At 43.6% G+C, this 144,179-nt stretch overlaps 1 protein-coding gene across 2 annotated transcripts; it reads left to right on the top strand.

Moving 5' to 3' along the window:
* Positions 1 to 40,274: 40,274 nt before the first annotated feature.
* On the top strand, positions 40,275 to 118,552 carry ELOVL5 (ELOVL fatty acid elongase 5). 2 transcript variants are annotated; one of them, XM_081094133.1, is made up of 8 exons: positions 40,275 to 40,388; positions 92,676 to 92,741; positions 95,924 to 96,111; positions 110,185 to 110,262; positions 111,339 to 111,510; positions 113,255 to 113,379; positions 115,687 to 115,821; positions 116,679 to 118,552. In XM_081094133.1, the coding sequence occupies exons 2-8, from the start codon at positions 92,684 to 92,686 to the stop codon at positions 116,820 to 116,822; spliced, it is 900 nt and encodes a 299-aa protein (XP_080950259.1). In that variant the 5' UTR covers positions 40,275 to 40,388; positions 92,676 to 92,683; the 3' UTR covers positions 116,823 to 118,552. The 2 variants fall into 2 exon arrangements, with proteins under 2 accessions (XP_080950259.1, XP_080950260.1); XM_081094134.1 differs by lacking the exons at positions 40,275 to 40,388; positions 113,255 to 113,379 and having other exon boundaries at positions 92,682 to 92,741; positions 116,679 to 118,544.
* Positions 118,553 to 144,179: the final 25,627 nt, after the last annotated feature.

Here is a 144,179-nt window from a genome sequence, read left to right as displayed (position 1 = left end):
ATGTTGTTTGTTGTTCCTGTGCTTTTGCCAGGAAGACTCCTCAGCCTGAAGTGTCTCTTTTCTCTAATCTCTTGTCCTGTCATCAATCATCACAACCTCATCTACACCTTCCTTCTTTAAGTCCCAGCCAAGTCATCTCCTTACAAGAACCTTCACTAATCAGCACACACACACCCCCCCCCCACACACACACACACACACACCACCCAAACTGGGTCTGTGCCTTCTCCATGCTGGTATAATACCCTGAATATATTTCTATCACTACAATTACCAAATGATTCTCTAATCATTCGTCTGTATATCTACCCGTGCAGTAGACTGTGAGCCCTTTGAGGCCCAGGGCTATGTCTTAGTGCTGTTAATATCTCCAGTGCCTGGCCCACTTCTTGACACCCAATAAGGACCAAATATTTTTGTTTCAAATGAATGAATAAAGATGGATTATGGCAAAGCAGGCATGCCAATGAGGAAAGTATTGTAACCAGATGATAAAAACTTGAATTAAGGTAAGATAAACAGGTAAGGGGACAAAGGAGAAAAGACAGATTTTAGGGAGGAACTCAGAGTTTTAATAGCAGAACAGGAAAAGGGATTAAAGGGAGCTCAGCAGTATCTTCTTTTGGTGACTAAGGAGATGAAAACACAGGACAGATATTTTTGCAGGTAAAGGGGCAAAACAGTGAGCTCTGTTTTAGACAATGCTGAATCTGATGCATCAGAAAGAGAACTTGTCTATCGATGGGAGGGGTATTAAACACGGAGAAGTACTGAAACCATGGCATAAATTAGTTCACCCAGGAAAATATAAAGACTGAGGCTAGAAAACTTAGATCTTCGGTTCAAAGCTTCTCTCCCCCTCCATTTAATGCTCTCCTTGTCATCTGTTTTAACCTGACTTCTTTGTGCCAAAATTGATGTGCCCTAGAGAGAAGGAGCCCACAGTGTGATCTACCTGCTCAGATTCCCCAGGGATAGTTTGACACAGGAACATCTCCTGAGACAAAAGGCTTCAGGAATGAGATCAGATGTAATAAACATGTTTGCAAAGGGAGCTGGGCCTTTGCATATACTATCTTGGATAGCAATTATTAAATAATTCTGGATGTAAGAAATAATCATACATCTTTCTGCTTTGCCTTGCCTTTAAATGCATTTACTCAAACTAGTTATATGCATAAAATTGAATTATTTATCATTCCTAAATCAGTATTATAATTTCTGGTCTCAATCTAACCTATATAAAATAAAAAACTAGGGGGACTAATTTAAAATTTTAAGTTCAACTGTATATTTTACATTTTTTTCTCTCATTTCTTTATTCAGCAAAGATTTATTAAGAAGCTATCACTTGGCAGACACTCACTAGAGCCTGGGAATATGGTCATAAATAAAGCACACATGGTCATTTCCCTCACGGAGCTTGCAGTCTAGTGGGGAATAAATCAATACTGTTTGTAGGATAAAAATTAGGTGATAAAAATGGGGTACTAAGCAAAAAGAGTAGATAGTTGAAAAAACAATATCAGTGACAATAAAAGTCAGGCACTGGCCCAGAAGGCTGCCACAGAAGCACTGTGGTGCATGGGCCCTGATCCCCTCTGCTGGGCCTCAGGGATAAGTTTGGCTACAGACATCAAGGAAAAAAAAAAGTCAGGAAGGAGGATGAAAAGTCAGGAAGGAGGATGATGAGTCGTTTTCAGATATGAATGGAAACAAGAAAGGCATGGCTGTATTTAACAACACAAAGCACAGGTTTAAAGTGTCAAACATGGCCTCTGGACTCTGATAGGTTCACTATGGTGATCTTATAGGATATCTGTGTTGTTGACGACTGGTACAATATTATGTATATACTATCTAAAAATCTTTTTCCTCTTTTTTTTTCTTCCTTTTGTTATTTTTTATTAATCTATGCTTCAAAGACATTCTTGTTCTGAAGTTCATAGTTTACATTTTTTAAATCTATTCTTGCTCAGAACACAACTGCCTGCATTTGATATGAGCTACATATGAGTACATGAGAAAGAGCCATACTACATACCACAATGCATTATACATGATCAGGATTATTGCCAGTTAAAAGCTTAAACATATTCTAAATTGCTCTTTAAAATTTCTGTTGAACCTTCAAGGAGCTTAGAGTCTAATAATAGTTTGTTCACCTCCATTCTCCTCTTCTTCCACCGTAATACGTTGTAATCGGGCACACAGCTGCCCCCAGCTAGACTACATTTCCCAGGCTCACTTGCAACTAACATGGCCTAGAAGTGATGTGTCCCACTTCTGGAACTGGCCCAGGATAATCAGGACCCCCTCCCCCGGACCTCTTCTTAAGCTGAAGCACGGAGCTGTCCATGACACAACTTCAACCATGCAAATGAGGAGGACAGTGCCCTACAGAAAGGCAGGACAAGATAGAAAGACCCAAATCCCTGAGTGACTATGTGAAACAGAGCCACCATGTTGGCCAGGACCACTCAACTTGAATCTAGTCTCTCAGCCATTTTTTAAATACAAGGATTGATCAAATTAAGACACGTTCTTAATCGCACAGGTATATGAAATGATAAGCCAGCATGGTATGAGAACAAAGATATGCTGTTGGCAACAGAAGGCAAATGATAATTATTTGATTGGATGTTAATTGTCTTAGCATGAAATATTTTGCTATGCTAAGAGGAAGTGAAGTGATTGCTTTACACAATAGAAGATATAAATGTCTAAACTGTGCTTTAATTTTAGGAAATAAAAATGTGATTATCTACAAATATCAAAGACCATTGTTAAAGAGAACGATTGTGGTTGGGGAAATACTTATCCCAATTGGTCTGCAAGACTTTTGTTTCCCTTTGAAAATCAATATTGGTACTGGTGTGAAACATAAACATTCTGGAGGTACTGCATGTTTAAAGAGAGAGCAAGTGATTGGCTGGTAATAAGTGTTTCTGTATTTTACTCAACAGTGATCCCTTTTCCATGGTTTTTAAGTCAACTTCTGTCTACACTAAATTTTGGACCTGGTCAGAGAGGGGTGTTGAAACATTAAAATGTCTTCATTAACTTCATATTTTCTGTGTAATATTGATGTGCTGATGTAATGAGACCAATGGCTACTCATTAAAATTACCAACAGGCCATTTAACATATTCCATTGAGAAAGCAAGGAACTTGAAGGGAGAACCCCCAAAACATTCCCATATCCCCCAAAAGTTCAGCCCCCATCAGCTGCTTCATTCTGCACTTCTACCATCTTTTTCCCATATGTTTCCCCACCTCTCCACTATCTTCCTTCTACTTTTTCCCTGAAGTCACTGACAGGATTAAATTTCACATTTGAGCAAAAACTAGAGTTTAGTCATATAGCCACAGTTCTTTAGTCTTAGGAATTAAAATCAAGAACAACTTAACATAGCAGTCTTTAAATATCTCTAAGGAGGGTGAATTTTAATTTTTAAAACTCTCAAAACCTCATGCTTTTTTTAGATATTGATACTCTGAGTCTAAAAGTTATACAGAAATGCAAAGGACCTAGAATAGCTGACACAACCTTGGAAGAAGAGACACATTTAAAGGAATCATACCACCTGACTTTAAGACTTGTCATAAAGATACAGTAATCAAGATAGTGCCGTATTAGCCAAAGGGATGGTAATTAGTTTAATAGAACAGGATCAAATCCAGATATAGAGCTACACATATACTATAGTCAAATGGCTTTGACTAAGGACACTAAAGCAATTCAGTGGAGAAAGGAAAATGTTTTCAATGTGTGGTGCTGGAATAAATAGGTATCCAAAGTAGAGGGGAAACCCTTAATCTCTGCCTCACATGATATATAAAAGTTATTTCAGGATATATTATAACCACAAATGTAAGAGCTAAACCTATAAAGCTTCTAGAATAAAATATAGAAGAATATCTCCACAATCTTTGATAGGCAATTTTTTTTTTTTTTTTTTTTACAGAGAGGACACAAAGCATTAACCATAAAAAGAACTGATAAAATTGGGACTTTATAAAAATTAAAGCATCTGCTCATCAAAAGATATCATTTAAAAATGAATAGACAACTCAAAGACAGGGAGAAAGTATTCATAACATATAAATCTGGCAAAGGACTTTTAGTCAGAATAAAGAACTCCTATTATACAATAATAAAATAACAAACAACCCAATTTTTTAAAAAATGGGCAAAAGATGTGAACAAACATTTTCCAAAGAACACAGGTGAGTATCTAATAAACATGTAAGAAGGTCCTCAAGTTCATAAAGTTGTTAGAGAAATACAAGTCAAAACTACCATGAGATGTCATTGCAAACTAACTAGATGGTTAAAATTTAAAAGATTGAAAACCAAATGTTAGCAAGCGTGTTGTGCAAGCAGAACTTTTGGCATTGCTGGTGGAAATATAAAATGGTATAACCATATGACCACTTTGAGAAATTGCTTTGAAGTTTCTTAAAGAATTAAACACACATCTAATCTTATGACCCAGTAGTGCCAATCCTAGTGTTTATCCAAAAGAAATGAAAATATATGTCCACAAAAAGCCTTGTACAAGAATGTTCATAGCAGCTTGATTTATAACCCAAAACTGAAAACAGCCCAGCTGTCCATCGGTAGAATAAACAAACTGGCATATTCATACAATGGCATATTATTTACAAATAGAGTGATGAGCTACTGGTACCTGCAACAATATGAATGAATCTCAAAAACTTTCTACCGAGTGAGAGAAGCCGGACACAAAAGAGTACATATCATATAATTCCAGGTATGTGAAGTTCTATAGCAGAAAACCATTTTATGATGCAATCACAGCAGTAATTATTTCTAGAAGTAGTGCAGTTTGGGAAAGGGTGTGAAGGAATTTTCTGGTTAATGGGAATACATCTCCATCTTGATTATCTTATATGGATACATGCATTTCTCAAAACCAATTCAACCGAATACTTAAGATTTGCGCGTTTCACTGTCTGTAAATTATATCTAAATTGAAAAACAACTCATTTTCTGCAAATAACCACATTGTGCATTCTCTAGCCCTTTAATCCTTACACTTTCAATAAAGAATACATTAAGTTTAAAATCTACTCCCACACACATCCACCTCATCTTTCAGCCTTTTGGACCATGCTGGAAGGAGTTATCATGAACATTGTGTGAGAAAATAGGGGCCACTATGTCACTAGTCATACACCATGGTGGACCAGAATATCAAATAAAGTAAGCTGAATCACCAATTTCAAATAGAAAGAGGCATAAAATAAGAAGGGAAGTCCTTCTTTTGGAGAAACCAAGATGGCAGCATAGGTAAAAAAAAAAAAAAAGTACAGATTAGCAGTTACAAAATAGTCATGGGATGTAAAGTACAGCATTCTGGAATATAGGCAATAATATTCTAATAGCTATGTATGAGTCACATGAGTACAAGATTTATTGGGATAATCATTTAATAAGTTATATAATGTCTAATCACTGGGTTGTATACCCAAAACTAATATAATATTGTATGTCAACTGTAATTGAAAACTTTTTAAAAAAATTTTTAAGTGCCAGTTAGCAAACACAGATGGGTTTCACACGGACCAATCCCTTTCCTCACCACTTTTTGTAAGTTTTCACTTCCCTGATTCTATGGGGCCCCCACTCACTCTCCTTTGCAGTCCCTCATTCTCTCTTTAAAACACCCTTTCTCCTCTGTACAAATCGATACTGAGCTCAGTTCACGCTGTACTCTCTCTTCTATTGCAATAGTACTGTACTGATTAAAATGTGCCCTTTGCACTTTAACTAGTGTCCAGTTTTGTCTGCTTTTGACACTAGTTTTGCAACCAAAAAAGAGGTTGAGCAGAGAAGAGCTTACAAGGGGCTTAGAATCAAATGATAGAGACAGGACACACTTACAGTAAACGTAAACACAGCTACTACAGGGCACTGACAAAGAAGGAGGTCAAAGATTTAGTAGTGATGACAGAATTTGATCAAGAACATTTTTTGGAAAGGAGAAATCTTGAGAAAGCAATGAGAGGATATGTATATATAAGGTGTCCCCAAGAAACGTATACACACACTTTGAATAATTATATAGGCAGTGTTTATTAAAATACATTTCATTTTCAAAATTGAACTATCAGCTGTTAACGTGTGTGTACATTTTGAGGGACAACCTGTATGGTTTAGAAAAGAGCAAATATCCCATCCAGCCCAATATAGTCTTGTTGAGGATGGAAACCAATGGTGTGCATGGATGTTTCTGAATGACAGACAGGAGCGTGAGAGCGGAGGGGTGAGGGTCACGGAGCATCCCGTAATGGTGGAGCGACGGCCACTTTTCCAGCCTCCTCAAGGAAAGGCCCTGCCCTTTGCAACAGGCTGATTGTGCACAAATGGGAAAGGCTTTCCTGCCTCAGGCAGAGACTCCTCTGAGCCCCTTCTGAGAAGGAAAAGGGCGGGAGGCGCCCTCTCAGAGAAGCTGACCTGGCCTATCTGCGCATTTCAATGGGCAGCTTTTGTGTTGGGACTCAGAACACAAACGTCTTGAGCTACTCGGGGTTGAGGTGAAGGTAAGGGATTTACTTGTTTACTTTCTATTATTTTTGTTTGTTTGTTTGTTCCTTCCCTAGTTTGCTTGGCTAAGGCCACAATCTGAACACCTAGAGCAAGCCTGTCAAACTCTTGGCCCGCGGACCACATGTGGCCCACAATGAATATTTTTGCGGCCCAGCCAATATAACGGTATGTAAGAAACATTTTAATAAAAATTTCATAACTTAATTTTTACAATATCCTGTTATACATATTATTAACAACGAACTACAACGTTCACAAATGACTGATTACTGTAATTGTGTTGCATTCATTTCCCTTATGCACTTTCCACGCAGGCGCACCATTTCCCTCCACTAATACTAGCAGCGAATATTCTAGCAGCCAATTGCCACGTCATTAGTTTTGTACTGACTTGTTTGGTGTGCGCAACAGGAAATATTTTGCTTTCAAAGAACAAGAAAAATAAGTTTATTTGCGTTATGCTTATTAATTTGTGCAGTTATTCAGTGCCTGGTAAGTTAATGTTCAAGAAAAAAATATTAATTTTTATTAAAATGTCCTATTATTTTATGTTAATGATTACTCATTTATTTCAGCCCTTTGTATTCAGCAAGTCTCTATCGAAATAAACCTACGTTTCTATGAAAATTGAAGCTTTTGTTTTTTTGTGGCCCACATAAACCTTATTTGGCCCATGTTAGCCTTTGAGTTTGACATGCTTGACCTAGAGACTCTCCTAATCTTATAGCACAGTTTGCATTTATCTCACCTATAAATCCTCCCAGGATTCTTGTAAATTTCCAAGTCCTTCCACTGGATTTACCTCTGACATCTCTAAAACCATCTCTACATCATTTCCAAGGAGTCCCTATCTCAGATCTCCATGAACTTATGCTGTAACCATCAACTGCAAAAGTTTCTTGCGTCATTGTTTTTATTTCTCCTCTTCACCTCCTCAATCCTCTAAGACACAGATCCTATCTTATCATATCCCTGCTGACAACCCTCAGTGTCTCCCCTTTACTTCACTAATAATATCCAAACCCTCAGCACAGAGGCACATCTGGCCCAAAACCCTCTCTGCCTCACCCCACATCACTCCTCCCCTCTCTGGCCAGCCCTCATCACCTGTATCCCTCTCCTTGTGTCTTCTAAGCGTGGGAGAGTTACCATTTTAAATCAGCCAAGCACTTCCATTTCTCCATACCTTTACTTGCATAGTTCCCTCCGCCTCTAATGCCTTCATCCCTAGACCCCCACCCCCCAACCCCCACCTCTGACCAGCACGCTTTGCATACCCTCCCGTACCAGCTTAAGCATTCCTTCCTCCAAGAAACCATCTCGACTCTTCCAAACAAAACAAGTCCGTCCTTCCAGTCTGCTCCCAAAGTTCATTGCCCTGTTGCAATCCTCATTGCTTTCGTCTTTATTCAACACTGTAAATACATCACTCGTTTAGTCTTTTATGAGATTATAAAATCCTTAAAGGTAGACATGGAATGACACACACTATTTGCCAAATAATGATATATCGCCTCAAACTGTTTACCATTTCTTTGTGTCTTAATCTTCGCTTTCCATCTAGATTGTAAATTTTTTGAGTTAAGTGCTTTCATTCCTTGGCACCTTCATGTTTCACCCCTTACTATTGTATGAACCTAAATTATTCTTTTATCTGTAAAAGGATGGATTCGATCACAGGGTCCCTATCTAGGTCTAACATTTGGTCATTCTACGAGCAAACAGTGGGAATCATACTGATTCTACAGGGCTGCTTAGGAATATTTATACTTAGGAACTGAATAGGAAAGAGAACCAGGAGCCGTGACGATGCCCCTCTTGCATGCTCCCTTTTACTGCCAACTTGCCTTGTGCCGACGCTGACCTAGGCGCAGTGGACGCAGCAAACAAGACCCCACAAAGGCCCTGCCACCTGTGGGTCTTGCAGTCCAGGTCGGGAGACAGACAATAAACAAAGACCTACGGCCTGGTCAGGGGACAACAATGCTAGGAACCAAAAATACTACACTTCCACTATTTTTTTTTTTAATTTTTTTTTTTAATATTTTTTATTGATTAAGATATTACATATGTGTACCCTCTACCCCCCCCCTCCCCCCCGTTGTCCGTGTCCATTGGTTAGGCCTATATGCTTGCATATAAGTCCTTTGGTTGATCTTTCCCCCTTGCCCCCACCCTCCCCTACCTTCCCTCCAAGGCCCGACAGTCCAATCAATGCCTCTCCGTCTCTGGATCAGTCCTTGTTCATCAGTTTATGTTGTTCATTATATTCCACAAATAAGTGAGATCTTGTGGTATTTATCCGCTCTCCAGTTCCATCCATGCTGTGGCAAATGGTAAGAGTTCCTTTTTCTTCTTCCTCTTCTTAAAGAATACCTTTCAGCATTTCATATAATGCTGGTTTGGTGGTGATGAACTCCTTTAGCTTTTTCTTATCCGTGAAGCTCTTTATCTGACCTTCCATTCTGAATGATAGCTTTGCTGGATAAAGTAATCTTGGTTGCAGGTTCTTGCTATTCATCTCTTTGAATATTTCTTGCCACTCTCTTCTGGCCTGCATGGTTTCTGTTGAGAAATCAGCTGACAGTCGGATGGGTACTCCCTTGTAGGTAACTGACTGTCTTTCTCTTGCTGCTTTTAAGATTCTCTCTTTATCTTTTGCTCTTGGCATTTTAATTATGATGTGTCTTGGTGTGGTCCTCTTTGGATTCCTTTTGTGTGGGGTTCTCTGCGCTTCCTGGACTTGTAAGTCCATTTCTTTCACCAGGTGGGGGAAGTTTTCTGTCATTATTTCTTCAAAAAGGTTTTCAATATCTTGCCCTCTCTCTCCTTCTGGTACCCCTATAATTCTGATGTTGGTACGCTTGAAGTTGTCCCAGAGGTTCCTTACACTATCTTCATATTTTTTGAATCTCTTTTCTTTTTTCTTTTTCGGTTGGGTATTTTTTGTTTCTTTGCATTTCAAATCTTTGACTTGATTCTTGGGATCCTCTTGTCTGCTGTTGGAGCTCTGTAAAGTATTCTTTATTTCAGTCAGTGTATGCATAATTTCTAATTGGTCCTTTTTCATGACCTCCATGGTCTCACCATACTCCTTGAGGGATTCATTAAATTTATCGGCGGTTTCCATAAAATTCTTGACAAACCTTATAAACGTGGCCTTGAACTCTATATCCAGTCGTCTGGCCTCCTCCGTTTCTGCCAATTGTGACCTGTTTCTTTGTCTCCGCATTTTGGCTGCTTCCCTGTGTTGATAGAGTGGCCTGCGCGCCAGGTGTCCTGTAGGGCCCAGTGGCTCAGCCTCCCCAGTTACCTGGGGTGGACACTCTTGGTGCACTCTTGGTGCCTTGGTTGTTGTAGGATCACTGGGAGGAATTGACCTCCAGGCCAATTGGCTGTGGGAAGCAGCTGTGTCTGAAGTGGGAGAATGGACCCCCTCTGACCACTGGGTACAGTGGCTCCTGGATCTAAGGAGGTGCTAATTCAGCCCCTGCCTGAGGCCACACAGCAGGAACTACGAAGAGGCTCAGCTGTGAAGCAATGCAAGCCTCTGCGGGGCCTTGGGCCTTCTCTTGGAAGTTCGGGGTCTGGCTGGCCCGGCTGCAGTTAGGTAATTATCAGGTTGCAAAGTTCTGGGGCATTCACATGCAAAAGCCTCTGCCGCAGCCCGGGTGGGGCGGGGTCTCAGGGAGTCAAAAGGGCGGGGAAAGAAGCTATGGCTGATTCTCCGAGCCCGGAGTCGCGCGTCTCAGTGTCCCGGCAATGGCTGCAAGCACCTCCGAGGGAAATCTGCCCCCAAGTTCGCCCGCTGCCGCCTGAGAGAGCAGCCTCTGCCCGTATGAGTCCTGGGTCCCCAGAGACTTCCCAGAACCGGAGATCAGAGCAGTCGGGAGCTTGTGATTCAAAAAGACAGCCGCGTCCTCAGGTGCCACCCCCTTTCTGCGCGCACGAGCCGCCGCGTACCTCTGCACTCAGCCTCCGCAGCTCCTCTGGCTCTCAGCGTGCTTTTCTTTTCTTCTAGTTGTAGAAATTACACTCAGCCAGCCTTCCTGTTGTTTTGGACGATGTTTGCTCCGTCCTTTGGGCTAATTTTCAATTGTTGTGTGGGGCGACTATTTCCCAGTGTTTATCTATGCTGCCATCTTAGTTTCTCTACACTTCCACTATTGACTGCAATCACAAAGTTAATATAAAGCTCTGTGAGGCACTGGAGAGTGATGAGAGGCAACACTATTTTACAGTGGCAATCAGGGAGGGCTAAGAGGATGCTCGCATGTATACAAAGCACCGTCGGGTGGTCCCCAAGGCCAAGGCCATCCTCCCCATCTTAGGAGGAAAACACGGCAGTGTGGTGAGAGCCACAAAGAGCTCTGAAGGTCCGTGAAGAAATGAACGAGTAAATAAATGATGGAATAGCCACAAAATAGAATATTACATAGTCATCATAAGTGCTGTCTTATAGTTTTTTTTATACCTGGAAAAATGCTGACTCAACAAAATATAATCTCATCTAAATTATAATTATGTATGTATGTGCACAGAAAGTATACTAGAAGGAACCACACAAAATATTAATTGTGCCATCGAATTTGGAGAAGTAGCACCCTCCTTACACTTTCTGTATTTTTAATAGCTTCTACCTCAACCATGTCTCACTTATTCTTTTTTTTTAATTTTACTTAAAAATATTTTTTATTGTGGTAAGAACCCATGAGATCTACCCTATGAAAAGATTAAGTATATAATACAGTATTGTTAACTATAAATACAATGTTTTATTTTACTTTTTCTTTAAAAGTATGCGCATTAAAAACAATTCAAATAGATATGCATACCATAAAAAGTAAAGCTCTCCTCCTGGTTCCTCTCCTCAGAGATTTCATGTTCACAATATTTTTCAACCGGTATTTCTATACCCTTAGAGAAATTTTAATGCAGGTACAAGCATACATAGTATTATCTCCCTTCCAAATGGACTCTCATAACATATGTATCCTTCTTTTAAAATTTCCTTTAAAAGACAAATACATTGCTGTGTCAGAACATCAAGAGATACCTCATTCTCTTTTCAACCCTTGTGTGGAATTCTCTTGTTTGGCGTTCTCTAATTTATCTAAACAGATGGTTCCCAGCTTTTTGCTATTGCAACCAGGGCTGCAAACAGCAACTGCCTGCAGTTCTGGGTGTCAGCAGAGTTACTGATGTTCGGAGCACCTGAGGAGAGACCATGGTGCTCAGTAGGTGCATGCTGACCTGACTTTGCTGAGGCTCAATACTCCTAGAGTTCTCAACCTGTGGCTCGCGACCATTGGAAAACACAGAGTATAGTGTGGACAAAAGGGGCCACACGCTGACCTGACAAGCTCAGGGGAGGCCTGCATGGCAGTCTTGCAAACTCAGAGACCTAAAGTAACCACAAAGGATGGTCTGAAATTAAACTTTAACTAAAGCAGTTATGGTGGGCAGTTACGTCCTAGGCCAGTGTCTTCACTGACAAGGCCAACCTTTACCTTAACTGAGCCTATCTGTCCTTTTGCATCTGTGATAACATGCCCTTGAAATGTCTGGGTAACTTGTGACTTCCCTTTATCTGGAGCCCCTGGGGCACAACTAAATGTGCTGGGCCCCAGGACAGATACCACAAATTCCTTCATCACCATGTTAATTGTTCCTCCACCCACCTAAGTGTGTGTCCATCATTTTACTTTTTATCCAATCCCAGGGGTTTCCCTGCTTTGCTTATCCCTCCTCCTTAATCTGTCACCAATGAATTTCATTTAACCCACCTATGTTCCTCCTTTGATTGCAATGTATAAATACGGATGTAACCCCACCATTCTCCGGTGCATTATCTCAATTCGTTGAGGTTCTGCTTCCTGGCATATGTCGACAGTTTGGCTCAAATAAACTCACCAAAAATTCTTTACAGGTTTCAATGTTTTTTTACGTTAACAATAGCATATCAGATATTTACATTATGATTCATAACAGTAGCAAAATTATAGTTATGAAGTAGCAGCAAAAATAATTTTATGGTTGGGGATCACCACAACATGAGGAACTGTATTAAAGGGTCGCGGCATTAGGAAAGTTGAGCACCACTGTCTCACGGACGGACCGTGTCTTCACAGACCTGGCTTCTCCACTGATTTCTAGGTCAAAATATTTTTTCTCAGGGCCCTTCAGCTATGAAGTCTTTTCTGAGATTGGCCAGAGCACCCACTGAAGTCAGCAGCAACACAAACATGCCTGTGGCTGCGTTTGCACTGGGTGCAGACCCTGCATGTCTTCTCTGAGTCTCTTAATTGCCTCCTTTTATTCTTTCTCTAGGCTGAAACCACCCGCCAGGTTGGCCTCCACTTTCAGACTCAAAGCACCAGACTCTGGGGTATGGGATTTGGCTTTTGGGATAGCCACTGGGGAGCCAACCCAGCAGTGAAGGGAGTCCTTCGTCAATAAGGACTAGTGGAGAAAACCTTAATAAGAATTGAGATGAGTAGCACTGCTAAGACAATTCCCCCCACCATGTCTCCTGTGGACTAGCCAGTACTTCCTGGAAACTCCTCGAGGTAAGTCCAGCGTTGAGCCTGCCCACCCAGCCCCCTGGGGAGTCTCGTCACAGTTTGTTGTGAAATAGCAGCCCAGGAGGAACCAGCCTTGCTTCACAGTTCTCCTTAGCCTGCTTCCCTCTCTCACTCACCCTCAAGTCCTGAAACTTGCACATTCCAAGTAAAGTATCAGCTCTTGATCTCTGCCTCCGGCTCTGCTTTCTAGAGGATCTGAGCTAAGTTATACATGAAAAGGAAAAATAAGCCCTCCTTTTTTAAAAAAATAAAACAGCTACCCTATAAGGTGTTTTTTTGGGAAGAATTCTCAGGTACAGATAAAATCCTGTGTCTGTTCATATGCATGTGAGACATTCATGAAATGTAACCAATGTTGTCTGCCATTGTTTAAGCAATAAAAGAATCAATGATACAAAAAACAATCCTTGTACAAACATACATGCATAAATACATACCCTTCTCATGCATACATATGTATAGTTATATACATATTGAACTTTGTGCACTTTGGGAATCCCCTGGAGGGTCAATTTCTAAAGTGAAATTGGATCAAGGGATATATGCATTTTGTATTGTGATAGGTATTGACAAATTGCTCTTTCAAGTTTTCATATAATTAACCTAGTACATTAGTGGGTACTACATCCCCAAATCCATTGCTGATTTTGAGTACTGTCAAGCTTTTTAATCAACTGGGTGGTTTTGAAAATCCTGTTGGCATTTTTATAGGATTCTATTACTGTGTAGATTAATTTAGAACTGGAGCTATCTAAGACTACTGCTATCTAAGAATAGAATGCATACATTTTTAACATTTTCAGCAGAATTGTAAGTGTTCCTTCACATGGGACAGGTATATTTTAGTTAGTCCTGTTAGACTGCAAGGGGTCATTCCCTCCATTACACTTTCTAAGTGTTTATATTTTTATGTATTCATTCTGAAAGCAACTACCATTCTGAATGTTCCTATTGCTTCTAGTAACCTTTCCGTTGATTCTCTTGGAATAATACTACATTATCTACAAACAGTGATACTTTTGACTCCTTATTCCAAAACAGAGCCACTTACTTCATCTGCCATTAATTCTTTCATTCAACAAATTGAGTCTCTACTGTTTGCCAGACAAGGAGCTAGGCTATGAATGAAAGTTCCAGCACTGTGTTCCCAGTAGAGGGTAATAACACACATCCTTGTCTTTTTTAGTTAATTTTCACAGAAAAATTAATGTTCTTATGTTTCATTATTAAATGTTATATGGTGTTTTCTTTGGAATATACAAATCTTTGTCAAGTGAAGGATATATTAATCTATACCTTATTAATTATCAAAAATGGATGTTGATTTTTTTAAATGCCTTTTTAGCATTTAATAGGACGATTATAATATGTTCCTTAATCTATTGGTATGGCTGATTATATAATACTAATCCCACTTTACAATTATTTCTGCATTTCTTCTCTGTTGAATTGTGTTGCTAGATTTTATTTACCAATATTTTAAATCCCATTGCAATTTGTAATTGATTTTAGAGAAAAAGGAAGGGAGGGGGGAGCGGGTGAGGGAGGGAGGGAGGGAGGGAGGGAGAGAGGGAGAGAGGGAGAGAGGGAGAGAGGGAGAGAGAGAGAGAGGGAGAGAGACATTGATTTCTTGTATGCACCCTGCCCAGGGATTGAACCCCCAACCTTGACATATCAGGACAACTCTCTAACCAACTCAGCTCCCTGTTCAGGGCCCATTGAGATTTTCATGTAGTCTTTTATTCTATGTACTAATATTTCATTCAGGATTTTAGCATACATGAGATTTACCTATATTGTTTTTATATTATTTAAATGATAAGAAAAGTATGCACTCCCTAAAACTAAAGAACATCAATTTTTGTATTTTTGTGCCAGCAGAATCCCAAATTGAGAAGCAAACAGAATAATAGCAGGAGGAGGCTCAAACCCTCTACTTGAAATCTTGACTTAATGTTGCTCTACGAAACTTTCAATGAGCTTAGCTTTTGATTTGCCAAGATGTAAGGGCTAATCACCAAGAAGTAATGCACAAAGCTTACAGCTGAACAGCATGTGTTTATAGTCAAGCTGACCCGATTTTCAGTCTTGACACAGTCATTACTGGCTCCATGGCCTTGAGAAAGCCATTAACCTCTCTGTGGTCTACAGAATGGAGACCATCCCTCTAACCACCTTATAGGGCTCTGATGAAGGTGAAACACGATAACACATTCCAGTGGTTAACACAGAACCCAGTGTGTTGACATGTTCAATTAATTTGGCTAATACTATTGGTTAATAGTTTGTTTTTGCTACTCTTCTTCAGAACCTTCTACAGTTAAAGAGCTCTGGAATCCATATGCTGTAGGTTCTCTTAAACTGAAACGCTTACACCTGCATCGTCTAAGCCCCCTTGGTTAACCATACTGCAGGTCGCAAGTCACAGCTTCAAACTCTAGTGAGGCATTCTAACTCAGAAAATTTACAAATTTAGAAAACATGGATATTTGCTATTCTTGGTTATATCAGCTTTCTTTTTCAGAAATTGAAGCACTTTGAGCCAACACTACACAGAAAAACAAAAGTGATTAAAACAAGAAATTTAAAACACATACATAGGCTTATCTGCCTAAATTAACTGTGAAAGTACATTATATCTACAATTGGCAATTGAGTTGACATGGGATATGGATCTGGCAATGGTGGTAGTTGACAGTTTCAGCCAGTTAGTCTATTCTTAAGGACTAAGACAAAAAAAAAAAAAAAAAAAAGGAGTCTTTTCTGAATTTTCAGATACTTCAGATACAAGGTGGGTCTGTAATGACTGACCCACCTTGCTTAGTGAATTCCACAGAAAGTCAGCAAAGCTCAGAAACGTTTCTCTCCTCCCAGCTGAACCTGGCAAAAACTTATTGTAGTGGCTGCTTACAGATGGTTTCCAGAAACACAGCTGAAGTTTCAAGTCTGGCCTCCATTGAAGTGGCCATGTAGTTTTAAAAAAGAAAAAATGTAGAGGAGATGGTAGGTGATTCCCTCTCTTAATTTATGATTCCTAAATGCACTTGTCTCCACCCACAGCTGCGGCTAATCAGGACCCTGGAGACCACTAGGTTTATATACATATGGCTGCAGCAATTAGAAATGCTGAGCTTATGACCAAAGGAAGATAAATTCTCTGAAAATCATTTTTAAGGCCTGCACAGATGATTGTATGGATATGTTTAAGGAAATGGCCACAGGCAGGTTTAAGTCTGGTGATATTTACACAGCTCCTGGCACAACCTAGGGTTGCTTCTTCCTATCCTGCTTTGCATAAGAGTAACCAAATTATATACACTAGGCCAGTGGTCAGCAAACTCATTAGTCAACAGAGCCAAATATCAACAGTACAACGATGGAAATTTCTTTTGAGAGCCAAATTTTTTAAACTTAAACTATATAGGTAGGTACATTGTTATTAACTTAATTAGGGTACTCCTAAGGCTTAGGAAGAGCCACGGTCAAGGGAACAAAGAGCCGCATGTGGCTCGCGAGCCCCAGTTTGCCGACCATGGCACTAGGCTGTTAAAATAAAAGCATATGCACTGAGATACTCTAATCAGTACTGGGAAAGTGGTATAATTCCCCATCCCGGGCATTTGCTGTTATGAATGAAATGTGGCCAAAGGTCCCATAATGACCAGAAACAAGGGTTTGTTTCTGTCCAGTAAATGTGTAACAGGGAAACAAAGCCAACTCCAAAGGCAGTGACCTGGGTGCAAAGGATTTGTTGTCCAAACACAAAAACCACCAAAGTTGTTAATCAAAATTAAAGTGAGAAGCTATAATATATATATACATATATATAGATGTGTATATGTGTATGTATGTGTGTATATATACATATATATTCCTAACTAATGCATATATGTATAAATTGTGTTCTTATAAACTAAAAGACAGGAAGGCAATAAAATAAAACATTGATAGTGAGTTGCGGTATAATGGGTAGTTTGAATTATTGTCTTCAAACTTTAGCATTCTACAATTCAAGTTTTCTACAATGATTCTATATTATCTTTATAAGCAAAAACACATACAAAAAGTCAGCGGGACTTTTTTTTAACTAAACAGATTCTCTACACAAAAGCTGGAACCATCGCACATTGAAAAGCAGACTTAACCTGGAGAGTAGAATGCTAAGTGACGTAAGCCAGTCCCAGAAAGACAATAGCACATGATATATGGAATCTAATGAACAAAATAAACTGATGAACAAAATAGATCCAGAGACATAGAAGCATGGAATAGACTGAGGAATTTCTGAGGTAAGGGGGGGGGGGGGCACTTAAGAATGTATATGCATAGATGCATAACCTCCTATGGACACAGGTAGTAGTGTGGTGAAGACCTGGGGGGAAGGCACATGCAGGGTGGAAGGGATCAACAGGGGGAAAAAAGGGGGACATATATAATACTTTAACAATAAAGATAAATTTTTTTTTAAAGCTGACATAATCAGCAATCCCTACTATAGAGACCTGAGTGTGATCCTCAGCTGAGGCTGCCTCTAGCACCCTACCTGAGACCAGCAAAGCCTTTGGCTGAGAGATGCTGGCAGTCTGCGGGTGGTTCCAATAACTCTCCCAGGCCTGAGACAAAAGGCAAGCAAGTACAGGTGTTCCTGTTTGGTGGTCAGATTACACTCCAACTGGAAACAATGACTTGTTCTCTCTAGTAAGAGAACACAGAATCACCCCTCTAGCTCTTTCTCAGTCTGCATTTAAGGATCAGTACCAGCTGAAGTCAGCATAGTGATTAAATAAAACAAAGACTCTGAAAATAAAACAGGTTCATTATCTACAACAAAGAAAAAGGGCCAATGGAATCATGCACAATACTCCTCACTCTTCTGATACTAGAAACGTGAAAAAATATTGCCCAGCTGGAAGATCAGAAGCAACTTGTTACTATGCAAAGAAAAGGGGAAAGTCTACAAAGGGACGAGGAGAAGAAAGCACATACTTTGAAACACATTCTTGCTCAGAAAGAGCAGGAGCTGATGTAGTACTTGATACGCACTGAAGGGTTTGCCTCCTCTGAGGCAATGGTTGAATATTTTTTGTTGTTGTTAATCCTCATCGGAGGATATTTTTGCATTGATTTTTAGAGAGAGTGGAAGGGAGTGGGGGAGACAGAGAGCTAGAAACATCGATGTGAGAGAGACACATCGATTGGTTGCCTCCCACACGTACCCTGACCAGGGCCTGGATCAAACCTGCAACCAAGGTACGTGCCTTGATCAGAATCGAACCCAGGACCCTCAGTCCTATGGCTGACGCTCTGAGCCAGACTGGCTAGGGCAATGGTTGAATATTTTAAGGAAAATTTAAAAGAACACTATTTGCAACTGCACTGGACTCAACCAGGCATGAACTTCCAGAGACACCCACGCATGGGGAAGGAGACAGTTATCAACCAGTTTGTGGCACAACCTGGTTTTCACATGCCCCTTACTGAAGGATTTATTATTGGCAGTTTTGGAAGAAAACATATATTTGTTTTTTATCAAATCAACTCAGGAAAATAGTACTGAAAAATCTATGAGCTTCAAAAGTGGTTCACCCAAGTGTTTACAAAGTCCACTACTGTGCCTCAGGAAGTCGCCGGGGAACAGACCGGCCGAAAGAAAGCCTAGCCCGAGACACTCATACTTCAGTCAAACTGTCTGGTAGCAGGAGCAAAAAATCGCCAAAGTGTGCATAGCTCCCGTCTGTAGGTACAGACTACATTAAGTTGAAATATCCCGAACCGTCTTTACCAATCTCTTTTTCTTAGCCGATTACAAGCCTGGATTTTCACTCACGAATTTCGTGCCATCCACTTAGAAGAAATGCACTATGATTTTCATAGTACATTCACCACACTTGAGAGCCCATTGAGTCTATATTAGATGTTTCAGAATTTAATTATTTTAATGGATATTTTTGGCATTCACAAATATTTGTAATTTAAAAAATAGCTTTCCTATCGTATTCTAACCATTCGAATTATCTCCTAAAGGACTATATTCTTTTCATTCTTTGTGTCTTGATGGCTTTTGTACCCCTCTTACAGAATACTGTATTTTGCCTTTTATTATTGTTGGCGTTTATATTTATTTCCTTCATGAGGCTGAAAGCTATTTAAGGCAGGATTTATCTTACCCATCTTTGTTTGATCTCTAACAGCTGGGAAGTGGTAGAAATTCTGGAAATATGTATTGAGTTGAATTGAATATAATTACTTGGCATAAACAATATGCTGTCCTAGATAAGTGATGCAAAATATCAAAATTTGCATTAATTATAACATGCACATCCATCACTCAAAAGCCTGCTCATTGCCCTGCATTTTAACTTCACCAACAGTCTCCCAGATACCTCTCTATTACCTTCACGAATTCTCTCATTGGCCAATGTAGATCTGTTGTTTCTACTCCTGGAGTTTCACTTTTCTTGTTTTTTCTATCCTACTATAGGTTTAGCATTTCGTAACAGGCTCTGTATAAGATCCTCCTAACTTGTCTTTCCCCCATCTGGTGCATCCTCACCACTACCAAGGGAACCTTCCTAATACAGGTAAGATGTTAATTGTTTTCTTCCTCAAAAACCTCAAAGCATTCTGTTACCCCAAAACTAACGGGCTTCTCCCAAGGCCCTCTACCCTAATCTCGAGCCAACTCTCTGCCTAATTTCTAGCTAACCAGGTCCACAAGCCCCACATTCTGACCTCATGGGCCATTCACCAGCTCCCAACATTGTACACACTTTCATCACTATGTCTTTGCCTCGACAGTTCCCTAAAATTTCAAAAATTTTATTATGAAGCTCAGATTCATGCAGAGTCTAGTGCAGTGATGGCAAACCTTTTGAGCTCGGCGTGTAAGCATTTTGAAAAACCCTAACTTAACTGTGGTGCCGTGTCACATATAGAAATTTTTTGATATTTGCAACCATAGTAAAACAAAGACTTATATTTTTGATATTTATTTGATATATTTAAATGCCATTTAACAAAGAAAAACCAACCAAAAAAATGAGTTCGCGTATCACCTCTGACACGCGTGTCATAGGTTCGCCATCACTGGACTCTAGTGTAACAGAAAAAGGTAAAAGAAAGGCACCTGAAAGTTCTTTACCTATCAGCAATCATGCATTTCTTTAGCCGTAAGAGTACAGAACTAAAGCCAGAAGCAGACACGCTCAACATTACCCTAATGTAGACCTATACCTATAGGTATCCAGCTCCTGGAATGTGAAAATGTGATTATACACTTTTAACTCTGGAAGGGCAGGATTTTTTTGTCTATTTTGTTCCCTGGTCTCTCAAGTGCCTAGAACAGTGCCTGCCACATAGTAGAAACGAAATAAATACCGGTTAAGATTCACTGAATGTGTGCCCACTCTGTACCTGAAGTTTCTCTTTCCTCTTCTCACTTCTACCCATGTACACGAAACCTGGGGACATCGAAGGCATAGAAAGCGGTGCCGGGCTCTTGCGGAGCTCACAGTCCAGCACAGGGGGATCATTTGAAATAACTTGAGTGGGGAATCTTCAATCTAGGCCTCAGTTTCCCCAACCATCATGGAAGAAAGTAGACTAAACCCTCTATGTGGGAAACTGATATAGGGTTGAGCCTCAGACTGACCTGCTGGCAAAGTCACAAACAAGTCCCGGCTTAGAGGGCTCAGTCCTCTTAGCATAATTAGGCTTGACCTTATAACACGCCCCAGATCTTACCTGGGAAGCTAGTGGGCTGAGGGAAGTGCAGGGAGTGTAAACATGATCAAAACAGGTGAAACTCACAAGAACTGTAACTATGGTAACCACTGCCTTGTTTACCTCAGACTATAAAAGGTCGGTGCGGACTGAGCACGGGTGGAAGTCCTTCCTCTTGAGTTGGACTTACCCGCCCGGTCCCCCAATATTTCCAAATTATCTCTTGTCTTTTCTGTTTCATTTGTGTGCGGCTCCTCTTCCAGATATTGAACCCTGAACCACGCAGGACGTGGAAGGAAACATTTACGACACCTCTACAACCCCTGGCCTCTTAAACTTGAAAGTTCCTAGAGGCCCTATGCCCTCACATAGCTGTATTCCCCACAGTGCCTGATGCAGTCATACCTTACAGCTAAGTGTTGCTTATTGCTGTTTTTTAAATTGACCTGGTTGGGCTGCAATTGTCCAACTTTAAAAAACAGAAACAAACTTAGACAGAGAAGGAAAACTCTCTGAGCGTTATATTAAGAAAAGTGCTGCAATGAATAGATCCCAGGGTAGGATGCGAGGCAGCGCAAAACAGAAGAGGCAGGAAATCTTCCACACTCAGTGACCAGCTGCTTTGGGCAGATTGCTTAGCCACCTTGAGTCTTGGTTTCTTCATGAATACAGGGAGAATAATCAAACCTACTCACAGGGTTGCGAGGACATAATCAGATAATGAATGCGAAGTTGTCTCTAAGTATGAAGAATGTTCACTAACATTAGTCAAGACTACTCCACTGGTCAGCTCCCCAAGTGTGGCTACAGATCCTCCTCACACCCCTACAGCCTTCTTCCCTGGCCTAGTCAGTCAACCAGGTAGAGTACGGGAGAAGTTTATATTTTATCTGTTAACTTCCTTAGATTTAAACTATTAGCTGTCTCATATCTAGAATTTAAAATGTAGCTAAAATCGGGTTTACCATTGTTGGAACTACTTGTTGATTAATACGGGAAAAGAATATAAGAAAGTCAAGGAAAGTAGATTACAATTAGGCATATTTGGTTCATTTCACTTAGGATTATGACATAACAAATAATAATAATCTATAATAATAAAAGCATAATATGCAAATTGACCGAACAGCTGTCCATATGTCCTTCCAGACGACTGTCTGGATGAAGCCGGGGCTGCAGCTGTGGGATCGAGGCAGCCGCCATGGCTGCGAAGGCCTACTCTTGCACAAATTTCATGCATCAGGCCTCTAGTAATAATAATAAAAGAAACTATTCAAAGAGGATGAAAAAATATATTTGTGTTCATGAAGATATTTATTGCAACACTATTTACCGTGGGAAATCATGACATTCCTATCTAGAAGTGGAGGAGCTCCAAAGTTATGCAATGTCCTGGGACCTCAGGGAGAATGCTTGTGGTGAAGCAGAACTTAGTCAATAGAAATTACTGAGCTTTAGATTCAAGGCCTTGAAATTTGTGTTAAGCGCCAATACCTTAGGCCTGTGGTTGGCAAACTGCGGCTCGTGAGCCACATGTGGCTCTTTGGCCCCTTGAGTGTGGCTCTTCCTAAGCCTTAGGAGTACCCTAATTAAGTTCATAACACTGTACCTACCTATATAGTTTAAATTTTAAAAATTTGGCTCTCAAAAGAAATTTGTACTGTTGATATTTGGCTCTGCTGACTAATGAGTTTGCCAACCACTGCCTTAGACAATGGCTGTGGTGCAGTCATTTAATAGACATTTAAAAAAAAGATTTTGTAGCTGATTGGGGGTTGAAGGAGGGTATAGGGAGGATCAATTGTGATGACTTGACTTAGGGTGGTGAACACGCAATACAGTATACAGATGATGTGTTGTGCAATTGTGCGCCTGAAACCTGTATAATTTTGTTAACCAGTGTCACCCCAATAAATTCAATAAAAAGGAAGAAAAAACATAATGTAGCAACATGGAGAAACATTATAATTAACTATTAAGTTATTAAAAATAGCAGAACCCAAACTGCACAACTGTGTAAAAGATGTATATTCAAGTGGACAAGAAAGCTGCAAAATCAGTGTGAAGGAGTAGTCTGATTTGTTCATCCAGAATATGGAGAGCGAATTATTGTCTCCCTTTTATTTGGAGGGCTGTAATGTTGCTTAGATGATTTTAACCCATTGTACACCATAAGCGTCTGTAGATGCAAGCGGCGGGCCTTCCCCACACGCCAAGTGCGTCTATTAAAAAAAAAAAATGTTTTCCCTAAGTGGCAGCCCTGGTCAACTTTAAAATCATTTTTCGTGAGAATTTTCAGCTGAAATATTCAAGAACACCCGAATTTTAATATGTTTATTTTTATAATATTCATTGCAAATTGATTTTTTAAATTAAATTCAAAATATTGTGGCGTGTGGGGATGGTTTCCATTTTGGACACGTTGTAGTTAACTGGTTAAAATCTGTACTCATTCAGACAAAGCAAGATGTGGACTTGGGAGTCAATGAGCACTTCAGAAAACAGAAAAAGCCCAAGGGAGTGGTTTCTGCCCTTCCCACAAAGACTTCTAATTAATGTTAGTGAGTCAACACCTGTGTGGCTTTTGGACACTAGCTTAGATTTGTCAGAGGACAAGGGGACAAGACATAATACAGAACCATAACCATTAAACTCTCTCATAAAAAAAAAAACCTACAGTAATTGCTACCACAAATTTAGAACCCAGAAATGTTCACACCATGACAATTTAGTGGGCAGACATCATAATCGAATTACGTATAACACCATGTGGTTCTCCCAGAGCCATCCAGAAGAATAAAGAACTTGGATATTTATGTGACACAGGTGTTGCTAGATGACAATATTTAGGTATCTCTTAATCCAGTGGTTCTCAACCTTGGCTGCACAGAGGCCCAGAAATCAGGATTTTAAAAAGATTCCCAGGTGATTCTAATGGGCAGCCAAGGTTGAGAACCACTGTTTTAATCCCTTAGCACCTGTAGCTGAAATGCATTTGCTGGCATTACAGGCAAAAAGTAATGAATCAAGGAGCTTGCTAATTTATAAAATAGTTTTTTAAAGTCTCCTCTTTGGAGCCACGCCTTAATAGTTCATCTTGGGCAATTAAAGCATTTCTTAGATGAGGACTTTTTCCCCATGCCTCTCCCTTTCCTGGGAATCTGCAGTGCTCGAATTTCCCAGTGAAGAGGAACGTTGTGGAGACTGGAATCATTATCAAGTCAAGTTAAATCAATTGTTACTTAAGAGATTCAGGCCTAAGTGGATCTTCTTTACTCTCAGAAAACCATTTCTAATCCTTACTTTGTCGATAGCAAACATAGCCATGGAAGCCTTAGAGACTGTGGAACCCAGAAATCGCTTTCTTCTCAGAACTGACAAAAACGAACAGTTTACTAACTCAATTACTTGTGATTTCTGAAATGTTATGCAGTCCTAGCCAAGAGGTGGCCATCACAGGAGGAGCTAAGGGTAAAGCCCCACTGAAGATACTGTTTACACCAAGTCTAGGATGAAGGAATTTAGATGGTATTTAAATCCCATACTCCTTCATCCCACACCAGCAACAACGCTGTAGACAGCTGGTCCAGAAACTGACTTCTGATAACTATTGGAAGGGTCAGAGCTCAGGCTTTATGGGGATCTTTTTCTTAAAAATAAAATAAAATAAAATAACACCAAGCTACACTAATCTAAAATAGCAATAAACAGAAATAGAATAAAAACATATTTGGTGCAAACTTTTTAGCAGTTCTATTGTGCTTCTGATTTCATTCGGGCAGAGAATGTCCCTGCACTTTTTTGTAGAATATTCAACATATTCTGGGTGTATATACATAGGTTTTTCTCTGGTGAACTTGGGTGAAGTTTTAATTATGGAGAAGCATAATCATTCTGAGCAGGGTGGACCAGGTTTTCTGGTTCCAGCCTTGACCATTCTTAATCTGGGGCAAGGCCAAAGACATGTCTGTTACCTAGACTGTTTGGAGGGCAGTAAGGATGTGCTGGGGCGGGGGTGGGGGCAGGTGCCCAGTGGGGCTCAGATCCCCGAGAACCCACAAGATCAGCCCTGCATCACAAATCCCACACTGGCTTCCCTGAGCGACAGACTAAGTTGAATTTGCCTCTCGCCATTGTCCCCGCACCTTCTCACATACCTTTGTCCTTGGGCCCAGCGCACATCCCTGAGGTTAAGTCAGTACCTGCTTGGCTTCTGGCTGGTGGGAAACCTCACAAATAGCAAGACGATGCTGAACACGTGAAGACAATCGTTCTCCAAGCGCAACATTCTTAAAGCGATAACGGTGCAATTTTGGAGAAGTGGGTTTCTATAGTTGGATCGGGGAGTCATAACAGATGAGCCTTTTCAGAGTTCTGTATAAAAGATAAAATGTGTGGCACTGGTAGAAACGTCCCAAAGCTAGAGCTTCTGATGGAAAGTATCGCCACGAACACAGTGGAAAATCCCGTACTTGTGATCGAGGTTACCTGTGCCTCACCTGCCTCACCTGTGCCTCTCACCACACCTGTGCCGCTCATCTCAGATTAGCAGGCTCTTTCACACATGGTGCTCATTTGATCCCACAACCATTAAGGAACACGGTGCTGGGCTTACTGCCAAGGTATTCCATTACAGTAGAGAACACACTATCTCTAGAACATTCTCACTTCAGCTGAAAATAAAGCCCTTCCCAGATTGAATGTTACTGTGCCTTTGCCCCGCCTACCCAGGCTTTTCCTCACATGCCTTTTTCTCCAAAATTTATTCCACCGAATCCTAAATTCTTGGGTTTCCCACCATCTGCTATCCTCTTGCCCTCCCGGTGCCACAGACATTAGGGAAACCTTCATCACAGACAATTCCTCACCCTCTCTCAGGGTTCCCAATTGCCCAAACCAGTGCTGTCCAATGGGAATAGAATGAAAAAGCCACATGTATAATTTCAAATTTTTCAGTAGACGCAATGAAAAAAATAAAAGATAGTAAGTGGAATTAATTTCTTAAAAAGACATATTCTGGCCTTGGCCAGTGAGCTCAATGGTTGGACCGTCGGCCTGCATACCAAAGGGTCTCGGGTTCAATTCCCAGTCAAGGGCATGATACTCTGGCCTGATCGGGGTGTGTGAAGGGGGCAATCAATTGACATGTCTCTTTCACATCAATATTTCTCTCTCTCTCTCTCTCTCTCTCTCTCTCTCTCTCTCTCTCTTTCTCTCTCTCTCCCCATCCCTCCCTCCCTTCCACTCTCTCTAAAAATCAATGAAAAAAATATTCTCGAGTGAAAAACAAACATATTGTGGTAAAATGTACATAAAATTCACATTTTAACAATTTTTAAGTGTACAATTCAGTGGCATTAAGTACATTCATAATGCTGTGCAAGCATCACCATTATCTATTTCCAGAGCTTTTCATCATCCCACACAGAAACTCTGTGCCCATAAACAGTAACTCCCCATTCCCCTCCACTCTCACCGGCTCCTGGTAACCTCTATCCTATTTTCTATCTCTATGAATTTGCCTATACTAGATATTTGATATAAGTGAAATTATACAATTATTTGTCCTTCTGTGACTGGCTTATATTTCACTTAGCATAATGTTTTCAAGGTTCATCTATGTCATAGCATGTCAGAATTTCATTTCTTTTTAAGGCTAAATAATGTTTCATTTTATACACACACACGGCATTTTGTTGATTGATTTATCTGTTGATGGATATTTGGGTGTTACCACCTTTTGGCTATTGTGAATAATGCTGCTGTGAACATTGGTGTACGAGCACCTATTTTAGTCCCTGCTTTCAATTCTTTGGGTATAAACCTAGAATTAGTCAAATTATTTCTAAAAATATATTTTACTTAACCCAATATATCCAAAATATTATCATTTCAACATGTAATCAATAGAAAAAAAAGAGATATGTTACAGACTTTAAAATCCATTGTACATACAGTACTTCTCAATTCAAATGATATTCACCAAAATTCTTGATCTGTATTTAGATTTCATAAAATTTATAGTTGGAAAAGCAGATTTACATATCATATTCCAACTATACTTTAGAATGTGTAAATTAATTAAAATTAAATCAAATTTAAGATTCAGTTCCTTAGTTACATTTCAAGTGCTCAATGCCCACATGTGGTGAGCAGTGGTTCTCAACCTGTGGGTCGCGACCCCTTTGGCGGTCGAACGACCCTTTCACAGGGGTTGCCTAAGACCATCCTGCATATCAGATATTTACATTACGATTCATAACAGTAGCAACATTACAGTTATGAAGTAGCAACGAAAATAATTTTATGGTTGGGTCACAAGATGAGGAACTGTATTTAAAGGGCCAGAAGGTTGAGAATCACTGGGTTAAAAGCTTCCATATTGACCAGTGCAGGGCTAACCCACTGGGTAGAAATGTCTCCCTCTGGCCCCACAGTCAGGCTCCATCCTCCCGTACTCAGCCTGCCTCCCACTATTCCCCAACATGAACTCTACATCAACTGATCCTGAACATCAATTCAACACATCTGTATGGAGCGCTGGCCATGTGCCAAGCCTTGTGCTACCCCTGGATGTAACGGCGAGCAAAATTATGTTTGCGTGGAGCTCCAAAACGGTGGGGACAGCAGACTAAAAACAAGTAACTGCACAAGTGAAATATACTGTAGACTGTTAGAAGCCCGATGGGGGGAAAGGGTGCAATAACAGGACAGGCGGGTATGAAAAAGATGACCACACAAACAGTGTCTCACAGATATGAAAAGTGTGTGTGGGGGGGGGGGGTGAGAAAAGGGTCCGACGAGAGCTCTGGTAGTGGCCTTTATTTAGAAGGGAAGCTTCTCAGAGGGAGCAACTGAAGCTGAGGTGGAAGGACAGATGAACTGGGGGAAGGGGGACAGAAGGGGCAGGCATGGTGGTGAAATGACAAGGAGGCGGAAGGGACAGCATGTGTAAAAAGTCTCGGGTGAGAAAGCTTTTATCTCTGAGAAGCAAAGAGGTGAGCAGTAAATGCCAGTGTAGACGGCGGTGCCCCAGGGGAGGTAAGCAGGTCAGCAGGACCAGCTCTTGTAGCTCTTCACATCTTATATGGATTTGGGATTTTGTAGCAAGTGCCATGGGAAGGCTATTAAAAGATGTTTAAGGTGTTGGGTTGGCATTTCTTTTTAAAGACCACTCTGGCTGCTTGGCAGAGAAAAGCCCTGACTCCTCAGCTTGGAGTCTTAAGGGACCTCCTTTCCTGCCTCTGCATCTGGACCAGAGGTTCCCAACCACTGTTTTGGCCATGCCCCACCTAAGCATCTCTAAAATGTTGATACCCACCTCCTCCCCGTGACATATAATTCTTATTATTCAAAAACTTAACTATTAGCGTGGAGGAAAGGCCATTAACTTGGTCTAAACAAGCTTCCAAAGAACATGCTATCCATGAAAGAGAAAAATAAAAGAATGAAAGGACAGTGGAAGTACTGAGGAAGAAATCACTAAGAAATTGTTTAAAAAATAATAATATGAAGTGATATGAAAAAATAGCAAATAAAGTTTCAAAACATAATAGAGAACTGAAATGTATAAATATGTCACAATATATATTTATATACTGTATATGAGGCCCCTAGAACCATAAGAAATGCAAAACATTCACTGTTAATAACTCATTCTCGAATTGCCCCCCTTAAAAATCAAATTGCCCCCCTGTGGGGGGTGTGCCCCACGTTGGGAACCACTGATCTAGACCCACACCGCTGCGTCAAAGTTCATCACATCCACCATCACTCTTGCTTTCTATTTATTGTCATTTCAGAGGCTGCCTTCCTTTACTGTTCTTCATACACTTGACTCACTAATGCACTTCACCCCAACTGCAATCTTTTCCAGCATGCAGGAAAGATTTCTCACCTATCCTTGGAGCAGATACACTGGGCCAATCTGTTCAATCGGATTGAGTTAAGTCTGCTTATAGCTTGCTACTTTCTCTCCCCCAAAAGCATTCCGTGACCTAATTAACTCTGTCTTTGATCCAACTTTTCTGTACTCCGCTCGCCACAAAGACTGGAGTCCTTGAATAAGCCTTGGGCAGCCCTCCAGCACGTGGGCTGGTAATACTGAATTACGAAAGGGGTTTTGTTTCAGGTCAGGCTAGGGTTATGAAAGGCATCAGCCCATAAGTGACCCAGCATTTCAGGGCTTCAAGGAACTCTCCTCCTACCCTTCAAAGTCCTGGCATGAAAACTATGCCCTTAACAGAGTTCTCAAGAAATTCAAACCAATCTCCAAGAGGTGCTTGCACTTGGCTACTCACCATCCTTAGCTAAGGACTGCAAAAGCATTGGATTCCTTTCCACCTTCCGTTTACTGTGGATTGAAATTTCATGATGGGGGGGGGGGGGGGGTGAGAGAGGGCCCAAACTTTGTCACTTACAAATTGTGACCTTGGCCGGATTTATCTCTGAGCCTGTTTTGACATTCTGGGTGATAATGCCTCCATCTGCAGATGGGTTGGGAGGATTAAATGAGAAGGGAAAATATCTAGCCTGAGTTATGGTCAAACTGCTTTCTGTGCCTTTAGGACTTTTGGGGGGTGTGGGTGGTGGGAGGAAGTAGCACGTGACCTTTGCCGCCAATAGAAAAGCTACTAGGTTTCCCCTTATTCCTCCTAGTGAAGAAGACATTATGGAAACTATCTCGGAGGGGGCGGGGGGAGTCCATTTATGAAACATACTAAGGTAAATATTTTCAATATCACACGATTTATGATACAAAACGTTAATATGATTTTAACATCAACAGGAGCAGCCTTTTATTTTACCCTCTCTCTCAGCAGCCTGGACGAGCATTAACAAAATACACAGTGCAGGGCTGATTCACGAATTCTGAACGAAGACTGTGAAAGCTGAGTAACGGTTTAAGGCTTCTCTCCAGAGGCCCTTCCCCAGCAGCAGACCTGGGCTGGGCTGCCCGGGGAGACATCATTTCTTGCTGCCTCATCTCCAGCCGCGCGGCCCGGGACTGACAAGGTCCTACGCGCGGATCTGGATGCTCTGAGCTCTGCATCCGAGGGGCGTGGGATCACCGCGAGCCAAGGCCACTTCCAATCTCCCCCCAAGGCCGCGGCCACCCGCCGATCCCGGGACTCCGCCATCAGGATCGCACAGCTCCCCTCCCCCTGGCTGAGCGCCTCCCCCAGCCCCATCGCTAGTCCCCGGCGGGGTCAGCGCGAGGACGAGCTCCGGTCATTGCCCGGGAATAACCCTGCCCCGGGGCGAGCTCGGGGCGGGGAAGGGGCGAGCGCGCCTGCGAGGCCCCGCCCCATCGCCAGATGCCGCGTCGCTCGTGCACGGTGATTGGCGGGTGCGGCCGCGGGATGAATGGGGTGACCGCGGCGGGGGAGGAGGGGGGACGCGGAGGGTGCGGGCCGGGGGAGAACGCCCGAGGGGCGGGGGAGGCGGCCCCTCCCTGCGGCGCTGGCGGCTAATGGTCCCCTGGCCCCGCTAGGGCAGGAGGGGGTCGCCGGACGGCCCCGCGCGGGTGTGGAGGCCGAGAAGTGCTGCGGGCGCTGGAGGGGCGTCTGTCCAGACGGAGGGTGGGAGCGGCCGGGAGGCGAAAGCCAGCCTCGCGCATCTCTGAGATCCCTACTGGGTGCTCGGAGTGCAAAGATGGCCCCGCTCATTGGAAGAGCTAGCATTGCAATCCTTGTCTGCACATTCACGTTTGGACACGCAGCTTTTTTTTCATCCCTACACCAAGGACTCTTTTATGACTTAACATTTTATATTCGGTCATTCAAGAAATATCTATTGCGCGTAGACTTTATGCCTGCACACCCAGTGAGCAAGGGCAGACTTGTTTGTGCAATCCTGAAGTTTAAACGATTGGGGAAGTAGGGATACCAATAGGTAAAACAATTACAGATTGTGAGAAATGCTGTAAAATAAGTACAGACTAGTGGCTGAGGAAGGGTAAGTAAAGAGGAGAAATTGCTTTAAGCGAGCATGATAGGAAAGACCGATGAGAAAAGGTGACTTTTAAGTTGAGGCTCAAAAAGGGAGAGACGAGCAGTTTTCTGTAGAGCTATTGTTGTAATGTACCCCGCGAATCACAGAAGGATGCCTCAAGAAGTCTAATTAAAGAGTCACATTTATTGCAATCTGGGACTATGAGGGGCCATTTTGCTTTCCCAAATCTCATAGTGATAAGATGGTGGCAAAACCAGACTTATATAGGCAAAGATCACGAAGGTATTGATTACATCTCAAGGTTTGGAATGAGGAACTTAGTTTGCAAAAAAGCAGTTTACAGAAGCAGAAGCAGTCTGTTATCTAAATTACAGTTTTGGGTCTCCGGAACAGTGAGTCAACAGGGACATGTTAACTGGAGCCCTCTGACCTTGGGATAACTGTGCTGTCCTTCCCAGGTAAAGGAAAATGTACTTTCTAAGACCAGTATGACCACTACAAATGGGATTTTACATTACAGTCAATAGGGTATTTAATCGAATGGGATGATTTATATAATTCAGAGAATCAAAATAACTTTTCTATTGTTAAACAAAGCAAATAAGTACAGAAGCCAAACAGCAGGGTTAAAGTTAAACTATAGTTTCTACCTGAGATGATCGCTACCATACTTCACTATATCCTTGGCAAAGGCCCTACTACTCCAATCTCCTTTTCTCATCATTTACATCTGAATTCCCATAGCACTTTCCGGCCTTGAGTTGGGGAAAAGTATAAGCAAATAGTTATGATATTAATATTATAAATGATAAAACAGAGTGCTCTGGTTATGGAGAGAATAGGAAAGAAATGTTCTGTTCTAGGTCATATTTAGAGAAGTAAAAAGTGTAGGGGGAGATGGAAAAAAATGAAAAATTAGATATAGATTAAGACTATGTAGAAGCAAGGCACTTTATGACACAGTATGCATATAACTAAAACATCACATGACCTAGAATGACTAAATCACTACAGCTAATATTTGGAGAGCTTGTTTCATAAATAATAGAATTAGCCAAATATACCTGTATTATATCATCTTCTCCAAAATCATATAGAACATACTTCTCAACAACAAAAACCACAATACTACTCTGCCTTGCACATCCTTTTTGGTTAGAAGTTTGGTTTCTACTTCCTAGAAATCTTTAGCCCTTTTTTTTTTTTTTTTTTTTTTTCTTATTCCTCACCCCAGGCCATGCTTAGGGAGAGGTAGGGAGAGAAAGAGAAAGAAACATCTATCAGTTGCCTTTCGTACATGCCCCAACTGAGAATCAAACCTAAAACCCAGGCATGTGCCCTGACCAGGAATTGAACCAACAAGCTTTCGTTGATTCATTGAACCACTCTGGCTGGGCTTTAACTCTTTAATATGTTATAGGATGTAAATCAATTATGAAATTTATCTTTTGATAATCAGCAAGGTTAAGACACATTGAGAATCTGTCCTGGTTTAATATCTTATATTTAACATAGCTAAGCCCTAAAGAAGTTGAGGACTGAGACTTGAATTCAGTCTTAATTCTGCACTAACTGGCTCTGCAACCTTGGGCATGCCACTTAACTCTTGCCATCTCATTATGTTGCTGAAAGCATAAAATGAGAATGTATTGGGAAAGGCCTTAGAAATTTCTGAGTAATAAAAAGAGAAAAAATTAGTACTAAATTTGATTCATCTTGAAATAAATATGACAGTTTCTATTGCAAGAGAAAGTGCTTAATATTCAAGATAACTGCTACATTTATAGAAGAGTAAGATATCCCACATTCATACCAATTTAAGACAACTATTTCTCCTTCATGATGACTGTACTTATAGTCTTGCAGGAAGTATAGCACTTTTAAAATGTTAACTATTAAAAAAAATGTTAACTATTCTTTGGACCACGTTAATTTTTCAGATGTTAACATTTCAGAAAAGTGGCAGAAAAAAACATATTATCTTGACTTTAATGGGGTACAGAAAAATAATACCCATAAATACTAATTTTTAAATTATTGTAATTGGTATTTTCTTCCTCTTAGACTGAATTTGTGGCTAAGTGGTTCCTAGTAAAAGCACATCTTACTGATTTGCATTTCAATTTTTCCATTCATGTGTTCATTTTATTAGCCATTGGATAAATATTTATTGAGCTCTTCCAGGTGCCAGGCAAGTACTGGGGCAGGTGGGGGCGGGGGGGGCGGGGAGCGGGTGCCAGTGTTGCAAAGTCTGTGCCCTCAATGAGCTTAAGTTGGGGAGGTGATAAACAACAGTAAACAAGCCTATAGGATGTCAGGCAGTGATAAATGCTAAGGAGCAACATAAAGCAGAGTAAAAGGTTTCCAGAATGTGGGAGGCAAGAAAGGAGATATTGCAAATTTAGAGAATGATCAAGGAGAACTCCCTACGAGGATGACATTTATGGAGATCAAAGTCAACCACGGGTATAAGCCTTGGAGCTTTCTGGATGGATTAATCTATGCATTGGGGAAGATTAAGTGCAAAGACCCTGAAACAAGTCTAGTGCTTGGTGGACTCAAGGACTAAAAAGGAGGCCATTGTGGGTGGAAGGCAGAACAGCTTTAGAAGGTCAGAGAAATGGTAAGGTGCTAAGTCATGAAGGACCTTGTAGGCCACTGTAAGGGTTTTGATTTGTACTCTTACTGAGATGAGAGGTTGATGGATGGCTTTAAGCCAACAAGTGACATGATCTGGCTTTGCTTTTAAGAGGATCATTCAGGCTGCTGGGTTGGAGGCAAAAGCAGAAGTAAAGGTTGAGGAAAAAGGCTATTACAAAATTCTGGACAACTAATAGTGACTCAAACTCATGATTTGGTAAGAACCATGAAAAGTTAACGGATTCTGGATATGTTTTGAAGATTGAGCAGGCTGGATTTGGCTGATGCATGGATGTAGGACATAAGGGAAAGAAGGGAGCTAAACATAACTCTAAGGTGTTTGGTTTGGGAAACTGGATGAATGGAGTTGTCATTTACAGAGCTGGGAAGACCATGAAAGGAACAGGTGTGGGGGGGAAATCAAGAGTTCGTGTTTTATTATTCTCATCTTGAGATGCCTTTTGGACATCCAAGAAGAGAAGTCATTAATAGGCAGTAAAGTACAAATCTGGAATTCAGGAGAAAGGTCTGAGTTGGAGAAATACATTTGGGAATCAGCAGAATATAGATAGAATCCAAAGCCATGAAAGGGGGTTGATAATATCACCTTGCAAGTAAATTAAAATACAGAGCACTGAGGGTACGGATTCCTCTTATAGCCCAGTTGTTCCTGGATAGAGCACTAAAGGCTGCAAAAGAAAAGATTAGAAAATCCAGAAATAGTTTAAACTGTTCATTCACTCAGCTGGTATTTATGAGCACCCGCTGTTTGGCAGAGGTTCCGCTAGCCACTGGGAAACAACATGGCAGACCAGGCATGCGCAGTGCCTTCAAGTAGTTCCCATCCACCGACAAGAACAGTCAAGGACAGCTGTAGAGATAAACCGCAGTACATACTACTGAAAGGCGATGAAGAGGAGTAGCAGCAAGGTTACCAGGGCCGTGTGGAATGGACTCCAAGGTCTGAGGAGGAAAGGAGACTACCTTTACTCTCCATCTGCCTCCAGCAAAGACAAGCCAGGCCGATGGGAACCCCTGGTAATGATAACAAAAAATACAAACTAGAAAATGAGAAAAAAAAGCAAGAACACAGGAAAGAGAGAAAAAAGAAAATAAAAAGAGAAATTAATGGTGGCTGCATAGTAGCATTCTCAGCATAAATTAGATTATACTTGCTCAGATGGCGGTATACTGAAGAGTTGCAGTTTGGTTCCAGTCAGGGCACATGTCTGGGTTGAGGGTTTGAGCACCAGGAAGGATAAACGTTGCTCTCTTTTCCTTCCTCTCTCTAAGCATGTCCTCAGGTGAGGATTAAATAAACAAAAATACTCACTAGTTTATCCTTGGCCTATATGTTAGTCAACTTTCAAATGCCCAGAGGTAAGCACAGGCCTATATCTTCTTTCTTTCAGTTTTTAATTTTTCCTTTTTAAAATTTATTTTTTATTGATAGTATTACAGATGTTCCCCATAACCCCCCCCCCTCCCCCCCAGTTTGTCCCCCTCCACCTAGCCCCTGCCACCCCCCAGGCCTTCACAACACTATTGTCTGTGTCCATGGGCTATGCATATATGCATATAAATTCTTTAGTTAATCTCTTCTTGTCCACTCTCCCCTCTGAGATCTGTCAGTCAACACAAGCATATATCTTATCACAAGAGATAGGTTTCATCATGTCATGCAAATACTTCCTAAACACATAAAGTATTTCATCCTTAAATGAAGCAAGAGTCACTAATTAGAATTACATTCTAATGAAACTTTCGATTGTATTTCTTAATCCATCTACAAATGCAATAACAATAGAATAAATTTCCCAGGATGTTAAATACTTTCTTTCTTTCTCAAGAGTGACAGTGAAGCAACTTTCTAATATACTTGGAAGTATGTGGTGGGAGGAGATTTGGGACCACTGATGAAATCTAAGGGCAGAAGGAAAAACGCTACCAGAGTTTAATAAAGGACAGCAGGAGGAGGAGCAGAAGTAGGAAGGAAATGAAGATGATTCAACAATCACTTCTGGGGGGGGGGGGGGCTCTACCATATGGATGCTATAAAGAAATGGACAAGAGTTACAGGGTTTTATTACTGCATCCTAACTGGGTTCATTTTCAATAGGGTTGTTATAAGGACTGAGATGACTCCAGCACAGTGTCTAGACCCCAAAAGGCCAAGAATCTGATTCTGATGCCAACTGAAACACTTTCCTTGAACACTGGCATTGAGTCCTAGGCAATGAGTCCTAGGCATTCTTTTGATTTATTTCGAGTGAAGTTGAGGAGTCATTTCAGTTCTACTGCTTCTCTTGCAGCTTTATCATGAATGTAATGGTGCTACAATATGGAGCAATTTGTCCAGTAGTCACGGTAATTAATTTACACTGTTGGGTATAAGATGAGTTGTGGGGGTGGGGGGAAATTCCTCCTAACATATATATATTGGGAACCCTACATCTTTTGTTGGGGGAGAATGAGAACATGATCTTACTAACTTAGGTTTGAGAGGAGTCAATAGTTCTGGGACATGATTATCATGAGAGGGTTGGAATTCTGGAGCAGAAAATGGAAGCACCAGAATGATGATGATAATGGGGAGGGGAAATAAGAGTTCACTTATCCTATATAATAAAGAGATAATACACAAGTGGACCATCACGCCCTCGCACAAGATAGCCGCCCCCATGTGGTCACAAGCTGGCCACACCCATGTCATCACAAGATGGCTGCCATAAGATGGCCGGCAGGGGGTGGCAGTTGGTGGTGACCAGGCTGGCAGGGGAGGGAAGTTGGGAGTGATTGGGCAAGCAGAGGAGTAGTTAGGCATCAATCAGGCCGGCAGGGAAGTGGTTAGGGCAGCCATGGGCAAACTACGGCCCGCAGACCGGATCTGGCCCGTTTGAAATGAATAAAACTAAAAAAAAAAAAAAGACTGTACCCTTTTATGTAATGATGTTTACTTTGAATTTATATTAGTTCACACAAACACTCCATCCATGCTTTTGTTCCGGCCCTCCGGTCCAGTTTAAGAACCCATTGTGGCCCTCGAGTCAAAAAGTTTGCCCACCCCTGGGTTAGGGGGTGATCAGGCAGGCAGGCAGGCAGGCAAGCAGTTGGGAGCCAGCAGTCCCAGATTGTGAGAGCGATAACTGGCAGTTGGACATCCCCCAGGGGGTGCCAGATTGGAGAGGGTGCAGGCTGGGCTGAGGGACACCAACCTCCCCCCCTCAGTGCATGAATTTTGTGCACCGGGCCTCTAGTTCAAAACATATTTATTAAGCTGTTATTATATACCAGGGACTGTAGTAAGATCTACAGATAAATAACCAGCAAAATATAACATATCCCCCTCCAATGCTTTATAATATAAAGCAGTGGTCTTTAAAGTTGGGGTACAAGCACTCCATTGACTGAACAAGAGGTACAGTCAGGAAACAACTACAGTGCTGAGTGGAAAATGCTATAATGGAAACCAAGATACACAGATCAACTAAGAGCTATCTATCAAGGGACATGTGAAAATGCATCCTTTGGGGGACAGGAATAAAATATTAGAACTTTATATTTACTTTTATTTTAAAATAAGAAAAATATTTAAAATTTAATGTATGACTTGACAGTTATATAAGTCAGTGATTTTTCAACCTTCTTCATCTCATGGCACACATAAACTAATTACTAAAATTCTGTGGCACAACAAAAAATATATTTTTTGCAGATCTGACAAAAATAGGTGTAATTTTGATTGACCAAGAAAAATTAATAGTAATTACCTACCCTTTTTGCTGCACAGTAACTTTTTTTTTAGAGTCTTCAACTATTCCACTTTTATTTATTTATCTTAACCCTCAGCCAGGATGTTTTTCCATTGATTTTTATTTTTTTAAATTTTATTTATTTATTTATTTATTTATTTATTTAGGTATTCATATGTTTCCTTATTCCCCCATTGCTCCCCTCCCCCACTCATGCCCTCATCCCCCTGGTGTCTGTGTCCATTGGTTATGCTTATATGCATGCATACAAGTCCTTTGGTGGATCTCTCCCCCTTACCCTCACCCTCTCCTACCTTCCCTCTGAGGTTTGAGCATCTGATCAATGCTTCTCTGTTTCTGGATTTGTTTTTGTTCATCAGTTTATATTGTTCATTATAATACACAAATGAGTAAGATCATGTGATATTTATCTTTCTCTGACTTACTGATTTTGCTTTGCATAATGCTCTCCAGATCCATCCATGCTGTTGCAAATGGTAAGAGTTCCTTCCTTTTTATAGCAATGTAGTATTCCATTGTGTAGATGTACCACTGTTTTCTAATCCACTCATCTGCTGCTGGGCACTTAGGCTAATTCCAAATCTTAGCTATTGTAAAATGTGCTGCTATGAACATAGGGGTGCATATATCCTTTCTTGATGGTGTTTCTAGTTTCTTGGGATATATTTCTAGAAGTGGGATCACTGGATCAAATGGGAGTTCCATTTTTAGTTTTTTGAGGAAACTCCATACTGTTCTCCACAGTGGCTGCACCAGTCTGCATTCCCACCAGCAGTGCAGGAGGGTTCCTTTTTCTCCACATCCTGATCAGCACTTGTCGTTTGTTGATTTGTTGATGATAGCCATTCTGACAGGTGTGAGATGGTACCTCACTGTCATTTTGATTTGCATCTCTTGGATGATTAGTGACTTTAAGCATGTTTTCATATGTTTCTTGGCCTTCTGTATGTCCTCTTTCGAAAAGTATCTATTTAGGTCCATTGCCCATTTTTTGATTGGGTTGTTTATCTTCCTTTTGTTAAGTTGTATGAGTTCCCTGTAAATATTGGAGATTAAACCCTTATCGGAGATAACATTGGCAAATATGTTCTCCCATGCAGTGGGTTTTCTTGTTGATGGCTTCTTTCACTGTGCAGAAGCTTTTTATTTTGATGTAGTCCCATTTGTGTATTTTCTCTTTAGTTTCCATTGCCCTGGGAGCTGTATTGGTGAAGATATTGCTTCAGCATATATCTGCTATTTTGTTGCCTGTGGATTCCTCTAAGATTTTAATGGTTTTTAGTCTCCACAGTAACTTTTAAAAAATATCAGGTGCCTATTTTTGTATATAAAGATTTCTGGTACCAATAATTAACTAGTCAGACACACCCTTATTATGCAATGTGACTAATAAGATGCAACTCTATTATATGACCTATATATTTATGGTTCAAGACATGGCATTCACACCCCGGCTGTTGTTGTGTGGCCAATTGTCATTATTTTATTTGACAGTCTAAGGGAAATGAGGTCAGTGCCCCTAACTAAGTAGTCAGGTATCGTATGTTTAAAAAAATTATTGCAACACATTGGCTGAAAATCACTGACATAAGTCCATAATTTGAAATATAGATATTTTGGTAGTAGGGGCTTAAACTTTTGGATGGTTGAGCACAATAAAAACAATTGAGTGTGACATAAAATTTGAGATTTTTGGAATGTCAACCTAAATTTGAAATTTTTAAAACCTGGACGGATAGAACTTAGAAAGGCAACACAGAGCTGAACCAGCTCTGGCCTTGGGCTGTTGGCAAAAAATTCTTAATCTGTGTATCTTGGCTTCCACTGTAGCATTTACCACTCTGCACAGTAATTGTTTCCTGACAGTGTCATTTTACAGGCAGAGGGGGTCCTTGAGATTTTTTTATTTCTAACACCTAGCATAGTACCTAACAAACTGAAGTCACTCAATGTTTGCGGAGTCAAATGGCAATTGTCTGCTAAAAATCTCATTTGTGTGTGTTTAAATGATCTGATTTGTATATAGTCTGTACAACTGCTTTCCTACTGCAAAGGCCCAGGGCCTGAAACACAGCTGGCACATGATAAATATTACCTTGTAAATGTAAAAAAAAAATTATTTTTTTTCTACATTAAATGCTTAACTAAGTTGGATCCAACTACATGGAGTAGTAGAAATGTAGCAAGAGGGCACAAGGAGAAAGACTCTTATTTCTGGGACTTAATATGGCGAAAGTGTGGGATACAAGGATGATAAAAACCTCAAATTATCCAAATATCAATGAAAAACAGCAAGGATCTTCTATTTGTGCCCTGAGCACAAAGCATTTTGTCTTAAGTGCTTAACTTTCTATAGCTGAAAAGATGTCACTTAGTCCACCACGGTTCTTCCTTTTACAAATCTTTGGAATAATTTCTGGCGTAGAAACGGCATCAGAATCCCTGAGAAAAACCAGGGTAAATCTATCCACAAGGGAGTGAAGCTATAAACACCAGTTCTGAGTGGTTTTTGTTATTGCCTTATCTTGTTCAACTGCAGACCTTACTTGCGGAGGTCTCTGCAGGCATTTAATCCTTTTAGCTAAAACCAAGGAGAACTAGATCCCTTTCAGAACCGTACCAGGGACGGCTACGAGAGGGGGTTTCTGTCGCCCAAACGCAACCACACGACCATGCCACGCCTGGCATGGAGTGAGTCAGAGTTCAGGGCATCGGGAACCTCACAGCCGCTATTGCGCAGGCTCTGCGTCCCACGCAGGCTTATTAGGAAGAAAAGGGATAAAATTGCCTAGAGACACGTGAGCCAAAGGGGACCGACCCGGGCCTGGGCTCCCCACTGGGGGCGAGTCTGGAATTTACAATCACGAAAGTTCTATTGTTTTACGATTGGCTCCGGGGCCGCATGACATCATAGCGCTTGATTCAGCCTCCGGGCTCCGATTGGCTGGCCGCGCCATTGTGACGTCACGGTCAGCCCACGTTCTGATTGTAGATACCCGGCGCCTTCCTCTTCCCATCGCCGCTGTGCTGGGCGAGCGGTGCCTCTGTCCCACGTCGTCCTCGGCTCCGGCTGGCCACGGGCGCTCCCGCCGCCTCCTCGCCGCTTCTCCGAGCTGCTGTGGCGCCTGGAGCGGAGAGGTAAGCCGACAGCGCCAGGAAACTTCGCCTGGGGCCGCCTCTCGGCCATGACACTCGCTCGAGCTTGTGGCCGGGACGAGAAGGCTGCGAACCGCCGTTAGGTCCTGAACCTCGTGCGGAGCGACAGCTGCCGGCGCGGCCCGCGCTCCGCCGGGGAGGCTTAGGCGCCCGGGTGGCCCGCGCCCGCCAGCCCGGCCGGCTCCGGGGGCCCCAGGCCGGCCCCCCAGGACGGACGGCGGGAGCGGGGAGAGCTGTGCGGGCGCCTCGGGGGGTTCCACCGTGCTTCTGGCTCACCGGCTCCGCGTGTGGAAGCAGCAGGCGGCTAGTTTTGTACACTTAGAGGCGCCGCGGGAGCACACACGGTGCCCAGCCCGGAGGCGGGATGGATGGGCTGGTGCGCTCCGATCCGCCCGCCGGGTCGGGATGAACTCGCGGGGGGGAGGTCCAGGGAGGCGCCTTCTGAAAAAGAGAGCTTTCTTTGGGAAGAACAAAACCTGGGTGAGTTCGGAGAGTCTTCAAGGATCTGGGATCGCTAGTCTGATCGGCACCGAGACCCAGGGCGTACCCGCCTTCGCCCCGCGCTGAGCGGGCAGTGCCAGTGCAGGGGACTCTCCTGTCTTGTCTCTGCCCCCACCTCCCCGGGGGGTGGGGGTGGGGGGCCTGTTAGCCCCGGACCACTTTGGTGTTTATTAAAACCAGATAATTCGGGGAGGGATGAGGCCAGTGCGAATGCGAGGGGGCGGGGACTCGAGAGGGACCCGGCAGCCCTTTAAGGAGTTGGGGTGCTGGAGAGGCGGGAGCGGGCGGCGGAGAGGGTGGCGCGCGGCCCGGGAGTGGCTCTGGGCTGGGGGAAGCCCTTGCGTAATGTCTATTGCGAATTGTAAGGAAAAGTGCTCTTTTACAGTTTCCTTGTGAGTAAGACTCACCCTCTTGCTCCCCGGGACTCCCCGAGTCCACCCACCCGCCTTGGGGTGGAGGGAGTCATGCCTGGAGCAAGAGTTGTTCTTTCAGATTGTATCCTGCATCCGTTCTGTGCTATTTATTGCACTTCAAGGGTGGTGGTTCCCCTCCTCACGGTCGTTGTTCAGCTTATCTTCCAGCTTTTTGATTGCAAATTTAAAGAATGCAGTTGTCCAACTTTGGCCTGGGGGTGCGTATGGATGAATACAGTGCACGACGTGTGAGCTGGGCTGGGGAGCCGGCGGGAAAATGGTGCGGAGCAAGCAGCCTTAATTCTTTAATAGCGGGATCCGTGGCAGGAAGTGCTGTATAGGGTTGTACGGAAGAGCTGGTGTTGCTTGTTAGGCGTTGTAACTGTTCCCCTAATCGCTTGGTAGATAACCTGTTGGTTTGCACTTGTTTTTCTTGAACGTCCCAGCCAACAGCATTTGGTGCAGAATCTACAGATGCGCACGCGGCCGGCTCTGCACGCCATGCCTGCGGAGGATCACTTTTACTTTCCATCTGTGGTAGCGGGGGAGGTGGATCACTCTGTCGGTCAGCTTGCCGCTGCCTCGCTGCCTCGGATTCTCCAGGAAAGCTCCACACTTGGAAGAGAAACCTCACTCGTGTCCCTTTGAGATTCCTACCCCCAGGTCATAGCTTGTCGCCAGGAATTTTTCTGTAGTGTTTTCTCTTGCATTTCCTTTTCTTTCCATTTCTAACGGAAGGCAAAAGGGAGAATGTTGTTGATGGTTACAGATGACCAATTTTACAGAATATTAGAGTAGAACTTTGCTGAGAAGTTTGTCAGGTTTTTAAGAAAAATACCTCATAACTTCAGACTGTCCTCATCCCCAATTCAGTTTCCTTGTCTGTCTCTAAATGGGGTGTCATGTTACAGAATTGTTGATTTCAAGAGATGATACAAGTGAAAGAGCCTAACATGGGTCTGCCAAGTGTTTCCTTCTCCATTTTTTTTTCTTCTTCTTGGGGAAGGGGAAGTGAGGTTTAGGGGATGTGGCCAACAATGACATCCGAGAATCTCAAATAACTGGGAGAATATTCAAAACTAGGTTTTCATGAACACAAATTTCAGTATCCCTATGAAGTCACTTTTGAAAATGAGGTAAGTTATCTCATTCCCTGGGATGAGTAGAGTTTTTGTTTTTTATTAGAGACCTTGATTTTTGGATGTTTGACATTTGCAAGGACTTTTCAGGGATCGTTTTTTTTTCATCACCACCTGGTTCGCTCTCGGCATAATTACTGGTTGCCCTCTTGCTGCTGTGGGTGAGCATATCAGTCCTTGGGTGTCTTATTTCCCACCTGAATTATACAAATCAGGGTAAACCTGGTAACCTTCCTGTAGGGTAACTCTGATGCCTAAGTAGACGGTAAAGAGTGCGAGTAATGGTTTTACTTCTTTCTTACTCCACCACATTCTTCCTCTCCCCTGAGAAATTTTGTAATTATTTTGAATTTGGGTTCCTCCTCTGTTGCCTACCAACTCTTCTGTTCCTGATGGGAGCATCTTTCCATTAGTTACCCATAACTAAGTCTTTACATACATTCAGTTTTAGATAATTTTGATGTGAGTACCGTCCTTTAAATAGTTGTTTCCCATACATAATTCTTATGCCATCCTCTTAAAAGCGTTATCCCTACCTTAAAGAATGAGAACTAAGGCCTGGAAGTGCCAAGTGATTTTTCCAAATTCCTCTCTCTCTCTCTCTCTCTCTCTCTCTCTCTCTCTCTCTCTCTCTCTCTCTCATTATACCTACCTGCTCCTTTGTCTAGCCTTGCACTCCTAGAATTTGTTCAGTGAACTATGTGCCATTTATGTAACTCTGTTACTCTGTAACTTACAAATCTAACCCCATATTTAAAGGACCATCTTCAAGCCATCCAAGATTAACAATTTGTCATCATTCAGATCTGCCTAAAATCTATTCCCTTCCTTTTAGCCCATATTTTATTCATTCTTTTTATTCATTAACTTGTCAGTTACTGAATATGGTGTGTGTGTGTGTTGTGTGTGTGTGTGTGTTGGTGTGTGTGTGTGTGTGTGTGTGTGTGAGAGAGAGAGAGAGAGAGAGAGAGAGAGGGATTGATTGATTGCGGGAGAGGTTGTATACAAAGTTGAAAGACTTCAAAGGGCTTTCTGAATTAGCTTACACTTTAATCCTTTTATACCCATACCTAATCTGCACCTTGGGCTGAAAGGAGGTCGGTAGCAGATTGCTGGAGGACTTGTCTAATTATACCTGATAAAGCTTTATGACAGAGCTATCCACATTAGAAACATCAGTGCCTCGTACTCTAGAATTGGTTAGGGTGCTTTTTGTGCAGGAGACAGACAACCCAACTCAGATGGGCTTAAATGAGCACCTGACCCAAAAAGTCCTAAGGCAGAACTTGTTCTTGTTACTCTGAAGTGTTCTCCAGTGTTGTTATATTCATAGTCTGATTTTCCAACAACAGTTTAGACCCTCCTGTTACCATGTTCTCATGTGGGAACTACCTTCTACTTTCAAAGAAGGTCCTTGGCCTATAGGTGATTGACTTATGCCATGTTTACCTGAAGAAGTTAATAACTAGAGCAAGATAAATATGATAACCTGGGCTCCATCCCAGAACTGAGGAAGTGGATTTAAATATCACCTCGCCCTAGGCGTTTTGGCTCAGTGGATAGTGTGGGCCTGCAGACTAAAGAGTCCCAGGTTCGATTCTGGCCAAGGGCACATGCCTGGGTTGTGGGCTTGATCCCCTCCAGTGGGGAGCATGCAGGAGGCAGCCAATCAATGATTCTCTCTCATCATTGATGTTTTCCTCTCCCTTCCTCTTTGAAATCAATAATAAAAAAAACATATCACCTCATCTACCTGGCTGCTATTACATCTTAAGGAAGGGCCTGTGTGGACATGGGAGAAGTGAGCCACAGCGGTGGCAGTAAAGGCCTCAAAGAATGTTAGTAGTAAAGAAACAATTGGATTAAACTAAATAGAATTGAACCAACATTTGAATTTAGGCTTACATTTCATAGAGGAATCTTACGTCTAGAGATAGAGGACAGGCATTCTTTGAGAGAGGGAGTTTGGAGAGTAAACAAGTGTAGAATTATTGAGCAAAAGGCAGGTAGTCCAGTTGGCAGAAACTGATAGAGAGGGCAGAAATGGAAGAAAAAATTAGAAAGGCAAGTTGTTGGTGATAATAATAATGGTTAACTTTTATTGAACTATTATTATGTATCAAACCCAGCACTGAGCACTGTTTACATGCATTTGTCTCAATGACTAATGATTGTTACTATGAGCATTTCCACTTTACAGGTAAGGAAATGGAGGCTCAGAGACACTTGCCCAAGGTCACAAAGCATTCCAGCCAGGTTGTCATGTCTCCTAGCCTGCTGGGAGGCTCTGATGAAGCCCCACTTTGAGCCATGGCCATGAACACAGACTGGAGAGAGCTAATTGAACTAGCTTGTTGCTTGGATAAGGTCTATGTGACTTGGAGACCAGTTGGATTTCAGGGCCAACAAGAGGAAGGGCACTCTTAAGATTGGGTGGTAGAAGACACATGGTATCATAAAGGGAGGATGAGGAAGCTTTGTAATCAGGTGGAAATATCCTAACAGTCCAGATACATGTCCACACAAATCATTTCTTCCTCTTGAGTCTCAATTCCTCCTCTTCGCAGCCTCTGTTGGCTACCTTCTTTGTTGTTGCCCTTCTGCAAGTACATGTTTCCACCACATTTCATTCATTTTCAGACAGTTTTTCATGTTTTAGCATATCTGGGTAGAGATGCAGCTTATAATCAGTGCATCTTCAAATCACTACCAGCATTTTCCACATTTTAATATTACTGTAACTAGGATGCTTCCCACCTTCTAACGAAGTGTCACTAGTGAGAAAAGGCAGGTCCCAGTATTGCTAAAGCTCACGCAGCCAGTTGCTGGTGGATCCACGAGTAAGAACCAAGTCTTCTGGGCTCCTTCCATCAGCTAGGTTACCTCAACTCACATAATAGGTGTTAAAATAAACGTTGTCTCATGCTACAGGATTGTAATAAAGCACATGCACATTTCTTTTTTGACTGCAACTCAAGTAATGTGAGAATTTTGGAAGGCCTGGTTGTTTAAGGTAGGATGCCTCTCCCTTGTATAGAACCTAGCTGCCATGGTTTCTTGTTCCAACTTGCCACCAACCATAAGAAAATCAACTCTGGGCATTGGCCTCTTTTTCTTTAAAAATACAAGATTTAAACCAACGTGACTTCCAAGGCCCTTTCAGAGGTAAATTCTTTCTTTTCCCTTTTGCCAAGAGCAAATCCTTTGTTTCAGTTTGACCAAGGATAGGGACTGAACGTTGAGATCACTCAGGTCTTAGAAAGGTAGATGTCAGAATCACTACAGTTTTCTCTTTAAGTGGTTAAACATAACCTCGGGAGATGTTTTGGCCGAGCAAAGTGACTTGTTTAGGAAGATAACCTGGCCTCATTTTGAGTTACTGTAATAGGAACTCCCATCCATCCATCCATCCATCCATCCATCCATGCCCCCAACCCCAATTTCAAACTATACATTTTATTATTACTAAACTATTTGGTTCCTACTGGCCTCCCGCTGGCATGTTTGTCCATGGGAAAATTTTTATTTGACTTGTAGGCATTCACTTTTAGACTTGTGTGCCTGCGTTTCAAATATTCGTGCATGGTGAGTGTTCAAAAAACACAATTCCCACCCTTCCTCGTCCTCCTCCCCCACCATTATTGTTTGAAGTACAGCTGTGTGTAATGTGTTTAGTCTTGCCAACTGAGATTTAGGAAATAGTTCTTTTCGGATTTTTAGTGCTGGTACTGTCACCTTTTCTCCGTTAGGGGAGTAACCATTTCTTGAAACATAACTGCAATTTCTAACGATAATCCTTTACTGCGTCAGCACCCTACTGTTAGCACATGCCAGTTACAGGTTCCATCTCTATGAAGTTCTACCTTTGCCCTTTCCTTTCCCTGTTGTCAACAACTTCCCCCTGTCAGAAAGAATCTTTCATAAGCCCATACTAAACAGACCTCATAAAGTCATGTTGGAGAACTGGCCTTTATTTTATGAGTTATTCTGACCCCCAGATTACCTAGTCCCCTTTTTTCTTGGCCCAGCAAACAGTACTACGAAGTAATTGTTATGAATTTTTCTTTCCCCAAAGAATAGTTCTCATGATACCAAATTCAATAATTATTAATTTGTTTCCCTGGGGGGTTGGCAGTATGGTGTTTGTCCCTAGGGGTAGTGTTCAGGGTACCTCTGCTTCAGTCTTTGGCAGAAGAAAGAAATTACTTGAATATTTAAATTACTTAAATACTTAAATTTGACATCTCCGTCTGCCCAATTTGTGAGCTGATACATGCCTCTGTAAAAATTTGAGTTTACTTCTTATGAAAATTCTGAATATTTATCTCTTCTGCGGATCTGAGGTTCATTGATAAGAGCATCTACTGTGCTTTTTTAAAATTTATTTATTTAAGCAAAGCTGTAGGAAGCAGGTTGAAGAAAGTACCTTTCAGGTTAGTGGCTACACATCTGGATAGGGTTCCTAATCTGCCACCTCTGGCTCTGTTGGCTCTGGCAAGGAGTTATTCCACCTGTTTGAGACTTCTCTGTAGAACTTGGAAGTGATTTTACCTGTGCCTACTATGGAGGGTATTCAAACCATCAGTATTACACATGAAAGTTATCTAGGGAACTGACTTAATTTGATGATCATGGTAAAGAGGTCCCTCTATTGTATAAGATGTTCACTGAAGCATTGTCCATAACAGCAAAAGATCAAAAGAGTAGAGTACATGTCCTTCAGAAGAGTAAATTACACTACAGCTGGGCAGTGGAATACTTTGCAATTTATGAGAAGAATGAGGCTGATCTGTGGGTACTGAATAATACAGCTGCTCAATACCACATACCGGGCACTTTTCTAAGGCCCTCTATGTATATTTATTTTCGCCTCACAAACCCCCTGAGGTAGGTACCCCAGTTTTGCAGATGAGGAAACTATAAGGCACAGAAAGTTAGGTGACTTGTTTAAGGCTCCACAGCCAGCAGGTAGCAGAGTCAGGATTCAAACTCAGGCAGGCTGCCTGCAGTCTGCTCGTTACCACCTTGGCATGCTGCACGCGGTTGGACCTAAATAGTAATCTTTGCATTTGCAGCTCTTGATACACAACTGGAGGAAACAAAGCTGAGCTTCTTACTTATCATTACATTCTGGATGTTGACAATATATTCAATATAGAACTTTTGACAGTAACTAACCATTAGGGAAAAGAAAGCTAATAGGGGAATAACCTTTATGATCAGTCCTTGAAAAGGTGACCTTTTTGTCTTTTTCCTGACTCCATGTTTAGAGATTTTGCCCTTTTGATACAATCAGAAGTGCAAACGCAGAAGAGCTCTATAATTATTGGTGTAAGAAATCAGTGTTCAAAGCCCAGTTGCCAATTGGCTGGACTAGCATGACTGGCCAAGGACATCTGGTATCGATTTCTTTACCTGGCCTCGCCTGGGTTTGATTTACAGAGTGGTGAGATCTCAAAGGTGTGGCCTGGGAGGGACGGGCACCCAAATCCTCTAGGGAGCCTCTGTCTCCAGACCGTCTGATTTCCCTTGGGTGGAGGTGTAAGTCATGTATATTTTGAAAACATCTACTAGGTCATCTGACACAGGTCCCAATAAGGGCCACTTGTTCAGACTGAAGATAGACATGTTTTCCACCACCTTCAGTTCTCTTGGGTTATTAGACTCTGTTAAGCGCGACTTTATTATATTTCTGGGTGTGGTCACTAGGTCTGACAGCATTATGTTGGCTGTGAATACCATAATTCCTGAAATAAGAGAATCACAAAATGCACAGAATGGCTTATATATTAACATGGAATATGACAGGTGATAAAACAACTTCTATAGACACACTCTAGGGAATAGATGAATAAATGATTATTAGATTGTGCTTGCTTTTAAAAATGCCACAGTGTAGCCTTGCTGGCATGGTGCAGTGGTTGAGAGTTGATCTGTGAACCTCGAGGTTGTGGTTCGATTCCCCGTCAGGCACATGTCCGGGTTGCCAGCTAGATCCCCAGTGTGGGGCGTGCAGGAGGCAGCCGATCAGTGATTCTCTCTCATCATTGATATTTCTATCTCTCTCTCCCTCTCCCTTACTTTCTGAAATAAATAAAAAAATATTTTTAAAAAATGCCACGGTGTAGCAGGCTTTTTTTTTTTTTTTTAAAAAATATATTTAACTCTGCCTCTCCCTCTCCTCACTCACCCCCACACTCAAACAACATTTATAAAATGTAGGTGTTTAGATTCAGTTTTAAAAAATAAATGTGTTTTTATGTCACATGCCTTATTTATATTCCACAGGTTTGAATTTATGTTTCTCCACCCTCTTTTAATATCTACCAAGGCAACAACACTGCCTTTGTATATTTTGTATGAGTGAGCCTGGAGAACATGATAATTTATTTTGAATATTCAGGTAATCACATCAGCTAAGAGATGGCAATCAGATAAGAATTACTAACTGCATATAGCAGAAGATGTTGCTTAAATGCCTCTTAAATGTTTCTCTCCCAGCTATTTGTAATTCCAGTCTAATTTAATGCCAGGAATATGACTGAAGTGGAGCGCAGCCTCTTTCAGGTCTTGAAGGGACCCGGTAGAGGCATGCTTGGGATCTTGAAGCCTATGGCCAGTGCTTTCACATTGACTGTCTTCTCTACAAGTTTGCTTCAACCAAGAAGGTGGCTGCCCTGTGAAACAGGCCAGGGTTTCTCCAAAGAACAGGGCCCCTGCAAGATAGTATCTCAGGACTTCCCTGTCCCCAAGAGGATGCTATAAATACTGTGCTTCGTTTTCAGAGCAGCTCTTTTTTGTTTACTTGGCAAGGAAATGTGGGTTTGGAATAGGCTCAGTGACCCCAAAGGAAGATGAGTGCATTGCACAGTGAGGAACGTGCTTTTCACTGAGCCCTGGCACAGAGCTGCATGCTTGAGTTTCTCATCTTTTTAAGAAATAGGACTGGCATATTTTATTTTTTTCTCTTTTAATTTATTTTCTATCTTTTTAAATTAATTTTAATTTTAATTTTTTTTCTCTTCTTCGGGGGGGGGGGTGGTTGGGGGGAGGTGGATTGGACTGGTATATTTTAAAGGGCTTTCCAGAATTTAAGATTTAGTTGAATAGTATTCAAGGTACTGTTGGAAGACCAATTTCTTTCCTTTTTAAAAAAGTTTAAATTCCTTATTGTTTAAAGTATTACATAGGTCTTCTTTTTCCCCCATTGACCACTCCCCGGCCCCCCCCCCCCCCAGCACATACTCTCACCCTCCAACCCCACCTGTCTGTGTCCATTGGTTATGTTCATATGCATGCATACAAGTCCTTTGGTTGATCTCTTACCCCCTCAACCCCCACCTTCCCTCATAGGTTGGACAGTCTGTTTAATGCTTCTAAGACTCTGGTTCTATTTTTGTTCATCAGTTTATGTTGTTCATTATATTCCACAAATGAGTGAGATCATGTGATATTTATCTTTCTCTGACTGGCTTATTTCACTTAGCATAATGCTCTCCAGTTCCATCCATGCTGTTGCAAATGGTAATAATTCTTTTTTTTTTTTTTTTTTTTTTACAGCAGCATAGTATTCCATTGTGTAGATGTACCACAGTTTTCTAATCCACTCATCAGCTGATGGGCACTTAGGCTGTTTCCAAATCTTAGCTATTGTAATTGTGCTGCTATGAACATAGGAGTGCATATATCCTTTCTGATTGGTGTTTCTGTTTTCTTGGGATATATTCCTAGAAGTGGGATTACTGGGTCAAATGGAAGTTCTATTTTTAATTTTTTAAAATATATTTTTATTGATTTCAGAGAGGAAGGGAGAGGGGGAAAGAGAGAGAGAGAGAGAGAGAGAGAGAGAGAGAGAGAGAGAGAGAGAAACATCGATGATGAGAGAGAATCATTGATTGGCTACCTCCTGCATGCCCCCTACTGGAGATTGAGCCCACAACCCGGTTATGTGCCCTGGACTGGAATCGAACCTGGGACCCTTCAGTCTGCAGGCTGACACACTATCTACTGAGCGAAACCAGCTAGGGCTATTTTTAATTTTTTGAGGAAACACCATATTGTTTTCACAGTGGCTGCACCAGTCTTCATTCCCACCAGCAGAGCAAGAGGGTTCCTTTTTCTCTGCATTTTCTCCACCACTTGTCATCTGTTGATTTGTTGATGATAACCATTCTGACAGGTGTGAGATGGCACGTCGTTGTTTTGATTTGCATCTCTCCGATGATTAGTGACTTTAAGCATGTTTTCATATGTCTCATGGCCTTCTGTATGTCTTCTTTTGAAAAGTGTCTACTTAGGTCCTTTGCCCATTTTTTGATTAGATAGTTTATCTTTTTTTTGTTAAGTTGTATGAGTTCCCTATAAATGTTGGAGATTAAACCCTTATCGGAGATGATATTGGCAAATTTGTTGTCCTATGCAGTGGGTTTTCTTGTTTTGATGATGGTTTCTTTCACTGTGCAGAGCTTTTATATTTTGATGTAGTCCCGTTTGTTTATTTTCTCCTTAGTTTCTATTGCCCTCGGACAGTGGTCGGCAAACTCATTAGTCAACAGAGCCAAATATCAACAGTACAATGATTGAAATTTCTTTTGAGAGCCAAATTTTTTAAACTTAAACTATATAGGTAGGTACATTGTTATTAACTTAATTAGGGTACTCCTAAGGTTTAGGAAGAGCCACATTCAAGGGGCCAAAGAGCCGCAGTTTGCCGACCACAGCCCTAGGAGATGTATCAGTAAAGAAATTGCTACGACATATGTCTGATATTTTGCTGCCTATGGCTTCTTCTAGGATTTTTATGGTTTCCCGTCTTACGTTAAGTCCTTTATCCATTTTGAGTTTATTTTTGTATATAGTGTAAGTTGGTGGTCTAGTTTCATTTTTTTACATGTATCCATCCAATTTTCCCATCGCCATTTATTGAAGAGACTGTATTGACTCCATTGTATGCTCTTGCCTCCTTTGTCAAATATTACTATTAATTGAGCATAATGGCGTGTGTCGATCTCTGGGTTCTCTGTTCTGTTCCATTGGTTTATATGTCTGTTTTTGTGCCAGTACCAGGCAGTTTTGAGAACAGTGGCTTTGTAGTATAGCTTGATGTCTGGTATTGTGATCCCTCCAACTTTGTTCTTTCTCAGGATTGCTGCAGCTATTCGGGATCTTTTTTGATTCCAGATGAATTTTTGGAGAGTTTGTTCTAGGTCTTTGAAGTATGCCATTGGTATTTTAATGGGGATTGCATTGAACCTATAGATTGCTTTGGGTAGTATGGACATTTTAATGATGTTGATTCTTCCAATCCATGAACATGGTATATTCTTCCATTTGTTTATGTGGAAGACCGATTTCAGTGGGTGACCTAGTTGAATTCAAGTATCCACCCACCCATTATCCATCTCAGAGATTTATTTCTAACACTTCTTTCCTTTAAACTCCAGTCTCATAACTTCCATCAGTGAGGTTCACCTGGATGCCCTGCAAATCTCTTTCTCCTGTTGGCCAACATGGTCAGGAGCACCACCATCCACCAGTTTTCCCAAGCCATCAAGCCAGCAGCAGTACTCGGGTCCTCCTCTCTCCCATCAACCACATCCTTCTCCCACTCCCTCCACCGGTACGCACCACTTTTGTCCATTCAGGCTTCTCCGTCCCTCTCTGTCACCCCCTTCCCCTTCCTCTGTCTGCCCCTAGAGGCAAATCAGTCCTTTGAAGATAGCAGTTTCTCCCTAGCACCCTTCTGTTTCCCTGTGTTCTGGTCCCTAATCTGTTGTCACAGTGGTCTTCTGACATGTTAATAGGATCATTTCACTCCACCCTGTAAACTTCATTTACTCTCTCTTTGGGGCCATCCTTGATCCAGCTTCATTTCTTGCCACTTTCCCGCCTGCGCTTTTAACTCTGAGGCACACCACAGACTTTATTTCCCCAAATGTACCTTGTCTGCTCCCATCTCTATTCCACACATATTTGGATGCTTCCTCACCAGTTGCTCCCACCAAAAACAAAAACACAAAAGCAAAGCAAACTTAATGGGAAAAGTCCTGCTCTTCATAGGTCGAACACTCACACCCTAGGACCTTTGATCCTTCTGACCGAATTAGATGTTCTTCCCCTTCCTACTTATGTAGCCTGATTCAATACCTAACCTTGTGCCTCAGTTTCATCCTTCTTAAAGTGAGAATGACTAGTACTTTTCTCTTTGCTCGGTGTCTGCCATGTTAATCTCTGTATTGTCGGTTCTTATATACCATTTGGCATATAGTAGATACCTAGCAATTATTTGCATGTATATCTCTCTAAATATGTACCATTCAAGTGTAATCCATTCAGTAGTCTGTGCTAATGGCTCTGTGAAGGTGAGTGTACCTTGATAGCCTGAGACTATATAATATTTCATGAATGGGGAGTCCACCTGAGCCCGGGACTCTGGAGGGCCAGCTTCCCTGCTCAGTGTTGCCATTCTCCCCTCCAGAGTAGAGCAGCAACAGCCTTCAGGCTATGCACATTGCTAGACATCCCACATGCCCAGGAGCAGAGATGACTCATGCTTTTATTTTAAAGGCTCTTATTTGCATATTTCCTTGTAGAGCATTCAGGTAGAATATGCCAGTAGTTCACCACACTGGTAGCACTGTGCCCAAGCAAGGAAAAGCGTGAACTTTTCCATGATATTTTGGTTAGCCACAACATTAAGCCCAGTTGGAAACAGACCATATAGGTTGGACAGAGTCTACCTACCCGCTTCATTAGACACGTGGTCACTAATTCATTGATCATTCACATTCACTCACTGTTAAGGGTTTCTGTGTGCGCTCTCTGCTAAGGAGCATGGATCTTGCAGGGACATTACAACTCTTGGCAAAGAGATTGTAATCCAGTTGAAGAGGTGAGATATGTACTTGAGCCAACAGGTAATTATTGGTACTGTGGATCTGATCATGTGTGTTGTACTTAGGTTTGGCTGCAAGTGATGGAGATCTCAGAGTAATAGTGGCTCTAATAATGGGATCTTAAAACAAGGTTGAAGTTTCTATCTCCTATAAAAGGCTGGGGTGGGGATGGTGGAAGGTCCAGAGCTGGTATGACCAACCTTAGGCTCCTTCTAGCTCAGTGTATGACAGGTTTAGAGTGCAGTGCCATCCTCCAGGCAGCAGGTGAGAGGAAGAGGCAAAGAAAGTACAAAGGGCAGAGAATTGACTCATGTTTTCTCTTAGGGGAAGTTCCCAGAAACTGCCCCATACAATTCTTTATGTCTCCTTGGCCGGGGCTTAAACATGGAGCTGCAAAAAAAGGCTGGGAAATCTCATCTTGATTCTGGGTGGTTGTGGGCAACTGAAAAGTCCTGTTACAGAATTTGGGCATCAGCCACCAGTTGTTGCTAACAGTTCCACCCACCACCCACCACCCACATGGACGTTGGAGGACAGAGCTGCAGAAGTCCAGTTGCCAAGGAAGCACGCCTAAATCAGATTGGGAGGTCAGGAAAGGTTGCCTGGAGAATAAGCAGGAATCTGGTGGAAAGAGGAGAGTTCAAGGAAAGGCTCTGGGGTGAAGGGGGCAGGTAGCTGGGGGGTGGAAGGAGTATGTGAGGAATCGGAAGAAAGTCAATAAGGAAAACCAAAGGAGGAAACAGACCCTGATCCTGTGGGTTCTAGGGGTCACATTGAGGACTTTGGACATTTTCCTAAGGGCCTTTAACTGGTTTTGAGGAGGAGAGTAACCTAGAAAGATGCTTTTTAGGGGGTGGGGAGCAAGACAAGACTGGAGGCAGGGAAGATCCGTTAGGAAGGGAGAGCATTTATTAGTTGACGTGAAAGTGGCCTTGGCTGCGTAGTTGATTCCGGGATCAAAGGAAGTGATTAAAAGTCATCTCAATTTCAGAGAGTTTAAGACCTGGGGGAAGATTTTAGCAATTGGTCAGCCTTTTCACTCAACAGATGATGAGACCAAGGCTGAGATGAGAAGTGGCTTGCCCAGGCTCTCACAGATGGCTATAGCGCAGCACCAGAAACCGTTTTTCTGCCTAAATTCTTTCCTTGTTGCTGTTAAATGTGCCAGTTTGGGGGAACAGGGCATTGTGGGCCTTCAGAGAAGGCAGAAGATACTGAGGGTGGGTGCCACTGGCTCTGGGACTTAAAAGATAAGTATGTAATCTGGACAGGAGCGTGGAGGGGCCTGCTAGATAGAGCCGGCTGTGTGAGAATGGATGTGGGGGAGAAGCCCAGGTGGGTTGGTGCTCCTGAGTTCTGCAGTTGGAGCACCCTAAGCACTAGGGTGTGTCAAGGAAGATAATGCTACTGAAGGGAGAGCATCTTGGATTATCCAGGTAGGCTCAGTGTGATCTCCAGGGTCCTGAAATATGGAAGAGAGAGGCAGAAGAGACTAGAAAGAAGGCAGCATGAAGAGACGTGGCCCAGTGTTGCTGACTTTGAAGATGGACAGAGGGGCCATAAACCAAGAAAAGCAGGCAGCCTCCAGAAAAGGTAAGGAGGAGGATTTTCCTGTAGAGCCTGCAAATAGGAGCGCAGCCCTGCTGGCATCTCGATTTTAGTCCAGCGACACTCGTTTGGGAATTCTGATCTGAAAGTAAGGTAAAGGTGTTGTTTTCAGCCACTGGTTTGTGGTAATTTGTTAGAGCAGCCTTAGAGAACTCATGCAGTGGTCAGTATTTGTTTGCAGAGTGAATGAGAGCTGTGCTTTGAGACATCAATATGACAGATCATTTATCAGTTGGATTGGACAGGAGGAAGTTCTGGAGACCAAGAAGTCCCTAGAAGACAATTCTGGGAAAGAGGTGATGAGGATGAGACTGGAGAGGGTTGGGTGGAGGTAGAAATGGGGGCCACTGACACTGGAGCACCATCAACAGGACCTGAAACCTCGGTCGCCCCGTGTCCAGTACAGAGCGAGAAATGGAGCATGTGTGCTTTCAGGACTGGATTCCTGGGAAGGCTGTGGGGTTAGTCACAGAAATAAGGGAGTCAGAAGGAAGAGAAGGTTGTGAAGGGAGTGTGCAGAATTCAGTTTTTGACTTGTTGAGTTTGAGTTCAGGAGGACCGCATGTATGTAGGTGGAGAGAGATCAGGTGGAAACGGGCATTTGAGATTGGGATTGGAGATACAGGATCAGGTGTCATTGCTCATGAAGTATCTATACTCTTCAAATTTCTCCAGCAAAAAGCCTCAGCAACCCTTATTAGGAATACAAGATGTCAAGAGTCCTTAATATTAAGAAGTTTTTCCTAGTTTTTTACCTAAATTACCTTTGCTGCCATTTGAATTCTGTATACCCTTTAAAAAAAAAAAAGAAATTCATTTATTGATTGATTTTTGAGAAACATTGATTTTGTTATTCCACTTATTTATGCATTCATTGATTGTTTCTTGTATGTGCCTTGACCATTGAGACAACACTCTAATCAAATGCACTATCTGACCAGGGCAAATTCTGTATACCCTTAAAAATTATTTTAATGAATAATACTAAATAAATAACTAGCATATTTAAATAAACTAAATAACATAATTCTGTAACCCCGTCCCTCCTTTGCATATTTTATCTTGTGTTGCAGGTCCTGTTCCCAGAAGCCTGTCTGCCTCTGATTGTTCTCTGTCACCCAGCCGGCCACTCAGGGTCGTATGCCCCTCCCTCTCAGTCCTGACACTGTCAGATCTCACCCAGTGAGTCAGAGAGGATGGAGCCTTAAACAAAACTTGGCTTGTGCTGGGAAAAGGGAAATGGATGCTGTTTGCTATAACACTTCCACATCTGTTTTTAACATACCAACTTGCCATCAAACTATATATAGACTTGTTTTAGACATGGTTACATCCTGGAAGTTCTTGGTTTCTGAATTCCTTTGTTCTTCATAATAAACTTGGTTTTAATGATGGAAATTCTAGCCTTATTTCTTGAGAAATGGGAGAGAAACCATTTCAGAGCAACTGTGTTGAATGTAATGACTTGAGAGATTTTTTTTTCCTGTGGCACCACATTGCCAGTCTGTGATGTTTATCTTTCTTTAGTCACTGCCCTTTTACTGGATGGCATTGTTGAAACTGACAAGTGAAAAGAGGTTTTTTTTTCTATTTTAATTCTCACCTGAGGACATGCTTAAAAGGAGGGAGAGAAGGAAAGGTAGAGAGAGAGAAAAAGAGAGCTAATGAGCTGTGAGAGAGAAACATTGTGCCTTCTGTTCGTGCCCCAAATGGAGATCGAACCCCTGCCCCTGAACCAGAATCGAACCAGCAACCTTTCGGTGTACAGAACGATGCTCAATCAACTGAGTCACTCGGCTGGGTTTGAAAAGATTTTTTAATGAAGACTATACGGAATATACTTTAAATAATTTTAAAGCCAGTAGAGATATGAGGTATGATTAATACTAATAAAGTCATGATTTTCATAAACTACACGTGAAATTCACTTTCAGTTTCAATGAGTTGCTTGTATTTCCTTCTCCAGGCAAGGAAATAAGACTGAAACAAGAGATCCCATTCATTCTAACTTGACCAGCTAACTTTCTGTTCTCCCTTCCCTTTGATTTGATTAAAATAAGATTCATGTGTGCAGAATTCTGGGTTGTCATTTACATCAATCAGTATCCCTGTAAGATAGCGGTTCTCAACCTGTGGGTTGTTCTCAACCTTTGGCGGTCGAACGACCCTTTCTCAGGGATCGCTTAAGACCATCCTGCATATCAGATATTTGCATTATGATTCATAACAGTAGAACATTACAGTGATGAAGTAGCAACGAAAATAATTTTATGGTTGGGTCACAACATGAGGAACTGTATTCAAAGGGCCAGAAGGTTGAGAGCCACTGCTGTAAGACAAAGCCCCCCCAAACATCCAGAACGCATAAACTGAGTGCCACACGATTAAGCCATGTTAGAAGGAGAGGGAGGAGGTGTTAGCCCTGTACGTCAGTGCCCATTATTATATTTCAACTCTGCTGTTTGTAGAGAGAACCCTGCAGATACCTGCTCTGTCTGTGACCACAAGGTGAGTGCTCTGAGCTCTGGTTTGAAAGCATCGAGAGGCTCCCTGACAGACGGGCCTGTGTAGCGTAGCTTTATAGTGAGTACATGTTAAGCTTCACACAGGATGTGTTCTCACTGACACTGCTCTCTTTCAAAGGAATTAGCTTCAAAACGATGGCAGTCATGCTCAGAGAGGTGAAATGTCACTTAGTTATTTGGGAGGAGGAGGGAGTGTCATGTAATTTTCTTTCTCTTGTATTCATATTCCTTCTGTCTGTCTCTTTCGCTGTCACTTTTGCTGACCTGCTTTTCTTCCTCTGCTTTCCTTCTGGTGATGGTATTTCTGTGCAGTGTCAGGGCCACACCAGCAGCAGACACCCCATTTAGAGGAAGGAAGGAGGTGTAGATAGTGGCTGGGGCTGCAGTCTGCAGGGGAAGTTGGCTTTGCATCGGGGGAGGCTACCTTAGGAATTTTTAAGAAACTTTCTACACATTGCTAATTAGCAAAACGAGTCAAAGAAACTGGGACCTGATGAAAATTGGACAACTGAGGTGATCGACGGCAAATGGAAAGTGTGGTTTCTAAGAGGTGCTTTGTTGTGGCAAGTTGAAATCAGGAATATGAATTTTTGACTTGATTCTGAGCTAGCATTCTCTTTCTCTGTGTATTAGTAAGCAAGCACTTCAGCTTTTGTGTAGGTTTGATGAGGGAATACATTTTCTCTGAAGTTCTCCCTAGTGTGAGTTAGCCACAGGAAACTTGTGTCTCTCATTATGTATGGCTTAAAATTTTCATTTTTGGTGATTAAATGTTTCCACGAGGAGTAGCCTCATTTGGGAAGAGGGGAGTATCATGCTTTGGCTAAAGGAGCTTTCGGAGTTTTTATGTTCATATAGTCATGTGAACACAGCTCAACCTGTTTCATTGGTGTTGAGTTTCTCGTAATAACATACTACATATAAGTTGAGTTTGTGGGGGAACCTGGAAGAACTTAAGTATTTCATAGAGTAAAATACTTCTTGTAAGTTTTGTTTGTTATTGTTATCTTGCTTTCAAAATGACTGTATTTCAACATATTTCAAGGATTTAAGTGTTCATTTTTTAAACTCTATACTCAAAGTTAAATTTAACTCCTAAAGTTAAGTATCAAGACACTTTCTTTTTGAAGTACTAATATGTTTGGGATATTTGCCTTTAAGTTGGGAAGCTAAATTTATAATGTATTTTTAGAAGTAAAACCCTATGGAGGGGAGGAATTCTGTACATAATCTTTTTTTAATGCAGCAGCTCTCAAACTTTTTACCAAAAATTGAGAACCTCAGCTTTTGTTTATGTGGATTGGTATTTTTACTCTATTAAAAATTACGTTTACATTATTTTAAAATAAAAAAATTTTAATAATACATCTAAAAATAATAACTAGCCCATTATATGGTAATACAACCTATATGTTTATGAAAAATATATTTTCTAAAACAAAAAAGAATTCGTGAAAACAGACATTGACATTTTGGACAATCTATTATGTATCTGGCTTAATGAAAGACTGTTGGATCCTCCTATCTGCTTCTGCATTCAGTCTTTTGAGAATCACACACCATGTAGCCTCTGGTGAGAGAGATGATACTGAAAAAGGAATCTCTTAGTAGTATTACAAAAATAGTGTTGATCTTATGGAACCTCTGAAAACAGTCCAAGGACCCTCGGTTGTCAAGGCTACACTTTGAGAACCTCTGTTCTAACCAGATCCTATTTATTGTATTTTTAAATAAGGATCACCATTCTGCTTAGCTGTGAAAAGATCTTTCTTCTTCTTTAGCAGCTATTGCCTTCTGTTTCCTTCTACCTGACTAAATTTTTTATTTATGCCACAGAATCTCTAAATGCCACCTTCATACTTGAACTTCATCAGGTGGCTGGTTTTGCCATTTTATCAAGTAAGTGTATCTGCAGGGTACCCTACATAGGTAGGATGACATTTAAGAGTAAACTCATGACTTCTGACAACACTGGTTGCTTGCGTGGATGTTCTATTGGAGGACTGTAGTAGTCTGTTTATAAAATAAAAATGCAAACCAGAAAGGAGTGAGTACCAGACTGAGGTCTTGGAGTAGCATAAACAGCATTTTAGATGTTCATTTTATTTTTTTTATTTATCCCATTCTCTTTGCTGGCTATCCATTTTACTATTTGGGCCTTCAGATTGGCTGTTTTTAAGAATAGTTTTAAAAATAGCTGCTTCCTTTTTTGTTCATGCCTGTTTGGTAAATACTCCTTGACCTTTTTTTATTGTTGATTTTGGGCAGTGCTTTGCTTTAATAAAAATTTGCTGCATCCTGTCCCACTCTCTGCCTTGTTCTATTTAACTATTTAACCTTTATCATTTCACTAGAGGCCCAGTGCACGAATTTGTGCACGGGTGGAGTCCCTTGGCCTGGCCGGCGATCAAGGATTGGGGCTGTGGGAGGTTGGCCGGCTGCCCTGATCAGGGCCATGGGGCCAGTCGGCCGTGGGAGGTTGACTGTGGGAGTGCACTAACCAGCAGGGGGCAGCTCCTGCGTTGAGCGTCTGCCCTCTGGTGGTCAGTGTGTGTCATAGTGACCGGTCAACCGGTCATTCATTGGTCGGTTGCTTAGGCTTTTAGATAGATAGATAGATAGATAGATATGTTACAAAAAGGTTCCTCTGGCCTTTTTTGTATAATGTCTGATCATATAGAGCTGTGCTTTAGGGATTAGTAAATACTCCCCTTTGGTTCACTATAGGGAATTCTGTCAAGATGTTTAGGATCTCAGGTTCTAATACACACTGAGCTACTGTGTTTCTAGATACTGAGATTTTTCTTTAGGACATATTTTGCCCTGTCAAATATAATAGTCACTGGCCATAGGTAGTTCCTGAGCACTTGAAATGTGGTTTGTGCAACTGAGGAACTGAGCTTTAGTTTAATTTTAATTAATTTACATTTCAATTAGCCTCATGTGGCTCCTGAACAGTTATTGGATACTGCAGCCCTAAGGGTTTCTGGCAGCGTCTAAAAGACTCATGCCCGTCTCATTCTTGGCCTGAATTTCATGCAGGTTCATCCATTCATTTTTACAAGAGTCTCTCAATTTTAGAAGTGTAGCAGGTAGATTTCACTATCTCTAGATTTCAGCTTATCGCCAGAAATGGAACTAGAAAGGAATATTGGAGCTGGAAATGTGGAGGCTGTTGATATTGACTGCTTTTTGTGACATAGCTCTTGAGACAGTTCTAGATGAGATTCTAGGGGAAAACAGGATTAAGGGAAGATATTTTAGGCTGGGGAGATTTGAACAGATTTTTCAGCAGGAAAAAAACATCCTAGCAGGGGTGGGGAACGTTTTTTCTTCCAAGGGCCATTTGGATATTTATAACATCATTCACAGGCCATACAAAATTATCAGCTTAAAAGTTAGCCTGCTATATTTAGTCAAACATCTAATTTACTCACCTCTAATGCCTTGGCAGGCCCAGACCAAATGATTTCGTTGGCCTTACACAGCTGGGGGACCAGAGAGGGGATTGGAGATAAATGGGGAAACGTTTCAGAGTGGGAGGATGGAAAGCTACTCTCTGAAACTGGGAGGGAAGGGTTGACTTTTTAAAAAGTGTTTGCATTGTTTTGAAGTGAAAGTCACATGATATAAAATGTATTTCAAAGTGGTCAATTCAGTGACACTTAGTTCATCCACAATGTTGTGGATTGCTTCTATTGCTTCTAATTCCAAAACATTTTCATCACACTGTGCCCATTCCCAGTTACTCTCTGTTCTCCTCTCCCCTGCAGCCTCCAGGCAACCACTAATCTTTCTGTCTGTGTATTTGCCTATTCTGCATGTTTCATGTCAATAGAAGTATACAGTATGTAACTTTTGTATTTGGTTTCTTCCACTTAGTGCAATGTTTTCAAGGTTCACTGAGTTGTAGCATATAGAAAGTGACGTGACATTTTAAGGAGAGGGAGTTTTAAGGCATTCACATTGGCAGCCTGAATCTCAGCAAAACTTCATCCAGCTGGATTTACCTTAGACTAAGACTCCACAGAGGTGGAGTATTTCTGACATGGTTGACCAAGAGGTCTAGTCTGAGCAGGGAAACACCCCCAGGAGCCAGAGCTGGGAGAGTAGGGCAGTAAAGGTCTGGATCTGGTGCTGGTATCTCCAAGAGCAAATTGACTGCCAGGAGGGACTTGGGGAGGAGGAGTGAGTGGGAGGGGCGGAACTTGTATTGAGAGGTGGAGGAATGTCCTATTTCAACATGGGGTAAATTGGGGTTCTCACATTAGAGTTTGCATGTGGAAACATGAGCCCACCGGAAGCCCACATGAGCCCATCTGTTCTGTTTGTAGATCAGGGTCACCCATAGCTGCCCACTGCAGATGGACAGACCAGGCTTCCAAGGAGGCAAGTGAGTTGGGAGACTGTAATCTCACGCTGCTGGGTGGATGATGCTGTGCTGCTACTCGGAGGGCTTCTTACTCAGTTGGAAGTGGGGTGATGGGAAGCAGACCTGCGTTCCCTTTGGTCTCCTTTGATGAAAGCTGAGTTAGCCATTCTGGTTGGTGCCAAGAGCAGTGATGGAGGCCAGCAGTGTCCACAGCAAGGCCAATGCCGGAGCTGTCTTCTGCCGACTGCCTACGGAGTAAAGGTCAAAGGACTTCAAGGTCTTCCCCATTTTGTGCCCGATCCATTCTCCATTCATTCCTCAGATATGTAACGGGTACCCGTTGTGTGCCAAGGGCTGAGTGGGTGCTGCATGACAAACCGGGCAGCCACAGCCCTTCATCTTCAAGAGCTTAGACACTCACCACATGGTATTGTGTATTTGGGGTGTGATTAGAGTGTAAACAGAGAGACCTAAGCTAGCCTGGGGCTTTGGGGGAGAAGTCAGGGAAAATTTCTCTGGAGTAAGTAACCTTTCAGCAGAGGTTTACAACATAAATATGAGGTAAGTGGGAAGTGGGGCAGGTGAGTAAGGGAGCTTTCCCTGCTTGGATCTGCCCCAGTATTGGGTGCAGTGGAGAAAGTGGGGGGAAGCAGGTGTGGTTGGGGGACAGTGAGCAGGAGCGGAGTGCAGAAGTTGGGCTGGAAGCAAGTGCGAGTCCGTGTACGAAAGGGGCTCTAGGCCAAGTAAGGGATTTTAGGTTGTATCCAAAGAGTAAGGGGACCCAGTTGAAAGACTTCAGGCAGAAGTGGCCCAATCACTCCTGGTGGGCATAGAAAGATCACTCTGGTGCAGTATAGAGATACCCAGGAGGGGACAGGAGTGGCTGCTGGAAAGCCAGCTGGGAGTCCATGTCAAAGAAAATGGTGCCCTGGTCTGGGATGGTGGTAGGAAGAAGTGGATATTTATAAGGTGCTCGGGAGATAGCATCAGCAGACTAAGAGATGACTGCATTGCTCTGGTTCCCTGCTGTATCCTTTCATGCCTTCAAGCCTTTTTTCATGCTGTGCCTTCAGCTTGAAATACTCATCAGCATTCCGCCTTGCAAAATCCTTAATCACCTGGCCACATGTCACTCGTGCAAAGTCTTCCCTGGTCACTGCTCAGAAGCAATTCATTTAGCAAATATTTGCAGAGCTTTCGCGTATTTTATTGTGCTTCAAATCATTGCTGACTTGGTTTTCTAGTGAAAGCGGAGTGGTAATCATGTGCCAATCGATTATATGGTTTCTTGATAAAGTTAAGCGAGAATTTGAAACATTTCACAGGCCCACCCACCCAGGATCTCAGTTCTTCACAGAGCACGGCAGCCCACTCCCACCTCCACTCCGAGGAATTGGGGTACCTTCCTGCATTCCTTGGCCTCCCCCTTTCCACTAGACTTTTAGTGTCAGTTCAAGCCCCACTTCTCTGGAGTAGCCTCTGGATGTCCCAGCTCCACATCTCTCCCTCCCTCCACAGCCCTCGCCCTTTTGGCTCTCCCTCACTTTTACTGGGTGCTATTATGGTATTGGTAACTCTGTTGTCAACAGAAATAACGTCCAAACCTGTAAAGAATTTTTATGAGAGTTTTATTTGCTCTTGAGGGTGGTTATTTCAAAGTCGCATCAACCATCTAGATGCACAGGAACAATGGACAGGGTTTGCTTAAGGCAAAGAAACCTGTTACTAAGGAAGTCATGCTTGGGGCATGACTACTCACCATGGCCTGCCCAGTTAGAAATGTATTAGGTCACCTTGTGAGGTTCCCTTCCATAGAACTCCTTTTTTGTCCACACTATGTATATGTGATTCCAATTACATTAGACAATTACAGACTCTCTCGGGTCCGGTCCACTCCATCCGAAGAGTGCTTGTAAGTGGTTGGCATGCCAAAATATCTACAGTTGGCTCATAATCTTCATAATTTCTCATAAATGATAGATAAGATATTGACAACATAAACAGCATTTGGATATGTCTCATAATTTGACTTGTGATATAGGAATGGGCATCATAACCTACAATTTGTGTTTTAGATTGAAGAATAATATCCAAATGGTTCACTATGCCATATCTATCCATAAATTGCCCTTGGATAGGACATCTAAACATGAGGAGTTGGAACAGAGTGTGGAACAAATGGCATTTTGGAAGATAAGTTGTGGGTTGACCTACCTGAAAGAACCTAACCATAGGGTAGGATTTTCACATTAGAACAGCGGTTCTCAACCTGTGGGTTGTGACCCCTTTGGGGGTCGAACGACCCTTTCACAGGGGTTGCCTAAGACCATCGGAAAACACATATAAAATTACATATTGTTTTTGTGATTAATCACTATGCTTTAATTGTGTTCAATTTGTAACAATAAAAATACACCCTGCATATCAGATATTGACATTACGATTCATAACAGTAGCAACATTACAGTTATGAAGTAACAACGAAAATAATTTTATGGTTGGGGGTCACCACAACATGAGGAACTCTATTAAAGGGTTGAGGCATTAGGAAGGTTGAGAACCGCTGCATTAGAAAGTAGGCCTGGAGGGTGGGGCAAAGTCAGGAGACTCGCTGACCTTTAACACAGTGCTTTTCTACCTTTTTCAGTCTACGTGGAATAGGGTTATCAGTGTCCAAAAAGGTCCTTGGCCTCAGGTTAATCTGATCTTCCAGTTATTGAACAGGAGTGGGACTTATTTAGGCAGTGAGCCACAGGCCTTTTCTAGCCTTTGCATATTTCTGAAAGTTCTGCCTTAAGTTCGACCTCAAGCGAATGTATTCTCCATTGTGATCCTCTTTGGAGATGGAGAAATTCTTATTTTTTATGATAGCTCATTCCTCATCTTTTTGTTTTGATCTAGACTAGATAGTTATCCCAGCTCATTACCAGAGGCCAATTATATATTAACTCTACCTACCCATGTTTTTTTAAATTGTGTATTTTTAATTATATAAAATTATATAGTTAATATTGAGAGAGACAGACAGACCTGTGGCTGATTTTATTATATGCTGCATATCCATGGTTTCAGGGGGTATGGGCAAACTCATTACTCTATCCTGGCTCTGGAGACTGACCGGTGCTGGCCACAGTAGACATAGTTCTCATCCCATATCATGTTATCCTCCAGTACACGCAAACTGGAAGTTTCCCACTGAGGTTTTTTTCAGTCACAGCCTCACTGAAATCACTTTATCACTGTTATTTGCTTTTATGTCGATGTCTTAGCAGGCCTGCTACCTGAGAATTAATATGGCCTCATTTATGCTGTCTACAGGACACCAAAGTCTATGTAATGATTCATTTGAAAGGGGAAGAAAAACCAAATCACGTGTGTGTCACATAGGCACTGTAACCGCTGGTAACCATTGACTCACTGACACTCTACGTTGTACGCGCATTGTCTTGGTGTTAGGTTGCCGGGGGCATAACTTGTTCCTCAGGAAACCTGAGATTATTACTTAGGACCCAGAAGTGTATTACAGGTATTTGTAGCTTGCTAGTTTGATTCACTTTTTTTATCTTCCTAGCAAAGTTAAACTTAGTGTAATTTCACTACAAGAGGCAACTAAGAGCCCAGGCTTTGGGGCCAGACAGCCAGGGTTTGAATCCCCGAGCACAGGCTGAGTGATTGTCTGCAGTAACTTCTAGTATGTGAGCCTTTATTTCCTCCATGAAGTGGAAAAAATAACCCTTTACAGGGTTTCCAAGAAGAATAAGTAGTGTATGTGAGTACATAACATGATGCTTAGCACACACGAAGTGTTCAGTGTTAGTTGTTGTTATGATTATTGTCATTGTTGTGTTTTCTATTTTGAATGAGGTTATCTTGAAGCTGGGGACTCTGTAAAGGACGAATGCCATGGTTTCACAATGAAATCCTCTTAACTCATTAGTGAGGCATTCTGCTGTGTAACGATGCGAGATTTGTTTGGTGCTGGAACCGTTAGGCCAGAGTTAATGCCATTTTATCCTGTTAGACCTTGGGTAGCTTATCCCAGTGCGGCCCAACCTTGTGCTACTGGTTCCTTTCTGTGTGACTTAATTCACGGACAGTGGGGCACTTGTCATCATGAAGAGTTTTATGACCCAAGTGGGAGCTGGTTGATTATAAAGTGAAGCTGCTGAGTCCTACGTCACTGAGCTGGAAAGTGCAGGCAAGGGGACTCTGGGATTTCTCATTTGTGTGACCTGTGAAATACATATAAAATTTCTCTGTGAACAAGTCAGATATTTTTCTAGTGGCTCACTCAGTGCCTCCATGTGGGATTGGAAAAATCAAGCTGCTTTATGATGCTTTACTGACAATTATACTAATGACATGAACCAAATTTGGCTGACTCGGCTACTGACTAGCAAAACTGACCTATCTTCTGCAAAATATTATGTACACAGTTAAAAAAAAAATCTGAGTCTTCTTACTTCAAGTTCTAAAATTCATAAAACATTTGTGTATTTTTAAGGTTGGTTTTCTGAGCCTCTTTTAATAGAATTGAATTTACTTTTACAGGGCTTCTTTGTGGTTGGATTTGTAGATTCAGTGATTTAAAAACAGCCCATGACCCTAGACAAAATAGGTACTTAGCAAATGCTTGAACTGTGCATTTGAAAATCCATACTTGCTCTCAAGGACCATTATTATTTATGTAAAACGTAATGCTTCTGTTGAGTATTTAAAAGTTGCTATCTAAACTTAGTTCTTTGGTTGGGGGATTTTTGTGGAATGCAGGCCATCCCATTTGTAGGTTTCCCTTGATATCCGAAAGTGGAGCATTCCTATGAAACCTTTGGTAGGCTGAGATGGTGTGAAGCAAAGAAGCAATCACTGATTTATATGGGAAAAAAAAAATTGGTTCCCAGACCCAAAATTCAGTGCACACATAATGTCTTTATTTCATTCACCATCATGGAAACACTTAATTATGTCCTGTTTTATGCTGAACATAACACCCTTACGAGCTCTCTTAGGCTTCCCTGATGCCTCAGGACACATCTTGCTAACAGATGCACTAAGTGAATTGAGACACAGCACAGATGCTCACAGACAGAGCAAAGCTGCTGCGCCTTGATGCTGAGATGCTGAGTGTGGTTCCTTTCGCGGCAAAACAAACCTGAACACTATTTTCACTTTACTTTTCTTCGTAAAAATGTAACTCCTCTTCAGATTTCTCCCAGCTGGTGAAATAGATCTACTTTAAAGCCAAATGGCAGAACGCAAACTTTTTAAAAGTGGGGAATACCTGTATTAATAACCCGAGTGAAAGAAATACTCTTAATATAAGTGATAAGTTAACAAAGACCAGCCTATATTCATAAATTAATCCTTTAGAAAGTGGAAGATACACAGAATTTATTACTCATTTTTCTGTTCCATGCATTAGCCACAAATGGTTTTTGTTTATATAAATTTTATTTTCTTCATAATTCTATTTTGCAATTACAGTTGACATTGAAAATTATTTTATATTAGTTTCAGGTGTGTAGCATAGTGGTTAGACAGTTACATAATTTACAAAGTGATCCACCCCCAAAATTCAAGTACGCACCTGACACCACACATAGTTATTATCGTATCATTAACTGTATTCCCAATGCTGAACTTTACACCCCTGTGACTGTTCTGTAACTACCAGTCTGTACTTCTCAATCCCTTCACCTTTTCCACCTACTCCCCTAACCCCCCAACTTCTACATACACGTGAAACCATATGGTATTTGTCTTTCTCTGACTTATTTCACTTAGCATAATACCCTCTAGGCCAGTGATGGCGAACCTATGACACGCGTGTCAGAGGTGACACGCGAACTCATTTTTTTGGTTGATTTTTCTTTGTTAAATGGCATTTAAATATGTAAAATAAATATCAAAAATATAAGTCTTTGTTTTACTATGGTTGCAAAGATCAAAAAATTTCTATATATGACACGGCACCAGAGTTAAGTTAGGGTTTTTCAAAATGCTGACACGCCGAGCTCAAAAGGTTCGCCATCACTGCTCTAGGTCCATTGCTGTTGTGGAAAATGGTAAGATTCCATTCCTTTTTTTATGACCGAGTTATATTCCATTGTATATATGTACCACAACTTCCTTATCCAATAGTCTATTGATAGGCACGTGGGTTGCTTCCACATATTGGCTGTTATAAATAATGCTAAAATGAACATAGGGATACATATATCTTTTCAAATTAGTGTTTTGGATTTCTTGAAGTAGAATTGCTGGGTCATAAGGCAGTTCTACTTTTAATTTTTTTGTGTAATTTACATCCTTGCAAACTCTTGTTGATTTATTGATGATAACCATTCTGACAAGTGTGAGGTGATACCTCACTGTGGTTTTAATTTGCATCTCTCAAATGATTGGTGACATTGAGCATCTTTTTCATTGGCCATATTTGTATGTCCTCTTTGGAGAAATTTTCTATTCAGGTCTTCTGCCCATTTTTTAATTGGATTGTTTTATTTTTTTGGTGTTAAATTGTATGAGTTCTTTATAAATTTTGGATATTAACCCCTTATTTATACAAATTTTCATTGTATACATTCAATGTTTATTCAGCAATTGGGATTCCTGTATGATTTATATTTTTAATATACTCATAGAGCATTTTATATTAAACTAAATTAGTGAAAGACATTTTTTTCCTTCATGAGATTACATAATCCTGGGCAGGGTGCAGTTATATTTGTTGCTGGTGTAGACCCTGCTGTTGGGAACATTAGTAGGTAAAAATGTTGTGGAAGGAAATATTGCAGTATATATTAAGACCCTTTGACCTAATTGCCCAGTTTCTGGGAATCTCACCCAAAGAAATAACTTAATACACAGCTAAAGTTTTGTATGCAAAGATGTTCATTGCAGTATTGTTTAAGATCTAGAGGCCCAGTGCACGAAATTCATGCGCGGGTACAGTCCCTAGGCCTGGCCTGAGGTTAGGGCCATCTTCTCCAGCTGCCTGCAGCCGGGCTTGCCCCCAGCCGCCAGCCGGTTTCCCTGCTCACCATCGGTTGATCGGAGCCTGCCAGCCAGGGGGAGGGACCAGGAGGTCGGCCGTTCCCACCTGCTCGCCAGCCCCGCCCTGCCGCAGGTCGTCATCTGTGTGTGGGGCGACAAGCAGGGCAGGGGGCCTTGGCCTGGCACCACCTGCATCCCACACCACCCACCCCCAGTTCCCCGTTTGCCATCGGGCAATGGGAGCCTGCTGGCCGGGGGATGTGACCAAGAGGTGGTCAGTGCGCCTCATAGTGACTGGTCAAGCAGTTGTTCTGGTCGTTCCACTGTTAGGGTTAATTTGCATATTACTCTTATTATATAGGATAGTAAAATGAGATTAAATGACTAGTAATGGGAGAATAATTAAAGCATTTCTATAACTATTGCTCCAGAACTTAAATTATTGTCATTCCCATTTCAAGGTGAGGAATATTCCAGGTGAAGGGGAGACTGAGGCTTTCACAGCTTAACTTGCCCAAGATCACTCTGCTTGTACATGGTAGAAGGGGAACGTGGATTCTGCCACATTCCCGGTTGCTTTTTGTTTTTACTTTAAAATGAAACTCAGAGCCCAGCCTGTGTGGTTCAGTGGTTGAGTATCAACCTATGAACCAGGAAGTCATGGTTTGATTCCTGGTTAGGGCACATGCCTGGGTTGCAGGCTCATTCCCCAGTAGGGGGCATGCAGGAGGTAGCTCACCAATGATTCCCTCTCATCATTGATGTTCCTATCTTTTTTCCCTCTCCCTTTTTCACTGAAATTAAAAAAAATTTTTTTTAAATGAAACTTTTATCTACATTCTAGATTTTTTGTAAAAGACATCTTTTTTAAAATTTTATGGTAATGTGGGGAGGCAAGTAGGTGTAGTGGTTTAAAGAGCAGGCTCTGGGTCACTCTGCATGCCATTGGTGTGACTTTGGGTAAGTGATTTAGTTGCTCTCTGCCTCAGTGTACTTCTGTGTGAAAACGGGATGTGTAGCAGGACTGGCATGAGGATTAAGCAAGTTATCCTTGTAAATTTATAGCAGAAAGACTACTGGCACATAGTAAGGACTGGGTGCTAGTTATTATAACCATTATGATCTTCAAAGAAAAGGTTTTGAAATTTTAAAAACATCATTTAAAATGGGTTAGCTGAGGTTCTAAATGGTTATTATAGTCTCTTGGAGAGATATTAATCTGATAAAATGACTTTGGAAAGCTTCCCTGTAGCACTCAGTCATTAGCAGCCCATTTAGTGAAGGGAAATAGGAATTTGTTAATAATTCAACCTCTCCAAGTTTGTAATTCATGGTAGAGCATAGCTGGCTTCATGTTTTCTTAGGACAACAAGAGTATATACTACTAAGTCCTAAATAAATATGTGGCTTATGGCCCAGCTTAGGCTTGAACTTCTTTTTTTTTTTTTTTTTTAAATATATTTTATTGATTTTTTACAGAGAGAAAGGGAGAGAGATAGAGAGTTAGAAACATCGATGAGAGAGAAACATCGATCAGCTGCCTCCTGCACATCTCCCACTGGGGATATGCCCGCAACCCAGGTACATGCCCTTGACCGGAATCGAACCTGGGACCCTTCAGTCCGCAGGCCGACGCTCTATCCACTGAGCCAAACCGGTTTCGGCGAACTTCTTATATTTAACAAATGTCCCCCTATAAGTGAGCATATCAATACAGTGAATTTTCACTAATTTGCCCTCCAATAATCCTATATAATAAAAGCCTAATATGCTAAATGTCTGGTCATCTGTTTGTCCATTCAACCAATCAAAGCATAATATGCTAATATGCTAAGGCTGCTCAACTGCTCGCTATGACATGCATTGACCACCAGGGGGCAGATGCTCTGACCAGTAGGTTTAGCTTGCTGCTTGGGTTTGGCCGATTGGGACTGAGCAAGATGGGCTGGACACACCCTGGAGCCTTCCCGCCGTCGTTCCCCGGCTGGCCAACATCCCACATCCCTCCCTGGCCCCGATCATGCACTGATGGGGTGCCTCGGCCTGGCCTGAGCCCTCTTGTAATCCGGGACCCCTTGGGGGATGTCCAAGAGCTGGTTTTGGCCCAATCCCGCAGGCCAGGCCGAGGCACCAGGCCTCTAGTTCAAAATATATGGCCTACCTCCTAACCCAACAGGCATATATGAAACTGTAACTGATCTATGATTGATAAGATTAATAGCAGAACAGTTCGTTTCTAGACAGTCGGACTTTCCTTGTTCCCTTATTCCAGCCCGCTTGCCCCTGTGCTCCCTGATTCATCAAATAGCACCCCATCCAGGGTGCAGAGTGAGAAGCCAGGAGCCTGGACTTCCTTCTGTCCCTCACCTGGCCCACCCCTCCCCTGCCATGGCCTTAAAGGTGTTCTCCATCCTGCATGTGGGCTGTTGCAGTAGTTCTCTGACTTGATCTGGTTCACACCTTCTCTCCAGCCCCACACCCCACTCTCAGCCCTCTCCCCTGTCTAAAATCAAACGCTAGAGCCCTTACCCACTTCTCCAGCATCGTTTTTCTCTCCCGTCCATCCTGCCCCCCCCCCCCGCCAGCCTTAACTCAAACATTACTATGTCTGTATGTAAAAAAAGACTTATTTTTTTATCCCCCATTTTCCCTGTACATACTTTGTCAAGGCACCTCACTTTGTTGTAGTCATTTATCACTTCTCTCTCTCTTGCTAGACTCTGTCTTGTGGATTTCAGTGCCCCAGCGCCTACCACAGTGGGTTAAACCACAAGCAGTTGCCGATATTTGCTGATGATAATTTGAAAAAGAGCTGCCATGAATTGAGGTGCTTATGCATTGTGCTAGGTGTGTCATAGCGCTCATTTAATCTTCACCACAACCCCATATGCTGTAGGCGTTATTATGCACATGATTACAGATCAGGAAACTGAGGTCTATACAGGTTGAGCAGCATACCAAAGATCATGTTACAGAGTTCTGTCAGAGCCCAGGGGAGTGTAGCCCAAATTATACAGAGAGTAGATTCTGTTTTCTTGTATAAAGAATGAGAATCTGTAATCCTATAGGTACCACTTCATTATGAAGTAAGTAGTTTAGGGCTCACCTGGATATCTATCAACCACATGTAGATATAGTTCTTAATTTGAGGGCTGAGGGGCTCTAGGATTTAGGGACTCTAAATGTCAGTTTTAATCCGGCCTCTTTGTCATTTGGGGATAGAGAGGTCTCTTTTGCTTTAATCGATTTTTATAATTAGTGTAGAATCCCCAAGAGGTTAAGAACTAATATAACAATTTCTATAGAAAACAGAGTAGAAAACAGAATTTTCCAAAGTCCAGATGACTACTTTACACAGTAACATCTGGAAACACAACCCTTTTGTAAAGTAGAGATTATGTGTTTTGATAATTTGAATGAATGAATGAAAATGATTCACTTAACAGACAAGGTTTTTAAAAAGTAGCACTTTTCTCTAGACCCGTGGTCGGCAAACTGCGGCTCGCGAGCCACATGCGGCTCTTTGGCCCCTTGAGTGTGGCTCTTCCTAAGCCTTAGGAGTACCCTAATTAAGTTAATAACACTGTACCTACCTATATAGTTTAAGTTTTAAAAATTTGGCTCTCAAAAGAAATTTCAATCGTTGTACAGTTGATTATTTGGCTCTGTTGACTGAGTTTGCCGACCACTGCTCTAGACTATACACAGTGAGTCATTCCCTTTATCTCTTAATGGAGAACTACCTCTCTGTTATGGACCAAATGTTTGTACATCCCCACATGCATATGTTGAAACCCTGACCCCAGTGTGATGGTATTTGGAGGTGAGGCCTTTGAGAGGCAATTAGGCTTAGATAAGGTCATGAAAATGGGGCTCCCATGATAGGATTAGTGTCCTTCTAGGAGGAGGAAGAGACCAGAGCCCTCTCTCTTCACCTCATGAGGTTGAGGATACAGCAAGAAGGTGGCTGTCTGCAAGTCAGGAAGAGAGCCCTCACCAGGAACTGAATCTGTTGGCACCTTATCTTGGATTTCCCAGCCTCCAAAACTGTGAGAAATAAATTTCTGTTGAAACCACCCAGTCCATGGTATTTTGGTATAGCAGCCTGAGCTGACTTAAGACACTCTCCCCTCCCTCCTCCCACCTGGTGGCATATATATTAATGGTCCATGTAGATGAAAAAGAATCTCTGGAAAAAACATAATACAGTTTAAACATGTAGTCACATTAATTTTCTTCAAGTAGTTGTTTTCATTTTGCTTCTGCATAGGAAGCTTTTCCAAATCAAAGTGTGTCATTTTGTATCTGTCTCCCTCCACCACCAATAAAATATTCTTACCTTTCAGAGGTGGGATGTGTGTTGAGCTGTTATGGATTTGTGCTGCATTCTATGTTTTGAAATGAGCTGAAAATATGGATTCTGACCCTGGCTGGATGGCTCAATGGGTTAGAGTGTTGTCCTGATATGCCAGGGTTGTGGGCTCAATTCCCATACAAACAAGAATCAGCCAAGGAATGAGTGGAACAACAAAAATTGATGGTTCTCTCTCTTCCTCTCTCCCAAATCAATAAGTAACATTAAAAAAATTATTTTAAAAAAATGGATTCCATGTGGATGATGACCTACCAAATGCCTTAAACACACTTTTGCTCAGTAAAAGCATGTTGTTAAACAATATGTGCCATTTACCACCTAACTCTTTTCCCTAAGATTTTCCCCTGATCGACTTCTCCAAGAAAGAACATTTATAAGGCCTGTACACAAATAGCTAATTTTCTTTTTGTCTCCTGAACTGTGTCCTGCATTCTCTTTTTGGGACCTGTCTCTCCCTTGGTGTTCTGGCTGTAGGTAGGCAGCTAATTGGCTTCATGTTAATTTGATCACTGGCTTCCCCTTTTTTACTTTGTTGCAGCAAATGGCTTTCCTGACAGCTTGGAGTTGAATATTGGTACTTGGGGAGAATTGAAATGAAGGGAAAATCTTGTTATTTGCCAGTCAGAATATTCAGTTACATTAATATGACTTGCTAAAATACTTGCAGTTCCACTAAAATGTAATCACCTTGGGGCCTAATTCACCGTATTTCACTTTTAGTAGTGTCAGGGGAGTTAAACACAGTGGGTACATTTGTTGAAAGTAGCACTTGATGAAAAGAAGAAAAGCATTGCTAGGAAGAGATCTAATCTTGCTGGGCCATTTCCAGCGAGGGTTACAGAAGTCATCATCTCAGCCTTTTCTGGAAAGTGTCCACTGTCGCCTGGAGCGCTGTGGGAGTGGAGGGGCTCCTTTGTGCTAACAGGCAGCAAAGGCCACTGCAGAGCACCGTGGCTCAGACACACTGCTCACCCCAGTAAACTGTGGGTCGCATAACGACAGGGCTCCTTCATATCATAAAAGTGCTGCTTCAACCGCTGTGTGTGTTTATCCCAGCGGATTGACAAGAAAATGATCCAAAGGATAGAAGAAAGCACCGTTTTTATATTTCATAGTGCAGACAGCTTTTATTAATATTTTTATTATCAAAAACATCTTGTAAACACAATGCAATATACAGATGATGTATTATAGAATTGTACACATGAAGCCTACATAATTTTATTAACCAATGTCAACCCCAATAAATTCAATAAAAAAAAATCTCAAACCTCACAACCCAATACTATTTACCTAAAGTTTTCTACATGTCATTTATGTGAATGGAAAGTGGCAAGGGAATAACTGATTGCAGGAACTTAAGATTTAGAGCATAGAAACACAGATTTACAGATTTATCTTAATTATCTATGCCTACTTATCCACAATTCTGTAAAACAGGACTTGGCGTTCATAATTCTGATGCTGAAACCCTTCAAGATCCCGAAATGTCTCCAAATCATTAAAGATCAAATTTTATTCAGGAAGATGTTATTTGATATATTTAATGATTTTCTTGCTCTATGAAGACTGGCCTGTGTAAGATATATGATCCCTTGAAGTGAATCAGAACATTAAATGGATCAAAACAGTATTCCCCATTGGTTGACTAGTCTGAATAACTGTTTACTGGGAAGCTAATTAGACGGCTATGAAAATGTAAGCAGTGAAAACACCAACATGCAGGTGAACGAAGGGTTAATGTTTTATGAATGGAGTCATAGCTCAGATTGTTCCTTTCCAGCCCCAACCTGCTTCCTTTACAGGTATTTACAGATGCCCCCAAATCACAACCATGTATCATTGGGTCGCGGGGAGGAGGGACTAGTAGTTGAATTTTTTAAAAATCAAAGGCTTATTCGTGTTCATTGATTTGAGTTTCTCAATTTTGTAGTTTGTTTTTTTAAATAAATTTTATTGATTTTTTACAGAGAGGAAGGGAGAGGGATAGAGAGTTAGAAACATTGATGAGAGAGAAACATCGATCAGCTGCCTCATGCACCCCCCCCCCCCCCCCCACTGGTGACGTGCCTGCAACCAAGGTACGCGCCCTTGACCGGAATCGAACCCGGGACCCCTCAGTCCACAGGCTGATACTCTATCCACTGAGCCAAACCAGTCAGGGCTGTAGTTTTTTTTAAATGTAACTTTTCATTTTGAGATAATTCTAGATTCATAAGCAGTAGTGAGAAATAATACAGAGATTTCTAGCACCCTTGCCCAGATTCTCCTGATGGTAACATTCTGCAGACCGCAGTTTGATATCGCAACTAGAATGTGGACACTGTTATAGCTGAGATACAAGATACAGAGTGTTCTATCATCCCATGTGCCCGTATATAGCCACATCCACTTTCCTCCTGCCTTCATACCATCGTTAACCCAGGCAAACACTAATCTCTTCTCCATCTCTATAATTTTATCTTTTCAAAAATGTTATCCTATATATCAAAAGCCTAATATGCTAAGTGTCCAATTGTTATTCAACTGTTCAACCAGTCGCCATAATGCCACTGACCATGAAGGGGGCAGACACTTCCACCAGTAGGTTAGCTTGCTGCTGGCATCCAGCTGATCAGGACTGGGCAAGTCAGGTCGGACATGCCAGGAGCCAACCTCCCACGGTACCTCCCTGGCCTCTAAAATATTTCTTCTAATTAATTTCCTTTCAATGTGCACGAATCCATGCACCGGGCCTCTAGTGTTATATAAATGGATTGGCTTTCACTCAGCATAATTCTCAGGAGATTCATCCATGTTGGTAAGTGTATAGTAGTGCGTTCCTTTTCATTGCTGAGCAATGTTCTGTGGTATGCATGTACCACAGTTAAGTCATCACTGTTGGTGAACATTTTTGGTTGTTTGCAGTTTGGGACTATTAGAAATAAAGCTGCTGTGAACATTCGTGTACAAGTGTTTGTGTGAACGTTTCTCTGGAATAAATGCCCAAAAACTTTAATGATAGTATAATATTTAAGTGTATGTCTGTACCATGATCTATTTCAGCAGATGACTCTTAGATAGCTATTTAAAGGTGCCTTTCCCCCCTCACCATTTTTCAGCTGTTGTACCCCCAATGATAATCTTATAGGTCAATTTAATGCACATCTGCTTTTTATCTTCTTAGTATAAGGATTTCTAGAAGTGGGCTCGAGCATGCAATATTTTAAAGCCTTTCCATTTTTAAAGTTTATTTTTAAATTTTTTAAGTGAATCTAATTTCAGAATACTTTCATTTCCTCAAAAATTCCATACATGTCAGTAGTTACTTCCATCACCCCTCCCCCCAACCCTTGGCAACCACTAATGTACTTGCTGTCTGTGTGGATCAGCCTGTTATGGATATTTCATATAAATGGAATCATACAATATGTGTTCTTTGTGACTGGCTTCTTTTACTTAGCATAATCTTTTCAAGGTTCATGCATGTTGTAGCATGTACCCATATTTCATCCCTTTTTGTGGCTGAATAACATTCCATTGCATGGATGTACTACATTTTGTTTATTCATCCATCAGTTGATGGGTAGTTGGGTCGTTTCCATTTTTTGGCTATTATAAATGATGCCACTATGAATATTTGTGTGCGGTTTTATGTGGACATACGTTTTCATTTCTCTTGGGTATTGTAGTATACCTAGGAGTAGAATTGATGGGTCATATGGTAGCTCTGTTCTTTTTGCAAAGCTTATTTTTCCCCATCACTATTTATCCCTCCTATACCCTTTTCCACCGCCACCCTCCAGCTTTGTTTTCACCTTTTGAGGACCCACCAAACTGTTTTCCGTGGTACGTGTACCATTTGGCAATCCCACCAGCAATGTATGAGCATTCCAATCCCTCTATAGCGGTGGTTCTCAACCTTCCTAATGCCGCGACCCTTTCATACAGTTCCTCATGTTGTCATGACCCCCAACCATAAAATTATTTTCGTTGCTACTTCATAACTGTAATTTTGCTACTGTTATGAATCATAATGTCAATATCTGATATGCAGGATGTATTTTCATTGTTACAAATTGAACATAATTAAAGCATAGTGATTAATCACAAAAACAATATGTAATTATATATGTGTTTTCTGATGGTCTTAGGTGACCCCTGTGAAAAGGTCGTTTGACCCCCAAAGGGGTCACGACCCACAGGTTGAGAACCGCTGCTCTATATCCTTGCCAACAGTTGTTATTGTCTGTCCTCATGATTATCACCATCTTGATGGGTATTATGTGCATCTTTTTAAAAGACAAAGGGCCAGAGCTATCTGGGCTGTGCCAACTTGCTGATAGTTGGTCCTCCTAACCTAGCAGGTATGAAGGCCACTTGTGCCCGCCCGCTAATGTTGGAGGTCCCGGTGGCTTTAGCTGGCTGTCTTAGGGCTTCTGTAGAAGAGAAGATTGTGCACCTGCTGCCCCTCCTGCCGGAGCCCCTGACCTGGTGTGCAGTTCTGCGGGAACCCACCCTACCGGCCACAGCCCTGGAGCTAGCTGTGCTGGGCAGGCCAGCAGTGGAGGCCCAGGGGGCGTACCTGTCAGTGCTTTGTCACTGGATCGCTGTTTTGAAACAGAAGTTTGCAGAAATTCTTACACTGAAATATTTCCATGCTAGTTTGTGTCATAACAACAGCAATTGTTTTGCTCTTTCACAGAAAAACCAAAAAAGTTTTTCTTGGATATTTGTGAGATAAAGACTAGAAAAGCTTGTGGTTTTCATTTTCATAGATGACATTTCAAAATTGATTGCAGATTATAAACTGCCAAAATGATAGCTTTAAAATGTGCTTTAAATAAAATCAACTGTGTGGTAAAAAAAAAAAAAAAATCAACTATGTGGTGACTTTTAAAGAGCCCAATATTTGGACATAGTAGGCCAGTGTGGCGAACCTTTTGAGCTCGGCGTGTCAGCATTTTGAAAAACCCTAACTTAACTCTGGTGCCGTGTCACATATAGAAATTTTTTAATATTTGCAACCATAGTAAAACAAAGATTTATATTTTTGATATTTATTTTATATATTTAAATGCCATTTAACAAAGAAAAATCAACCCAAAAATGAGTTCGCGTGTCCCCTCTGACACGCGTGTCACAGGCTCGCCATCACCGTAGTAGGGTAACCAGTGTCCCCGGGACTCTCCTGATTTTTTATTTTCCTTGATTTTTTACAGCCTGGGAAACTCCCAAATTCCAGTAAACCAAGACGGTTGGTTTATATGTCATATAAACCTGCAGGTAACTAAATGGATCCATTTGTTTGTTTGACCAAGTTACTTAAAATCTCAACTTCAGTTTCCTCATCTATAAAATGAGGATAATTCCTTATTGAGCCTTTGAAAATCTAGGTATACAATAGATAATAAATGTTAGCTCCCTTGTTTGTTAAGCTTCAGGCTAGTAATGTGTTGTATTGGTTTTATAACCAAATTCTATACTTTAGATAACAGGCCTTTTTATTTCTTTCTCAGTTTCAATGAAATCAAAAGGGGAACATTTATTTTTTTAGGGCCATGCTTCTAATTGGTGTCTTGATTATGTGTAAGTAACCAAAAGGAAAGCTAGCAAGGGAAAGGAAACTTGAGTTTTAAGAACCTCTCTCCCCACCCTCACTGACCTCATTAGTTTCTAAGTCTGTAATCCATGGCTGAGTAACAGATTACTGCAAAATTTTAGCAGCTTAAAACAGTAAACATTTATTATCTCACACAAGTTCTGGGGGTCAGAAAGTCCAGAGAGGTTTTGCCAGGTGGTTCTGGCTCAGAGTCTTCGTTGAGGTTACAGTTGTGGCCGAGGTCACCTGAAGCAGACTGCACCAAAGGACCTGCTTCCAGGCTCACTCAGGTGGTCATTGGCACAGGGCCTTCCCATAGGGCCAATCACAACAGGGCAGCTGGCTTCCCCCAGAGCCCATGATCTAAGAACAGAGAAACATACTGCTGACCAAGATGCAAGTCACAATGTCTTATATAACCTGATCCCAGAAGTGAGATTCCATCCTTTGCTGTATTCGGTTGGTTGCTCACGAAACCCTGCTTCAGTTTAGGAGAGGTTCACTGGGGACCAGCTTAGAGGCTGGCTTCCACAGGCACCAAATTCAGCTGAAACCTTGATCCTCTAATCCAGGTAGTGAAGCTAATAGAAAGTGGCTCAGTTTGGAACTGATGATAACAGGGCTTGAGCCAGAATCCACATCTCAGCCAGTGTCCAGATTTCTGCCCAATGCGCGCCTTATCTCCTTCCAAGGAGTACAGTTGGTTGTGGCCAAGTGTGTGCCACGATTTCTGGAACTGACAGCCTCTCGCTGGCACCCCACACCACACAATTCATATGATTTAACTAAATTCCTTCTGTGACTAAGAACAGCTGCTGGGGATTACAGGGAACAAGACAGATATGTTCCCCGCCCTCACTCAGCTGTTGCAAGCGTGGCCACTGACACCTGGTTTTGGAAGTGGCAGGTTAGGGATCTCTCCTGCTGTGACGTGGTATTCTTTCCAACAACATTCCAGAGTGGAGAAAGAGCTTGCAGTGCTTAATGCATACTGGTTATACATGGTATGTATGGTGTAACATGTTGCCTGATAGATAGGAGAACTGGTCTCTAACTTAATGGGGCTGCATTTCAGCTTGAGAGATGGTTTGACAGGAAATGATAGTGGCGTTAACACAAACGGAATTATAACCGAATTTGTAGGAATGAAATGTTTTATCCTTGACCACCATCCCAGTCTAGACTCTGGGAGTGTAGTGCTATCAGTATATGATTACTGTCCAAGTGACATAACTTCAAGAGCTGCAGGGGAATTTATTTGAGTCCCAAAGTGAAATTTACATCTACAGCAGTGGTTCCCAAAGAAGGCCGCTCATCTCCTTTACCTAAGGAACTTTGCAAAAAGACAAACGTCTCAGGCTTCAGGCTGTTGAATCAGAATTTCTAGAAATCTGTCGTTTGAAGCGCCTCGGTGATTTGAGTTGCTGACAGATACGGAACTAAAAGGCACGAAGGCATGCATTCTTACACTCACTCATTCGTGGTTCCAACCAGTAATTGGCACTCTGCCAGGCCTGGATCCCGGCTCTGTGGAGATACAAATGGGAACATCAGAGGTTTTGCCCTAGAAGAATTGCTTAGAGCTTAATGGGGATTGTGAACAAATGAGCAGATAATTACAGCATAACTGATAATTATGACACTTAAAAAATAAGCCTATAATTTTATCAGTGATGGAGATAATGGAAGTGATGATGGGCATGAGAAAATGAGGCCAAGGAGGATTGCCACCCTTTTCTGCCGTCTTCCCATGTAGGTCTTAATTTCTAAGGCCTCTATTACCAAGCATCATAGGTGAATGCAATCGAGCTTTGCTCTTTTTTACCTTGATAGTGTCATTTAAAATTAAGTTACTTCTGTATCTTACTCTCATGGTTAAAGCTGTATGAACTCGGCTTAGCCAGTTTGGCTCAATGGATAGAGTGGCGGCCTGCAGACCAAAGGGTCCTGGGTTCGATTCCAGTCAAGGGCGCCCCCGCCCCCCCAAAATAAGCTATAGGAACTCAAACACTACTAATACATATTGTCACCATCCTCCTAATAATAACTGTGTGAAGATGCTTTCTTTCTTGGAAAGCCACAAATGGGGTATTTTAAGAATGGTAGGTCATAGGGTAGGAGACCTGGGCTCAAACTTTGTCTCTACCCACGCTCTGTGACCTTTGTCAACTTGGCCACCTCTCTGACTGCAGTAAGTGAATAAACTCATTAGGCATCTACTATATCAGTGATGGTGAACCTTTTGAGCTCGGAGTGTCAGCATTTTGAAAAACCCTAACTTAACTCTGGTGCCGTGTCACATATAGAAATTTTTTGATATTTGCAACCATAGTAAAACAAAGACTTATATTTTTGATATTTAATTTATATATTCAAATGCCATTTAACAAAGAAAAATCAACCAAAAAAATGAGTTCGCGTGTCACCTCTGACACGCGTGTCATAGGTTCGCCATCACTGTACTATATGTTAGGTGCCGGGAGTATAAAAAAGGCGTATCAGGTAACTGTCCTGGTATGAATACTGATCTTCTCTTCTACTCACAAAGAAGTCAATGACCAGCATCCCCTTTACGTTCTAGAGTACTGATTTTCAACCGATGTGCCGCAAGAATTTTAAAACATGTAATACCCAACTATTTAGCCAGGGACACTGACCTCTTTTCCCTGGATTGTGAAATTAAAAATGACAACAGCCAACACAAAATAGCTGGTTATATGTGGTAACATGTTGTTTGATAGGAAATATATTTTTTTATATTTTAAATATATATAGGAAAATCACTGTTCTAGAGCAGTGTATCTAGTGACTCTTAAAAATCCCTGATTCACAAGTATCACTATGTGATTCCATCCAAAGTGGAGAATAACAGCTGTGAGGTGTGGGTGTGGGCAAGTTTCATTGCCCGTGGATTTTGCAGTGAACTCAGATTAATGCTTAGCAAAAAACTTTCATAATCACTGGATGTGAAGCTGGTCAATGCCAAAGACCTCTGCAATGATGATAGTTATAGAAATAAATATGTTTGCAGCAATTATTATGTGCCATGCACTATTCTAAGTATTTGACATACATCAACTCATTTAATCACACGAGGAAGGTACTTCATTACGGGTACTTATTTTGCAGATGAGTAAATTAGGGCAGGAAAAGGCGAAGTAACTTCCTGAGGTTGTTACACATGCAGTAAGTTGTGGACCAGGGATTTGAACCTGTCAGGCTCTAGAGCTTGTGCTCCTAACCACTGCTACCCAAAAGAGAATGACCCACAAGTGTCTTTGCACACTGCTTCTACTGCTTTAGGTGGGGCAGAGATGTCTGTCCCTGTCATTGTTGCTTTCCTAATGAGCAGTATATAGCCTGGCACATAGTAGGCACTCATAAGGTCTTTGTTAATTTGGTGGGTCGCTCGCTGCCTTTCACAGGACTAGTAGAGTGAAGGGCAGTGACTCTGAGGATATTTGGGAGCATAGAAATAAAACAAGTCAAGGGGATGACACGATCCCAGCACTTGGTGGACCTTTTGCCTTGTCTCACTGCAGCCTTGAGGGATTAATTAGTTACTGTCAGCAGGCTGTTTGTGAGAGCTGAGATCTAAGTCCATCTGCGGCGAACTGGCCTTCATCCACCTGCAAAGAGCATTCTGTATGTGGATTAACATTGTTTTTTCTCCAAAGACAGTGTGCTTCAACCGAGCAAAGTCATTACTGCTTCTTGTTCTTGTTTCAGATGAAAATTAGGTCATCATCTTTAAGGCAATGAAATTCTACGAGAGCAGTTTTCTACAGTGAGCCCCTCTCCAAATGCTTGTTGGTTAAGTGAATGGGGGTGCGGGGTCCTTATCTCCCCCTGCTCAGAACTGGAGGAAGAATTTTGAATTCGATGGTACATTCTGTTCTTTAACTGTGAGAATTCCCCAAGAATACAGTCCTAAGATCATGTTACTCTGCCTCTTTGCGCTGCTGAAAAATTATCTACGTCTGAGTTTCTTAGACCACATATATTTATGTATTACCTTCCAAAGTAGAAAAATATATCTTCCTCTCTCTGAGTAGGGAAAGCATAAAGCATTCTTTTGAATGTTTAAAGGGTGTGTGTGTGTTATTCTTTTGGTGTTTCTTTCACCTTGTAAAATGCCTTTACGGATTATGTCACAGGCAGGAGTAGAATATCATTGTTAGAGTTCCAGATTGCTAGCGTGGAGGACTTTTTAATTAACTGATGCAACCAAGGAGTGGGAGGTGGGGGCTTATCTTCTGACCTTGTCTAATCTTGTTTTTGCTGCAACATTTGAAAAAATTTCCCCCCAGTGTTCATTATACCAGAATGAGGTTGGTCGGCCTCCTTTGACCTTGGAGCTATCCTGTAGCAGTGCGTTATAGTGCTTATCGGTGCCCAAATTTTGCAGTTACTTATCTAAGGCCCCAAATAGGGCTGTGTTCTTTCTCTACATATATGATCTATGCAGGAAAAAATGACTCTTATCAGGGAATCGTTATTAACAAGAGTTTGTTATGGCCTTAGAATGGAGGCGAGCAAGTATGAGAATTCTATGAGGGGAAAAAATAAGGCTAGATTTCCGGAGTGTCAGAATGACCATACCACTGTTGACGTGGCAGGTACTTCGCTCCACCCAAGATTTAATCTGGAGCCCTTGGGTTAAATGCCGACATTCTAAAGGGATTCTGTTGTCAATGTACTTTCATAGCTAAACGTGTGCCAGGCCTAGATGTTTCCCTTAACGGTCTTTAGGACAGTGTTTTATATTTTAACATTTCCTCTCATCCTTGAGCTGATTTTCTCCAACCCAGTAAAACCTTTTTAAATTCGAGCAGTGTTGTGACTGCCAAGTTAAAGTGCCATTTAATTTTTTGTGTTATTGGCAGCCAGTCTGGAGAATGTTCCCATGCCTGCTTAACACAAGCTGACTGTTGAAAAGGATGGATGGTCGGAGAAAACAGAAAAGGGAGGGAACTTTCATCCTGACCTCTTGTGACTTGCAAGGCCAGCTCAGCTGACTTATCTTTAGATGAACTGTGACAATTCAAAACATACACTCATAAAAGAGGATGTGATGAAGAAGTTATGCTAAACAGTAGGTACACGTCTGCAGTAAACACATTTTTAAACCAAAAGCAACGTGACTTGACTGATTGCACAGGAAGGAGGCTCTCAAAGCAAACTGACTGCTCCCTACTACCACCGCCTTAGCAGCAAGAAGAACCTGAAGGTCTCTAACCCTCAGCTTTGGAGTCAGCAAATAGCCTAGTTGTGGGTTTAGGAAATTAATTTTCTTTACTATCATAATTATTTTTTAATCTTGATATTCTTTAAAGCAGATTTGCCTCAAGATCCCAGTCCTTTTCATTTGCCAAGTAGCTTTCTCCTGCTCCAGATATAAATGGCCAGAATGATTAGCATTAGCATTTTTGTATTATTTATTTATTTATTTCAAATCTTTATTGTTGAGAATATTACAGATGTCCCCCATTTCCCCGCCCCCATTGACCTCCTCCACCTAGTTCCCACCCTTCCTCAGGCTTCACCACCCTATTGTCTGTGTCCATAGGTTATGCATACATGCATGTAAGATTTTGAATCTCTTCCCGCCCCCCCAACCCCCTTCCCTCTGAGATTTATCAGTCTGTTCCATGTTTCCATGCCTCTGATTCTATTTTATTCATCAGTTTATTTTGTACATTAGATTTTTTGTTCATTTATTTTGATTTGTAGATTCAATTGTTGATAGGTGTGTATTTATTCCCATTTTGTTGTTCATGTTTTTTATCTTTTTTTTTTCTTCTTCTTCCTCTTCTTAAAGAATACCCTTCAATATTTCATGTAATGCTGGTTTGGTGATGATGAACTCCTTTAGCTTTTTCTGTCTGTGAAGCTCTTTATCTGACCTTCAATTCTGAATGGTAGCTTTGCTGGGTAGAGTAATCTTGGTTGTGTAGGGCCTTGCTATTCATCACTTTGAATTTTTCTTGCCACTCCCTTCTGGCCTGCAAAGTTTCTGTTGAGAAATCAGCTGACATGTATGGGCACTCCCTTGTAGGGAACTACTTTCCTCTTGCTTTCAAGATTCTCTCTTTGTCTTTAACTCTTGGCATTTTAATTATGATGTGTCTTGGTGTGGGCCTCTTTGGGCCCTCTTGTTTGATACTCTTTGTGCTTCCTGGACTTGTAAGTCTATTGCATTTTTATCAAGGCAGATAACTTCATATGTTGCTCCCGTCATAATTCTCAACTTCAAGTGCCCATCAGTAGATGAGTGGATAAAAAAGCTGTGGTACATTTACACCATGGAATATTATGCAGCAGTAAAAAAAAAAAAAAAAGAGAGAATCTCTTACCCTTTGAGATGGCATGGAGGGACCTGGAGAGTATTATGCTAAGCAAAATAAGCCAGCCAGAAAGACAAGTATCACATGCTCTCACTCTTATGTGGAATCTAATGAACAAAATAAACTGCTGAACAAAATAGATCCAGAGACATAGAGGAATGGAACAGGCTGTGGAATCTCAGAGGGAAGGCAGGCAGGGGTGGGTGAGTAGGTGGGATGAGATCTACCAAAGAACTTATGCATATATGCATAACCCATGGACACAGACAATAGGGTGGTGAAGGCCTGGGGAAGAGGGCAGAGGTGGGCTAGAAGGGACCAGTGGGGGGCGGGGGGGGGGGGCGTAGGGAAGGGGACATATGTAATACTTTCAGCAATAAAGATTTTAAATAATAATAATTCTCAACTTCATCTAGAGAATTGTGATGGAAGCAACTGACTACACCATCTCTCATTAAGCCCAGCAACCTTCTTCCTTTGGTGCCTGCCCCCAATCCTCTCACATTTTGTTGTCCCTTTTGGGAGCCAAATGGAAAGAAATGGGGAGGGGAGATGCTGTAAAGCTTATTATAGTGTCTTTTCCCCCACAAGCCTCCAGCAGACTCCGTTTGATATTGGATCAAAGTGAACATTAATGCTTGCTTAACCTCATGCGGATGATTCACCTGGGCAAGCCACTCCCGCAGAGAGCTAACTAATAGACAGATGGATTTTCCGCATGAGCACTGCTCTCTTCGGGGATTCGGTTTTTGCCCTTTTGTGTTCTGCTTGCGTCAGTATTTCCAGGTCTCTGTATCTTTGCTATGCTAGTTCCAGTGTTTCTTTTGACTGGAGGCCTGATGCTCACCTCAGCCCTAAAGCACTTAGTTCTGTGTCCGGGGCAAGTTCCCAGCACCTGTACTAATACGTGCTTTAGGTGACCGCATGTTGAACTCTCGCCCATATTCTCTTTTAATATAGAGAATGACCGGCCCCAATGAGTGGCTTTTCTTAGTGAGAGGCTTACAGCGAGGCACAATTATAACGCAGCTGCATGGTTACCAAAACACTCCTGAATTTGATAGTGTGAAGTGGCTTTTGAAAAATGTACATAAAAGAGGAATCCTTTAAAATCAATTCTAATTTACTTACCTGTCTCTGTTTTCTACCCTTATCCTGTTTTCATAGTCATCATTTTCTGTGTGTCGCCCTTGAACTAGTGAGTTAATAGCTTTTGGATACTGTTGTGATTAGGACTTTTTTTAATGGATCCTATTACTCCCTGTCACCGCCTGCAGTGCCGGGAAGCCCCATAGGTTGAGTGGGTGTCAGAGACTCCCGGCTAAAGAGGTGGGGACGCCATGCGTGGCTTGGTGTCAGCATGATCTGGTTCCTGGGAGGGGCTGACCACCCCTGCTCCTGTCTGCATGTGGGGAACCAGCCAGATCAGAGAATGGCTTATTCTTTTGCTGCATTTCAGACCACAGCTCCTCTTCCATGGTCCCAGCTCCTGGGCTTGGTCCTTGCTAGTACCGTTGCACAGAGCAGCTGTGTTCCCACTTGACCCAGGTCGCCGAGCTGCCTGGAGAGTGACGCAGGTTATTGAGAAGTGATGTCACTGGTCCCCGTGCAGCTTGGGAGATGGGCACTGTAGCAGGCAGGCAGGCTGCAGGCCTGGGAGTGTGGTTGACATTTTGTGCAAAGTGGGTCATGCTGTTCCCATGATTCCAGATCAACAGGCAAAGTATCAAGGGTTTTGCAGGGCCCTGTGCCTCCCCCATTCCTTTAGAAAAGTACAAAACAGTGTGGCTCGGCCCACAGGCAGCTCAGCAAGTGCCCCGTTTACCCAGCGGGGCGGGCCGGGCCAGTCCGGCAGTGAAGAATTCATTTGCTGACACCTTTTGTGCTGTGCCTGTGGCACAGCAGATAGGCTCAGCGAGGGAGACGAGAAGGAAAAGGGCACAGTGCTGTCAGGCAGTCTGCAGCCGGAGCAAGAGGGGATGGTGGCAGTGAGCAGTTAAGGGTTGGCAGTCTTCTGTTCCCAGCCTGTGGCCACATGCTCTCTGCAAGTCACGCAGCGTGATTGCTATCTGTGAACCCCTCTGAGCGAGGTGGGGGCACCGGGCAGGGAGTGGAGGACGGGCCTCTCCGAGTTGCTGCCTGCCCTCTACCCCTGGCCTGGCCTGGGGTCCTTGAACATGCCAAGCAACCCTGACCTTGGGACCATGCCACCCACCTGTCTCTCTCTTGATAGGTGCTCGTGCTCTGCATCAGGTCCCTGCGCTGTGGTCACCTTCCCTAACTGCAATTCCCACTCTGTGAGCCCAACCCCTCAGCTGCTTTATTTCTTCTCACCATCAGTTACATTACATAACCTTTTGTATGTGTGTGTTTCCACCCCAGCCTGGACTTTTGTTCCCTCGGGGCCTTAGTAAGGCACCTGGCACATAGGAGGCACCCAGGAAGTGTGTGATGTGAATGAAGAAACGTGCACCCGGGAGCGAGGGGTGGGAAACGTGTAGCTGGCTAGACAAAAATGACATTGTGTGGAGTAAAGGATGGAAGAAAACCTTTGGTGCCGGTGTCTCTTGGTGACTGTGTAAAAAGAAACCTGTCTAAGGAGGTTATAGCGCATGTTGGTTGTGGGCGTGGTAGGAGCACAGTTTGGGGAAAACCTTTCACACGGCGGAGCCCGGCACAGAAGCAGGCCTGTGAGCCATGGATCAGGACTCTGCTGCTCAATAAGCCCAGCTCTGGGCATCCTCCTTCCTTTCAACGCAGACTTTCAGCGACTCTCTCTGAAAACTATATTTCCCACTCATGTCTTTTCAGAGACTGTTTCACTAGATTTTTTTTAAAATATATTTTTTATTAATTTTTAGAGAGAGGACGGATAAGGGAGAGAGAGAGAAAAACATCAAGGATGAGAGAGAAACATTAATCGGCTGCCTCCTGCACGCCCCCTACTGGGGGTCCAGCCCGCAACCCCTGGCCTGTGCCCTGACCAGGAATCGAACCTCTTTCATGGGTCAAAACTCACCACCGAGCCACACTGGCCAGCATCACTAGCTATTTTATGTGCTCCCAAGTTTGTGAAAAGTTCTGCGAGCCTGAGAGAAGCCTTCTCCAGCGGAGAGAAACGCAGGGTGAGACAGATGTGCTGCTGCTGACGCCCACCCCTCGAGTGTGCTTTTGTGTGGAGATGTTCCGTCTGAGCAAGACAGGAGTCTCCCGCACCTAGCACTTCCACAGGCCTCTGCTCGAGACCGGTTTAGATCCAGATTATTCAGGACAGATGGTTGTAGCAGAATTCTTCAGTGCCTCCAAGTACCGAGTTCCACACTGTGGCAGCCTGCTGCTGGGTTCGGTTCACTGGGACTGAAATTTCGCCATATGTTTCATCAAGCTGTTTTTCTGTTGCCGTGATGTTAGCCTAGTTTCTCAAGTTCAACTTTGTCCTGGGCATTGTCCTGGTAATGACCGGTCATTTGTACCACTTTCTTAGGGGCTTTTTTTTTATTTTTAAGCCTACTCATGTTTTCCCCTCCTCCCCAACTCCACGCTACCGGTCTGTTTCCTATCATTTGAAAATATTCCTGTGCTCCTGTTTCCAGCTTTCCTGTTTCTTCCTTGCATGGAAACCAAAACTGGCCACTAAGAGCTCTCTGAAAGGCCTCTTAGTTAAAAATCGTCATGAGCCCCTGACTGCCCTTGTCAGGGATCTTCCGGGTGCTAGCTCCCAGGATACTGTTATGGGAACCTTATTTTTACAGCTTGGTATCAAAGGCGTATACGCAGCTTGTTCCAGTGCGCATCATTCTAACAGCTACTCTTTAGCAAACTGGATTTGTGTTTGGCTCAAGCGTCCTGAACGGCTTGTTTGTTCGAGGTCTCCAGGCATGCTCCTTTGTGTTTCTTCCGGTTTGGCAATCTTGTAGGCCGTAGGTGTTTGGTATGTGTGTATCTAATTAGCATGCTAATTTTAGCCCCGTCTTTCCTGTTTAGAGAATGTCTCCCAAGGTGTTAGCACGCCTCCACCTGTGTTGCTGTGCTCCTGGGGGTGATAGGACTTGAAGTGGACATGGTGGTTATCACAACAACTGGGGCTTGCTGGTGGCATTTCATGGACGGGCCAGGGGCAGAGTGCCAGCGGTGCCCCTGCAGAGGAACCCGGTGCCCACAGGTAGTGGGCAGTATTCATTATGGAGTTGAGCCTGTGGCAAACACACAGTAAGAAGCCTTTACCGTGGGCTTCCTGCACGCCAGGCACTGCCTAAGGACACTATTTGACCTTCTTAATCTTTTTTTAAAATATATTTTATTGATTTTTTTACAGAGACGAAGGGAGAGGGATAGAGAGTTAGAAACATCGATGAGAGAGAAACATCGACCAGCTGCCTCCTGCACACCCCCTACTGGGGATGAGCCTGCAACCAAGGTACATGCCCTTGACCTGAATCGAACCTGGGACCTTTCAGTCCTCAGGCCAATGCTCTATCCACTGAGCCAAACCTGTTAGGGCTGACCTTCTTAATCTTAAGAGGCAACTACTGATTCTCCCGTTTTATGATAGGAGGTTAAATGACATGTCCAAAGTCACATTGCTAGTAAGTGGGAAAATAAGTTTCAAACCCAGATTGTCTGAGGAGAGGCCAGCTCTGAACCACTTCATCATCGGCAGCCTGGTATGCCTGCTCTCAGCTCCTCCACGCCGAGTACCCGGGTGTTAGGCCCACCAGTAAGCGGTGTACCCATCCAGTCATAGCAGGGTCCAGCTTTGAAATGTCTTAGAAGGGGGTGAGTCTGTCCATCAGCTTGTCCATCAGCAGTTAGTTTTTCCAATCGTCATGGCGTGTACGGCCTCGTTCCTCCTTGAGCAGCCCCTCTATTTGCTTTCGATTGAGGTGCAGGGCCTACTCCATCTCAGACGAAGTTAAATTGTGTCAGAGTGAGTTCAATTGCACAAAAACATGATGGCTGTCTTCCAAAATTTGCATTTTCTAGATGATTTTCAATAGATTATGAAAACATAGATAAGGTTAAGCAGCCTTTAATAGATAAAACATTTCTTATTTAAGCATGGAAACATTTTTAAGAAAAAATTCTGCTGAGGAAATGTGAAGTTTAACAGATTCTTCTTAAGATGCTCTAGAATTTTTGTCCCCTGAAGAGGTTCAGTCTGAGGGAGGAACGTGGCTCAGGATAAGAATGGTCTTAGGAATACAGTATGTTAAAGAGCTGTTTATTTTTTAAATGTCAGAAGTGACTGAGTGACCCGGTGTGTAACTATTGAGGGACAAAGGTGGTATACCTAACCGCTGGCTCTGTGGTGGCTTCTTTGGTTTCTAGCCATGGACAGAGACAGTGAGTCACCTCCCTGAGTCCCCTCCGGGGCTGGACAGACGTCCGGACCAGCACCCTGGTAGCTACTTCTTGCAGTGTCGTTGATGGCTTCGCCTCTCTCTTATCTCACAGCCGGGCTGGAGAGAGCCCATTAGGTAACCTCACATTAGCCAAAGAACACATACGCTCCAGCGTGGCAAGCCAAGGAAGAGAGGTAGCATTAAATGATTGACAGCTGGGTTAATGAAACCGATGTTTGCCTTTGCTCTTGGAAGGTAAAATGTTTGTGGTTATTTCTGTAAGAGTAATGGCCAGGGAAGTTGAAAATGTATGTCTCCTATAGTTAATATAGGAAATCTAGACCATTTGTGTATAAAAAGTTGCCTAGCTGCCCTATAAATGTCAATCTTGAATAAGTGGGAAATGAATAAGGGGGAAATAAGGGAGTTATGAAATCTTGGAGGATGGAGTTAGAGACGTAACTATTGATTTGATACTATCCTCAAGACGTTTTATTAAGTGAAAACAAGCAAGTAATATATACAGCAGGTCCTCAAATAACATAATTTCATTATAATGTTGATGAGATGCCATGAGAACTTAACTCTTGTTTTTATCAATTAGCCTATGGTAAAATTGGTTTCATTTTGCCATAGTTCATATTGAGGATGTTAAGTGAGGATTTACTGTATATACTTCTTGGTATAACAGTATTTTTCTAAGCTTCTTTTTTTCTGTGACACCCCGCCCCCATTAACAATATATTTTACATCACAGCTGAGTACATCATACTTATAAATATGATACAATAACATTAAAGATTTATGAAACAGTATTCATTCTCACTTTCATTATCATTATTTTTAATACTAAGTTAACTTGATCATCTACTAATATATGATCTATATCTACAATCCACAGTTGTAAAAACACCCATTTAGTATGGCCTCTTTTGTGTGCAAAAGACAAAAATCTTGGGAAGTATACCCAAAAATCTCACCATTAGGTTTCTCCTGGTATTGGGGCTTCAGGGATTGTGTTTGGAGGGAAGTGATAAGATTTTTTTTACCACCTCTTTTCATTTTTATTTTTATTTTTTTAAAGATAGCCTATCCACATACATTTTTTTGTTCCATTTATTCATTCTCTTATTTGTACCTTTTTTAAATTTTATTTTATTGTTTAAGATCTTACAAATAGTAGTACATATGTCTCCTTTTTTTCCCCTATTGACCTTCCCCCCCCTCCCCTAACCGCGCCCCCCCCCCTCCCCCAGTTTCTTGCGTCTGATGGTTGTGCCTATATGCATGCACACAAGTCCTTCGGTTGATTTCTTACCACCCCCCCCCCTCCCCTACCTTCCCGCTATAGTCTGACAGTCTGTTCAATGCTTCTTTGCCTCTATTTTTATTCAACAGTTTATAATGTTCTTTATATTCCACAAATGAGTGAGATCATGTGGTATTTACCTTTCACTTGTATTTTTTAAAAAAAAATATTTTTATTGATTTCAGAGAGGAAGGGAGAGGGAGAGAGAGAGAGTCAGAAACGTCAATGATGAGAGGGCATCCTTGATCAGCTGCCTCCTGCACACCCCCCACTGGGGATCTAGCCCGAAACCCAGGCATGTGCCCTTGATCAGAATCGAACCTGGGACCCTTTAGTCCTCAGGCTGAGGCTCTATCCACTGAGCCAAACCAGCTAGGACCTCTTTTCATTTTCAATATTTGAATTTTTTACTGTGGGCATGAATGAAGCATTAAAAAAAATAAAAGTATCAAGCAGAGAAAACCACCTTTTCACTGTGGCATTCCTTCCTTTGATACAGCACTTCCTGTCTTTGTCCTCTTGGCTCCGCCTTGTTCTTGCCTCATGGGATCCCCTCCTGTCTGCCACCATCCCCTCCCGTTTCACTCCTCCCCACTGAGATTTCAGCTTCACGTGGTGTTTTTATGGGACTGAGAGAAGTTTAGACTGGCACTTCTAAAGTGAATTCACGGGACTGTGTCTTTCGTTTTCATTTTCAAATTAGAACTAGCAGATAAGTTACTTCTGTGAGATTAAAAAAAATATTTTCACATAAGGAATTTAACCTTGTGTATAGCATATTCTTAGAAAATTTGTTCTCTTAGGAAATATGCTACGTAAAAAGCATTTTGAGTAGAGCTTAATCAATGTCTTTTTTTTCTTAATAGGTTTTAAAATGGAACATTTTGATGCATCACTTAGCACCTATTTCAAGGCATTGCTAGGCCCCCGAGGTAAGGTGGTTTTTGGTTTTGCTTCCTTTCCTCTCCCTACCCTCCGCCCCCTTCCTGGATATAGCCACTTGCAAATATCGTGTGATGGTATTCTAGAAAACATTAGCATGTTCTATGATAAGACTAACGCCTTGTCCTGGGTAACAAGGGGCTTGGAGAAGTCCTCTAATGGTTACTGAAATGGGGCCGCGTTCCGGCTGCTGGAGCAGAGACACAGCGCCTGTGACCCTCTGCTTGTTTTAGCAGGAAATCAAATTATGCTATCAGGCTTGTAGCCTGAAAATGCCAAGATTTCACCGTTATCACCTGTATGTTTTCCTCAATTCTTAGGAGTCTCCAGCTGAAACTGGCTTCCAAAATGCACTATTGCACTAGGAGTTTAAAACTCTTTCCCTTTGACCATTGTCAGGGCTTTTTAATGTCCTTCCACATTGTGTCACGTCAACAAGTAAATATATACACATGCACTCACATTTTACCATCTCTTCATCTTTTATTATCTCTTAGGAAGTAAATCAGCTCCTTGATTGCCTTCCTTTAATGTCATCAAAAATGTTTCTCAGGGTCTGACCTATAAAGAAGGAACTTTTTAGGTTCACAGAAATAATTTACAGGGAAACTGCAATTTTAAAACAGATCTTTTAAAAGATTCTGGGTTTCACTCATGATTTTTAAAACTCAGGAGAAAGCAGCAGTTTATTCGTAAGGCAGAGATGAAATCGTGTGTGATGCCATTTGTGACAGTGAGGATGTGGAGAGCGAACCTAGGTTGGTGTAACCTCTCTGGAGGGTAGCTGTGTCTTCTGTTGGAACTACAATGCACATGCCCTTTGACTCAACTGTTTGACTCCTAAGAATTTATCCTACAACTAATCTTGATCAATTATGCAAAGATGAACATCAGGATGGTCCTTAAGGCATTGCTTGTCAAAACTGAAATGACCTAGATGCCCATTCATAGGGGACAGGTTAAATATAAATACATTTGTGTGCAGCCCGTGGAAAAGAAAGTTAGATCCATCTGTATGCTTGTGTTGGGACAATGCCCCACTTCAGCTTTACGGGACCCCAAAATTCCATTTTCAGTCGCTGAAACAATAATAAAACTTACTAGCTTGCCTTACAAGGTCAACTCCTGAGTTATTTCAGGGGCTGAATGCTGTTAAGCAATCCCTGTTCTTGTCATTTTCTACTTTGCATCCTCAGTACAGCAGCAGCTCTGTCCTCAGAACAGGTCCCCCACCCGTTGTGGTGGGATGGCTGCAGAGGAGGAAGAAATCTCATCTGCATGGGTTTACGAACAAGGAAACCCTTCCCAGAGCCCCTCACCAGCTGTCATCTTCTCAAAGCTCAGTGGCCATCTCTGCTTCACATGCCCATGTCTGCACCTGTCACCAGAGAGTGGGTGAGGATGACCATGATTAGCTAGGTCCCAGCTGCCCGGGAAGTATTAGGCTCTATGGAAGGAGGTTGGATACTTGGCTAATATGGAAAGATGAAGATCTGTTATAAAACTTAAAAAGCAAGGTGTAGACAGAACTTCAAGCAAAAGGAAATGGGAGATTTCTGTGTGTATCCTTTTTGTGTTTTGAAGCATAACTCACATGCAAACATCTGTTAGTTGCTAAGTGGGAACTTGTTTTCTCAGAATTGACAGCTGAAAACAAAGGTGTTAAGAATCCCCTTGCTGAGCTCACTGGGGCCGGCCACTTCCCTGACGGACTTCTGAGAACCACCAATTCTACAGAACTGGTGGTAACACCTTCTACCGCACTAGCCCAACTAGTGGGAGAGGGGAGAGGCTATCTCCCTCTGACGCCAAGGAGGAAAGCCAGGAAACCTGGGGGAAAACTTAAGGTATCTGCAAGAAAGCAGGCTGACAGGTCCTCCCAATACACATAGGCTTGTCCTATGAGGTCAAAGGAAAAAGCATTGGAGAAAAGGCAAGGTGTCCAGCCAGGAGGTCAGAGAAGGGACAGAGGCTGTCTCTTTTAGCTGCCGTGACTCAGAAGATCCAGGATGTGAAACCTTCGTGTGCTTCTGAGCTCCAGAGGAGGGGGGCCTTGGAGAAGCCACAGGATTTGGGGGCTCGCCAGGGCAGGCTACGGAGGGGAACAGGCTGCAGAGGTGGCTTCCTGGGTGTCGGCCAGAAGAAGAAATTGAATCTTGCAGTAGACCAACGGTTCTCAACCTGGGGGTCGAACGACCCTTTCACAGGGGTCGCCTAAGACCATCAGAAAACACATATATAATTACATATTGTTTTTGTGATTAATCACTGTGCTTTAATTATGTTCAATTTGTAACAATGAAATTGGGGGTCCCCACAACATGAGGCACTGTATTAAAGGGTCGCGGCGTTAGGAAGGTTGAGAACCACTGCAGTAGACGGATAACACCTAGGGGATCTGGCTGCCAGGGAGTTGACTCCCATCCCAGGAGAAGGTTATCACACTGCTGCCGGCAGCTACTTAGAACTAATTTTCTTTTCCTCCTCATTCCTGCCCAGGAAATGGGGTGGGAGAAGGGAGTTCTTTCCTAGACTAAGTAGCTCCCTGGAAACCATGTAGGTCTTCTCAAGCCTCTACTCCTCACGTGGTTCCTTATTACCTTAAATAGTCCCTTACGGGTCATTGCTGCTCCCCCTCACTTTAAAAGATCCCCGTGCCCTGTGCTGGTGACCGCTGCGCTCCCAGCAGATGCTGCCTGTCGAATCGGTGGCTGTCATTAAGCTGGCTAAGTGGCACACTGCCTCTCGTCTGCATGCTGGCAGGGCTTGCTGACTCTTGGCTGAGGTGGAGGACTTGGGAGTTCAAAGACTGCCGTGTCTAGGGTTTCATTACCCCATGCATAATTTAACAAACCTGGTTGATAAATCCAGTTAATGGAAAATTTAGCTTTCTCTCTTTTTTTTAAGGTTTTTTTTGGAAAGGATTTGTTAAATTATTATTTTACTTAGCAAAAATCATGAGTAATATACACATTGTTGTTCAGAACGTGTACCAGGGAGCTTCATCTTGGATGGCATAGACCGAAAACTCAACGCTTCCTCTTGTTGCTCTGTTGGTAATAGGAACATTAGTATTAGGAAACTATTATAGAGTTGTGGTTAGAGATTTTTTTTTTTATATTTGAAAAAGGTTGTGGTGATCACTAACTACTGTTCCTTTATTATTTTCCAGATACCAGAGTAAAAGGATGGTTTCTTCTGGACAATTATATACCTACTTTCATCTGCTCCACCATATACTTACTAATTGTATGGCTGGGGCCCAAATACATGAAGAACAGGCAGCCGCTCGCTTGCCGAAGGATTTTAGTGGTGTATAACCTTGGGCTCACCTTGCTGTCGCTCTATATGTTCTGTGAGGTAGGTCCGAGGTTCACGGGCTTTCTCTCACTTAACTCTGCTCATGTTGCTATCCTGAGTTGTGTTCCTAAATGAAGAAGGTGGTAGGGGAACTCGGAGAGCAAGTACATTAATATACTTTGAGTGTGTTTGAAAATTGATATTTCAAAATGCCAGCGTTGTTTGCCCTCTGGAATATGTAAAATAGAAGCCTTTGCTATTGATTCTCATGTTTTGTATTATATTTAGAAGTAAAATAAATATTTCAGAAATACTCTTATGGGAGCAGAATAAAGAGTGGAAAATGAACAAAACGTGAAAAACAGATCTGTGAGCACTTTATTATAAGTATTTAATAGATGGTTCTTGTTTGGAGGTGGGGAGGAAGGAAGTGGGTGTTAGCAATGTTTGGTTGTGTTTGTGGTAAGTCAGCCTCTATCCTGATCTGATAACTGTAAATAGGTTTGAGATTTGACACATTATTTTTTAAAAGCTAAGAAGAGTGGATAGGAGATCTGTGTTAAGGTTTGAATGGTTTGCATATGTTCAGACCCAATTATTTCTTCTATATAACTGGAATGTTGGAGACCACACTGATGATCTCAAAGTCAAATGTAGCTTAAATAAAAATGAAAGACAAACCAGAATCGATACTATGTCCTTCCTATTTTGCAAAGTATAGTAATACAGCCTTTAAAAGCTGAGGAGGGCGGGCGGACTGCCCTCCAGTAGTAAGCACAATTTTAGGGGAAGGACTACACTTTTCAGGCTTACAACACAAGTGTCTTATAACACAGAATTATGGCTACATCTGTGAGATGGAGAATTAAGCCATAACCCAAACAGCCACTTTTAAGCAGTCCTGTTCAGATTTTTCACCTTTTATTGTGGCTTTAATTCTCCACGGAGTAGTGAATAAGATAAAGGGGAGAAGGAAGGGGAGTGCTGAATACAAATCTTAAAATTAGTGTTTAAAGAAAGAATAAATTTGCGTCAGCCTCAGGCTGTGATGGCTCCCTGTCTGCGTGTGGCTGGCTGTGTATGAGGATGAATATGGGTGTATAAGCTATTGGGAAACATTGCATTTGATCATCAGAGGTATTGTAGCTGTGGGAGGTCTGTGTCTTGTTCTCCCACACGTATTTCATAAGCCATGGTAACGATTTTGTAACTACAACACTAGATGCTACGTATCATTACTTTTATGCTTGACTCTCTGTCAAATGCTTACAACTCCTCTTTTGCTTTGTTTCTGTCCCATTCTAGAACAAAGGCAGTATAATTAGCCTGCAAGAGGGAGATGGCAGGACTGGAGGCAGGAGGGACTCCTGGGCCCAGCACTGTGCCCATCTCTGTGTGTCCAAGGGACAAAACCGCAGCCAGCTGGCAGGTTTTTTAGAATGAATCATTTACTTTCTCATAATTGATAGATGCTAGAGCTATTTCATTAAGAAAGCTCTTATAGAGTTTCTTATTACATATAGCAGGGGTCTAGGGAAAAAAATATGTAAGATTATTAAGTCTTATAGAACTTAAGCACCTGATGCCTTGAATGTTTCTCTGACCCTAAGATACAGCAGCAGCTTCATCATGTAACCTCTCTTAAACAGATCATTTCCTGGTGAAGAGAGGGGGGAAGTGCTGCATAAATTGCTGCTTTGTATAAATGAGTGAAAGCATTTAATAAGTATAGATTTTCTTCTGACAGCTTCATGAGCACAATAGAAGGCATTGAGCAGTGCCTGAGCATTGACTATAGAGATTTAAGAAATATACAGAGACGGGAAATAACAATTGAACTCACAATTTAAAATACATAGAGAAGTCATAGATAAGGGGGGGGGGCAATAATTCCTTAAATCAAATTAAGACTATAAACTGTACCCAGGTCAGATATGCCTGAGTTTGAAATAAGCCCTGGTACTCCAACTTAAACAATAGTTACACTTGGCTTTTTCCCCCCTCTGCACTGACATAATCTCATCAGAAATAGCATGATAACAAATCGTTTGTCAAGTTTTTTAGTTTCATTTTCGCTACCGGTTTTTCTTTTTGTACTTAGCACTTATATTCTAGGGACTAAAGCAGGAGGGCAGCCAGGGAGCTGCAGAACAGAACAAGCTGAGGCGGTCGTGGAGCCCAGAGGGCCCTGGTTTCAGAGAAATATCCCAAGAGTTAGAGTTGTTTGCCTGTGGTCACACAATTGACATGATTGTTAATCTTCATCCTCATGCTTATCTACATATTTGGGTCTGCAAAGAATTTGAAAAATAAATGTTTAGTCATTGATATTTTTGTTTATTTAATCCTGTGGCGTGAATTCACAGCTGCCTTTGCAAGTTCTAGGTTAAGACAGAAAAAAGTTGTCTTAACTGAAGCAAACCAGGAGAAATCTTGACAGAAAAGAGATAAGAAGGAAATGGTTGGTAATCACAGAAACTGTAAAATTGCTAGAAGAAAGTAAATACGTGACAGTTTTAACATCGAGTAACAGTTTCAAATGTAGAAAGAAAGTAGACTTGTTCATAGTTTATGCATTTGTTAGGAAGAAAATTAAGAAGAGAGTCGTGGCATTACTTTTACTTATCTCGTGAATTTGGTGTTTATTTCCAGGAAAGAGGTCATAGATCCCTGATTAGAAGTATATTTGAACAGTGAGACGTTTTAGATTGAAAGTATAGGACTTTATGCAAGCCTTTTAGCTTTTACTTGTTAAATTATGGGTTGTCTAAGATACAGTCAATGGTGATCTTATTTCTTATTGAGAAATAAAATTTGAAGTTATAAAAGAGAAACAACTTAGTTTGCATTAACTCAGCTTTGTAAAAGTCCCCCTGTAGCAAACAGAAAAATCTTGTGTTCCTTTCTAGAGTCAGGGCATATTTCATCTGAATAAATGCCCCACTGTTTTTGTTTGTTTGTTTTTTTAACTATCTACTTGTCTTTCCCCTTGTCCCAAACCCCAGATTGGGAATCCCCACCTACCCAATGCGAAACTGTGGCTTTGGCTTTTCCAAATTACGGGGCGGGACTTGCATTTCCCTTGGCCCACCCAGCAAGCTGTCTGAGTGGCTTCTGACTCCTTTGTGTGCACGTATCAACCATGAGGTTCCCACTTAGGCAGCTTTTCTGTCCTGATGTGGAACCATTTTGGTGTGTCTGCTGTCTTCTCTTTGCCTCAGCATCACCACTAAGCAGAGGGGATCTAAGTGCTTGATTTGTTATAGTCCCTGTTCAGCCTGCTCCCTGCACTGATCCTGCGACTCTTCAGTCGCTGCAGGGGTTAGTATTGCACAGCCCACATGACTGAACCGAGAGAACTGCCTGCTAACCTCTCCTTAGGAGGAACCACTGAGCATTCATAACCTGTCCGTTAGGCCCAGCGCTACTCGACTGCCCCGGCCCCCTCCAGCACCAGGCTCTTTCATTCTTTGGTCCCTACCCCTTAAAAATGCTCTCCTCCTTTCTGACCTAGGCCCACCTCGGTTTGACAGCCTCTGTCTCATTTTTGAGGACTCGATTCAAGGATCGGTTCCTCTGTGAAGCTGTGAGGGGACTTAGCTACAGGCATGGTTTTTCAGCGTAGTTTGCTTCCCCATTCCCAAGGAACGTGACACTTTTTTTTTCCATTAAAGGGTTCTGGTGGATGTGCCTCCTCTCACACAGATCACGGGCTTACCGGATGACTGTCCTGACAATGTTCATTCCGCATCTTTTCTTCCCTTGTTGGTCTGGTCCACCCAATGTGTCCTACGCATTAGGATGGAGGAAAGCAAATGCCAGAACCACAGTTTTACTTTATCTCACAAAGACAAATCACAGATTACAAATAAGATTATTTTTTTAGTATTTATATGTGTTTATTCCCTTGCAGTTAGAAGTGTATGTTGTGAGTAGTGGGAGAGAATTCTCTGACACACACACACATTCAGACATTTAAAGTGTAATTTTAAAACGGTGATTGACAGCTATGTATTTAGATTGGCACAGATCCAAAACTTATTCTTTCTTTCCTTTTGCAATTTTCACAATCACTTGTAATTTTGGAACTACTTTAAAATATGGAAAATAAAATCACATAAATGATATCTATGCACCTAACAAATATTAATATTTTCTTACTGTTTTGAATTTTTTGTCTGTAAAAGAAAACATTACAAAATACATTTAACTTTCTTCTAAAGTTCATATGTTTCTTCTCTGGATATATTTTTATGCTCTTACTCTATATGTATGTATACATGATAATATATAGTATATTCTGAGACAGTTTTTTTAATTTACATAAATGGTATACAGTTTATACTTTTTTTCAAATAACTTTTTTCAGTTGACATATTTTGAGATGAATCCATGTTGAATTTTAAGGTTAATATATGTGGTTTAACTTCTCTGTGTTATTTCAGTGTTAGAATTCCTTTTACCATTTTATCTGTGTGATTTTTTTTTTATGGACATACGGTTTCCAATTAATAATTATGTTGAATATCCTTGGATATGTCTCCTTGTGCACATGTGATTGTGTTTTTTTCTGTTTTTACCAGATACTCATATAAGAATTTAATGACCCAATCTGACAGTCTCTGTCTTTTAGCGGGGAAATTTAATCCATTTTCATGTAGCATGTTAGTTATTTGGAATAATTTGTATCTTTGTGTGTGTGAGTGTGTGTACATATTTTCTTTGTCCTTTTTTGTTTGCATTTTTTTGAATTTCATATATTTTTTCATTTTACCGATTTAAAAGTTATTCACTCTAATTCTATTAGTTACCCATATTTTTTATTTTTTGTTAATCCTCACCGAGGATATTTTTCCATTGATTCTTTTTTTTTTTTTTTTTTTAGAGAGAGAGAGAGAGTGAAAGGGAGGGGGGAGAGAGAGACAGAGAGGAAAGAGAGAGAAATAGAGAGACATCGATCAGTTGCCTCCGGCATGCACCCCAACTGGTGCTAGGCATCAAACCTACAACCCAGGTACGTGCCCTTGACCAGGAATGGAACCTGTGACCCTGTGGTATGCGGGCCAATGCTCTAACCATTAAGCTACTGGTCAGGCCTTAACATTCATTCTTAAATTAATAGAGTCGAAAGTGATCATTTCTATTTTCCTAAATAATACAAGGAGCTTAGAAAAGTTATTCTCTGATTCCCCATCCTCCATTTTATTGTTAGCAAGTGTTTAGTTCCACCTTTTCCTAAGGTCCTAATCAATCATCATTATCACAATCAGTGCTTACTGATTTTTTTTTTTCTCTCACTATTGATCTGTGAAATCCATTCTTTGAGGTTTAGTTGCCTTTTGAAATAGTTCTTTTCTGTAAAGGATACATTCTATGAGTTTCTATTTGACATCATTTTATTTGTATTTATGCTTGAGCAGTATTTTAGCAGGGTGTAGAATTCTAAGTCTGTTTTTCCTGAGCACTCTGAAGATGTATTCCATTTTTGTACTTTTGTAGGTCATCTTTTTCTTTCCAGGTATTTTAAAATTGCATTTAAAAATAAAATAGTGCGCTTAGTCATCCATTTTTATTTACCTCATTCGGGACTGTGCGCCTGAAATCTGAGAATTTGTTTCATTAATTTGAGAAAGTACTCGGCATCTTCTCCTTGACCGCCTTTCTCCCTCCATCTCCAGTGCCTCCTCGGGCTCCATTAGGCACGTGTGGGACAGTCTCAGACTCCACATGCTCTCTCTTTTGTTTTTTGTAGCTTTCTATCTCTCTTCTGCATTCTTCTAATTCACTCATACTTTCAATTGTCTGATCTGTTATTTCATTAATTTTTAGTTTCAATGACTATATTTTCTTTCTAGAAGTTCATTGCTCATTCTTTTTTCAAACTATAACATGAAACGTTGTTGTTGTTTTTCTCCATGATAGAGATGTAAGACAGTGATCTCCAAACTGAACCATTTGCTATATTGCTTTTAAAAATATTCTTTAAAAAGGTTTCTTTCAGCTATGTCTGTGATGCCATGCCTCTGGCAATTAATATTAAATCTACATTAAATTTCTTTACCATTTAAAAAAAAGTAGAATGGCTTGTTGGGCATCCTGTTAAGCATCTCAAGCTAGCATTTGCTGGGGTCATATCAGGTAAATGTGTCTTCCCAAATAAAAGAAAGATTTTAAAAGGACTAACTTCCTCTTTACAGAATAATTTTTTTGGGGGGAAACATCACCTTGTAATTAGGCATCAATGCCGTTGGCGTTTTTGGTGATTCATGTGGCATTTCTGTGTTTGTGTTAATAGTGGGGGAGTTGGTTTTGCTTTTGTTCCTTTTGCTGCCTTGCTAGGACCAGACGTCAGTGTTTTCTAAGATTCTTTTGAAGATCTCTGATGCTACATTACTGGGAAGATGAAAGAAGCTGAGCATTTGAGGGGATGAGTGTTCTGCCTGTGCTTTCTAGCCTCTCTAACTGGGGGGTGGATGCTGTGGGGGTAGCTCCCCAGGCACCTGACAGGAGTTCCCCCCAGGGCTCTGGCTTTGAGCATCCTCCATTATACCACAGAGCAGTTGCTTTGGAAACATTATATTCTAAACAGTCTTGTTTTTCTTTCCCTTCAGGCTTTCCTAAAATAGATACCTTATTGTGGGAAAATGACATTTGGAAAAACACTTAAGAGACCTTGCAATTGATTATTGAGTTTTATAAAAAAAGTTGTATTTTGTTTGCCAAAATCCTTTGAAAAGATATTTATTATTCTGCTTTTTCCCATTTGAGAGAGGTACAGAAAAGTTGAAACATCTGGTGAGATGAATACTTACGAGGCCTGAGCATTGCCTGAAATGCTTCCCACTCTTCAGTTCCCTTAACAGCTGAAATTCCTTGCTCAGAAAGAACCCTCTCAGGGAGTGGCGGACTCCACGGTTGCTTGCCCTTTCGTGTACCTGGCCCTGTCCTGAGGGAATGCCATTCAGCGGGGAAAATGGAGAGAAGGATGCGGCCCACACAGCCTTCTCCTCACCCCTCACACCCAGGGGAAGAGACAGGAATGCCTTCCAGTAGAGAGGCAGCTGGGGTTTGTCCAAAGCCCGGCCGGACTCCTCTAAACTGACCCTGCAAACCTGTGTTAACACGGCTGTGCAGCTGGTATAACAGGAGCACATCATCTGCAAACCCTCAGCTGAAGCAAAACGAGGCTGAAAGCCAGTCATTGGGCTGGAGGTCTCTCTCTATGCAATGGATGCTCTGGCTGGGGCTTCTGGACACAGTAGGAGCAGCCCCACTTCAGACCTAGTCATGGGCTGTTGAGTGTTGGAAGCTATTTTGCTATCATTTGGTTAGATTCATAGCAGAGACTTCTATAGAGTCTGCCTCATGCCAGGTGCTGGGCTAACTCATTTAATGTTCATCGCACTATTATCACCCCCTTTCTGCAGAGAGAAAGCGCCCGGGTGGACCTGGCATCCAAACCATTGGGCAGCACTGCCTCAAAAAGCTAAATCTCGCTTGAGGTTTTTCTCTCCCCAGCCACTACCACCCCCATGAAATATAAAATAAGTGCTTCTTGCCAGGTATGTGGAAGCAACCTGCCTGAAACCACCTCTCAGGAGGCCCGAGCAGAGAGAAAAGAACTGCCAGCAAAGAGGACCCGGCCTGGAGTTCAGGGAGAGATGCCAGACATACCTGTTCCAGGTTGGGCTTGAGGACAAGCTGTTTCTTTGTGCTTTGTTCTAAAGAATTCTCTAGTGTAAAGAGCCTCTCCTTATGACTTAACCAAGAGTATTCCATTCAGCTTTAACCCAGTGGTGCTCCCCATCATAAGGGGAGTGAAACACTTGGAGGTCACGGGTGTAAAGTTATCTTAATGAGCGTCCTTATGCTCCGGACATGAACGGTTTGAAATTCAAAACCACATGCTTTGACCCGACCCTCTTCCGGAACGGCACTGCCGAGATTGGCCAGCTAAACACTGGAGGGAACAGGTACATTTAATTTTGGAGGAGCTGATGGTTAATTTTAAACCAAGCATCTGCTGAAGATAAAGATGCAGCTAAAGGGCTACTTTCCACAGAATTATTCACGGGTGGAGTAGCCCCACTGTGCCCACTAAGGGTTCACACTCAGAGAAGGGCAAGGGAGCTAGGAACATCTGTGCTGAAAATCAGGATTCCTGGGTGCTGGTCCCAGGAGTGCTTCCGTGAAGCTGTATAACTTCAGGCCACCCTTCTCTCACCTTTTTCCTTATGAAGAACATGCGCTTCTACTAGGCCTAAAAATACACACTTGGAAGTTCACCTAGAAGCCAAGTTGTGAAATGATCAACCCCACACACTTGGTGGTATTGCTTAGAAATGTCCCTCGATACATTCGCATGCCAGTGTGGCTTATCTCTGTCTCGTTACCTCTCATGGCATTTCTGCGCAGGGGATAATCACCACACAGCTCATCAAGCCGTTCTCACCAAAGGAGTTATCTTGCTGCTCTGACATCTTGGGGTGAATGACTGAGAAGGGCCACCCAGAATGACATTTTCCTGCTTATTTTTTAAGTGTTTCAAATGACCTTGTTCCTGGAGCTGCTTTAGTAGCATTCCGGAAGGTACCATAGAAATGGATATCATGCTAAAGGTTATACCTCCTTTGTGGTTAAATGTGGTGTCAGCTGAGAAAAGTCAAATGGCAGCAGTAGAAATGACTCACTTCATGAACTGTGTCATCCCAGACCCAGCTGTGGCACCCGCCTAACTTTTTCTTTAATTGAGAAGGTGCAGGAAACCATCTTTGGTTATCGAGTTTGTCTCACAAAGAGAAGAAAGCTTCTCGCTGGGCGTTAATCATAACTCTTCGCATGCTTACGGCCTGATTCACGCTGGCTTTACTCTGAGGACGGAGAGAGCAGATGTGGTTTGTGCGATGCTGCTGTATCTCAGTTACCTGGGAGAAGCCAGGTAGAGTGTGGCGCTCCCCTGGAGTGCTCAGCAGTGTCCAGGGACCTGGGCAGGTAGTGGGAGCTGCTCCTTGTGGCCTCCTTCATGGGAGTACAGTCCTGCCCTCTTCCGACCTGATTCCCAGAAGCCTCACCTTTGTGCAGCCTCCTGGCCCTCTCCCCCTGCGGTGAATTTCCAGGGACTGACCAAGGCAGCTCTCTGGAAAGAAGCCCGGCCTGAGCCCTGGAGGGAAAGATGAGATGTTGACTAGAGCATTGTCTCCTTGCAGGGCTGGAGGGAAGGCCAGGACTTTGCTTGGAAAGCCTCTGGGGTCTGTTACTCACAGTCATGAGTCACCACAGGGTCTTAAAGCACAGAACTGTGTGGTTTCCTTCTGACGGGAATCGGGGGAGAGGATGCTGATACTGGCCGCTTTATGGAGGATGCTCTGAGGCTCTTAGATTAGTAAAATTTGATTCAGGTGCTGGTCCTCGTGTGTTGCTATTCTAACCCCTCTGAAGCCCCGGATATTTAAGAATTGAACTTTCCATGCCACCGATATATTTCTTGAAGACTGCTTTTCATCTTGTGAACAGAATTCAGATAAATGTCACATTCAAACCTCATTGAGATACTTTCTTGTATTCCAGTTCCTCCATTTGAAAAGCAAAAACAAAGCCTTTTTTCCCCCCTACAAATAAAACATCAGACCTGGATCTGGAGGACAAGAGCAGCGCCTTGAGCTGCTGTCAGTAGTCCCGCTAATGACTTGTTGGACCCGCGCTGGACTCCATGGAGGCGGGAGCCACAGCACTGCTGAGCTCTTGCAAGCTGCTTCAGACTGACCCATGAACTAGGGCTTAAAAGGGAGCACGTGAGCAAGTAGGTACGAGTCACGCAGAGTGAGCTTGGAGGAAGAATGGACAGCAGGCTGGAGCGCTGAAGGGAGCAGCCATGAAGAAAATAGTTTTAACCGAACTTTGAAGGGTAGACGGGATTTTTAGAGCTGGAGATGGGGTACGTGGTTGCAGAGAGCATCCCAGCTGAAAGGAAGAAAGGAATGGTCATTGCTTACATTGATTGTGCTTACCCTGCATTCCAGGTGGGATAAGAGAAGCATTGCTCACTCCATCTCCTTAATTTCCCAGCCTTAAGAGGCGGGAGTATTATTTTTATGCTATTTGAACAGTGAGGAAACTGAGGCCCAAAGAGATTAAAATACCTTCCCCAGATCACCCAGCTAAACGGATCAACGAGGAGTTAGCCTTGTTCTGGCTAGTGCCCCCATCTGTGCTCTTCCCCTTGGTCGTGTGCAATGGCTAAGGAGAGGTGGTGGGCTTGGAGGACGGAGGTGGGTGTGGCCTGCTGTTGGCCAGGGAGAAGGATTAGCATGGAGGATCACTGTGGAAGAATGTGTATTTCTGAATACTGTGCCTAGGATTTAGGGTTTCATTCTGAAGTCAGTGACGAGTCACCAGAGGGTTTTAAACACAGAATTCTCTGGGTTGAGTGGCAGCAGTGATCGGTCCAGGGAGTGTTGCAGTGAAGTCTGGCAGAGTGCCTGCAGGATCCTCTGAGGTAGATGTGTGGTGGGCTCGGCGGTGAGCAGCTTCTGGTTTGTGTACTTGTGTTATGCTTCTCAGTATTGGGAAGTTCATCACCCAAGACCTAAGTTTGAGTTTTTTAGCCTCTAACAGGTGTTTTAGGCAGATTTATTTTGTTGTCATTTATGAGGGGAGCAAATGGGATTTTAGGTTAATTAGCTTAGAGTCGAGGCAATCCCACCTGGATTCCTTGTGAAGGACATTTTAAGAGAAAGGAGGCATGTGACAGAGAGTGCCTTCTGCTCAAGTTAACAGACCCCTCGACTTGTGCCCACGCTTGAGGTCGGGGTGTCAAGCAATAGGAGAGAGATAGAGAGCAAAGGGGGCTTTGGAGATAGGTTCAGGGAGTAAGCCTGGATGAGGTGCTGCTGCCCACTGCTCTCCCGATTGCAAATCTTGTGGGGTACCTTAGAGTCTAGGAGAAAAAGAACAGACATACAAGGCATGGGCGTGCTCAAGCAAGAGCATGCCATGGGTCCTGCAGATGGCTGCTACTTGTGCTGGACTTGGAGGTGGTGTCCAGGAGAGGCCTAGCTGCAAATCAAGGCTGGCTGCTGCTAGTGCTGGGCCTGTGGCCACTTAGCGAGAGGTACTGGACACGCCAAGGCCAGATGCTTGCTTTAGAGATTTTAGGAAAATCTGAAGCATGAGCCAAGACATGCCATTTGTATGGAAAAGCCACTGGAAACAGCTTGGGTGGGTGGGGTTTCAGGGAATCACCAGGGTGGGCAAACAGTGTAAGCCAGGTGGGAGACTCAGAAATGGTGCCTGCCTGCCAGCTCTATGGGGAAAGAGCTCAGCAAAGGAACAATGGCCTCTGTCTGCACTTCTGTCTGGGAGAAAGCTGCCCCTCTGCTTCTCACCCTGAAGCCAGACAATTCACTTCCTCCCTGTCTGTCTCCAGTTCCTTTCAAGCTGCCCCCCAGAGCTGGAGCTCAGAGGGAGTGAGTCTGAGTAAGCCCATGAGCAGGCCCTTTAAGAGGAACCGGCTGGGACTCCAGAAGCCTTCCATCTCACTCAGCCTCAATCCCTGCTGGTTTTTACATCCCAAAGTTATGGGGACTTCTCTTTCCAGCTCTGGAACCTTGGGATGGGGCAGCGGGGAGGCTATTGTGGGACTGGGACCCCTTGCTCCTCTGCGGGGGGGCCTCTGCAGCCAAGATATCCCTCCTGATTTTTATCCACCACACGTGGGTGTCAGACCAACCGTTCGATGCCTCTGCCCCTCCTGTCAGTCTTGATGTGGCTTCTCCTTTCTATCCTTAGTTGTAAGACTTCTCCCAACTGCACTTTGGACTCGGGCTTTTTATCTTGATTCCTGGGACTTCTGATAGATCTGCATGTAGTATGCTTATCTGGCCATAACTTTATAGAGTTGTATAAGACCCAAAAGATAATATACCTTCTAATAAATTACCTTGTGGGTGCTGGTCTTTCAAAGATCAGATGAAGAAATCGTAACAGAGAGACTGTAGAAAATTAGAACGGAACCTTTAGAGATATTTAGTCCAACCTTGTCTTTTTACAATAAAAACAACCAAGGACTAGCTGGTCCTGGGCCTCCTGGATGAAGAAGGTTGCCCACCTGGCCCTGGCACTCTTCTTCTGCCTTATGATCCCCGTGCTTCCATCACAGAATGATGCCTCCCCTCCTGTACTCTAAGTCTGGTTGACCTTTGTCCATGGACAACTGTGTTAACTCTTAATGCTTTTTATGTATAGAAGATGACAAAGTAGAAGGAAGCAACGAAAAGGAAGTGAATGGAACAGTCAGGATCTAAGCAGGGGGTTCAGTGGCTACACCCACTGCCAGAATTACTTCTGAGCTCTGACTGGGGAAGGTTTAGCAATGTGTCTTTAGACCCTTGCAATCCTTTGTTCCCTGAGGGAGCTGCTCCCCCAGTTAAACTCTGCTCAAAGATAGGGGCATGGGGGAGGCTCTGGAGTCCTGTGTTCTCAGTTCTATCTTTCTCAAGGCACTGGGATGCGAATCATTTCTTATTTGAAGTTAAGGAGCTCGAAATCAGTGGTTACCACCCCTAGTTACACATCAGAATTACCTCGAGAGCTTTGTAAAAGGCTCCTCAAGACTCTGGTTTAATGGTCTGGAGGAGGCTAGAAGTTAGCACTTGTTACAAGCTCCCCAGGTGATCCAGTAATGCAACTAGAATGGGAACTACAGCTTCTGGCTAGTGGTTCTTACCCTCTACCTGCATCCGATCACTCGGAAAGCAACCAACCTGTTGTCGCACCACTGGGCTTCACACCCAGAAACTTCTGACTCAGTGAGAAGTGTGGTGTGGGGCTAATTCCTGAGTGACGCTGCTGCTGCTGCTGATTTGGGACCACACTTTGTAAACCACAATATTAGACTCTGAAAGGGACTGTGATCCAGGACTTGGAGGCCCTGCCTTGATGGTCCATCCCCAGACTTTTCGTTCTGAAGGCCTGGATTGGGCTCCAGAATTTGCATGTCTTAGACGTTCCCATGCGGTGCTTATGCAGCCGGACTGGGGAGCGCACCTAGAGCACCAGGGCCAGTCCTTGGGTTGGACATTGGGATGAGATCAGGCACAAGGCAGGCCACCTCAAATTTCTCCCCATCTGGTGTCAACTGGCCACCCACCAGCAGCACCATCACCAGGAGCATTCGAGGCTGCCCTAGGCTTTAGGAGGAAGCAGGGACCTACAGTTTACCTGGACAAAGAATAGCATCTCGAGCGTGTTTGTCTAGAACATAGTAGACAGTGGACATGGACAGGGTGGTCAAATCAGACCTTTCCTCTGGAACGCTGGAGTGGGTCTGTGGGTCTCTTCTAGGCCAGGTGTCCTTACTATGTGCAATGAGGACACTGAAGCCCCCACAGTGACCTGCAACCTAGAGCTTGCACCCCAATTTTGGGGTTCTTTCCCACTCTGTGGCAGGTGAATTCTGAGGAATGGGCACAACTTCCTCAGCCTGTAGAGGTCTAATGCATGGATCCAGAAGATGACACGGCCTCAACAATGAGGAGGCTGGACTAAATGACCCTAGACTTATAGCAGTGGTTCCCCGGAGTGTGAGCATTTGTTAGAAATAAGAATTCTTAGAGCCTACCCCAGGTGGCCTGCTGCTGGATCAGAAACCCTGCCAGCGATCTGTGTGGTAATATGCCCTTGAGGTGACTCTGGTTGGACACAGGTTTCAGAAGCAGTGGCTGAGGAAAAGGCTGTGTAGTGATGTACCCTGAGGCACTGGGGGCAGGGCTGGGAGCCTGCAGTTGGGTTTGTGGAGGCCTTGGAATTGGCAGGGTGCTGTGATGGCCTCAGGAATGGAGGAATCTGGAGGAAGTCAGCTTGGAAAGAAGCAGCTTGGAAAACTGCAGCCAGGAGTGCTCCCGGGTGCACTCCTCCTTCTGTCACCCGGTCCATCCCTTGTGAAACTGAGGCTCAAGTCATTTCAACTTAAGCTTTATTCACACTCCCCTGTCATTATGTGTTTTGCTCAAGCAAACTTGCCTCAGCCAGCCCAAGGTCAATTTTCAGTGATTCTGAAACTAATGAACTTTCATTGATCAGGGCTCTAATGTTCTGATAGTGTTGGTAATTGGTTTTTCTTCTTTTTTTTTGTAGTTGGTGACAGGAGTATGGGAAGGCAATTACAACTTCTTCTGTCAGGGTACACGCAGTGCGGGCGAAGCAGATATGAAGGTACTGTCCCTCTTTTTTATTTTAAATCATTTTTTTAAATTTAAAAAATTGCACAAAAGACAAAACGGCTTATAACCTCACTGTCCAGGTCATCCCTGTTGATGTTTTTAAGAGAACCTTAAAAAGCAGTTTGTACACGTCCGTAATAATGAAATTTGAACAACATGTAAAGGTATAAAATGAAAACTAAAGTTTCCTTCTCTGCAAAAGTAAGTCCTATTAACAGTTTCCAGGGGGAAAATGCATGCATTTACCCATAGTTATGCATTATTTATGTAAATGGGATCATAGAGTAATGTTTGTTCCTCTGAGTGTCCTCTGCGTGGCGGCCGTCAGATTCTGACTCCCTCCCTGCGTTTGTTCTGACATAAAAGGCTGGAGCGAGCTCTGCAGGGGCAGCCATCTCCTTAGAGCACCTCGTGACACCTTCAGGTGGGCGGGGACCTGGCACTGAAGTTCCAGTTCCTTTTTTTCTTGGCCTCATGTCCTGTCACCGCCCCACGCCAGCCCCTGAAGTCAAGAGTCCCTCTCAGGTGGCTTTTCTGTCCCGATGGCTCCGCAGGCTCCGAAGAAAACAGGCCAACTCCAGTGTTTTGAACAATGAAGCCCCCTGTTTTTTAGTCTGAAGGGTGTCAGTGGGCCTTTTAAAACCTTCCCTGCTGTTATTTCAAACCTCCCCACACCGTGCTCTTTGGTTATAAAGCCACTTCTGAGCGACCAGCAAGTGGCTTTAACCAACGGTCTGCAGGGGCCAGCAGGGGGCTCGGGCTTCTTCGAGGCAGCATGGGGCTCTGGGGTGTCGGGAAAGGTGTCAGAGGAGATGTCCCAGAGAAACATGGATGCCCTTCCTCCTAGATCCGTGGTCGGCAAACTACGGCTCGCGAGCCACACGTGGCTCTTTGGCCCCTTGAGTGTGGCTCTTCCTAAGCCTTAGGAGTACCCCAATTAAGTTCATAACAATGTACCTACCTATATAGTTTTAAGTTTAAAAAATTTGGCTCTCAAAAGAAATTTCATTCGTCGTACTGTTGATATTTGGCTCTGTTGACTAATGAGTTTGCCGACCACTGTCCTAGATCATCCGTGTCCTCTGGTGGTACTACTTCTCCAAACTCATCGAGTTCATGGACACCTTCTTCTTCATCCTGCGCAAGAACAACCACCAGATCACGGTCCTGCACGTCTACCACCACGCCTCCATGCTGAACATCTGGTGGTTCGTGATGAACTGGGTCCCCTGTGGCCACTGTGAGTCTCACGTGGAGGGGGCTTGGGGACAGGTGTGAGCAAAAACTCCGAACTGAAATGAAGGCTCGTAGGCAAGGAGCCGTTTCCGTAGATTTCTAGGTCAAGCACTGGCGTGTTGTGTCCGGGATGCTTCTAATGAGAGTCTGTGTGGCCCATGCGCTCAGCACGCAGCCATGACCTTTTCCTAGTTGAGTGAAGGGTCTGTGCTGATTTGGGTAGGAGGAGTGAAATAGTAAATCCCCAGCCTGGGGCATGTTAAGAAACAGGGACAGTGTTCTCTGCCATGAGGGCGGCAGTTCCAGGCTATTTCTAATACTTCTCTGCCACGTGGAAGATGTTGGACTGGCGGGCAGGCCTGGAAGATGCAGTCACACCTTGGAGTGAGCGCCAGAGAAAAGGCTAATTATGAAATAGAGCTTTTGCTATGCGTTGCATCAGGGAATCCGTACATATTCTAATGTCATGACTCTCACGTTCCATGAAACACCTTGAGCAGGATGTGGGTGGCTTTGGAAAGCTTGTGATCGGAACTCCGCTGTTACCGTCAGAGAGTAAGTTGTCACCTTCGGGTTCAGCGTGGGAGTTCTCACAAATGTCCCGGTCAAAATTCCTGTTATTCATCACTGACAGATTTGACTGGAACCTTTAAGCCGATTCTCATATTTTTTTTTTCTCCTGGGATAGCACTGCCCTTAATTCAGTCGGCCCACCAAGATTCACACAGTCATAGAATTTTAGAACTAGACAGGACTTCCCACGTACAGCTCCTTTCAGCTGAAGAGAAAACCGAGCCGGTAGGAGGGTTGGTGCAGGACCCTCACTAGTCTTGTTTCTTTTCTCACCATTGATACTTTATGGCTGAGGATTAACTGACTTAACTTTCTCACAGAAACAGCACCTCATTACCTTTGAACAGTGTTTTACATTTTCCAAGAACTTATAAGATGACAGATTTTAAGCTGGCCCATGAGAAACAACCAAAGAATGGATGTGACTTGTCCAGGGTCACACAGCCAGGTGCTGTCATAGCCAGGGGTACAGACTCATTCCCTGACCCCAGCTTTGTTCACCTCCGGCTGCACAGGAAAAGCCAGACGGCTTTGGTTGCCTGCTGTGGAGGAGGCGGAGGACAGAGAGTCTTAAAAACAAAACAAAACAAAACAAAACTTGTAAATCCTACTGGAAATTAAAAATCATGTGATAAAGGCGGGCCTTTCATCTCTAAGGACTGGACTCTTATCTGTATTAGCAATAAAAATATATGGCCTCAGTACTGCAGTCCTGGAGACTAATTAGGAAGCGACTTCAAAGGCCTCTCCAACGCTCAGCCATGTGCAGGGACAGCCAGCTCTGAGCACAGCGCCCATCGCTGTCTTCCCAAGCCTTCCGCACAGCAGCCTGGGGCCTGGGCTTGCAGAGAGAAGCAGCTGCCTCAGTCATGGGTGAGGCTCCGGCGGCACAGCCTTTAGGTGCCGGAGCAGGGCAGGTGCTGTCGTGGCGGCTGTGTTAGATGCCCACCTGGAAGCTACAGCTGAGCCTGGGCTTGGAGCACCTGATGGCTGCCCGGCCACGTGGAAATTGAATTCCCATCACACGTCTGAGTAGTGCTGCTGCAGTGTTTGCTGGCCCCTGTTCAGAATCCTCTGATTTTCAGATTTAAAAAGAATCTTGGGTTTTATTTTATTACTTGTTATGTATAAAACACTGATGCATCCTCCTCTCCAAACCCTCTCTGTCCCTGCAGCTTATTTTGGTGCCACACTTAACAGCTTCATCCACGTCCTCATGTACTCATACTACGGTCTGTCTTCTGTCCCTTCCATGCGTCCGTACCTCTGGTGGAAGAAGTACATCACTCAGGGGCAGCTGGTGAGTGACTCGGCCTCTGTCCCCAGCAGTCGCTGCGGGGGTCACAGAGCTCTTCCTGGGGGTGCTCTTGCTGCCTTCCTGGCGTGATTGTTGTTTAATAGCACCCACACTATGCCTTCCCCACCCTTTCTCATTTGTTCCAATTAAAAGTGGGCAGAGCGGGGAATTTTCTTCATTTTAATCGATGGTGCAATGGTGCCCTTGGGTGTACAGCTCATTGAGTTGCAGAACGAGGACTAGAAGCTAATTTTCTGACTTCAAGTTCAGTCATTGTTCTTGGTTTGTGCACGAAGCATGTGTGCATATGTGTGTCTGTCTAGGTCTTCTAACTATAATCCAGAGTCCAAAGTGAAAGCTATCTGCCTGTGTTCCCAGGAGTCTGAGAAGGAGCCGTGGAGTGGCATGAGTCTAGGGTGCTTGTAGCTTAGTAGGCAGCGAGGATATTTGCTGAGGCAGATGCGGTGACCTCTCAGCTCCTGGGTGATGGAGCTCCTGGGGGTGAGAACGACACCCGCTGTGCTCTGAAGCCCTCCCAGGGTTCGCTGTGCCCGGGACACCAGCAGCTGTCCACACCTGCTGCTGATTTCTCACCATCCTTTCCTTAAGCTTCCCTAGTTGTCAGTATCTTATAGACCCCTATTCCTCTCCCCTCGTGAATTCTTCCACAAACGCATCATTAATACGATCGCCACTAATGATACTGACATTTGTGGAATCGACGATGTCGGGCACTCGTGCTAAGTATAAGCACGCAGTTTGACATGAATTGTTCCGGTAGCCTGATCTCATGTTATCCCCATTTTGTAGGAAAGGGCCCTGAAGCAATAGGCCCAAACTAGCCAATGGGGGGCGGGGAGACGGGGGATGTTAAACCCTGGCCCTGGCCCTGCCTGTTAACACAGTTTTCTAAAGAAACCAAGCGGGTTCAGATCCCTCCAAGTTGATAGAGATTTTTCAAAATTTAAAAATAACAATCTGGGAAAACAAATCGGAGAGCTGAGCTGCTGATGTGTGTGGCATTTCATTATCACTTCCTGCTGGCGGCTCTACAGTCCTTGTGAGCTTTTCCTCACCCCCACCCCCACCCCAGGAAGGATAATTGTTCCTTCACTTTCTCATTACACTGGAAGAGCAGCGAGGGGAGATTGGCGTGCACCACACAGCTGCAGGTCCGCAGGAGCAGAATTTAAAAGAACCGACCGGGGAAGTTGGTCTCCTAGGAGGCTCTGCCCTTTGGGGCAGAAGGTCGCACCCAGTTTACCCAGGTTTATTTTGAGCACTTCTCCTAGTTATGACTCAACCTAGAGTCCTTACCTTAAAAAGGAGAAGAAGAAAAAGAAGAAACCAGTTTTTTATTTAGGAACACTGGTAGCTGGGCCCCAAATCCAGCAGGCAGAGCCCCGCCCTCTATTATTCTTCCTGAAGATGCTTCCTCCAGCAGCCACACTTTATTTTAACACCCTTGCCTCGGTTTCCCAAGCACTTCCACATGCTTTTCAAGACTTACTCATCAAAAACATTCTATGGACTTTGCATTATATCCTGATAAGAGTTTAAATCTACTTGTCAGCCTTCACCAAACTTAAAGGGACAGAGACAAGGAATAGGGAACGTGTCCAGCGGGATTGGACATTCTGCAGTGACATCACTGGTTCCCTTTACGCATGCGCCCCACTCCCTTCCTCCCTAAAAGAAACAACTTGCATCTCTCTCTCTACTATGTCCCTGAAGTTTCAGTGTGTATTTTGGTGGTGGTTATTGTTTTAACATTTTCTTTTTGTCTCCAGCTTCATTGAGACATAAAATATTGTATAAGTTAAAGGTGTACAGCAAGCATGTGAAACTCAAAGGCTAACACAGGCCAAATAAACGAGACATGCGGTCCACGGGCCACGAGTTTGACATGCTTGGTGTACAGCATAATGATTTGATAATATGTGTGTTTTATTAAATGATCACCATAGTATGTTCAGTTAACATCCTCGTGTAGTTACAGGGGTTTTTTCTTGTGATGAGAACTTTAAGAAGTACTCTGAGCAACTTTCAGATGCACAAGACAGTATTGTTAACTATTCCCTGAATTTCAGGAAAGGTGGTTTAAGTAGCTTGGAGAGGAGAAAGAATGCACATAAGACAGAAAGATAAATAGTGTGGGATGAGTTTAGTGTCTGCTTCGTGTTGGTGGTCCCTACAGAAAGGTAGCTGAGTGTACTTCACAAGTGGGGGGTGCAGGGTAGGGAGCCAGTCTGGCTTGGCTCCTTGTCCACGGCTGTGCCCGAGGCTCACTGTGTCCTCTCTTTCCCCCAGATTCAGTTTGTGCTGACAATCATACAGACGACCTGCGGGGTCATCTGGCCATGTTCGTTCCCTCTTGGTTGGTTATATTTCCAAATCGGGTACATGATTTCCCTGATTACTCTCTTCACAAACTTCTACATTCAGGTACGTCTCCCTCCTCGGTGGCAGTTGGGCTGTGGGGCTTTATCAACAGAGGCCGTCGTCTGTCCGTCTCAGGGGGGCAGGTAGACGCCCTGCTGTGTGCCGGCCAGTGGGCACTAACTTAGTCACAGTGGCAGGGCGGCCCCTGCCTTTGGGAGGGGAGGGTCCCTGCTAATGTCAAAGATGCTAAGTCTGTTCCGGACCTCCCGAGTTCTAGGTTTTGGGCAAGGGAGGTTTGGGATTTATATGGAAAAGCAAAACTGTTCAGCAGGTTCCTGTGTCGCTTCCCTTAAGACCTGCGGCAGACACGTGGTAGGTGATTTTCAGCCAGAAGTCTCACAGCCCCGCTGCTCTGAACCTCACAGCTAAATTAAATGTCCAAAGAAATTTCCATTACAGTCCATCAGCTATAGATAGAAATGTGCCCTTTGTCCCAGTTTTCTTGCACATCCACTTCTCGTTTGGAGCTCAGCTCCTTTCCAAGGGCATGATGTAATGCAGGTTCTTGCTCACAGAGGGGTCCACTTAGGGCAGATTATCTCCGGTGGAGCCTGACCACTTTGCAGCCACTGCTGGTTCCCTGCCTCCATCACCCCTGGATGACGTGTGTTCCCGCTCCCGTAGGCAGTATCTGTTCCAGGGCAGGCACAGGCGGTCAGGAGCAAGGACTGAGGCCACAGATGCTCGGGCGGTAGCACGTGGTCGTGTCTCGCAGCCACCTGGCAGCTCAGCCACGATTCCTCTTCCCTGTGCTCCCCTGTACCTTGATTCACACATACCTGCAGGGAAACTAGGTTAGCGTTAGGGCGCCACCCTCGCATAGCACGGCCGCGTGCTGCTATCTGCCCTGTGTCTTTCAGACTTACAACAAGCAGGGATCCTCCCGGCGGAAAGAGCACCTGAAGGACCACCAGAATGGGTCCCTGGCCGCCGCCAACGGACACACCAACAACTTTTCATCCCTGGAAAACAATGTGAAGCCGAGGAAGCAACGGAAGGATTGAGGTCGAAGAGTTGCAAACCTCCCAGCCAAGTCGTCTGATTGTAAGCACAGTATGAGTTGTGCCCGATGCTCGTTAACAGCTGCTGTAACTAGTCCGGCCTACAATAGTGTGATTCATGTAGGACCTCTTTCATCACTTCAAAACCCCTAGGAAATGTATTCAGATTTAGACAAGTAGGCATACGATTTTTAACATTTCTGGGCTCTCACCGACCCCCCGCCATGGCGCGGGGGGAGTGTTATTGTAGTATACGACACTGCTGTTGCCTTATTAGTTATAACATGATAGGTGCTGAATTGTGATTCACAATTTGAAAACACTGTAATCCAAACTGTTGTGTTTTTATTTTTACTGTAGATCATGCATGTGATTGTAAATTTGTACAATGTTACAGTAGAGAAACACACATGCCTTAAAATTTAAAAAGCAGGGCCCAAAGCTTACTAGTTTGAATTAGGATACGTTTCAAGTTTTGATTCATTTTCAATAGCTCTGATTAGAAAAATCAAAGACCGTGGTTTATGAAATTAGCGTGTGACACATTTTCAGGTGACTTGTATGTGTGAAATCAGAAACGGCACCTTCGGTTTTGTAATACTGGCTTTAAATCAGGCAGACTCAAATCTAGTGGAACAGTCAGTTTAACTTTTTAACAGATCTTATTTTTTTATTTTGAGTGCCACTATTAATAATGTAAAAAGGGGGGAGCTCTAAAGCAGTCTTGATGAAACTTAAATATATATTCTTTATCTTCAAGATTTTAGGAAGTGTATAGGATGAGTAGGCCATGTGTCATTTCTGAAGTGCTAAGTGTTTTTATACGGGAAACAGAGCCCATTTTGCTTTTTCCACTCGTGAGAGAGAGGAGATCAACTTTTCAAGTGGGAGGACTGATTGTGTAACATGTGATAGACTCCCACAGATGAGCCATGGTTGCCAGGGTCCAGACAAAGATTGATTTCTGTACCGCTATCTGTTTTGACACAAACTTCCTTTTAAAATGTGCCTCGCTTACCAAAATTAATAAGGGGGGTGGCGGGGGGGGACCTTCCATAAAAAAAGAAAAATGTAAGGTAAAATTAAATAGATAGCTGTAGCATAAGAGAGCTGGGAAATTGGACAGAGATCATTTGTTTAATGTAAATCTAACAGCACCTGTCGTGTTTTCTGCTTAGAATCTAAAGGTTTGTTCAGAACCGCTTGTTTAAAAAGAATAGAGTACTTTGTAAAGTCATGTCTCACACCTGTGAGGAGGCAGTGGTCAAACAGATACGGACTATTGTGTGTGTCATTTTAAAGTGTTGGAAGTCAGTCTTTGAATACCTTTTCCATTGGAGGAAAAAATATTCCTTGAACCACTCGTGACCATCTTAGAAAGTCACTGACAATGTATAAACGAATTGTTGGTTTGGTATTTATGTAAATATCATGCTTTAATTTTGCACATTCCGTATTTTAGGGAGCCAGGTGGTTCTCTTACTAGTCTTGTGGGTTTTCTGTTTGGAAGGAGTCACAGCATCTGTTTACATTTACCTGATCAAATCTAGAACGTGTATATTTGTAAATGTGTGTCTTCCTAGGTACTAGTTTGCAAAAGTCTTTACATATTTCAAACAGAAACTATAACATTCGGTAGTGTGCTGTCAAAGTGTGCTTAGCTCATCTGGATATTCCCACACTGTTGCAAAAGGTCCGAACATTAATCATTAAAACATTTTTGATTACCTGTGCTTGTGTTCTACATTGTTTCTGTGCTGCCAATTATGAAAGACTGGGGGGAAATCCACTCTCTTCACCTTCGCAGAACTCACGCAGACAGATGTCAGTAATTTGGTGTGAAAGGTTACGTTGCCCAGCTCACAGGAGGAGGGATCTCCACACAGAAAGGCATGGTGGTGGTTCCTCCCTAATTCCTTTTTCTGCCTTTTCCCACAAAGGTCCTGGCTCTAAGAATACTCCTTTTTCCTTTCTTCCTTCTCTTCCCACTCCCTCTCTCACTCTCCAGGCTGTTAAAGTTACTTTCCTAAGTCGAGACCAGAGCATGTCTTTAGCGTAGAGAGCCAGACAGTATACCTGGTTTGCTGACCCCTACTCTAAGGTACTGAGGCCCCTGGTCCCAAAGCTGTATCACTTTCTTTGCCAAAGACCATTTCTTGTCCCAGATCCTGGCCCCTCCCAGCCCACCCCACTGTGGACTTCCGGGTCCATCCATGTCCACCATGGGAGTGATGACATGAGGGGCCCCTCTTCCTTCCATCCGCTTCATACCACACAGCCTCCTGTGTAGGCTTGACCCAGACTTCTGAGTGCCTTTTAGTTGTCAATATCACCGTTAACCCTTTGTACGCCATAAGCGTCTATAGACACCAGCAGGATGGTTTCTGTTTTGGACGCGTGGCAGTTAACTGGCTAAAATGTCATCAGAAACTGCATTTGGTATTTGGGATATTATCTGAAAAGTACAAAGGACAGTTGGAGGTTTGCTGGTGATGATTAATCATATCCTGTCTTTCCTCTAAGTCCAGAACAAATGGAAAAAACAGGACATAGAAGTCAAACTAGTGGAAATCAAAATAGCTCATCTCTTACTGAGACGACGGGATTGATGAAGCTGAGATCACAATAGGGCTAACTACCCTGGCTCATAGCCCTGTTTACATAAACTTACCAGGGCTGGGCCAGCCACACCGGTGGTTCATGGCCTGCCTCTCTTCTCATTGCTGGTCTGGTGATGAACTGGTAATGAAAATACTTGGACTATCAGCCCTGGAATTTACGCACTTAAACTACAAGCTCCCCTTGTAGTCAAATTCTGCCCTGATGACCTTACTGTGCCGAGAGAGTGTGCTCAGTGGCCTCGCCCAGTCTTGGCAATCAGAACATCGCCCTCCTCCCCTCAGAGAAGTGAGTGGGTAAGAGGGCAGAGCAAGGCAAGATGTGTGCCCGCACTCTCCCCTCTCCTGTGTGGAAGTGAGAGGGCACGTTCGCTCACCTGTACGGAAAAGGGATGTTCCCATTTCCCCTCCTTATCAGCCTTGCCATTCATGTGGAAAGGCAGGATCGCCTGATGTGAGAGGCAGGACGTGGGGGTCACATTGCCTGGTTTTGGAATCCTACCTGCATAACCTTGAGACCCGTTGCTTTTACTTTGCCGCTGTGTTCTCGTCAACCAAATGAGAATAATGTTAGTACCTACATCATAGAGGGTTAAACAGATAAAGGATACAAAAAACCCTTGGAACCTCCTCTAGCACAGAGTAAACTATTGAGGTGTAATCTGTTACCTTGACGATTGTGTTCTGCTCGATTCACCCCACTGGTCTCTACACGCTCAGCTAGCATTTTACTGGTATTTCCTTGGCTGGTTGCTCCAGCAATCCTATCAGAAAGGGAAGGAAGTTAGCTTGGTGTGACGCTTTCTTTGTTGAATCAGGAGTTGGAAAGAAACCAGCAATCGTTAGGAGTCCAAATGCTCGCCATCTATATTCCAGATTTGGCCAGAGTTTACCATTAACTCACCATTCTGGAGTGCCCGGAATCTACTTCATTTCCCCTTTGGAAAACAGGGTGGTGTCTTCGGTCCCTGGTCTTCTCTTCGTTATTTCTCCCCGAGTTCCGACAGTGATACAGCCGCCACCCACAGGTTGTTTCCATGTCTGGATGTGTTTCCTCTGAACTCATTTCAAACAGATGTCTCCTACTGTCCCCTCATCAGCCTGAGACTTAAGACGCTAACCTGACTGTTCTCTACACTCTTTATTTGGAGAAGAGGGTCTGAAGGGGCGGGGGGGGGGGGGGGGGGCGGCGGTGATCGTGTTTGCCTTTGTTTGTTCTCACCAGCCACTAGTTCTCATTCCGAACATTTAAAATGCATTTTTGTCATCCTTGACATTCTTAGGAGCTCTTCTCCTCTCTCTTCCAACCTACTTATGGCACTCACCCAAGGGGAGAAGGTTCCTGGGCTGATTTTTGCCATAGTTTATGTGGGATGCCTGTACCAGGCTTGTGGTCCAAGGTCCTGGGAGACGTGTTGGGCTCCCAACTGGAAGCTGCAGGAACAAGCAGAGTGGAACCCAGTCACTGATGATGTTCTGGTGGCAGAGGTCTAGTCACACAGATATCCCCTTTCCCAGATCATCCAGACTCTCTTGAACGGGGCTTACTGTCCCCTCTGTTGCCCATATATGTTCTTGAGTTGACCAGACCTTTGAAGAATGTGCCTGCTCCCCTGGGAGAGCTCTTGGTACCAAGGACTGAGCCAGGTGTAGGGAGCAAACTGGGGTCTGTGAGAAATGGCTTCAGCCCCGCAGGAGCTTTGCTACATTGGGATCAAACATGCCCACAGGCACCTTCAGCACCGGATGGTTTGTGGCGAGTGCCATGCGATGGACAGAAACCAACTATAAGGGTCCAGTAGAGAGAACTCTTCTAGCAAAGTACGGAGAAGAGCTCTGTGAAGGCGTGGACTTAATCTGAGCCTGCAAAGCCAGTCTGGGTTCAGTAGTTGGTGACAGAAGGTTGCTTGGGAAACAGCATTGCAGGCATGAGTCAATGTGCTGAAGGCTGAGTCAGTGCGAGCACGTGTCCCTGAACTATTGAGTGTATGGGGAAACTGCTTATTTTTAAAGTGAGGTGAAGAGGCAGAGGGTGAAATTCGGGTGTTCTCATTGATGAAACGAGGAGAATGTTGCTCAGAGTCCACGGGGGAAGTAGTAATTATGCCTCACAGACTCATCCTTAGTGACGCCTCCTGCCCAAATACCCTCCTGCTAAGGAGGAGCAGGAAGGTGACTGTGCCAAGACGTGGGGCTCACGTCTGAGTTATGAATCGATGGGAATCCTCTGTCTGACGGGCAGATGCAAAGGGGGTCTCGGCCCTTCTGAAAATCCGTCCTCACCAGACATGGCATTTGAAGTCTGAAAACTTGGAGCCCTGTTGTTAACACATATCACGACTGGCATTCTTGTTCACATAATGGGCTCTACACAGTGGAATACTACTCAGTCATAAGGACAAAATACTACCATTTGCAACAACATGGATGGACCTTGAGAGCATTATGCTAAGTGAAATGTTAGTCAGAAAAAGCTAAAAACCATATGATTTCATTCATATGAAACTCGTGAACACAAACAGCATTGTGTGATGGTTGCCAGAGGGGTGAAAGGGGTCCTGATATATGGTGACAGGAGATGATTTGACTTTGGGTGGTGGGCACACGGTGCAATATACAGATCTTGTAACATAGAAGCCCACTCCTGAATCCTGTATGACCGTATTAACCAATGTCACCCCAATACATTTAACAAAGAAGGGAAAACATAAAACACCCTAAAAAATGGGCATAGATGTGGATTTCCCTGATCGATGAATTTGACAGTGTTTTAATCAAGACAAATTGTATGCTTTCCCCTTGACAATGTTTCCGATCCGACAAGTGCCTATTTGTAGCAAACCATCAAGGCCCAATTCCACCAACCGTACTCCCTCATGAAATGCTAAGGTTGCCAGTCATGTGGAAGGCCACGTGTCCAAGGGTTGACCCACCTGGCCGCTCACTGTACCGTTCACATAGCGCTCCGGCCCTCTGCCCTAGGAGTCCTGGTAAACTGTTGCTGGGGAAACAATGATGAAAAGATAACCTCATTCTGAAAGACAAACAAAATAATTATAAATTCTAGGAACTATTCTGAAGGAAACAACCAGGATACTGACACTGAGAATAATCCTAGTGATTATTCTGAGGCATAAGGAAGGACAGTGGAATTTTTACGTATGTGTTTAAGTTGCTAGTTCATCTTTTTGAACGGAGTAAGATATTAGAAGTGTCACATCTTCTCCAGAAAGTCACCGGGAAGCTATGTAGAGACTGTTTTCCACCCGAGGGACAGCCCCTCGCCATGGCATGAGTGGGTCCTGCACTTGGCTCTGGCGACTGTGTGGGCACTCAGGGACTTGGCGATTGCTGCTGCCCTCGATTGCATTGCCCACGCGTGACGGGCAGGCTTGTGCATTAATAACCTGTCATGTTAACTTGTCATCATAGGGTTATGTCTGATGATTTTTTAAAGTGACAATCAAGGATCCAAATGTAAGTGAAATTCAACTGTGAAGGGTAGCACCAATGTCACCCGAGGGCAAGTAGGTCAATGGATGCTGTTCATGCGTGGCGATGGCACACCCTGCCTGGCAGCTGGCAAGGTTCTTCCATGAGAATAAGGCAAATCTCCACTTCAGAAAGTGTAAAACGGTGTGTGTGTTGGGAGGGTGTGTCTGCACTATGACCTCACTCCATGGCAGCCCACTCGGTTCTAAGACACTTGAGGGCAGGAACTGTCTCTTATTTGTGTCTGCATCCCTAATGTGTGCCCGGCACAGTGTGAAACACACAGCAGCTGATCCATAAATGTTTTGATGAATGAATGGAAGTACTCAGGAAGGATTATGCGCTGTGGTGCAGAGTAAGAAAAACAGGCTTTCCAGCCAGTTAGATCTGAGTTTAAATCCCACCATCACTTAATAACCATGTGTCCTGTACTGAATGTTCACGTCCCCTTCAAATTTATATGTTGAAACCCTGCCCCCCAGTGTAATGATATTAAAAGATGGGCTTGGGGAGGTAATTAGGGTTAGAGTAGGTCATGAGGGTGGAGCTCTTGATGAATGGGAGTAGAGTCCTTATAAGAGTCACAGGAGCTTGCGATCGCTGCTTTGTGCCACGTGAGGATTCAATGAGGAGTCAGCCGCCTGTAACCTGGAAGAGACCCCCACCAGGACCCGGGCATGCTGGCACCTGATCTCAGATTCAGCCAGAATTGTGAGAAATAAATGTCCATGCTTTATAAGCCACTAGTCTATGGTACCTCATTACTGCAGCCCAATCTGACTACAGCACAATATGACCTTGTCAAGTTTCCTCACCTAAAACTCAGCATGGTTCTCTGGGACTGGAGAAAATACATACAGATCTCACGGTCTACAGGGGGAACGCAAAAGAAATTATTATGATCCCCACGTCACAGTTGATGGTGATGTGAAGTGGTGTATAGCAGGAATAAAGTCAGCTTCCATTAAAAGTCTCCTCCTAGTAGACCTAGGAAGCCAGAACAGCTCATCCGAATTGTAAAACCGCCAAGAGAGGGGCCTGCAGCTGTGTGACCATTTTACAGGACCCAGAGACTCGCCCCAGAAGCCCTAAATACTTGCAGCTTGTCATGAGGGGTACGTGGGAAAGGGCATGGACCCCTTGGGGCCACTAGCTTCCCTCTGCCTTGGAGTCACCTTTAGATAATTGCTTCACCGCAAATAATGTCCTACATCTTTCCATGACCCATCGCCCTCCCGCGGCTGGCCCCAGGGCCCCTCAGGTCTACCTCCCTGTCCCTCGCTCGCTCAGTGCATTCAGCCGCCCTCGCCTCTGCTGGACGTCTCCTGGGGCCCTTCCCGTCTAGAGGCCTCTGTCCTGCTGCTCCTCCCCAGATGGTGTTCCCCACTTACACCCCACCTAACTACCAGATCGAAAACATCACCCCCAAATCGCTCCCCGGCCCCAACACACACACACACACACACACACACACACACACACACACACACCATTTTACTTCGCTTTATTTTTCTTTGTAACATTTGAATTGTTAAATATTTGTTTATTTGTCTCCCTCCTGGAAGACAAGGGCTTTTTCTCTTGCCTGGCACATAGGCAAGTCTCAAATATTTTGAACATGAATTTGTGAGTGAATGAGCATGAGATGAGTGTAGATGTTCCCCGAACCCTCTCTTGGAGGGGGAAGCTGTAACGTGGTCACACACAAGAAGGGCAGTTTTTCAATAGCCCTGAGTGCATCAATAAGACATCTTAGTCGTCTCAGAAAAGCGGACCCAGATATATTTCGGAATGGAGGGTATGATGGTGAGCAGTGAAATCCCACCCATGTTAAGGATTAACGAGCTGTCTGTTCTCTGATGAACAATGTATAAATTCTGCTGCTCTCTGCCATTCGGATTTAGAACGGAAGACGGAAATCATTGTGAAAGTGAAGGACCGCATTGGGAACCATTCTTGGAATCCTGCAACAAATCAGACGTTTTTCTTTAAGGCGCTCAGTTGATTTTATGACCTCTCATATTTGTTTCTGGAATTATAGCCTGGGGATAATGATCATCCCAACTTTTTCTAAGTTGTTATTAGAACTGAGACTGATGATGCCTGATGAGGAGGGAATAGGGGGAACAGTAGCTTAGTCCAGCAAAGAAATTAAAGAAACCCAGCGGTCACACCACCATTAATGACTTTGAACTTCCACTTCCCGGGGCAGTTAGAGCTGGGGGTGCAGTGTACCCACAGGCTGAGCGGTGACAAGGATTCTTCGTTCGCTGCTCTTAGGAATAACTTTTCAGACACTGAGTCGAGACACAGAAACATGCTGAAAGGTGGGTCCCCAGGCGGGGACAGGAATGGGAGGATTGCCGGGGAAAGCGAGGCCTGGTGGAGAGGAGCTGGAGCTGCGGAGGGGATGCGAGGCGATGAGGAATAGCATGGAAGCCCAGGGAGAGGAACGGAACGAGAGCACAGTGGGAGCAAGCGACCTTCACAGAGGAGACACTCGAAATCGCAGCCTCACTTCTCTCCCTTCCACAGACAATAGTCAGACTCGTGCCCATGCACTTTCTCTGTTTCTTCCCCAACTTTTAATTTTCCTCAGACCGAGGCCCAGACAACTCCCTTAGCAGAAGCATCACAAAGCCCGCCTGGCGTGGTGATATTTACCATTTAAACACTGGTAACAACTAGGAAGTCCCAGTGGGTGAAGTACATTGGGCACATCATTCACAGGGTATGTGAACAATAATATACACGGAGCCACTTGGTAACAGAGCCAGAGCTGCCGGCCCGAGGAACCGCCTTGCACGTCTTAGGCCTGAAAATGTTGGAATGTTCAAAACAGCAAAATAACCTTCGGACAGGGTTTGCAGGGATAACATGAATGCAGCTATTTTGACTATTGGACTGATGACTACTGGACAGGAAAATGTAAAACATTCTTTAGAATTAGCGTCACCGTGTTGGCTTATCTGCAGCTGTAGAAATGCCTGCCTTCTACTGATGTGATTATTCCCCTTCCCTTTCCCATCAGCACCCTGGCCTCGTCTCCTCATGGAACATGACTTGGGCCTCTGCTTGAGTCAGTGCTTCCTGAAATGTCTCAAATGTGTGTGGCCTTTCCCTTTGGCCTCTTACAGTTAGGTTAACCCTTTGAATGCCAACCAATATCCTAGGAATTGGGCTAAAATTGCCAAGGCATTTTTGGTGATTTTACAGCAGTTTAGGAAAAAAATTATGAATCGCAAGTAAATGAAGTTACATATTCAATATCTTCCACAAAATCATCATCTTCACAGCAAGAATTGACATATTTAGCAATATCATCATCACTAATAAAAGCAGACTTAGAACTGGACACTGCAGGAGGAGTGCAATCGTGCTCCCTGGCACTCTAGGGGTTAACAGATAGTATGCTGTGAATCAAACATGCCGTGAAAACTTTTGCTGATGTGAGAAAATGGTCATGAAAACACTGTTACATGGAAAAGCAAGTTATCAATCCATTCATACCACATTTTTGCCCAATCTGTTAAAATATATTCATATATGTCTGAAAAAAGGGAGAGGGAGAGAGATAGAAACATCAATGATGAGAGAGAATCATTGATTGGCTGCCACTTGCATGCCCCACACTGAAGATCGAGCCCAAAACCCGGGCATGTGCCCTGACTGGGAATCAAACCATGACCTCCTGGCTCATAGGCCGACACTCAACCACTGAGCCACGCCGGCCGGGCAAATAATTTTGAAATGAAGTAACAAGTCAAAGGTCCAAGTTCATGCTCTGCCCCTTGGAACCTGGGTGAGACAGCCCCCTCAAAGTCAGTTCCCCCGCCTATAACAGAGGGCGTAGCTGCTTTTCTGTTCACCTCACGGGATTAGTATTGGGTCCAAAGAACCCCACATTGCATGGAAAGTAAGGTAGGGCCGTTCTCTCAGAAATACAGTGAAAACTCTTCGACGTAGGGGATCTTTTACTAGAAAGCTGGGGGCAGGCTGGTTCTGATAGATACATCCTTGCCAGGAGCAAACTGCTGGAGACGAGCTGTGAGTCACTCTGTGAGTCACTGAGGCAATGGCAGAGGAGCCAGGAAACATCATCAGACAGGAGCCCACTAAGGTCTGTGGTGGGAATGCACGTTCAGCCTTTTCCCAAACACAGCGTGGGCTTTGCAGCTAAATATTTTGACTGCTCTGCCATCTGGCAGTATCAGTTTCCAGCCAGCCGGGTTCTGAATCTCTTCCATGAGAGATTCCTGGCCATCTCAACACAGAAAAGGGGGAGAACCGCTTTTCTATTTAGCCAACATTCAGCTTTAGGGTCACAACGAGGCAAACTGCTCCAGTTGCCAGCACTTGACATCAGCACCCCAAATTTCCCTTTTTTATTGTCCCATCTTTCCTTGACCTACATGCTCTCTTCTTCCTCACTTTGAAAATACTTCCTGGTAGTCATTTACACACTAGTAAGAATTTGAATCCCTCAGTCTCCTCTCGTAGTAGCATTGTAAGCTCATTTCTTTTGGTACAGTGAAAAAGGCTCTATCCAGTGCTAGGAAAACTGAAGTTAACAGTGAATCGGATGGAAGGAGGTAAGGAAGGTCAGGTGACTTTAAAGGAAACACAGTTCACATCCCCCCAGGGCAGGGGCACCTACTCGCCCATCCTAAAGTCTGGTATCTGCTTTGGGGGAACCAATACTAAACTGGAATATTCATGGAAATGAGTGGTTGTAGTGCAGAAGGTGTGCCTCAAAGTTCCACAGGGCAGAATAAAGGGCAAACTCTCAACACTGGCCCGGAGCCTCACGTGATCTAGCCACTACCCACCTCTGTGGGGCCATATCTATGCCATCCCCCCTCCCTCTCGTCCAGCCACTCAGGGCTCTTCCTGAACAAGCCAAGCTCGTTTCTGCCTGGGAAGCTTTGCACTTTCGGCTTCCTCTCCTGGAACACTCTGCGTCTCGTTCCCAGGAGGAGGGGGAACCCCACAGGAGCCACAAGATCAGATCAGAACACCCAGTTCTATTTGCATTTCAGTCAGGTGATTGTTTTTAGTACATGTATGTCCCAAATATTGCATGGGACACACATACTGAAAACGTACTCGTCGTTTATCTGAAACTCAAATTTACCTGGGTCCCCTATTTTTATTTGCTAAATCTGTTAGCCCTGCCTGGGAAGTCTTTCCTAATCACCTCATCCAGACACTCTCCCCACCCCAACGGCCTTTCGCTTTCATCTACTCTCTTATCTCCTTACCCTGTTTCATTTTTTTTTTTCCAGAAAACTAACAGGCACATGACGTTATATATTTCTTTGTTAGCCTCACTCACTAGTCAAATAGAAAGTTCCATGGTTCTATGCACAGAGAAACGTTAGATGTCTTGTTCCTGGCTCTCTCTGGTACGAGGAATATGATAATTAAAATTTCATTTGGGTGGATGGATGGATAATGGATGAATGGGTGGCGGCTGGATGGCTGGAAGTATAAATGTGTTTTGCATACATACTTCCTTTTCTTGAATCTTTTACTTGAGGGAAAAGGCAGATAACTTCCAACATGAGTTTTCAGTTCAGGGTTTTCTGCTTGCTGCCTCCTTAACTCACAGTGCTCCCCTCATCCACCTCTAGCCCTCTTTCTATGATTCTGCCTCTTTCTGAAATGCCCAGCCTGCTTTCCCCGGACTTTCCTGCCCACCCCCTGGCATCCTTGCCCCCCAGAGTGGGTCCCACCCCTCTCACCTAACTTCGCTGGCCTCTGAACATGCACAGAGACCCATTACTTTTCCTTTAAGTCTTCAAGATGTGAAGGCTCCCAGGAAGAGAAGTTAGTCCGTTCTCCTTGAAGTGAGTGAAAGATTCCAGAAGCAGGCTCTGGTGAGAAATGAGAGGGGGAGCTCCCAGGGCCCCTGGACTGTGGACAGGAGCCTTGGACGGGAAGCAGCGAAATCGGGGCAAACTTCCACTTTCCGAGACCAGCGCCTTCTGCCTGCACTAAGCCTTCTCAGCCCTGGGCCGCCTTGAGGATTGGCAGCAGCCCGCTGTCCTGCACCTTCACCATCAGCCCCTGAAGAGAAAAGAGGATGCTTTGGTCCTGGTTTCAAACCTTGCTAACTGTCATTGGCCAGCACAGTACAAAGCCCTCTCTGTGAGCAAGGTTAGATCCCCATCTCCTTACTGCTCTGGAAACCTGGGGACAGAGAACAGTGCCCCCAGGTCAGTCCCAGGCCTCGCGGGCAGTGCCCCAACTGGACCAGCAAAGGAGTCCCGGGTGAAGCAGCCTCGCGGTGGCTGAAAAGCGAGGCTTGCAGTCCCGTCATCAACTGAATTGCCCTGTAGGGCCTCCTGACCGATTCTGGACTTCTTTGCGAGCAACTTCGAATTCCTGTGTCATATTTGGGTCAGAGCAACAGGCGGGACATGTGACTTGCTTTAAAATTAGCCTCCAAACTCATTGTGTAACAGCCCTGGTTTCCACTCAGTGGACTGGTGCTTTGAGAGGCCGGCACAGCACTCGCAATGAAGTCTGCCTGGCAAGTTCTCCTGAAGAAAATCCTTCCGATTCACCAAGGCTCAATGTTTCCACCTGTAAAATGGGGTAGATTTTGTTTGAAAGAAAAGAAATAAAGGCTAGAAAAATAAAAGTAACCAATACATCCAGACCTAGTCCCCCACCCCACACAGAGTGTTTGGGCTTGTCAGCAGGTAAGAACAAGCCCTTCTAGATTAAGGTACAGAATAGTCACAGCATGTAAAGTACAACACGGGGAATATTGTCAATAATATTGTAATAACTATGGTTGGTGCCAGGTGGGCACTAGACTTATGGGAGAGCACTGCTAAGTTATATAATGTCTAACCACTATACTATACACCTGCAGCAATTATAATATTGAATGTCAACTGTAATTGGGGGAGGAAATCTATATGTAAAATTATAGGGGGAAAATTATATGTAAAAGGCTAATATGCAAAGTGTCCCCAACCAGGAGACTGGGAGTTCAATCACTCGCTATGACATGCACTGACCACCAGGGGGTGGCCCAGAATGAAGGAAGGCTGCGGTTGGCAGCCAGAAGGCCCGGATGGGCCCTGATCACCAGCCAGGCCTAGGGACCCTACCTGTGCATGAATTTCATGCACCGGGCCTCTAGTTATAAATAAAAAGCCAGGTGGCGTGGCTCAGTGGTTGGAACCAGGAGGTTCCAGTCAGGGCACATGTCTGAGTTGCAAGCTTAATCCCCAGTGTGGGGCATGCAAGAGGCAGCTGATCAATGATTCTCTCTTATCATTGATGTTTCTATCTCTCCCTCTCCCTTTCTCTCTGAAATCAATAATATATATATATATATATATATATATATATATATATATATATGATTATAAATAAATAAATAGACCAAGCCCTTCTAATCTCCAAGAGATAGGGCCATCGCCAGCGTCCAGTTGATGTTCTGATAACATAGTGAGCTCAGAAAACGAATTTTAAGTCTTGGGAAAACAAACTTTTCCTTCTAACTCTTTCTCCCAGGACAGTGAGCTAGCCTTCACACAAATTCAAAATCTGCAGAAACAAAACCCCATCCTGACCGCTGCCCTTCCCCAAGGACACAGTTTCTCCAGATTTCTGACTCATCTTGGCAACTTAACATCTGCAAATAAAACAGAATGACCCAGAGGTGGAGCAGATGCGAAGAAGTATGTGTGATTGAGTGTGCCTAACATGTTCCTTCTGACAGAAATGTGTTCCCAGGACCTACTGAGTCAGTCAGAGGAATGGCCGGTTTGTAACTTATCTCACTTCAGAGGTGGTGGGAAACTTCTAAGGACCAGGAGAGAGGCTGCTGAAAGAATTGGGCCCCTTTTTAAGTAAGGGACAAAGAACATGTAACAGCCAGCTAGAATCCACCAACATGGGGTTGGTCTCTGTGGAGGTGGGTGTATGACTGGGCAGGAGGCCTCTGGTGCTTAAAGGAGATCGAATCAGGCCGACCTGGGTTCAAATCCCAGCTTCCTAGTCATGGCCATGGTAAGCAACTTGGCTTGTTTGAACCACACTTTGCTCATCTGTGAAATGAGGGTAAGAACAGCACCTATCTCATGAGGCTGTTGTGAGGTTTAAATGAGATACTACTTATCAAAAGGGCTTAGCAGAGTGCCTGGCACATAGTCAGGTTCAAAAAGTGCTTAACATTATTAGTAAATATTGTAATTAGCCCTGGTTTCCCAAGGCTGCCATAACAAATTACCCCAAATTTGGTGGCTTAAAGCAACAGAAATGGATTCTGTCACAGTTAGGGGACCAGAAGTCTGAAGTCAAGGTGTTGGCAGGCAATGCTCCCTCTGAAGGCTCTAGGGCAGTGATGGCGAACCTATGACACACGTGTCAGAGGTGACATGCGAACTCATTTTTTTGGTTGTTTTTTGTTTTTTAAATGGCATTTAAATATATAAAATAAATATCAAAAATACAAGTCTTTGTTTTACTATGGTTGCAAAGATCAAAAAATTTCTATATGTGACACGGCACCAGAGTTAAGTTAGGGTTTTTCAAAATGCTGACACGCCGAGCTCAAAAGGTTCGCCATCACTGCTCTAGAGGAGAATCCTTCCTTGCCTCTTCCAGCTTCCGGGGCTGCCGGCATTCCTTTGCTTGCAGCTGCAGAACTCCACTCTCTGCCTCCACGTTCCCACGGCCTTGTCCACTTCTCGCTTTGTCTCTCCTCTATCTCTTATAAGGACACTTGCCATTGTATTCCAGGCCCACCCGAATAATCCAGAATGACCTTAACTCAAGATTCCTAATGTAATACAATTGCAAAGACCCCTTTCCCAAACAGGGTCACATTCACAGGTTCTGGGGATTAGGATGTGGGCATATCTGTTGGGAGGCACTATTCACCCACAAACTACATACTATTTACATGCTTATTTGACCAACAGTGCAGAACTGGCTGCAGATGGGACAGGGGTCCTGGGCCACTTTAGAAGGCCCTGGGGCACATGCAGCTTGCAGCCCCGAGTATCTGTCCATCGGCAGTGACTAACATCATTCAGGTCCCAAGGACTCCTCTGCCTTTTGCCCTGTGTTCTCCAAACAAAGCTAACAAAGGTGTGAACCAAGGTGTGTAGGGTGTGCTAGAGCTGACGTGAGGTACAGACACCTCCTTGGAGAGGGAGGAGGCTGTGGCAGCTGAAGCTCCTGGGAGGGAGGAGAGAGAATTAGCACTCCAAAACCTCCTCTCCTACGGCCTGCAGGCAATAGATTCTGGTTTCTCCAAGTTCCAATGTATGGCCTGGAATTACTCATGAATTTGCACAGTATTCACAACAGTTCATGTTACTCTTTCTTTTGTCAGATTTTTAAATTTTTTAAATTGAATTTTTGAGAGAGAGGGAGGGAGAAGGGGAGAGAGAGAGAAATATCAATGTAAGACCAAAACATGGTTTGGCTGCCTCCTGCAGGCTCCCCCACCCCACCCCACCCCCCACCAGGGATCAAGCCCAAAACCCAGAGATGTGCCCTGACTAGGAATCGAACCAGCAACCTTTCGGTGCACAGGATGATGTCCAACCAACTGAGCTGCACTGGCCAGGGCTCATGGTTCTCTTAAATGTTTGTATGTGTAGGTGCACACATAATATGCATGAAGCATTACATCATCTCATTACAATACTATGTGGATCTAGATTTTTTTAAAAATATATAGTTTGAAGAGATTTTGAAGATCATGATATACATGACAGTGATTTAGGATAAAATTAAGATATTTGTAACAGTGTCTGTAATGGCAATATAGCCTATGAGATTCAATTACAATGTTTGATATATAAAATTCATGGTCCATTTCCCCAAATTAAAGTTTTACTTTAAGAATTTTATTGATAATTTCAACTATGGCTGCCTCTACAGAGTAATATTTCTCCAAACTGAAATTTAAAAAAATAAAACTAAGACTTAAGAAAGGTAATCTTGTTTGGCCTTAACATCAATAGGACCCAATTTATGTGAAAATATAACAACATAAGCAGTGATTTTGCTGAAATTAAAACAAGGAACATTAATTTATGGATAAGTAAATAATTACTTGAATTACATGAATTGCATATGTATTTATTTCATTGCTCATTTAACCATGTCAGCCAGTTAACAGAACACCCACAAATGTACAATAATAGTGAAATCCAGCTATTTAATTTTTTTTGCCAACTTTTCAGTTATATAAAGCCATAGGTTTCACTCCCCCCCCCCCACTTTGTTGCTATGAAGATATATTTACCCAAGTACAAGGATGAAGAAATTGCATTTAGATATTGGACATCAGATATGTGGGCCTCCATTCATACTCTTGCCCAGGTCTGCAAATGCCAGGGGCGGGCCCACTGCTTCAAGGTCTCATCTTTAACAGGGAACACCTGCACTTAATGAGAGTGTTTGTTTGTCTTATTGATTTTCGAGAGAAAGAGAGAGAGATTGACTTGTTGTTCCACTTATTTATGCATTCATTGGTTGATTCTTGTATGTGCCCTGACCGGAGATCGAACCGTAAACCTTTGCACATCAGGACAACACTCTAACGAACTGAGCTGGGGCCAGAGCCTCATGAGTTTTCTTGATTTGGAATCTCATTCTCTGTCCCTTGGCAGGATGACAGCCTGGCCACCTGGGAAGAGGGTCAGCATTGCTGGTGTTCCCGGGTCACCGAAGGGAGTCCACGGGAATGCACGCAGCAAATCAGGACTTGCCTTGGGGAGCAGCATGTCCTAAACTGGAGGCCAGCTGGGGCCATCAGCGCTGGAAACAGCACCATTTTGCCTCTTCCTCCCTTAGAATATGCTAAGCCACCCTTTACTCATTCCTACAGAACCTGTTGCCTTTGTTTCTGCCCACGTGTTGTACTGACATGGAAACTTTGCTGGTGAGAAAGTGGAGGGCCTCTCCTAGCTGGGGCTCTCCAGTGGCACCTCTGACCCCAAGGTTTGCATGTGCCAACCTCTGTCTCCCCAGATGTGCGAGATGCAGTGTGACCGCCCCCGGGAGCTCTACAGGTGCTCAGAGCGCCCGGCTGAGCGGGGCCAGGGCTGCAGGCGAGTGCCCTCTGCTCTCCTAGCCCCGCACCCGACCACACCCCCCTGAACCCCACCGGCAGGGACACCTTTTCTAATTCATCCACCAGGAGTGCACTTTGTCTGACTTGCATACACCGGCCTGTGGAGGCTTGTCTCTGCAGTCCTTTCCTCCCCCCTCTACAAAGCAGAGTTCAGCACTGGCAGTTAACCTAGAAGAAGTGGAACAAGATATAGGACCCAAGCTGTTTATCCTGCAAACAAGCGTATCACCTACCCAGGTGAGCTGCCTTCTGAAGCCTTGCATAACAAACGGACAATAGACAGGGTGCAACCCCTGAACAAACTGTACCTGAGCTCTGCTGACCTGGAGGCTGCCACAGCCAAGTTAGAGACCAACATGCAAACGGGCCTGCCCATCCTGCTGGCTCCCTGCCAGCCCAGAGCTCCAGCAAAAGGGCCATAAAAGGGTCCCTCCTGCCCTGTCCTTGCAGCTGAGTCTCTCTCCAGGCTCCTGGGCTCCACCTGCTGGCTCACGGCTTCCCCTCACCTGTTCTCCGTCTATACCAGCGGTTTTCAACTGGGACGATTTCCCCCTCAGGGGACATTCGACAATGCCTCGGGACATTCTGTTTGTCACAACAGGGGGAAGGGGTGCTACTGGCATCAGGTGGGAAGAGGGCAGGGATGCTGCTAACCTGTCTACAATGCGTGGGACAGCTCCCCCCAGCAAAGCATGATCTGGTCCAAAATGCCAAGAGCGTGCCGAGGCTGCGACAGCTCAGCGTGCACCTTCGCTTGGATCCCTGTACCTGGGTCAGGTTCTTCCGTGTTACTGGCCCTGGGACTGATGCTCCAGCCGCCCCTGGACCCAAGCCCACTCTCAGCAAGGACGCAAATGCCCTGTTCCTTTTTGTTCCTCAACCAGGAGCACCAAACAAAGGCGAGGCTGCCCTCCCTTCACCAGGTTCCTGCCAATTCCTGCAAACATTTTTTGGGGCTCTGCAAGGAATCCGGCTCCCACCACCACCTTCCACCCCAGAACGTCAAGGGAGGCCCTACAGAACCAACTTAGTCAATGCCAATACAATCTTGCTTTTTAAATGGCGTGTGCTAAATTTTTAGTTTCGTTTTTGAGATGGTCTGATATATAACAGAAAAACAACCAAAAAAACAAAACAAAACAACACCCTAGTAAGCTCTGCTCTTTGCAAAGGATCCATGTGCTTCTAGCACTATTAACTAGTGTTGTGCTATTTTTGCTGTAACTTATCTCCTTTCTTAGATTTTTTTTCAGATCCACCCTCTCTACCTCCTTGTACCTCATGAATTATTACAGCTAATTTCAATTTTTCATCACATCCTTTAGTTTCTCCACACCTGCACTTCTTTTAACAACAGAGCTCATCATATGGTGGCAGGATGATGCCCCCACTCCCATTGTTATCCCCATATTTGTAAATATGCTACTTTACATGGCAAAGGGGGACCCTGCAGATGTGGTAAATGAAGGCCTTTGAGAGGGGGGAGTAATCCTGGATTATTTGGGTGGCCCCAACCTAATCACATGCTTCCCTAAAAAGGGAGGACCTAGCAGCGCAATTTACAATAGCTAAGATTTGGAAACAGACCAGGTGCCCATCAGCAGGTGAGTGGATAAAAAAGCTGTGGTACCTTTCCACAATGGAATACTATGCTGCTGTAAAAAAGAAAGAACTCTCACCATTTGCAACAGCATGGATAGACCTGGAGAGCATTATGCTAAGCGAAATAAGCCAGTCAGAGAAAGACAAGTATCACATGATCTCACTCATATGTAGAATCTAATGAACAAAATAAACTGATAAACAAAATAGATCCAGAGACAGAAGCATGGAACAGACTGTGGAACCTCAGAGGGAAGGCAGGGAAGGGTAGGTGGGTAGGAAGAGATCAACCAAAGAATTTGTATGCATATATGCACACAAATGGACAGACAATAGGATGCTGAAGGCCTGGGGAGGGAGGCAGGGGTGGCCTAGAAGGGGTTAATGGGTGAAAAAATGGGACATATGTAATCTTTCAACAATAAGGATTTTTTTGAAAAGGGAGGCGTGCCATAACCATTGAGCAATGGTTAGAGCATAGGCCTCCGCACCGAAGGGTCATGGGTTCAATTTCTGGTCAAGGGCATGTACTTGGGTTGCAGATTCCAGCCTCTTGCAGGAGGCAACCAATTGATGTGTCTCTCTCACATCAATGTTTCTCTCTCTCTTTGTTCTTCCCTCCCTTCCACTGTCTCTAAAAAAATCAAAGGAAAAAATATCCTTGGTGAGAATTTTTTTTTAAAAGGGGGGGAAGGACCTTTCCCAGCTGTGGTTAGAGAGGTAGACATGACAGGGAAGAAAGGTCAGTGAGATGCAATGTTACTGGTTTTTAAAGTGGAGGAAGGGAACCGTGAGCCAAGGAATGTGTGGAGCCATTAGAAATTGGAAAAGGCGTTCTTGGTTGGGTAGCTCAGTTGGTTAGAGCTTCATCCTGATACACTAAGGTTCTGGGTTCAATCCCTGGTCAGGGCACATACAAGAAGCAGCCAGTGAATGCACGAATAAGTGGAACAACAAACTGAATTTCCTCTCTCACACACTCACTCTTTCCCTTTCTTGCTAAAATCAAACAATAAACATTTTTTTTGAAGAAAAGAAATTGGAAAAGGCAAGAAAGTGGATTCTCCCCTGGAGCCTCAGAGTGAATTCGGCTGCCGACGCCTTGGTTGAGCCCGATGAGACCCATGTTGGACCTCTGACCTCCAGAACTTAAGATACCACTTTTTTTTTTTTTTTAAAGCCACCATGTTTGTGGTATTTTGTTAAGGCAGCCAGAGGAAACTAATACAATCCCATATTTCCCATCCTCCATACTCATTAAGATATCTTTCCCTTTAAGACTATTCTTGACTTCTAAAAGCTCTTTTTTTTAAAAAAAAATCTTAAACATCCTTCTTTATGTCCTTTGTTTTGTTTTCCGTTAGCAAAGATTTATCCAGACATCCCTTCTTGATGTTTCTCGGAGCTGAGAAGTTGCAGACTTTCAGTCTGTCGGGATGCAGCCTGGTGATCTACAGGTCTCATTTTGCAAACAAGAATGGGAAACTCCAGAGAGGGCAAGGGCTTGTCAAGTTCACATTGTTACCCAACAGCAGGCCGGCACCACACCCCATGTCCTGACTCACCAGCTGCTCCTATGCTCACTTCCTTCCTCTTAAAAAATAACAGGACCAGCCCATTGACTCGCAAAGAGTGTGCTTGCATTTTCCACATATGGAGCTCAGAAAACATACTGATCTTTGACACTGTACAGACCATGGTTTCCTGGCAAAAGTCCCAGGGAGCTACTAATCCTCCTATCTAATAAAAGAGAAACATGGTAATTGGCGTACGACCGCTACCCTTCCCATTGGCTAATCAGGGCAATATGCAAATTAACTGCCAGCCAAAATGGCGGCTGGCAGCCAGGCAGCTTGAAACTAACATGAGGCTTGCTTGCTTCAGTGACGGAGGACTCCAACGTTCCCCGCCTGCCGCTGCAGGCCTCTGAGCTGCAACTCTAAGCAACTATGTAACAAATATAGAAGCTAAACAAAACCCCAGAAACCTGCTTTAGTCCGCTGGGCTTCAGCCAGCAGGATCGCAACATTGTAAGCAAAGGCCAGAAACCTACTTTCAGCAGCGGAGGCCTAAGAGCTGGAGCCAAGCCTCAAAGCTAAAGCTGGCCCAGAATAAAAAAAGAAAAAAAGGAGCGGTTGGGAGCTTCAGTCACCCCCAGCCTGAAAACAGCCCTCAGCCCCTCACCCAGATTGGCCAGGCACCCCAGTGGGGACCCCCACCCTGAAGGGTGTGTGACCAGCTGCAAACAGCCATCATTCCCTCATCCAGGCTGGCCAGGCACCCCAGTGGGGACCCCCACCCTGATCCAGGACACCCTTCAAGGCAAACCAGCCGGCACCCACCCATGCACCAGGCCTCTACCCTATATAGTAAAAGGGTAATATGCCTCCCAGCACTGGGATCAGCAGAGCCACAAGGCCTCCCGGCACCGGGATCAGCGTGACAGGGGGCAGCGCACAAACCCCCTGATCGCCCTGCGGCTCTGTGTGTGACAAGGGGTGGGGCCACAACCTCCCTATCCGCCCTGCTCTGTTCGTGACAGGGAAATGCACCCCAACCCCCTGATCGGCCCTGCTCTGTGTGTGACAGGGTGTGGCACCCCAACCCCCCCCCCCCCACGGGCCCTGCTCTGTGTGTGACGGGGTAGAGCCATAACCTCCCCATTGGCCCTGCCCTGAGTGTGAGAGTGGCAGCACTCCAACCCCCTGATCGGCCCTGCTCTGTGCGTGACAGGGGGTGGTGCCGCAACCTCCCCATCGACCCTGCCTTGAGTTTGACAGGGGACGGTGCCCCAACCCCCCAATCGGCCCTACCCTGAGCGTGACTGAGGGTGGCATCACAACCTCCCAATCGCCCTGCTCTGTGCATGACAGGGGGCGGCGCCCCCAACTCCCCAATCTGCCCTGCTCTGAGCCCGACCAGGGGCTGCACCTAGGGATTGGGCCTGCCCTCTGCCACCCGGGAGCAGGCCTAAGCCAGCAGGTCGTTATCTCCCGAGGGGTCCCAAACTGCGAGAGGGCACAGGCCGGGCTGAGGGACCCCCCACCCCCCCGAGTGCACAAATTTTTGTGCACTGGGCCTCTAGTCCTATATAATAAAAAGCTAATATGCAATTGGCCAAATGGTGGAATGACTGGTTGCTATGACAAGCAATGACCACAAGAGGGCAGATGCTCAATGCATGAGCTGCCCCTGGTGGTCAGTGCACTCCGTTGCTTAGCCAGAAGCCGGGCTCACGGCTGGCCAGCATAGTGGTGGTGGCCGGACCCTCTCTGCCTCCTCTCAGGCATCCCCCCAAGGGGTCCCGGACTGTGAGAGGGCACAGGCCGGGCTGAGGACTCCCCCTCCCCCCGAGTGCATGAATTTCATGCACTGGGCCTCTAGTACAAAATAATATTGAATGTAAACTGTAATTGAAAAATAAAAAAAATTGAAATAAAATGACATTGATGATTCAAAATAAAACATCATTATTCATTTGTGGGGAGGAAAGAAGTCCCATGGAACTGAGTCTGGGGAGATACTCCAGAAAGTTTTTGAAAGCTCCGCAGTGAAATAAGCTTGGGGGGGGGCAGCATGACTACCTCTGCCCGGGAACGTCATTGCGCACCTACGCATGATAACCTCCTCAGAAGCCCTGCAGAAGGGCACGAGTCCTTGCCCAGAGCTCGCCCTTTGTGTGCGACACCCATCAGCAGGCAACAGAAATGCTATTGCGATGGCCTTCCCATGTCCTTACTGGCCCTGCACCTGTGGCCTGGTTGGTTTAGCACCTGAACACTCCGCCTGGGATCCTCGGAGTCCAGCAGGTGAATGCTGAGACAGAGCTGGCTGCCATCCACTCTCCCTTTCAGAACCCCACTAGCCACCTTGCCCGGAGCAGCCCATGGCCAGGAACCAGGCAACCAGGGCCAGGCCCTGGGCTGCAGAGCCCACGGACATTATTCAAACTACCCAGCCCCACGCCTGCTCACCCTGCCCCCTCCCCCCTGCCCCTTCTTGAGGAAGAAACAGTAGAGGCTCTTACCCGCCTTGTCCCCCACTCCCTCTGCCCCTGACCACCCCCATGCTTCCCCGTGTGGCCCCCAGGGCGGAGCGTGCCCTTGGGATCTGCGAGTATAACCAACTGTCTTCATTGGCGGTCCTCTCCTGATCCGCTGGCCTTGTCCTACCTAAATAATAATAACACCTTTCTTTAGAACAGGGGACGCGCAGCAGCCTGGGGAGAGGCCCACCCAGGTGGAGAGGCGCGGGGAAGGAGCCATCGCGAGGCCGACCCACCCGCCCCGCTAAGCCTCCCGTGGCCGCAGCCCCGCCCACACCGGTGCACAGTCTCGCGCGGGGAGAGAATCAGAGCCCGGGCCGCCGTCCGAGCCGTCCCACGTTTGCAGCCACGGAAACGGAGAGATGCGACATGGTCGTGTTTGCTGTGCTTCCTAGTAAGTGAAGCTGTTCCTCAGCACCAACTCACGGGCGGAGGCCTGGGATTTAAACCGGGTCCCTGTTACCCTAAGGTCCAGGGGTTTCCATCGCCTCTCCCGCATGCCCGCGGGCGCCGTATTCAGGCGCTTTGGACTTCTGACTCAAACGGTAGGAAAAAAATTGTTATCTCGCGTCATAAGATTCCAAGAGCTAGAGAATTCAATTCCAGGTTTATCAGACAGCTGTGGCATTTGAGGCACCGCACGCACACATGACAATGCGTGTGTTCCCAGAAGTCTTTCCGTTGACTTCGTGCCAGTAGCCAGCACTGCAGCACATGCCCATTTCCAAACCAATCTCTGGAGAGGGCGGTGGGAGAATGAGAGCCGGTGACTGGCTCACCCCAGGCAGGGTTTCCCCTTGAGGTTGGGGGCGCTCTTCAACAAAATCAAGGTCCTGGCAACAAGGACTGTGCAGGAGAAGGGCTGGGGTGGCTCTGAATAACTTAGGTACATTAACCTCTACAGGAGCCAGCAAGAAGCCATCTGCACTAGTGAGAAGGGAACACAAGACCCCGAGGTGAGTGGGGAAAAGCAGAAGAAAGAGGCAGGGGCAGGGTGTCCAGGCCCACCCGAGAGAAGCTTTCCCTAGAACCCTTGTGCCCTTCCGGCACGCTCCTGCCCCAGGATAGGTTACATAAGTATTGGCACATCTGACCGCTCTCCCACTTTGCCAGTTTGGGTCGGGGTGGCATAACCCAACTGCCTCCAAAAGCCTCTCGGCCTGTGGGCCTAGAGCAGACTGTGGGCATGTGGGTTGGCTGGTGACAGCTGACTGGAATTCATCTGCATTCTCTGGGATGGAAGGAAGCAGGACACGTGTATAACCTCCTCCGCCATTAAGAGGAGGAAGGGCTATTTGCTTAAATGGTAGTTGGTGTCACCAAGAACATTTGGCCTCCTTTTTCTGGGTATGGAATAATCCAACCCAGATAATCTGAGATGTAAGGGGACTGAAAGTTTAACTCCTGCCCTGGCCAGTTTGGCTCAGTGGATAGAGCATCAGCCTGCAGACTGAAGGGTCCTGGGTTTCATTCCAGTCAAGGGCACAAACCTCAGTTGCAGGCTAGGTCCCTGGTCCTGGTCAGGGCATGTGTTGGAGGCCACCAATCGATGTGTTTCTCTCACGTTGATGTTTCTCTCTCTCTCTGAATCTCCCCCTCCCTCCCACTCTCTCTCTCAAAGTCAATGGAAAAATATCCTCAGGTGAGGTTTAATAACAACAACAAAAAGTTCGACTCATTTATTTGGTAGCTGTGGAATGCCAAATTCGTGTTGAAGTGACTTGGCCGGGGTCACAGAGGCAAAATCGAAACTGAAACGGAATCTTGTCTCTTGCTTCAATGCTCTTTTCCATGACGCCTGTGGAAGAAGATTTCACGCCAGATCTATAACCTTATTTTTGAAACACAAAATTGCTGGGGAAATGTCCTAACAAAATTGCTGGGTTTCATGACCATTTGAAAGTGCAAACTACGCTTGATATCGAGACATGCGTTTTTAATGTGACTAATTAGACTTTCAGGCTCTACCCTTAAGACATTTTATCTGGTGTTTACCCAAACAGGCCAAAAGTACAGCAAATCATTTTGTTGCTGTTCAATAAATTACATGGAAAATTATCAAGAGTAATTCTTTTCCAAGTGACAGCAAAAATTAGGCACTTGAAGTCTCCTGTTCGGGAGTTCACTGAACTCATTATTTCAGAGAGAGTATAAACGAGCTCCCTGCGATGATCTTTCTAATAGAACTCTTCTCTCTGCCAGCCGACTTGCAGAACTGCCTTTGTGCTTGACACAGATGCCTATCACTGTGGGCGCGATGAGCTTAATGGTGTTGGGAGAACATTCCAAATGTTGCTTCTTAGATGACTTTTGCACTTGGTTTCTTAGTTTGAATGGATTCAAAGGGGAGCCTCACATAGCAACTGAGTGAGTCTCCTTACCATCATTGGCCATAGCTTTCCTTTACAAGACCCATTATGACTTTGGAAATGGGGTGACATTGGTCTTAAAGGAATGGAGTGAAGATAAAACCTGCTAAGGTGGCTCTAGGAGAGAGAGGGGGGTAGAGGGGGAGAGAGTTGAGGGGACAGGGTGGATGAAGATAAATTTTGGAGTTAAAATTATAGCAGTTGGAACAAAAAAGAAGGGTTTTAACAGCTATCCATAATAAATGTGTTCTTCATTATTTTTAGTCATTATTGTTATTCCCCCCCACCCCAAAGTAATTGAAAGCATTCCTAGGTTACATAAATGATTCACAGAACATAATCTAAGGCAGCCTGTTCAGTAACCATTGTTCCATCCTTCACTAATTTTCAAGCTGCCAAACCACTCTCGGGAAAACATTCTTAGTTAAGCAAACTAAGATTTGTTTGTCCTGACCCAGTAGGCACACAGTGAGCAAGTTAGTGTGGGCTGAAACAAGATTAGAAACAAATTCTGATTAAATGATTTATTAATCAAATGTACATTGGACACTTTTGTGGGCCATGTTATGAGCTATGATAAAAGAAATAGTAAATAGAAAAAGACAGAGGGTTTTAATTCGGTGTAATGCCATGATGGTGCCATGGACAGCAGGGTGGAAATGCACCGGGGAGGGACCAATCCTGATTTGAGCAAAGAGATCGTCTGGGAAGTTCTGAGGAGGAGGAGACATCTGAGCTGAATGTGGAAGGATGGGTCAGGGTCAGGCAGGGATGGAGGTAAAGAGAGCAGGAAAAACAAAGTCTAGGCGGTTCAAAGAGGGACAAGGCAGGTCCAAGGACCTCAAAGGTGTCAGGAGGGAGGCAGGGAGGGAGGAGGTGGATGGTGCAGAGGGCCCAGGGGCCAGCTCACGCAGGACTATAGTGGGAGCAACTGAAAAAACCATTTCAAGCAGGTCAGGTTTATTGGGTGTTTACTGGAGGCTTGGGGAGGGTGTGTGTGTGTGTGTGTGTGTGTGTGTGTGTGTGAGAGAGGGGGGGGGAGAGAGAGAGAGAGATCTTGTTTAGAAAAGTTTTAAGCTTACTTAGTAAAGGACAATATGAGGCATTTGAGATCAAAGGAACTAGTACATTCTGTCACTCAGTATTGCAACAGCCTCTTCACTCACACAGTACATTAGGATGAATGTATTCTCAACAAGTATTTCCTTCGTCTTTAACACAAGAGCACAGACATTTTTTCGTGAGAGTGAGCAAAGAGACACCGAGCTTCGATGACCTCCTTTAAACGTCTCAAGACCTCACTGCGCAAGTTCCTCGCTGTATTTCAGACTGGCTTCCTCAACCTTTCTTTCATCAAAGTCTTAACAACTATAGTATCAACATGTGACCTTAAAAACTGTACAAAAGGCAATTGGGGGGGGGGACACTGTGTTCCTAGGAGAAAATTCTCTCCCTGGCCTCCCCTCCCCCCACCCAGACGTGCCTCTGCCCGAAGTCTTTTCTATTTCAGAGTCTGACGCCATGTATTTTAGATCTCTGTTACCAATTGTCATTTGCCTGAGCCATACCTAAGAAACCGAGAAATTCTTTTTCGTGATTTGATCACTTGGAACTTTGTAAAGAAGGAATAGTAAGATTACCGGTCAGATTCAGGCTTTGTTTAAAACCTGCTCTAGAGAATTAAAGGACAAGTTACGTTTATTTAAAAATTTAATCATTACATCTCAAGAGCCGCCATAGCCAGGCTCAGCGCAACTTGAAGAGCACTTCCCCCAGTTTTGGCAGGTCACCCAGTGCATGCGCTCTTCCTTGCAAGTTCAAATTCACTTAAGATTGTGCATGTCATCTCAAACATTTTATTTTGGCTCCTTTACTGGTCACCATAGCAACATCTTTTTAAAAAACACACAAATAATGCATTTAATCAGATAACTCAATATTAGGCACTATATACTGCCCACACAGAGCCTGTCCTTTTGTTTTAAGCACAAAGAGCCCCAAATGTAAGTAGCTGTGAATATTTACAAATTGCTTTAAAAGTTTTATCTGAAAGAGGCTCATAGATTTTAACTCAATGGAAAAAATTATAATTTTTTTGTCTGAATTTTCTTGAAGGTTAGT

The sequence above is a fragment of the Myotis nattereri genome, assembly GCF_964212035.1.
Source record: "Myotis nattereri genome assembly, chromosome: 6".
Taxonomy (NCBI): Eukaryota; Metazoa; Chordata; class Mammalia; order Chiroptera; family Vespertilionidae; genus Myotis; species Myotis nattereri.
This window is presented reverse-complemented; position numbering and strand designations above follow the sequence as displayed.

What these genes read in the sequence shown, in the direction of transcription:
- ELOVL5 (XM_081094133.1), top strand. Translation starts at nt 92,684, where the DNA reads ATGGAACATTTTGATGCATCACTTAGCACCTATTTCAAGGCATTGCTA. An exon ending in ACATCACTCAGGGGCAGCTG is followed by an intron (nt 113,380 to 115,686) that starts GTGAGTGACTCG and finishes TCTTTCCCCCAG; the next exon opens with ATTCAGTTTGTGCTGACAAT. An exon ending in TCACAAACTTCTACATTCAG is followed by an intron (nt 115,822 to 116,678) that starts GTACGTCTCCCT and finishes TGTGTCTTTCAG; the next exon opens with ACTTACAACAAGCAGGGATC.